This window comes from Tiliqua scincoides, chromosome 3 (genome assembly GCF_035046505.1).
Source record: "Tiliqua scincoides isolate rTilSci1 chromosome 3, rTilSci1.hap2, whole genome shotgun sequence".
Lineage (NCBI taxonomy): Eukaryota > Metazoa > Chordata > Lepidosauria > Squamata > Scincidae > Tiliqua > Tiliqua scincoides.
The window spans coordinates 236,739,064-236,874,589 of record NC_089823.1 but is presented as its reverse complement, the minus strand read 5'-3'; the positions used below and the strand labels follow the sequence as shown (position 1 = coordinate 236,874,589).

At 48.2% G+C, this 135,526-nt stretch overlaps 1 protein-coding gene and 1 pseudogene across 1 annotated transcript; both read right to left on the bottom strand.

Annotated features, from left to right (window-relative positions):
- Window positions 1-14,047: 14,047 nt before the first annotated feature.
- Window positions 14,048-110,922, bottom strand: SLC12A9 (solute carrier family 12 member 9). Its single transcript, XM_066620897.1, has 13 exons — window positions 110,733-110,922; window positions 87,421-87,555; window positions 86,964-87,105; window positions 85,732-86,018; window positions 83,874-83,981; window positions 83,627-83,738; window positions 77,754-77,911; window positions 69,002-69,084; window positions 55,925-56,049; window positions 32,688-32,880; window positions 21,827-22,001; window positions 15,800-15,946; window positions 14,048-15,279 (listed from the first exon to the last, which is right to left on the bottom strand). The coding sequence occupies exons 1-13, from the start codon at window positions 110,920-110,922 to the stop codon at window positions 14,480-14,482; spliced, it is 2,655 nt and encodes an 884-aa protein (XP_066476994.1). The 3' UTR covers window positions 14,048-14,479.
- LOC136647020 (5S ribosomal RNA) lies at window positions 68,413-68,531 on the bottom strand (annotated as a pseudogene).
- Window positions 110,923-135,526: the final 24,604 nt, after the last annotated feature.

Below are 135,526 nucleotides of genomic sequence, written 5' to 3'. Positions count from 1 at the left end.
GTGCCAGGCAACCCCCCCCCCTTTTCCTTTAATTTACAAAGTCTGGTCCAACAAGAAGCTGACGGAACATACCAAGATCCAGGTCTACAGAGCTTGCGTCCTGAGTACACTTCTGTACTGCAGCGAGACATGGACTCTTTGCTCACAACTGGAGAGGAAACTGAGCGCTTTCCACATGCACTGCCTCCGACGCATTCTCGGCATCACCTGGCAGGACAAAGTTCCTAACAACACAGTCCTGGAACGTGCTGGAATCCCTAGCATGTATGAACTGCTGAAACAGAGACGCCTGCGTTGGCTTGGTCATGTTGTGAGAATGGATGATGGCCGGATCCCAAAGGATCTCCTCTATGGAGAACTCGTGCAAGGAAAGCGCCCTACAGGTAGACCACAGCTGCAATACATCTGCAAGAGGGATCTGAAGGCGTTAGGAGTGGACCTCAACAGGTGGGAAACCCTGGCCTCTGAGCGGCCCGCTTGGAGGCAGGCTGTGCAGCATGGCCTTTCCCAGTTTGAAGAGACACTTTGCCAACAGTCTGAGGCAAAGAGGCAAAGAAGGAAGGCCCATAGCCAGGGAGACAGACCAGGGACAGACTGCACTTGCTCCCGGTGTGGAAGGGATTGTCACTCCCGAATCAGTCTTTTCAGCCACATTAGACGCTGTTCCAGAACCACCTTTCAGAGCGCGATTTCAGAGTCTTTTGAGACTGAAGGTTGCCAACACAGTTTTCTGTATACCTGGGGAGTTCTCCCCTGCCAAATATGTAAACTCCCATCTTGCCTACCAGCAGCCCTGTTCTATGGCAAAAGTGGTCAGTACCAAACCAAGTTTAGTAAGAGGAGGAGAACAGCTGCAGTTCAAATGCATTTACTAGCTGGCTAGAGGGTTATTGGGGGAGGCTGGGAGCTGGAAGGGAAGCAAGCCACTGGCATCTTGCAGGCATCTGCATGCACAACCTGTATGTCCAGGATTTATCTCACTCTATTTTAATTTCCAGAGACCGGGGCTGGGAGGGGGGAAGAGAAATAGGCTGAAATATGAAGAATCCGGCAACTGGCACTTTCAGCCACTCCCAAACGGCCACAGAAAGGATGGACAATGATTTTTCCTGGGACAAGGACCAGAAAAGATGAATGTTGCTGCCAAACAGGGACCAATAGACACAAGTGGATTCATTGTGCACCCATCGAGGAGGGACGTCTGGTTTCAGTTCCATCAGCTCCACGGCAGAACACTGAGGGTTAAACACACCACCCTCCTGTGATTGCGCAGAGCCTGGGAATTTAATTTAATGAAGTGTGAGGTTTTTTATGTGCTTTTAATTACATTGTGATAATTAACATTATGGACCCTCAGTCCTGATTACTCATCTGCCCTGTGCCAGCTTACCCGCCTGTTTGTAAATAAAATTAACCGCCCGCACCCTGGCACAGCCTCCGCCCACGCCTGCCGTGCCAAAAAATGCCACCACTGCCGTGGCCTTCTGAATACCAGCTCTATGCAGCGCAGCAGTGCCCGGCACTAATAATGGGCCTGTGTTCAGAGACTGGCAGGGTGTGTGGAGTCTTGATGATGGGCCGGGAAGGAAATGTCACTGCCGCTGGATCAAAAATTACACCTGAGGCCTGTTGGGAAAAGATCAGCCACCAGCTTTGCCCAGCAGACATTTGGTAGCAATAAATGCTTGTATTATTGTTGTTGTTGGCAACCTTCAGTCTCGAAAGACTCTGGTATCGCGCTCTGAATGGTGGTTCTAGAACAGCGTCTAGTGTGGCTGAAAAGGCCGAATCGGGAGTGACAATCTCTTCCACACTGGGAGCAAGTGTAGTCTGTCCCTGGTCTGTCTCCCTGGCTATGGGCCTTCCTTCTTTGCCTCTTAGCCTCAGACTGTTGGCCAAGCGTCTCTTCAAACTGGGAAAGGCCATGCTGCACAGCCTGCCTCCAAGCGGGCTGCTCAGAGGCCAGGGTTTCCCACTTGTTGAGGTCCACTCCTAAGGCCTTCAGATCCCTCTTGCAGATGTCCTTGTATTGCAGCTGTGGTCTACCTGTAGGGCGCTTTCCTTGCACGAATTCTCCATAGAGGAGATTGTATTATTAAAGCCATGGGAATAGGGATGGTTTGATGACACCAGACCATGTCGATTTGCAGAGTGGAGTAGCATGCCAGGGGGAAGACTGTGCATGCCTTCCTGTGCACCATGTGGTGCTCTGGGCCAGTAGATGGCATTGACGGAACCAGCATATACAAGCCCTCTGTTGCATTCAGAAGACATTGGTCCCACGTTTCAGCTGAGGAACCCCAAGGCACAGCAATCAATGACCAGCCCCACTCAGTCCCTGGCACAGTCCATGCGGCCCAGAACCCTTTTGAAATTCAGCACTGCCCCAAACTTCACTGTCTGCAAACCGCAGTCAGCGAACAGATATACCTGCCATTTTTCCTCCCTTCAGCCACTCTTCCCAAGACTCAAAGCGGTGCTTGTTCACCTGTGGCAGCAAAACCTGAAACAATTATTTCCATCTCAGTTTTCATGGACTTCAGTCAACTTCATCAGAGGCAGTCCAGGAAAGTGTGCGCCAAAATAGCTCTCTTACAAGGCCCTGCTGTTCTTCATAAAAAAACATCTGGGGATTTTTTTTTACAACTCCTTTCTTGTTCTAGGTAACTTTTCTTTCAAAATAGGGATTCCTCCCTTCCTGTTCGGCACCTGCAATCTCCTGCCTCCCCAAATACTGAGAATTCAAGTGTAGGCTGCTTCCAAGCATATGCTAAGTGGGAAAGAAGAACTGCTTCACTAACAACAACAACAACAAGGTATTTATATGCCACCTTTCTGGTCATCAGATTACTCCTCTGACTTTATTCAAGGCGGTTTATGTAGGCAGGTGTTTCTAAATCCCTCAAGGGGATTTTTACAATCATGGAGGTTCTCTCTTTCAAGAACCAACAACATTTCAGAATGGATCTTCCCGGTTTGGTTTCACTTCTGGCCTCCAGTTCTCCCAGCAGGCTGACAAGCAGCCCCATCTCTCACATGGAGGGCAGCCAAGACGCCCTCCATGCATGGTTAATGTACAAATTTTCACTACTAGCAGGGAGACAGTGATGGCCAGTGGTTTAGATCAGGGGTGCCCAAATCCCGACCCAGGGGTCACTTGCAGCCCTCAGTGACCCTCAATCTGGCCCCCAGAGACTCCCAGTCTGCAATGAGCCTCTGGTCCTGTGGAAACTTGCTGGAGCCTGCACTGGCCCAATGTGACTATTCTCAGCACGCGGGCCACTATCTGACCTCTCGTGCAAGCTGCAGGTCGAGGGCTCCTTCTGCTGCTTGCTGTTTCACAGCAACAGCAGCAACAGAAAGGCCGGCTTTGCTTTGTGCAAGGTCTTTTATAGGACTCGAGCTATTGCAATATAAGTTCCATTTCTAATATATTCATTTATGTAAATATATTGAAATTTTAAATGTAAAAATTCTTTTTTTCCTGGCCCCCAACACAATGTCAGAGAGATGATGTGGCCCTCCTGCCAAAAAGTTTGGACACCCCTGGTTTAGATGGTTTGAAAAAGAGAGAAAAACAAACAAGAGCTCTTGGGATTCAGGAGAAACTGGTTCACTTTATTAGGTAGCCAAGGTAGCCAAGAAGATATGGGTGAATATTGCCCCTCCAATGGTGTCCAAGATCAAAGATCACCACATGACATAGGCTAGGCAAGAGGAGGTAGCACAGGGTGCTCTGTACCCTACACCTGTCTGCCACACCTGTCTCCCAGGTTGCATGGAGCCTTGTTCTTCTAGCAGCCAGTGGTAGGAATGCTCGGAGACCAGCATTCCTATCACAGTCACTAGGATCCGGCCCTAGGCTAGGTGGCAACAGACACCCCGAGCACACACCAGTGATGCACGTGCCCTGGAAAGGGTCCTTCCAGGAGAAAGGCAGGGTAGAAATACTGTAATTAAATAAAGAGGATGGGAGCAGAGTTGGGAGGACTGGGGTTTCAGGTAAGTGGTTCAGCACAGACTGCACATAATCTTGGGTCATAACTTTGGAACCATCAGTCAGGTCTGGACATGCCAGCCGACCAGCTGCTGGAAATGAGCTGGCTAACAAGTAGGGAATATGCTTGAATTAGCTATGCAGAGTGGTTAAAACAGTACTTCAGTCCAAAGCCAATTTTTGCCAGACTGGGTTTTTTGGTGCTCAAGCACTGCCCCTTTCAAAGCCGGAGGCCGACTGCCTGCCTATGCTCTCGAGCCCAACTCCTTGCCATCCTTTTGGGTGTACAGTATGTCCATGTTAATTCATTAAGAGTCAGGCACACAGCTTGGAAGTGCTCCGCTTTCCTCCAGAATGTGGAGGTGGCATCTGGAGCCGGGGGGAGGGGGGCTCACCTGTGCCTGGGCCTAGTCTGGTTACCCACGCCTTAGTTACCCTGTGTCTAGATCAGTGGTTCTCAAACTTTTTAGCACCGGGTCCCACTTGACAAACACTGGTCTAGATCACCGCAACATACTGTATGTGGGGCTGCTGTCGAAGACCACCTGGAAGCTTCTGCTAGTGCAAAATGCAATTGCCCAGGTGCCAACAGGTGCTCAGTTACCGGAATATGTAACACACCTGTTGATATGGCTACTTTGCTTGTCAGCATGCTTCTGAGTCCAATTTAAGGTTCTAGCTATTATTATGTATTAGGAAAATCCTACATGACCAAAATACCTTAGGGACTCCCCTCCTCCCCACATAAGTTTGCCCATCCAGGGCCCAATCCTATCTGACTTTTCAGCACCGGGGCAGCCATAATGCAGCCCCAAGGGAAGGGAACAAATGTTCCCATACCTTGAGGAGGCCTCCAAGACTGCCTCCCCAAATCAAGAAGCAGCGCATATCCCATAGGCACAGCAGCACCGGCACTGGAAAATTGGATAGGATTGGGCCCTTAGTTAGATCTTTTAGGAAGGATCCCTTGCAGTGGGTTCCATTTCCTTCTGAAATGTGTTTGAGGGTGACTTGCAAAAGGGCGTTCTCTGTGGTGGCCCCACCTGACCTGGTCTGTGGGTGCAATCAGTCCCCACGCAGTCAGTTTTTTATCAACATTTTGCTGGTTTCGTTTGAATATTGCAAAATTTTGTTTTGTCTCTCTGTGACTTTTTCCCCCCTCTGAATTTTTTGTTACTGTGGATGATTTTAAAGATATGGGTTGTTGTTTTGTTTTTTCCTATACCATCAGTAGCCCTGGAATCCAGGGCTGGATTTGTTCAAACAATGAACAATGTTCCAACAAACAAACAATATTCTGAGCTGTGACTATTTCCTTAAAAGTAGCCAAACTCGCACCATGCAGTGATCCAGTGGCGTAGCTAGAAGGGGTATTCCAGGTAAGATGGTGGAATTCCAGGTAAGATGGTCACACTTGGAGTATTGCGTCCAGTTCCGGCCACCACATCTCAAAAAGGACATAGTGGAAATGGAAAATGGAAAAGAGAGCAACTAAGATGATTACTGGGCTGGGGCACCTTCCTTATGAGGAAAGGCTACGGCGTTTGGGTCTCTTCAGCCTAGAAAAGAGGCGCCTCAGGGGGGACATGATTTAGACATACAAAATTATGCATGCAAAGGATAGAGTGGAGAGAGAGAGATGCTCTTTACACTCTCACTTAACACCAGAACCAGGGGACATCCACTAAAATTGAGTGTTGGGACAGGACAGACAAAAGAAAATATTTCTTTACTCAGCATGTGGTTGGTCTGTGGAACTCCTTGCCACAGCATGTGGTGATGGCATCTGGCCTGGACGCCTTTAAAAGGGGGTTGGACAAGTTTCTGGAGGAAAAATCCATGATGGGTTACAAGCCATGATGTGTATGTGCAACCTCCTGATTTTAGAAATGGGCTATGTCAGAATGCCAGATGCCAGGGAGGGCACCAGGATGCAGGTTATCTGGTGTGCTCCCTGGGGCATGTGGTGGATCATTGTGAGATACAGAAAGCTGGACTAGATGGGACTATGGCCTGATCCAGCAGGGCTGTTCTTATGGGGTGCAAAGCACTAAGTTTCTCAGGTACCTGACTATGTCCTCCCCTTTGATGCCATTGCGGATGGCGGGAGTAAAACGGAGGCAAATGCCTCCATTTTGCTCCCACTGCCTGGAATGGCTCCAAAGATGCTGTTCAGATGCCTGCAAAACTTAGTGCTTTTCACCCCCACTAGCTACATCACTGCAGTGATCCTTGACCTTACACAAGATCTTGGCCATTTTTGAGGGTGGCATCCACCCACATCTTTTCCCCATCCTACGGACCAGAGATTTGGCATAGGATCCTGCTTTTAACACACCAGCATCAGAACTCATTTTCTAATATGCTTTGGGGAGCCTGGCTGGCCTGCTGTAAGGACACCTCCATATTCGGAGGCAGCATCTCTCTGCGTGCAAGGAGGAGTGAAAAGCTCTGGCAGCGGGTCCTGCTTGTGGGCTTCCTGGAAGCACATGGCTGGCCCTTGTTGGACACAAGATGCTAGATGGGCCCTGTTTGCTCCTTGGCCAGAGCTAGGGCCCTTCTAAGCAAGTCACATTAGTCCCGGCCCAGAGGCTTTAACTTGTGTTGAAGACATCCCTCTCTCTTGACCCAGAAGGCTCGGTTGTCACCCATCCCCACTCTTGCACGGTGAAGGGCCAACCCTATCCAACTTTCCAGTGGTGATGCAGCCATGCCAACAGGGTGTGAGCTGCATCCTGAGGTGGAGGGGCAGTCATGGAGGCCTTCTCAAGGTGAGGGAACATTTGTTCCCTTTCTACAGGGCTGCATTGTGACTGCATCAGCACTAGAAGGCTGGATAGGATTGGATCCTGAAAGTCTTCAACTGAATTGGATGCTAGCAGTTAGAGCCGGGAGGCTTTTCTGTACGCAAAGCATGTGTCCTGCTACTGGGCTATAGGCCTTCTCCCTAATACCAACTGGCACAGCCCTTTCCTGTTCCAGAGAGCAACAGGCATTCTGCAGCTTCAGCTACAGCATCTGGGGGGGCTTCGCAGTTCCACTGGTCCACCACAGAATGGAAACACTTCCATTTAGCCCTTGTGGCCTAACGGTGCAACCCCAACCATCTCTTCTCAGAAGTAAGTTCCACTGAGCTCCACAGGCCTTAGTCCCAGCTCATAGGTTTGCAGCCCGAGATTCTATTCTTCTGTTCCGTTTCCTCTGCGTCACGCTGTTTTGATTTCTTTTTCCGATGTTGAATGTGCTTTTGTCAATTATTGATTTTATTTTTTATTGTGTTCTTCAGTATATTTTGAACCATCTTGAGAGTCTGCCTTGCAGGGGGAAAGGCAGGAAATTTTGATTTAACATACTTAAAACAACCATAATAATAATTACCCACTACTCAAGCAAGCACCCTCACCAGGCGGAGCCAAGCACAGATTCTCCCTTCCAAGTGCCAAGAAGGTGGCGCAATAAGCAACTCCTCTCCTGACAAAACCCGCACGTCTTCTCAGGCCTCTGCGATGGCCTCCTCCCCCCCCCCGGGTCCACTGCTGCTGCTACCCCCTGCCAACGTCGCTTCAGTCCTCCAGCTGCTCCGGGCTAATAAGAAGCCATCCATCATTGCAGAATGTGAAAGGCCCATCCCGGCATGGCAGGCAGCGAGCTAATATATTTATCTGCCATCCTGGCAGTCGTTTCCTCCCCTCCCCATAATCAATAGAGCCGCGCTCAATAGCAAAATGAATAGTGTCACTCCGATGGCTATCGGCGGAGGAAATTGCCAACTTAAATGACAGGTTCGCTCAACGCTGCCACCTGATTCCCATCATTCTGCCAGCTCTACCTCTTCAAGGGGGTGCATTCCCCACTGGCCTGCCACAGCTGGGGGCAAGACTGCCACAGAGCAGGCCTCTAAAGGATTATTTGTAAAAGAGTGTGGTACAGCCAGAATGAGACAAAAGGGCTATCTGTCCCCAGGCACAAGCTGGCCAGAAGTACAAAAATTAAAAGAGCCTCTAAAATACCAACATTTATTACAGTGTCACATTCAGTTGCTTTCCCCCCTCCCCCCATACTTCTCATTATGGTGGATGGAAAGCCATGTAGAGTATCTGCTTGCATGGGAGGCTTAGTGTGGGCAGCAGACCAGGCAGGATGGTAGTGGTGTGGCTGGGCTGTAGTTGTAGGTTGGTCCTTTACCTGCAGCCTAACACTGGACACTGAGGCACTGAATACTGATAGTGGGGGAGAAAAAAATGTAAATGTGACCTGGACAGCAGTCAACGGCTCATGTTTTAAAAAAGCCAAAATGTATGAAGCTACTGCCTACCAAGTCAGACCACTGATCTGTCTAGCAGCTCAATATTGTCTACAGCAGACTCTGTACGGACTGGCAGCAGTTCTCCTAGGTTCAGGCAGGGTCTTTCCCAGCCCTACCTGGAGATGCCGCCAGAGACTGAGGCTGAAGCCTCTGGCATGCACACAGGAATGTCTCAGCCACTGAGCTATGGCCCCCCACAGCAACTCTGAGCAGGAACAGAGAGAACTTGGAATGTCAAGAGCAGCACCCTCAAGGGTTCACAACCATCCTAAGTCACCCTGGTTGGCAACCTTCAGTCTCGAAAGACTATGGTATAAGCCTACATACAGCACCCGGTATTCCCAGGCGGTCTCCCATCCAAGTACTAACCAGGCCTGACTCTGCTTAGCTTCCGAGATCAGACGAACCCTAGGTCTTGCAGATCACCCTCACAAAAGCAGCTGATGTGTAAGAGGTTTTGGGGCTTTTGTGTGACTTTTAGTGCTCCCAGATTTTTTAGGATAGGCGTTCTGGATAGCAGACATTCATAGATAGACAACATTCACCGCTGCAAGGAAAGGTTGCTACAGAAGTTACATGAACTACAGATTTCCTCCTTCAAAAGGGGGGGGGGGAACAATTCACTATGAGGCAGAAAGCAAAAGCTTACCAGAATCCAGAAGTGCAAGACCAAGTAGGCCACAGCTGGCAAAATCACCTGAATGGATCCTGCAAGGGGAGCCCCACGCGTGGGTCTGATGACCCTACCCAGAATTCCCTGGACTTCACTTTTATTGCATATTTGATCACGCATAATTACCACAGTAGAGACCATCTAGCCAATCACAATGCAGAGGCAGTCCCGGAGCGAGTGTTTTAAGCATAGCCAATCAGAGCCTACATTTAAGAGATGCTGAACTGGACTAGTTGGAGAGGGAGGTCTTTCCATGGTGGTGGGCCTTTATCTTTTGGTTAACAGATAGACATGCCCACCCACAAATCTGAGGGCAGCTCACTGCATTCCATGACTTGTTCTACTGTTGGACCTGTCCACGTCCAGACAGTGTGCGGTAGAACCAGGCAGCCCAAAGACCATTTGTGCTTCTCCAGGAAAAACAAGTCTGAAAGGGGCAGCCCGCTCCTGCCTTCAACATCCACAGGTCTTTGGAAAGGTCCAGTAGTGTAGCCAGAGAGGTAGCAACACGATAAGTACCGCAGGCACTGCAACACACAGTGTAAGCGCCGCGCCCCCACCATTAGAGCTGTTTGGGGCAGTGATGGCAATACGCAGGTGCAACTTGAGCAATGGACAGGTGTGAGCAAATCCAAGCAAGGTGCCAGGGTTTTCCTCCTAGTCTGTTGTTCTAACCAGGTTGCATGTCAGCCAAACTGGCACCATCAATCCACATCCCAAGTTACTCTGTTCCTGGGAGTATATAAGTTACCTGGTCAAAATGGAGCTGTTCAGCAGCTAATTCATCCAAGCCATAAGAACATAAGAAGAGCCCTGCTGGATCAGGCCAAAGGCCCAACTAGTCCAGCTTCCTGTATCTCACAGCGGCCCACCAAATGCCCCAGGGAGCACACAAGACAACAGACACAACCTGCGTCCCAGTGTCCTCCCCTGCATCTGGCAATCAGAGGCAGCCTGCCTCTAAAACCAAGAGCTTGCACATACCTACTATGACTTGTAACCCATAATAAACTTTTCCTCCAGAAATTTGTCCAATCCCCTCTTAAAGGCATCCAGGCAAGATGCCATCACTACTTCCTGTGGCAAAGAGTTCCACAAACTAATTACACGCAGGGTAAAGAAATATTTTCTTCTGTCTGTCCTAACTCTCCCAACACTCAACTTTCGTGGATGTCCTCTGGTTCTGGTGTTATGTGAGAGTGTAAAGAGCATCCCTCTATCCACTCGGTCCATCCCCTGCATAATTTTGTATGTCTCAATCATGTCCCCCCTCAGGCGTCTCTTTTCTAGGCTGAAGAGGCCCAAATGCCGTAGCCTTTCCTCATAAAGAAGGTGCCCCAGCCCAGTAATCATCTTAGTCGCTCTCTTTTGCACCTTTTCCATCTCCACTATGTCCTTTTTGAGATGTGGAGACCAGAACTGGAGCCAGCACCAGGTTTCTCTCTCTCTCTCACACACACACACACACTCACACACACACAGAACAGGAATATGTGGTGGGTGGGGAGGCAGATCCTCCCCTCCAGAGTCCTTTGAAAAGAACTGCCGACATGTGAGGCACCCAAGCACTCACAACCCATACGCAGGAGTATGTGGGTTGTGAGTGCTTGTGTGCTTTTCACACAGTTGTGGCGCTTTTTGAAGGACTCCAGTAGGGAGGCTCTGCTTCACCTGCCTCTCCACCACTGTTTATCCCTGACATACACACACACACAGTTTTAGTTAGGGTGAAGGGGTCCCATTCAGTACTTCTTAGCAATATCTGGCTGTCACCTGTTGGAAATGGAATACTGGGCTAGATAACAATGCAATCATTTTTTTTGTTCTGATAGGGTACAAATATGACCATCACTTGCAGAGTTCCCCAGTCTGAATCTTGCATCTGCTTTGAACTCACTCCTTAGGCAAGTCGCTCCCTCTCAGTCTTCTCCAGCTTCATTATAATAATAAACTTTATTTATATCCCGCCCTTCTCCCTAAAGGGACCCAGGGCGGCTATGGGGATGTCAGAATTACTGGAAGGATAACATACCTCAGAGAGCACTAAGCAAATACTAAGTATTATTTCTGCAAACTTGGCTTCTGGGGTTAGGAGGTGACTCTAATTCGACTCTCCTCCTGACCCACAGCCCCACAGAGCTGCCTTGGAGCCTCCCCTTTATGCTTGGACCAGGTGAGAAGCAGATGCTGCCTTTAGGGCTACAACTTCAACTCAAGGCACCCACCCGACTTCCCAACTCTGGCTTTGCAGTATTCCCTCCTGGGGTTATAGCTCGGTCATACCAGGAAGCTCCCTCCCTTCCTGGAGTGGATGACTTGGCTTGCTCATCACCGCCTCTCCCTCCCCTCTGTCCCATTAGTCTTTCTAATTAAAGCCACCGATTTTGGGTGCAGGAGATGAAGGGAGAGAGGCGTGGGTGGGGCTTGGCCAAGGCTCAAGCAATCCCAGGAGCTGGCACACTGCCTGTGAGAATAACCTTCCTGAGGCTGTGAGGAGGATCTGGTTGTGGATGTGAGAAATCAGTCAGCGCTGAAAGAGGGGAGATGGTTTTCCACTACACCAATCCAGCCTGCAGCTCGTGAGGGTTTCCCAGAAGCTTAAACAGAAGTCAGAAACTACGCGGCAATCTGTCTTCCTCCTATTTGCTTCCGACAGCTGCATCCCCACTACACAACACAAGGAACTTGCTGGACTAGTTGCCTAAAAGTACGTGCGCTTGGGAAAGGCCCTTTGGCCTTCAGGTATGCTCGGTAAATCTTAAATGCCGTCCCCTCCAAAATCATTGAGCTGGCAGGAGCACCCTTGACTTCCAGCCTACCCTGAGGTCTGTTTGGCCCTCCAATGCCACAGCTATAACACGACCACTAGTATGACTGGGGGGGGATCATTACCAGACTGCCCCCTCCTTTCCTTTATGGCCCACTTCACGTACGCCAGCAGCAGGGGTCTACCCCACTTGATCCTCTGGAAGCTGGAATGGAGTACAACCGTCTGTGGGGGAAAAATTCATGCTGTTGGGCCCACCCATGTGATCCTGGCCTTCACACAACCCCTCACAGATGGCAGCAGGGACAGCTCATGGATGCGTCTTCTGAGCCCTCTTTTCTCACCATGAGGATGGGCACCTGCATGCAAGCATCGCATAGTAAAGGGTGTGCTGCCTCTGGCATGTATTGCATTCCTCTAACTCTGGAACAGCCTGTCCCAGGTTGACCACAACAGAGGCTTATTTAAACAAACACCCTGTTTTAACATGCACTTTAATCTCACAACAGAATTGGTTGCGCTTATGATAAAAGCCCTCTTCTTAAATAAGAAATATTGAATTCAGGTGGGGGAGGGAGCAGGACTGCAGCACTCTCACCGCTCCACCAGTGTCCTAGACAAGCAAAGCAATGGCTGCTGTCACACGCCCCTCCCCTGGGGGACGCTGCACTCCACAGAGCTCATTGCCAAAGCTGCAGCCTCCAGGGCATTCCTGGTGTGGGTCTCCTTGAGAAGGGCTGGGCTGCACAGGGCAGCAGTGGTGGGGAGAGGGCAGAGCAGCACCGCAATGATGGAGCCACAGCAGCCTGTCAGGAAAAGTGACATGCCTGATGAAGGGAGGACAGCCCCTGGGGGAGCCGGTGTGCGCAGGCTGCAATGACACCAGTAATTGAATCCTGGCAGCTTTTCCTCTCGCCCCTGCCCAGCCAGTGAAGGGGAAAGACACATTTGTATGGGTGGTACTACTTAGGAGGCCACATTTGATGGATATGATGAGCGGGGGCTGTGGGAGGGAGGGGAAAGAGGCTGGTTAAGTAGGCACAGGTCTGGTTGAGGAACACGTGACTGGCTACAGAGACCAGCTTTTTGCAAGGGACATAAGCAGTCCCTCAAAGCCTGCCACCACTGCAGCTGTTCTGTTTATTACGCTTACACCCCTCTCTCTCTCTTCCATTATGGAACTCAAGGGGGTGTACATGAGGTTCCCAAGAAGTCTCCCATCCAGGCACTACCCACACCAAAACCTGTTGAGCTTCTGCACGGTGGCTGCATCATGTGCCTACAGGCCATGCCCAGTTACTTGCCAGGTAAGTTGCTTCTCCAGCTAGAAGCAACCATAGCACAAGTGTGTGCAGTGGGGCAGGCCTGCTCCTGAGGGGCAGATTCCTAAGTGAAAAACACAAAGACAGGCAACCAAGATGAGCGGTGAGTTGAGGAGGCTCCATCATTAGATCCAGGAATCTCAAAGTCTCCAGGATTTTCATATTTCTTCCAGGGAAACAAAACCACTCACCACCACAGACAGCAGGACCACAGCCTGTATAAAAAGGACACAGTAAAGGTGAAGACCAAAGTAGTAGTATAAGTATGACTGAAGGGGGTAGCACACATTTCCACAGCCCTGCAAACACATGTACACACCTCTGAGCTGGAAAAAAATGACTCCAAAAGTTTCTGGCATTTGGTCATGGTGGGTGCCAACTGGCTCATACCTGTCATGTCACTAACATACTTTCTGCTTGAAAACTCAGTTCTGAAGCTTTTTTTAAAGATTCAGAGCTTCATGAAAGGGGAAGGATGGAGACATGAATGTGCAAGCAGACAGGTGCAGGCTCCCCCCCCCCTTTTTACAAAAACTGGAGACAGCTCACTAAAGCATGAAAGGTCAGGCAAGTGCAGCATGAGACAAGCTGGGTTCACAATTCAAGTGAAGAACCTGTTGGGACCACTCTTAAGAACATTAATTCTGTCTTCACTGTGAGGTGGTTCACTATTGGTGAATTGATGCCGCTGTAAGACGCACACTCACTCTGAGGCACTGGGAGGAAGATAGGGGGGGGATATTTGAATTGGAAGGGATCATCTTATCTTTCGATGTCTTTGTTTGCTTTGATGGCTTGCAGTGTTCAGACAAGAGATCTGCGACTGCCACTTCACACAACCAAGCCATCAGGTGAAAACTGCAGTTATCACTTGATGAAGATGGGAGTGTGGCTGAAAGTTGGACCCCAGATCACCAAGACCCCCGGAACATCACTGACACTCCAATGCCACCACAAAAGCCTGCTTGGATCCATCAGCGCCATCTTTAATTTTGCTCCCATTTCTACAAGTGTCAAAAAGGAAAGTGGCCAGCACCAGGTTACCAAGGACATGGACCCCACACAGCCACCTCACTGGCAAGGCCCAGCCTAGCACCAGGCTGGCCTTCTTTGGTCCTGAGAGAATTCCAAACTCAACGAAAGACAAAAGGCACTTTGTGAAAACCAGTCTGCTGTCAGTTGGTTACAGCCGTTTGCTGGACGGCTTCTGTGCTAGGGAGGCCTCAGCCTGTGAGGGAAGGGGCTAAGAGGGCCAATGGTGGAAGCCAGGCAGTCTGCCTTCAGCTCAACTAGCTACTGCTCCTTGGCACATCATCCTGGCCCAGTGTCCTACCACTCACCAACATCTGGGCAGAGTGGAAAGCAGGAGAAGTCATCAGAGTCTGTTCACTCCAGGTTGGTTCATGGAGCTGGACTACAGTTCGGTGCTGGTGACAGCACTGACCCCATGCACCAGCAGCGTGGGGCCCAGACCACGGGTGAGGACCTCCAGCTGCTCCAGGTAAGTGACATACAGGCTGGTGTCTGCAGGGGGACGTGGTAGGTAGAGAAAGCGGACAGTGGGGGCGGAGCTTTGCTGGGAGATGAGCTGATTGACTGCACTCAGGTACTCCTCTGAGACACAAGCAACATTGCCAGGGAAATTGACAGCGTGGCCCTCTTCCGCCTCCTGGCGATTGTGCCAGTGGAGGGCCACCACCTCGTCCCACGGCACTGTGTGGATGTCTGCCTTTATGCGCAGGTCTTTCAGGAGCTGCCGTAACTTGTCCTCCTGGCCACGGGGGCGGGTGCCTCTCTCCACACACAAGAAGAGGCGGAGGCGGGCTCGGCGCCAGGACCGGGTCATGGCCAGGACGCAGGCCATCTGCAGCAGGAACAGGCTGCAGGTGTCCACATAGCGCGAGCTGTCAGGACGCAGCAGGTTGACGGGCCAGACGTCAATGAGAGGCTCCGCCCGCCATCCCAACGCCTGGGGCAGCTTCAGCTCGTCAAAGGAGCGCGCCAGCAGCACATTGCGAAGCATCTTCACGGCATCTGCGATGATCGCCACGTATTCACGGGGAGAGAGTCGTTTGTGGCTCCCCAAACCCAGCACCGGAGGGAAGCTCAGCCAGGCCATGTCCTCACTGCTGAAGGCCGGGTGTTGGGCCAAGCAATCCTTGGCGGCTGTGCTGTCATAGAAACCAAGAGCAATGGTGTTGGGCCTCATGCCTCCTGTGGGGCGGGAGAGAGAAGGAAAAGTGACACAGCTGGACCAAATCTGAATGTTACATCAAGGCACAGGCGAGTGAAAAGCTGCCCCCAGAAATCACGGCTTTATGTTCACCTCTGGCCAGAACTAAAGGCTGGAAGGATGGACACCAAAACAGTCCTTGGAAGCTCTGCCAACTTCCTTCTTGATATGATGCCGTCTGCCTTGGTAGTCTGGCCCATCTATTCCAACTGGCAATGGCTCTCCACGCTCTCAGGCTGAAACTCTTTTCCTGACTTGCTACCTAAGATCTTTGGGGATGAATCTGGGCTCCTCTGTGTGTTAATCATGTACTCCATCACTGAGCTATGATCTCTCACCTCTTCCCCTTGTTAAAACAGGACCCAACAAACACAGTCAGGACATTCAGGATGTACTGCAGCTTTCCTTTAAGAGTGCAATCAAGGAGAAAGAAGGAGAAACTGTCTCTCTTTCTGCCCCCCTACATGCACACCTAATTGCCCAACCAGGACCACTACTCACCCAAGCCAGAGATGAAGAGCAGCTGTTGGGTGCCACGTCTCACAGAGTCCGAGAGAGTCAGGTTGACGAAAGCCTTGACGTTCAATCTGTCCACCAGCTGGAGCCATGAGTCAGACTGTGCCGGCAGAGGGTCAGAAGGCAGTGAGTCTAAAAGTAAAGGGAGAGCTTCAGCTTGCTGCCATCGTGGGGAAGGAAAGGAAGGCTAGCCAGACCTTGGAGACAAGGGCCTGATTCATACACAGGGATGGAGTCAGTTTCAGGCATATTCCTCCACTTCTAGACCAGCCCCACTGGCTGCTGGGTGGCTTCCTGCAAGATGCTGGTTACTGCAGTGGGAACCTTAAACAGGTTGGGCCAAGATGCCTAAGGCTCCAATCCTAACCACATTTTCCTGGGAGTAGTCCCCATTAAACATAATGGGGCTTCTGAGTAGACACACAAAGGATCGTGCCATTAAAGACCAACACCCCTCACACGCTTCTGATTCACAGTTTGTGAAGGAAGCTCTTCTGAGGGTCTGCAGCAGAAAAGAGGGGAAGCACCCAAAGCAACAAGGAAACACAGGAGGGCTCCTCCAAACAGGCACATGAAAAATGTTTTCATCTGGAGTGCTGTGAGTTGCCTTGAGTGTTCACTGTGACGAAAAGGTGAGGTACAGGTTACAAAATAAAATGGAGTTAAAGAGAAGGTGGGGACTTTCTGATGAGCAGCCCAATAGTTGATAGTTCAATCCCAACTGTTGGCAACCTTCAGTCTCGAAAGACTCTGGTATCGCGCTCTGAATGGTGGTTCTGGAACAGCGTCTAGTGTGGCTGAAAAGGCCAATTCGGGAGTGACAATCCCTTCCACACTGGGAGCAAGTGTAGTGTGTCCCTGGTGTGTCTCCCTGGCTATGGGCCTTCCTTCTTTGCCTCTTTGCCTCAGACTGTTGGCAAAGTGTCTCTTCAAACTGGGAAAGGCCATGCTGCACAGCCTGCCTCCAAGCGGGCTGCTCAGAGGCCAGGGTTTCCCACCTGCTGAGGTCCACTCCTAAGGCCTTCAAATCCCTCTTGCAGATGTCCTTGTATCGCAGCTGTGGTCTACCTGTAGGGCGCTTTCCTTGCACGAGTTCTCCACAGAGGAGATCCTTTGGGATCCGGCCATCATCCATTCTCACGACATGACCGAGCCAACGCAGGCGTCCAAACTATAAACAGCTTTTGGGGTTGGGTACCGTGGTCTAGCTTTTTAACCTAATGAACCTAGACCAATACTGAAAGGGGGGGGCTAACTATCACCACACTAAAACTAAGTTAAAAACCGAACACTGAAAATTAACAACTAAAAATCTAAAACTAACAAATGAACACTAAAAACCAAATGCTAAAAACTAAAGACTAAAAACCAGTAAAAGCCAAAGACTAAAAACCGAAACCTGACATTTCGCCCACAGCTTTGAGGAGCTTCCCCGGCAGCTTAGGTGGGTTGAAGCCTGATCATCTATCAGGAGGGGAACGTGGCTTGGGGAGAGAGAAGTAAGAAAATTGGCAGAATTATTCCGAAAAAGACAAGGATCAGCCCTGGAATATACTGATCAATACAGACAAGGAGTTGGATTCCTATAACACATTCACATCACATGCCCCCTCCCACAACATTCACATGGCCCAACAGTTGGCCAACATGTTGACAGTGCTGTAGTTGTCCTTCTCTGCTGAGTTTCTCTCCACCAACAGCTCATCTCTCTTTCTCTCCCTCTCTAGGCCTTGTGTCCTGGATAGTTTTTAAGTTTCTGAGAAGGTGAAAAGTTGATAAACATTCTGTAACAGCTCAGCGCTCACAACTGCCTCTCTGCCACTCGTAGTTGCCTTAAAAGTTTGCTCTGACTTTACATATGCACATGTATATAGCTATAAGTTTCAAAAGCAATTCAGAAAGTGGTGACGCAATGTTTTGTCGCATTAATAATCAGGCTAATCAGGCTTTAACTCAAAGTTCTCTAATTTGGCTGAAGAATTAGCACCTGAAATTCAGAGCCCTTCCACAAAGTGGTATCACAACTGCCCCACAACCCAGTTCACTTTCCACCCTCCCCCCAAATGGCTGAGATCCCGACTCACACAGACAGATTTCCCACTATCAAACCATAGCACCTTCTCCCTCAGATCCACACAATCACTTGGATTTGATCTTTTCCTCATTTCTTTCCTTCTCTCTCTCATACATATGTTTTTTTTTTTTTTTGGTGTGGTTGAAAAATGAAATTAACAATCCCCCTCCTTGTACTTCTCCCCCTTTCGGAAAAAAAAATCCATTAGTCACCATGGAAACCAAAATAGCTCTGGGAGGAGCCCCATTTGCGGCCTTCACAAAAGCAGCTGAGAAATCAATTTGGAGTACAAAGGACTAGAGAGTTAGGCAAACGTGTGATGCGCACCCTTGTATGCCTGAACATGCTTTGAACTGGGACCTATGTGCACACAGCCACTGGGCCTCCTCCGCACACGTGTCTGCTACCAGGGGGCTCATGCTCACGAGTGTGAGCAAACTAAACGCTGGGCTGAGACTGACAGACCCATTTCAACACCCACCTGGAAGAGGTGTTCTGGGCAGCTTGCTACCCTGTCTGATGATGTAGTATACACATCATTGCTGTGCACGTGCAACACTGCTAAGTTCAGAAGGGTGACACACAGAATACAAGGGTTACTGATAGACTCTAGATGTGGGGAGACCCATCTTACTTCTTCTAACTCTGTTCCAGAGTTTCTGGAGACGTGCAATTTCCAGGGCTCTTTCACCATCACCAATGAAGTCCTCCCAACCACTTGCACCATGATGCGGGAGAGGAGGTGCAAGAAAGTGTGGAATGCTGTCACCTTGATGGAAATCATGTGTGCAATGATGATGGGGCCCAGACTTCCAACATGGACCCAGTCTGGAGCAATTTTCTGGGCATCTAGAGAATGGTCAGGTGATTCAGCTGGGCCACTATGGATTATTTCTAGGGCAGAGCACCCATTCCTAGTGGATATTCCATGGACTACCATGGTAGTTTCTGTGGCGCAGTTTCCATGCTTTTTGGAGCAGGAGAATAATGGACAAATGCCGTAGTTTCTTTCAGTGGCTTGGGCTTAATTGACTTTCCTTTTCTTGCTTTGGGAAAACTCCTTCACAAAAGGAAGGCAGAGAGGTTTCAATGGTAAGAGAGTGCCAAATGGATTGCTATCCTCCCCCAGTTGCCAAGTAGGAATCTTAGAATGTATCCAAAAAGCCCCCTTCAAGAACCATGAGCTTGTCCTCTGGCTGTGCGGTGAACAGGAACCCAAAGCATGCAAGTGTGCCCAGGACACAGCACTGGCCTGCCTTAGTCAGCCAATCAGCTCACCATTCTGACCTCCAACCTGCATGCCCACCAGAAAGGCTGAACCAGTGGGGCTCTCTGTTCGAACAACAGCCTGGGCAGAACACAGTGGCAGCTTGCTGGGTTCTGCTAACATCTGGCCAAGTCTGCCTTGATTACCACTTGACCATGGGTGGTGAGGTCTTGGAGGCTGGGCTAAGGATCCAAGCATTGGAGGAATCAGAGAAGAAAAAACGGAGAATGCCAATCTCCTTGAATCCCACAGCAGGGAAAGCCTGGATGGATGGAGAGCTTGTGTGTTTTGTTCCAACACTTGCAGAGCTGCCTGGACACTGCTGGCCCACCAGCAGACCCTGAGGGAGAGTGATGGGACTGTAGCTAAGTATGTAGATCTAGCTAGGGAAGAAGTCCAGCTTGCTCATGTGTGAGGTTTCAATTTCATTTGCCTCTAATTTCAAGACCTATTTCTACCTAATTTTATGCGCCTGTTTTTTTTGAATATTTGATCCTTACCCAATTTCCTCCTTTCCCTTTAATAAGCTTGCTTTATTTCTGAAAACTCAGTCACATTTCAATTGGGCGAGAGCAGAGAGCACTGAGAGATCAATTGTGGCAAAACATTACAAGGTCCTGTTGCATGGATGGGTGCCAAAGAGTTGGGCCTGGCTCTGTCAGCTGTTTCCCTGGTTGCTTCTTAAGCAACCTGTTTCCACGGGGAGGAACTTTGGTAACTGCAGATGAGAGGAAGCGGACCCCCTTTTTGCTGTCTTCCCTTCCTGGTGTCAGCAACTCCCCTTTCTACGACTATGTTATGGTACGTCTTATGTATTGGCAACCTTCAGTCTCGAAAGACTATGGTATCGCGCTCTGAAAGGTGGTTCTGGCACAGCGTCTAGTGTGGCTGAAAAGGCCAATCCGGGAGTGACAATCCCTTCCACACCGGGAGCAAGTGCAGTCTGTCCCTGGTCTGTCTCCCTGGCTATGGGCCTTCCTTCTTTGCCTCTTAGCCTCAGACTGTTGGCAAAGTGTCTCTTCAAACTGGGAAAGGCCATGCTGCACAGCCTGCCTCCAAGCGGGCCGCTCAGAGGCCAGGGTTTCCCACTTGTTGAGGTCCATCCCTAAGGCCTTCAGATCCCTCTTGCAGATGTCCTTGTATCGCAGCTGTGGTCTACCTGTAGGGCGCTTTCCTTGCACGAGTTCTCCATAGAGGAGATCCTTTGGGATCCGGCCATCATCCATTCTCACGACATGACCAAGCCAACGCAGGTGTCTCTGTTTCAGCAGTGAATACATGCTAGGGATTCCAGCACGTTCCAGGACTGTGTTGTTTGGAACTTGGTACGTCTTATAATCACCCCAAAAGGTATCTGAAGGAGCATGGGAAGGTGCATACCTTTGCTTCTTCCCCCTGCCCCTACAAGGTGGGTCATGGCAAGCTCACTGGACTACTTTGGGCTGTATTGTTTTGGACAGAAGGAACCCTGGAGACCTGTAAGAGTTTCCCCTCACAAACTATAACTCCCTGGTTCTTCAGTGGAAACCAACAGAACTAATCCAGCTCTCACCCTCTTTCACCTCCTTCCTCTAAATCTACTTTTTCTATAACATTTATTTAAAGTATTTATACCCAACCTTCCCCATATCTTATGTTACCACTGTCTGCTCCAATGGGATTCAGGCATCAGCTCTTGACCCCTTGGGAGTCCATGTGGCCTCACAGCCAGTGCCTGACTTCCAACATCAGTCCTCCTATGTTCTCGCCCCTACCGGCTCTCACACCGGCGTGGCAGGGGTGCCACATCCCGGAACAATGCCTGATGCTGTCTTAGGTGCGCTGCCTCTACCCTACCCAAAAATCCCAAACCCTTACCACAATCCTCGAAAGCTTTTGGCAAACACTTCTGGGTTTGATGACAGCATGTGGGGAGCACTGGAAGGGGGGGGGGAATGATCTGCTTCTTGCTCAAGCGATGAGGAAGCAAATCATTGCGGCTCATACCAGTGGTGGGTTAGAGGAAGGCAGCAGTGGGGAGCTTTGCACATCAAATCTGCTGCCCCCTTGCCAGCCCTGGCCGTGTGGTTGCTATTGCCCAGGTCTCCCCCCCCTTCCCTTTCTCCACTGAGTCCTTCCTGACAAAATTTACATGATACACTACTTTGGACAGGCTGTAGTTTGCTTATGAAACTATGCAAAGTCTATACATTGATTTGACTAGATAAAAAACAGGCCTATCGACCAGTAAAATGAAAAAAATTCTAGTCAATCAGTTAAGCCTGCTTACATTTACATGTGGGGGAAAAGTTCAGTTTTTTTAAGATGCTGCTGCATGCAACAGGTCCTCTGCCCCCCCTCCCCCCCAATTTTGCTTTCATGAGGAGGGAATGTCTCTGTTGGCACCAGCAGTTACCTTTGTACTGAAGTACTAAAATACATCTTTTAAAAAACTGCAGTCTTATTGATTTAAAGGGGCACCTTTGTAGTCCATTATAATGTTTTCAAATTGATTAACTGACTAAACACTGTAGCCCTTAAATAATGAAAACACCCCCCTCCCCAATTTTATGCAGCTTTGCGCTGTTCAAGAAGAGGCAGCAGTGGGTACAACTCTTCTCAGTGGGCGTTTTGTCACCTCTCCAGTTGGTTCCTGGCTAATCCCACTCTCTTCTTCCTCCCCTCTCCTTACCTAGATCATTTAACTCCACGTGGCCAAGCACATATAAGCCGCTCTTCTTCAGGTCATTCATGAAGCTGATGAGCTGCAGGGAGGTCCGGGGGTTCCGCACCATTAGTAGCACTTGGGGCCGCCAAAACTTGACGTGCTCCTTCCGGATATCCAGCATCAGCAGGTATTTGCGCACCTAGGAGTGAAGAAAGCACAGGGAACAAGTTTAACACCTACCCAAAGGACAGTGAAAGATCCATCCCTCAAACCTCTGCGTGTTCACTGCATGCAGGCTGGCAGGACTCCACTTACTTAAGCTAAAACATGTTAGAAGCATGTGTTCATCTCTGGTTGATTCCCAGAGCTAATAGCCAAGATTCTCACTCCTTTAGCACTGGGACCCACCTTTTTGAAAGAGAATCTGTCAGGATGCACCAGAAGTGATGCTATGACCGGAAGTGACATCATCAAGCAGGAAAATTCTTAACAAACCTAGGCTGCAATCCTACCCACACTTGCCTAAGAGTAAGTCCCATTGACTATCATTGTTAAAAGCATCTTCATAGTATCCTGTTAAACATACAGACCTGTGACATTTTCCCAAATACAGTCACTCACCAGGGTAGCATCAAGACTAATATATTAAAAATAAAATATTGAAATGAATGGGGACCCATCTGAAATTGGCTCGAGACCCACCTAGTGGGTCCCAACCCACAGTTTGAGAAACACTGGCCAAGACAATGGGAGTAAGTCCCAGTGATCCTCCTTTTGTCCTCAGCATCCAGTACGCAGGGATTATTATTACTAAGAATATTTACATATAGTACAGCTTTTCAACAAGAAGTTCACAAAACACGGACTGAACATGAAGGTTCAGTGCACACACTGTAGGCACCCTGATTGCAAAATGTGATGTTGTGGTTAATGGTCATTAAGGGAGAGCAAAGCTTCAGGGCAAGTTCTAATAAAAAAGGGGAAGTCCATACAGCAGGCAGTGCATTTGGGAAGCACAAATGCTCCACTAAGCAGTTTAAGATGCAGGCAGGTGTGTTTAAGGAAACTGAAGGTGATACGACAGAGCCTTGGTCATCCAGAGGGCACACTGGGGTTTTGCTTGCCCCACTGTAATCTCTGATTAAGCAAAACATTTGATTTGTGAAGTATCTGAAGCCCAACAACTCCTTGCACAACTTCTTATAAAAACAGATCTAGCCAATAAAGCCATTAAGCCAATGAAGCTGTGTCAGGGCTGTACCACTTGAGATAAGAACATAAGAACAGCCCCACCGGATCAGGCCATAGGCTCATCTAGTCTAGCTTCCTGTATCTCACAGCGGCCCACCAAATGCCCCAGGGAGCACACCTGATAACAAGAGACCTCATCCTGGTGCCCTCCCTTGCATCTGGCATTCTGACATAACCCATTTCTAAAATCAGGAGGTTGCACATACACATCATGGCTTGTAACCCATAATGGACTTTTCCTCCAGAAATTTGTCCAATCCCCTTTTAAAGACGTCCAGGCCAGATGCCGTCACCACATCCTGCAGCAAGGAGTTCCACAGACCAACCACACGCTGAGTAAAGAAATATTTTCTTTTGTCTGTCCTAACCCGCCCAACACTCAATTTTAGTGGATGTCCCCTGGTTCTGGTGTTATGTGAGAGTGTAAAGAGCATTTCTCTATCCACTCTGTCCATCCCCTGCATAATTTTGTATGTCTCAATCATGGCCCCCCTCAGGCGCCTCTTTTCTAGGCTGAAGAGGCCCAAATACCGTAGCCTTTCCTCATAAGGAAGGTGCCCCAGCCCTGTAATCATCTTAGCCGTTCTCTTTTGCATCTTTTCCATTTCCACTATGTCTTTTTTGAGATGTGAAGATTGCAAGCAGAGTTGAACCATTAAAAATTGTGGTTGTGTTCTTTTAATTAAATCTCTGGTTCAGGACACCCTCCCCACTTGGAAAATTTTGATAGACAAAAGTTTGACTATCAAAACTGACCTCTCAAAAATTTTGCTCAAACACACCAAAATCTGCTTTGCAGTTCATTTTCGGCCAAAGTTGGCAGCAAGCAGTGGGGGCAGCTCCACTCAAAACTCTCCCCTTGGGCTCTCCCCGTGAGGAACTACAGAATTAGCTTCAAAATGTTATTTCAAGCCAAAGATGGAGGCACCCCCTGCCGCCAGCTCTCTGGAAAAAAGCACTGCCTCTCTCCAGCCTTCAGCAGAGATTTCCCTTCCCTCTGCCCTGGGGAGGAAGGCGGGTCGCCCATGCTCCTGTCGCAGGCAGCCATGCTTGAAAGAGCAGTGCAAGGAGAGGCAGGTGGGGAGCGTGTGAGGAACAGAGCACCTGCCTGTTGGCAGGAGGAGGGTTCTGCCTGAATGCCCCACTGCCTGGGCTGCGCTGAGGGGATAATGAGGGGTGGCAGCCACTGACAGCACCATATGTTGGTGGTTCCGCCTTGATAGACAGGCAGAGCTCTGCGTTCTCTCAGCCCTCAGCTCATGGCAGCTGATTGGCTCTGAAGTGGATGGGATGAAGGTCCCATTCCTGGAATAACCATCACTGCTGGTTCTCTCCATCCCACCAGGTTTCTGTGACGCCTGCTATACTTATGTCCTCCTTTGCAACTAAGCACTCTTTGTCACCAACATTGGCTCAGAGGGTTCCGCTATTTGCTTATAAACACCTATATGTTCCTCCATATGAATGAATGAATGAATGAATGAATGAATAAACCTTTATTAGGCATAGATAGAGAAATCATAAAAGCAAACATAATTAGTCCTAGTCCCGTTTATCAAAAACGGAGTTAAGATACTAAATTACTAATAAAACATTTACAGTTCAACATAATATATCAACATTTTTGACAAATTACATTAAGAAGGCTTGGAAATCACCAAAAGTAAAAATTTAGAAATTCCCTCTAGCACATCTCCCTCCATATGTCATATGCCTGGGCTTCGTTGTCTGTGAAAAATTCTCATCGACCAACTCTCTTGTCCCACTGAATGCTTATTTCCAATTTCTACCCTCTCTCCTTCTGGATGATCTCTAGAACATATAGATCCTCATCCCTCAGGGATGATTTGGCACAGACTAGATGCTGCCCAGTTTCTGCCAGCTTTCCCCCAGCGGTCTTCTTTAATATTGTTTGCAGCATTATTGATGCTAAAAAATTTTAAGTTAACTATTTTAATATGGAACCAGGGGTATCTAGGAAATGACAGGTTGGTCACCTTAATATCTGTTCCAGGTAAACTGGTGGAAAGCATAACTAATGCTAAAATTATATAGAAGAATGAGCTTTGCTGAAGGAGAATCCGCACGGTTTCTGCAAAGGCTAAGCCTTGTTTCACTAACTTTGAGCTCTTTTTGAGCATGTCACCAGGCACATCAACAGAGGTGGTCCAACTAACATTTTATATTCAGACTTTCTAAGAGATTTTGACAAAGTACCTCACCAAAACCTTTTTCATAGATTGAGCAATCACAAAATAAGAGATCAGATCCTTTTATGGATTATTAACTGATTAAAGGATAGGTCACAGCAAGGAGAAATAAATGGGCAATTTTTGCAGTGGAGGGAAGTATGGGGTGAAATCCTCCAAGGATCTTTAGCGTGATTTGTACTTTTTTATTTGTTGATAAATGCTTTGGGGTTGGGGTGCCCAAATTTGCTACACCAAATATTCAGGGTGATAAAAATCAATCAGATTGTGAACAGCTCCATAAGGACCTCTTCAAACTGGGTGGCAAAAATGGCAACCAATGTCAATAAGCAAAAAGCATTGCATGCTGGGACAAAAAAAAATCCAAATTCACTTAAGCAATGATGGGGTCTGAGCTGTTCAATAAGCAGGAAAAAACCTGGAATCGTGATCTACAGTGCAATCAAAACACTGACCCCCTGCACAGCAGTGGCGAATACAATTAATTCCATACTGAGGCCATTAGGATTGAGAATAAGACTGCTAATATTATACTGTCTTTGTACAAATCTATGGGCGTGACCACATTTGGATTATTTTGTACAGTCTGGTCACGACATCCCAAGAAGGATCTTGTAGAGCTGGAGGAGATCCAAACGAAGACCACCGAAATCAAAGGACAGGAGCATGAGAAAAGGTTACAAAGCAGGGAACATGACAGACATAAAATTATGGAGGCTGTGGAGACAGAGAGAGAGAGAGCCTTTTCTCCTCTTAACAATACTAGGAACCAGGAATTGCCAGTGAAACTGGCTGGGGGGAGATTTAGGATGGACAAAGGATTTAGGATGGACTACTTCAACACAGTGCATAATTAGTTGGCGGAATTCACTGCCACCAGGTGTGGTGATGCTCACTTGTTTTAATGGTTTTAAACAGGGCTGGACAAATTCTTGGAGAACACACTGACCTGGGTCAAGGTGGCCATGCACTAAGTCACGCTCAGTGACAGTCTGCCTCTGAATACCAGTTACCAGGAAACAATGGCAGGAGAGAAGGTTGCTGTTTCCCCTGCTTGTGGGAGAGAGTGTGGGTTAGCGGACACTGGACTAGCCAACCTTTGGCTTAATTCAGCTGGGCCTCTTATGTCACACTCACTATTTATGGCACCATTCAGACACACAGAAGATCAAGTTTCTGGAGAATGAGGTGGGGTATGAAACCTACAGTAAGCTATCCTGAAACTTCCCCCCCTCCACTGAGCTGCATTCACAAGTGCTGAAAATGGGAGGGAGTGGGAAGGATTCTGGTAATTTTGCTGGGTGTGAGAATGGACTTACTAGTGACAATGGTATATGCCCTCATGCCCCATTTTCTCCCTGCAGTGCTTACTGTGAACAATGGCACACCACACAGCTGAGGGGGATGTTCTGGGAGAGAGTGGCAGCTGCTGGACACTGGGAGGTGCATGGCCTTGCCAAGCTGGTGGCAAAACCTTTGGCTCACTTCCAGACAGCATTTGTTTGTTTATCAGGAGCACTCACACAGTTTATCAGGAGCACAGTTTATCAGGAGCACTCACACAATTACACAAGGTAATTAAAAACATACAAAAGGAGGCACAAGCAAAAGCAAGAGGAACACACCATCAAGGACAGGCAGAATGGGCAGCAAAATGGCAGATGCGCTTCAATGTCAGTAAGTGTAAAGTCATGCACATTGGGGCAAAAAATCAAAACTTTAGATATAGGCTGATGGGTTCTCTTGGGGGGGGGTGGACAGGACGATGAAAGTGTCGACCCAATATGCGGCGGCAGTGAAGAAGGCCAATTCTATGCTTGGGATCATTAGGAAGAGTATTGAGAACAAAACGGCTAGTATTATAATGCCGTTGTACAAATCTATGGTAAGGCCACACCTGGAGTATTGTGTCCAGTTCTGGTCACCGCATCTCAAAAAAGACATAGTGGAAATGGAAAAGGTGCAAAAGAGGGCAACTAAGATGATTACGGGGCTGGGGCACCTTCCTTACGAGGAAAGGCTACGGCGTTTGGGCCTCTTCAGCCTAGAAAAGAGGCGCCTGAGGGGAGACATGATTGAGACATACAAAATTATGCATGGGAAGGATAAAGTGGATAGAGAGATGCTCTTTACACTCTCACATAACACCAGAACCAGGGGACATCCACTAAAATTGAGTGTTGGAAGAGTTAGAACAGACAAAAGAAAATATTCCTTTACTCAGTGTGTGGTTGGTGTGTGGAACTCCTTGCCACAGGATGTGGTGATGGCGTCTGGCCTGGACGCCTTTAAAAGGGGATTGGACAAGTTTCTGGAGGAAAAATCCATTACGGGTTACAAGCCATGATGCGTATGTGCAACCTCCTGATTTTAGAAATGGGCTATGTCAGAATGCCAGATGCAGGGGAGTGCACCAGAATGAGGTCTCTTGTTATCTGGTGTGCTCCCTGGGGCATTTGGTGGGCCGTTGTGAGATACAGGAAGCTGGACTAGATGGGCCTATGGCCTGATCCAGTGGGGCTGTTCTTATGTTAAAAAAAGGGATCAGCAGAATGCTAACTGAAACAGATGGGTTTTACTGCCCCTTCAAACATGGGCACAGGCTAGGCCAGCTGGGCCTCCCTGGGGAGAGAGTACCACAGTCTTGGCACTGAAACCAAGAGGCCCTGTCTTAGATTCCCGCCAGGCACACTTTTGGCCAATGGTGGGACCCTGAGCAGGTCCTGTGATGCTGAACGCAGGCCTGGGCAAGACACACAGACCAAAGGCAGGCTTGCTACGGCCCCAGCCTCCAGGTTCTTCCTGCTCAAAATGGCTCCTAGACCACAAAGCAGGACAGAAAACCAGCCCACACCTTCTCTCCTTCAGTCCTGAGCTCCAGCAGCTGCCTCCCTCCCTCTGCGCGCATGCCCATGTGTCAGTCAGAGAAGCCAGAGCTTGGGGCAAGCTAATGCATTTATGTTCACGGCTGCTGTCATTTGTCTTCACTACCAGGAACAAGTGCATTTGATCAGAGTCCGCCTGGGCACCATCGCCCTGCTGAGTAAATTTTATTACCCCAGACACACAGCGCAGAGCTCATTCTTTTCCACCACCCCCCCCCCCCCCCACACACAATCTGTCACTGGCTTGTGGCCAAAGCCCCAGCTTGGCAGGGCTGGGAATGGGAGGTTTAAGAGAGAAACTCCCCAAGCAGCATGTTCAATGCCTGCTTTATCTGCCTGCTCTGGATCGCCTTTCACACAGCAAACTGCCAAAACATCTTGAGCCAGGCTGATGGGCCACAAACCGTGTAGCCCCTACTCAACTAGTATTCCCCAGCCAGCGATGGAGAATGGAAGTAATGCCTACAGTTATGGGGTCAGCTCAGGCCATTGTGGCCTTGGAACAGGAAGTCCAAATAGCACCCTGCACTGAGTCACAAGGGGCACCACCCTCCACAAGTCCAACTGAAATAAACAGGAGCAGTGCAAGAGCATAGCAGGTCTCCTCTTCAACTTCTGTGTGTTTCAGTGAGGCTTGTATAGGAGAACTTCAAAGCGGATAGTGCTCCAGAGCTCATACCCATCTCTTTCATGACTGCCCAACATCTGCTCCCAGGGATTCATCTGGTTGCACACGTTCAGTGTCAGGTAGCCGAGCCCATTGCGCATCAAAGGAGGAAGCATTTCAGGAATGCGCAGAGATTAACACACGGTACACAACAGCACAGTAGTTGCTTTTGCAACAAAAGCAGCAGCTTGTATTCAAGGTTTATTCTGTTCTGGCAGCAGGGCAGGTGAAAGGCAAGATATGGGGGGAAACTACATATACTACCTAGAGCACTTGATGTCTTACTGGTGCCCTGATGCACCAGAACAGGTCAGGAATGCAGCAAGGCTTATTCTGTAAGGGAGGAGTAAAATCAAGCAAGCCATAGGACTGGCCAAACAAGGCAAAAAGAACTGGCATTGCAGCTGAAAGACCAAACTCGAAACCAGCAAGTCCCCCACTAAAATCTTGCCTCTGCCACAAACTCAGTTGTTGGTCTCCAGCAAGCCACTTTCATTGTTATTCATCATCTACAAGATGGGGACAAGAAGAAAACTGGTCCAGTGGGTTATAACTGGCTGCTGTCAAGCAACACTGTGATGATGGCTGCCAAGCTACCTCCATACACAGCAACCTTCCCAGTCACTTGAGACATTCCTAGTGGAAGGTCATGGTGAGGACCAAGACTGGCCAAAAGCCCTTCTCTGTGGTGGTGTCCCAATGATGAACTTCTCCTCCTAGACATGCTTGCCCAGTACTTACTGACTGACAGACAGACCTTTATTTGGCCTGAAATTCAGAATGGGAAGATGAAATTGGGGAGGGGCGACACTGGGGCAAAGTGTGAGGTAAAAAGTAGCAACCTTTTGAGTTTTATGAGAGTCTTACCATTGTTGGCAGAGCAGGGATGATGCTGTGGCCGCCAGCTGGCTGTTTCCCTTTTTGCCCCAGAACGTGCTGGTCATAGCACTGTCCTCAAGAATCTTGGAGAAAAAATGGAGGCTGCCAGTGAGGGCCACCATTCCTCCCTGCCAATACTCCATTGTTGGCAACCTTCAGTCTCGAAAGACTATGGTATCGCGCTCTGAATGGTGGTTCTGGAACAGCGTCTAGTGTGGCTGAAAAGGCCAATTCGGGAGTGACAATCCCTTCCACACTGGGAGCACGTGCGGTCTGTCCCTGGTCTGTCTCCCTGGCTATGGGCCTTCCTTCTTTGCCTCAGCCTGTTGGCCAAGTGTCTCTTCAAACTGGGAAAGGCCATGCTGCACAGCCTGCCTCCAAGCGGGCCACTCAGAGCCCAGGGTTTCCCACCTGTTGAGGTCCACTCCTAAAGCCTTCAGATCCCTCTTGCAGATGTCCTTGTATCGCAATACTTGTATCCCCCAATACCTGTATCCCCCAATACTTGTATCCCCCAAGTATTGTATTCCCCCTTGTATTGTATTCCCACAATACTTGTATCTTTGTATCCCCCAATACTATATGTGGGATATTGGGCGGTGGAAATGGTGGGCCATCAGTCAAGGGAAGGATCTCTGCTGCTGCTACTTCAGTACTAAAAAGAGTGGTTTAAAGCAGCAGTTGCCAAACCAGGGGTCACAAGCCAAATAAGGGTTGCATGGATGACCCTGAGGTCATGGGAAGTAGTGTTCCCTATAAGCTGTGAGGCAGCGCAGCTGGAATTGAAGCCCTGCACAGCTTCCCTCTCAGTGCTCTGGAGCTCAGAGCTGACATGATTGCCAAGCAAGCCACAGCATTTTAAAAATATTATTATTATTATTATTATTATTATTATTATTATTATTATTATTATTATTATTATTAACAACATGTGCCACCTCCAGGGGTGGTCAGACTAAGAGGAAAAACCTGCATTTAGGGTCATGGTCAAATAAGTCTGGAAAACTCTAGTTTAAGGGGAAAATGGAGAGAGAGCCAAAGCTCCTGCACTAGTAATGCAAAAGTGTGCTCCCCCCTTTCCAAGAAACTTGAGAAATCTTAGCGTGCTCTAAAAAAAAGCCAAAATGCTTCCCTCCCAATTCACTGCCTGTCAATGGGGTAGTGGGGAGGCTGGTTCTATTCAGTCCTATCTAAAGTATTATTACTAAAGAGGCTTCAGAAGTAATGAGCCACACTCTCTTCTCTAAGCCTTTTCTCCAGGCTGCTGGGAAAGCGAGAAACTAATTTTGCCAGCTGGGAGGCTACAGACCTCCCTTACATATTTCATGGCTTGAGATTTCCAGAATACGTGAAAATTCCTGCTTCCCCCCCATACTACTTCCAGGGAAAAGTAGGGAGAAGACTACCAATGGGATTAGTATGCATACCCCCACATCTTTCATGACAGCACAGCCCAACCAACATGTGGCATTGCACACAGTGTGCCCACACTACCCCTGACCTGGAACGGTATGGCCAAGGGCTTGCATTTCGTCGTGCAGGCCAACGAGACAGTAGCAGCTGGAGGATCAAAATATTCCATTATGTGCTAACAGAAGTTTTTAAATGTTGGTTTTATGACACCAAAATTAAAAGGTTAGAGATGGGCAACAGGCCCAATTCGTCAGGACTGGGAACAAATCCCAGGGAAAAAAGACAGCACACGCACGGGCACTGGGGAGAGAGCCAGCTGGAAGGACATGCTGTCTGCTAGAGAAAGATGCAAAAGGACAAGCCCACCAGCGAGGAAGGGGGACACACATTCGAGAATGATTGTACTGCTGGATAAACATTTGGAACAGAGGTGACTACCCAGTTGTGCCTTTTGAAGGCAAGGAATTAGGACCTAGGTGCCGTCACCAGGGAGAGGATCCTAAAACAGCAAGTGGGGGTCTCCATCCCAAGACAGTCCAAGGTCTGAGTGGATTGAAGGCCCCCTTGAGAAAGGACCCTGGTCATTTGAACTTGGAAGGAGGGGGGTGATAGCCTCCCCCATTGCCACTGTTTCATCATCCCAATTTGAGAAGGAACAGCAGTTGCTTTGATCCATTTTCCTTGCATGGGGCTTGAATAGGGAGTTGGAGATGTCCTGCCACATCCTCTATCCCCCGTGTCTGTGTTGAATTACAGACCGCCATTGTGAGATCCTCGCACACAACAGGAGGATCTGTTGCACGGGCCTGCAGATCAAATGCAATGCAAGGTGAAATGCGTCACTGCATTTTTTTTTCTTATACCAGCAGTGTTGGGGAGATCTGAAGAAAGACTGCTGTGTGGGGAAGGAGCATTGACTCTCCCATATCACAGTATCAACAAATATCCCTGCCCCAATTGCTTTTTGCTTTGGGAGAGAAGCTGCTGTCTACATCCACAGCGACTTTTGACCCAAGGCAAACTACACTTGGGGAGGATTTCTGTCAGAACTGCAGTGCAAGGAAGGGGGGAAGGTTAAGCCCCCTCCCCTGCACCACAATCCTGATCCAGGACACCACTGTTACCAGGAAAGTTCTCCCTCTACTCATGAAAAACATCCCCACCCCTCAAAAAAAAATTGCCAACGTGTCCCCCCATTTTACTACTCATGAATGGAATGGTAAAATGGGAGGGGGGATTTCAACCCACCCCAATTTATATTATTTCAGTGTTGTACATTGTTTTATTCTTTGCTGAATGCAGCCTTGCAAGGGGCCTTAGGGACAAAATCCATTACGGGGTACAAGCCATGAGGTGTATGCGCAACCTCCTGATTTTAGAAATGGGCTATGTCAGAAGGCCAGATGCAAGGGAGGGCACCAGGATGAGGTCTCTTGTTATCTGGTGTGCTCCCTGGGGCATTTGGTGGGCCGCTGTGAGATACAGGAAGCTGGACTAGATGGGCCTATGGCCGGATCCAGTGGGGCTGTTCTTATGTTCTTATGACAAAAAAATGTGAAGCACAGAAAAAAACAACCTACCTGGTGAAAGATGAGAGCCTGGCTGATGTAGCCCCAGCTGCTACTGGGCGACAAGTAATGGAGGGTCACAAGGAGGACGACCATGAACACCATGCTGGCAGAGGCATAGATGGGGCTGATAAGGAACATCATGATAGCACACCCAGCAATGCCCAGTACACAGGTGTGCCAGGTGAAATACTGGAAAGTGGGCCTGCGGAGAGAGCACAGCAGACGCATTATGGCAGGAGACACAGCCCATCACAGTGCTATGAAGGGACAGAGGAACCTTCCTCCCCACACCTCCTCTCACTCCTACTGTCTAGTGGGAAGGGTGTAAATGCCCTGTCCCAAGCTGTTGCTGTTTGCACCTGCTCCAGAAACAACACAGGCAGTAAAACCAGCCGACCAAACTTCAGATGCACTCATGGAAGAGATGCTGTCCTTAATGCACAAGGGTCCCAGGCCACCCAAAGCTTTCAAGGTTCAAAGCAGAACCTTGATTTGGACCCAGAAGCAAATCTGAGGCAGCAAACAATGTAGCTGGCTCAGAAGAGGCAGAATAGACCCCTAACAGGAAATGTGCAGGTGGGGCCAGTAGCAGCAGCATTTGTTTGGGTTTATACCAGATAGCTCATGGTTAGTTTACAACATTTAAAGACAATTACTTGTGCCCCAAAGGAGCCATTAAAAAAATCCGGTGCTCAGAATGCTTGTGTGGATAAAGAGTTTTCACCCTGCTTTCTCAAGGCTGTGCCATGCATTGAAAAATGTACGTTTGTAAATGGCATGTGGGTGGGGTTTGCGTCCCTACACAGAAAAATGCTGTGGGGCTCTCCCCCAACAGAGGTGCCTGCCTCCAGCTGTTGCGCAACAGGCAGCAATTGAACAAACAAGCCTTCCCCCATCACTGCAACTCCATAAGGTGAAAGGTTCACCTGTTGAGTTTCTGCAACCCAAGCACCTCTGAAAGGCACAGAGTTTTTGACAGGGGGAAAAAGGGAAGTGGCGGCCCTGGAGTGACTTGAAGGCCAGCATCCCCAGTGGCCAGATCAAAGAGGAGCAAAGACGGGACAGCCTCAAACTGGGGCTACATGTATTAACAACAGTCCTATCTGGTGCCCAGTGCTGCTGCCAGGACGCTGGGAAACTTGGAGTGAAGCCCTGCACAGGACCCCACTCAACCACGGTGGTCCAGCAGATGCCACTGCTGTCAGCAGCACTGAGGGTTCAAGGAGCTGGCCTGGCACAGGAGTGGTCCTTGTCCTTTGCCCTTCACTGCTACCTCTGCAGGTGTCTCATTCTGTCATTTCAAAAGGGGCTTTCCCAGAGTCTCAGGGAGACTTACAATGGCCTGAGCAACCTCATGATCAGCAGAAGAGGCAGCCTTCTTGATGCACTTCGATTGGGGGGGGGGGCAGCATCATATTTAAAAAAAACCTGCATCACACAATTCTTGGGAAATTACCTCCCGCTCCTGGATACAATTACATACAAACCGTGTTAGGCAATCAAAATTCCTAGCCATTTCTGTTGGCTGGTACTGTGCATATTTGAGTCTATGGAGAGGTGCAGAGCACCAGTGTGGTGAAGAAGTGGAAGTGTGCTAAACCAGGAGAACTGGGTTCAAGTCCCTGCTCAGCCTCTAAGCTCACTGGGTACCTTTGGACTGTCTGTTGCCTTTATTAGCTTTACAAGGCTGAAAAGAGATGGGTTCTCCTTTGGAGATAGAGGGAGAATATAAATGCATTACAGTTTGTTTTTTTTTAATTGGGACTTTTGTACCCAGATTTCCAAAAGCTGTTTATCTGCCCTCTCGGAGAAAAGGTCTCGCATCTCCTTTAGTAATAAAGCAAACTTGGGGCCAGCAGCCTGCCCCCACCCCCACAGGGCTGTAGGTCTTCCACTTGCTGGTCAGACCTGGCAAGGTGTTTGATTGCTTTTAATTCCAGTTTTGGGTTTTAATTTCAACTTCTGGTGAGGAAGGAGGGGAACGAACCAAAGGAGCTATCAATCCCACATGCGGGGGGGAGGGCGAGAGGACCGCCAGGGTGCTGCAGGACATCCAGCCATCTCTCCACTCTGGAGGCAAGATTGCTTGGCAGAGCGAGCCATGCTGGCCAGGGCGCCAGCCTTTTAAGGGCCTTTTTTTATACAGCTTAATTACATTGTTCTCATCTAACCCGCTGTCTTATCTATATTGCTTAGGAAGATTTAAAAAAGCCCAGAATGCTAATCACTCTTGCTTCCCCCCCTTCCCGCCAGCCTTGCAAAACCAAATGCACAAACAAGAGAAATGCACGGGAAAGCTGGGGAGGGAGTGAGGTGGGCCTTTGCTGCTGCTGCTGCTTGGAGAGGAGAAAAGGCGAGGGATAAAACGTAGACGGTGGTTAAGTGTGTAATCGATGGTGAATAAATGCAATTCTCTCCAGGGGCCGGGCAGCCGGCCGCAGCAAGCACCACGAAACCTCTCTGAAGTACACAAATGTTAACCCCCTCGTGCGATGGCTGCAATGCAGTGGCGTAGCTGGAGGGAGTGCAAAGCACTAAGTTTTGCAGGGAGCCTTGGCACAGCATGCAAGCGGCCCCTCCCTCTCCCCTTCAGAGCTAGGCAAATGCCTCCATTTTGCTCCCACCGCCCAGAATGGTCCCAAAGGGGAGGGGACACTTGCACGCCACACTGAGCCTCCCTACAAAACTTAGTGCTTTGCACCCCCTCTAGCTACACCACTGCTGCCATGCAGTTTCCCCCAGTCTCCTGTGCTAGAGGACTGATGGAGAATGGAAGGGGGCATCTGGTTGACAGCTGTGGGAAACAGGATGCTGGACTAGATGGACCAAGGGCCAGATCCATCCAGGCCCTTCTTACATTCTTGGATGCCTCCAGGAAGCCCACACGCAGAGCACAAAGACAACCACCCTCCTCTGCGGCTACCAGGAATTGCTTTTCAGTGGCTTGCTGCTGCTGAAGCAGCAAGGAAGTTCCTTTAGCAATGCAAAGTTCCTTTAGCAATACAAAAAACAGCTTTTGATAATCCAGTCTCTCCATCAGCGACTTTGCTCCAAGGTTTTTCATGGCTCCATAAAAGGAAGATTTTGGCTCTTCCCATGAAAAGAGAGTTTGGTAAGGTAAATAAGATAGCAGTGGTGTTATGCTGGAACTACCACTAAGCCAGCTGTACCCAGATAAATAAGATCAGAAGTTAAGGCCTTTCCTGACGGCTGGGCCTCCTATGATGTTTGTGGAGCTGGGGGCGATTCTTGGATTACATGAGCTGCCACTTTGCTGTTTACATTTAAACTCAGAAACAGACACATACACAGGCCACAACTGCACAGTTAAAACCTTTCTGTTCAGGATGGCTTTCAATGGCTAACATGATGGACTGGGGTTTTAAGCAAATGCTATTTCAATTGTTTAAATGTTATGCAGTCCACAGGGTGTCTTTGTTTTTATCGTCTTTAATGTTTTTAACTGTTGTAAGCTTCCTTGAGTGCCCTTGCCAGGAGAAAAGTGGGGTATGGATTCATCAGACAGACAGACAGACAGACAGACAGACAGACAGACAGACAGACAGACAGACAGACAGACAGACAGACAGACAGACAAATTCAAATTAAACAAATTTCTCTGGTTTGGTCCTGACTGCCAGGAGGTTTCTAAGGTAGGCAAAGGGTAGTTTTTCCAGCTAACTTGAGACCTTTTGCTGAGCGTCAAACTAGAGCCCAACTGCACACAAATTATGTGCTCCCTCTCTAACCTACATGGAATTCTACAGACAGAAACAGACTGCACTCTGCATATGCTCAAGGGCACTTTATTATAATCTCTTAGTTTAAAGAAGAGAAAGGCCTAAAGTTGAAGGTTGCTAAAGTGGAGATGGTTAAAGGAGGAGGGACAAGGACAACAGTATTAGTAAGAAGGTGGTTTTTTTTTATATATATCCTACAGCTGTCAGTAGGCGAAAACAGCCATCAAGAGTCCTGGATGCTGTCAATGGTGCAAAGACACTACAGTCTCCATGTTCTCTGGCTCCACAGGACTAGTCAGTGATGGAAGGAATGGAAGGGACTCCATCCAGATTGAAACCAAATCCTTAGTGCTCTTCCTAGGCGGGGAAGGTCTAGATTCAATTATCCCTTATAGAAATTGCTCAGTCCCTGGCAAGATGAGGCTTGTTAGTGCTAAACAGCCATTTGTAAGAATGAGTATCACCCAAGGCTGATGAGGAAAAAGCTGCCAACAGTATCACATGGTGTGAGTGGAGGCCCAATGCAGGCAACTCTTCTGCCTGTGACTCAGAGAGCAAAAGGGAGACTCAGAAGGGCCACATCTGGGTGTACAAACCCAGGTGCTCCCTAGGTCACTGCCACATACTTTAGGTACCCCCTATAACAGAATATACCCTTCACTCTTTGGGTGCCTATCATGAGCCCAAAACGCTGGTAAATGGATCATGAAGGTTTCAGTTGCAAGATGTGACCCTGTGAAGTAGCCTTCTGCTGAGCCACGCCTGCCTGCTGGAGTCTCAACCTGGGGCAGGCAGAGAAGGCTTCCGGCCACTGAGCTCTGGCCCACGCCCAGCTATGATTCTAATCATAGCTCCCCCCACACCACACTCCCCCCCACCACAAGTAAAAAGGAGGCCTCACTGGAGAGCTACAGCATCTAGCATTGCTACTAAGCTGTGAGACTAGAAGTCCTTGGTTCAAGTCTCTGTTCAGCCACATGTGCACTCCAGGAATCTGCAGGAGTGGAGAACGCAGAACTTGCAGTCCCAAGAACACCCACTTTTCCTGGTTTATGCTTTTCAAGAGTAAGTTGCTAGCCTTTCTGGCTGGCAAGTTGTGCTTCAAAGCATGTGGGACATGTCTAGTGAATCTCAGCAGCTAGAGAACTGGGTTGAGCTGTTCTCCAGGGATTTAGGCACATCATCCCCAAGCACAGCATTTTCCCCGATGAAGAGAACCAGAACAAAGTTATGAAAAACAGTTATCACAACCAAATAAAGTCATTTATACCCCACTGTTTCTCCAAGGAGCTCAGGGCAATGGACGTATTATTCTTCCCCTCTTCCCCTTATTATTTGAACAACCCTGTGAGATAGTTTTCAGTTGAAAGATTATGACTGACCTAAAGTCATCCAACAAGCTATACAGTTGAATGCAGATTTGAAACCAGGTTTGTCCAACATTACACTGGCTCTCCACATTATGCCAAAAAAAATATGCAAACCAGCTCGATCTGCATAATCCATACAGACCACACCTGTCCTTGACACAGAATTTGAATTGTCTGGGGGGGTTGTCTGTCCCTGTCCACTGTGGGTCAATTCAGCCTGCTTTTGCAGCAAGGATGCCCTGCATCTGGGATCAGTCTTGCTCCTCCTCCTCAAGCACCACCAAAACACCAGTTCCACCCTTCTCTCCCAGCTAGTCACAAGGGCTTGCAAACTGAGTAATTACCAATTAGCATCCACTTAGAAATCAGCACTTGGAGAGTCTGTCTGGGCAGCCAAGGGAGAAATTCAGAGATGAGCGGGCACACTACTCGAGAACACTACTGCCTGCTTCAGAGGCTTTTTCCCATGCATGACGTTAAACCATGCTGCCTGTATATTTTTTTTTTCACCTTTGTGATGCAAATGCAAAAATATCCAGGATATTCAAATATTCTTTGATTTAAAACTGGTTCTCTCCCATTTGAATTGCACAGATGTGCACAAACACTACAAAGACTTAAAGCGGTAGGAAACCTCAAGCAGCCTCTGAGACGGGAACGCTGGCCAGCAGGCTTCAGAGCCCTCTTCAGGCTCAGAAAAAGTGTACATCCTCAGTCCTTGCACAACTGACAGCAAGTACGAAGCCTGTGTCTTTGCTTTCTCTACCTCAACCCCAACCGCAGAAAGCAACTTTGAGGTCTAGATTCCCACACTGTTTCTCTTGGACCAGATCTGGTCCCAACATAAGACATTTTTAAGGCTGGCTAGGCTAGTTGGCAACCTTCAGTCTCGAAAGACTCTGGTATCGCGCTCTGAATGGTGGTTCTGGAACAGCATCTAGTGTGGCTGAAAAGACAGATTCGGGAGTGACAATCCCTTCCACACCAGGAGCAAGTGCAGTCTGTCCCTGGTCTGTCTCCCTGGCTATGGGCCTTCCTTCTTTGCCTCTTTGCCTCAGTCTGTTGGCCAAGCGTCTCTTCAAACTGGGAACGGCCATGCTGCACAGCCTGCCTCCAAGCGGGCCGCTGAGAGGCCAGGGTTTCCCACCTGTTGAGGTCCACTCCTAAGGCCTTCAGATCCCTCTTGCAGGTGTCCTTGTAAGGCTGAAGTAAACAAGAACTTGGGAGATCCACGATCAACTTTCCTGGGATTTTTTTTAAAGTTAAAAGCTGTCACAGGGAGGAGGGGCAACCTCTAGAGATTCCCCAGAAACAGCAGTAGTGGTGGAGGAGGAATTTAGATGGGGAAAACTGTGTGAAGAAACAAGGACCTCTACCAGATCCCCTCAGATACCTGAGCCCTGGTAAAATGTGCCCAGGCGTGTCCTGGAAGGACGCATCTTCTCCCCACAAAGTTGAGGGCTGAGCTTCTCCCCAAGATTAGGAGAGGCATCCAGTGCTAGTTAGCAGCACAAGAAGAGATACCAAGGGAATGTAGGCCGTTTTGACAGCTTCTTGGATCATTTATACGCCAAACTGCTCTATTCTCCTCCAAGCTAAACTCTATCTTAAATGCCTTATCACAAGCTCTGTTCTCAATTTGAGCTGTCTTGGCCCATCTTTGAACAGGTATTTGATGCCATTAATGTCCTATCCCCCTGTGGTGCAGCCAATCAGCCAACTCCTAACTCACTTTGTCACATCCAGAACACATTCTTCAGAAGCCTCATTCACATATGCTGCTCAGTTTTGGCCTTAATGCTGCCACTGGCTCATAAGCAGAGAACTGGCCCTCAAGCAGGAACAGAACAAAAGAGTAGCCTATGCTGGACCTGAACAAGATTCCACCTGGACCACCACACTGTCTCCGAGATTGGTCAGCCAGAAACCCCTGGGAAATTTGCAAGCAGAACATGAAGGCAGCAATCTCTCCCTGCCCCAGTGTTCTGCCCCCAGCATCTGGAAGAATTGCCTCTGAACACAGAGGTTCCATTCAGTTGTAATTGCTGATAGCTATCAAAAGTAAAACACATCTAAGCCAAGGAGCACCCCCCCCCCCATTTCTTCTGGCAGCAAATTCAGTTAACTAAGTATAGCATGACCCTGTACTTCAGGGGTTTAGTTTGAGACTGCTCTAAGTACTTGTGGGAAGGCTGAAGGCAACAATGTGATCACCATGATTGCACCACTGCTGGAGATAAAATGGGTTTTTTTAAACAGGGTGCAGGCAGCCTGCAAACCCCTCTGCAGGGCACCTTAGAACAACTAAAAATAGCGATCGCGACCCACTACCAGGATCGTGGCAATCATGTTGCTGTCTTCACCATTGCTACCTGGGCCTGTATCAGTCCTTACAAGCTGGAGCTGACCTCCTTCTTTCACAGCAGAGTCCACAGTTGCTGTCCTTGGTACTGAAAAAGTCCTGCTCTCTTGCTGCCCTCGAAGGACATTCCTTAAAATGCACCTGGGCCTTAACCGGACAGCAGGAGGAAGGCAATAACCGCATACTGTAGCACCTTGGAGACAGTAGCATCAGCTTTCCCACTCAACTGCCGATTTCATAAACCACATGAGTATACCTGGTCCAGCCCATCACCACCATTTGTTTATCCGATCAGAGTTCCTCAAGTGCCGTATTTTTCGCTCCATAAGACGCACTTTTTCCCCCCAAAAAAGTAGGGGGGGGGAAGTGTGTGCGTCTTATGGAGTGAATACTGCAAAGCTGCAGGCGTTCTCAGGGCAGCAGAGCCTCCTTGGCAGGTGCTTCTGCCCCTGACCAGGGTCCTGCCTGCGCTCAATGATAATGCAAATGCAATGGTAATGCAAATGCAATGGTAATGCAAATGCAGGTGCTCAATGGTAATGCAAATGTTCATCGCTTAGTGACAATGCACTTGCAGAAAAATACTACAGTACCTCATTCTACCAGTGCAAGGATGATAAAGCAGAAAAGGCTAACATATAAAATTCCTTTTAAACTAGAGGTAGTAAAATATGCTAAGGAGCATGGAAACAGAACAGCGGAGAGACATTTTATTACACTATTTGGTTCAGAATATTTTTTTTCCTGTTTTCCTCCTCTAAAAACTAGGTGCGTCTTATGGTCAGGTGCGTCTCAGAGCGAAAAATACGGTATGTTGTTTCAGAAAGACAGCCTAAAGACAGCTGCCTATAGAAATGTCTGGGTATTTAACTCTGTTTCAATCACTATCTTCAACAGCAGCTTTTACTGGTTGCTGCATCCCACCCTGTGAGGAACTCTGCACTTCCTGTCCAGTGCATGGACATAACATGCGTTTATGCAGCCTCCTGATTTTAGAAGTAGGCTACCTCAGAATGCCAGATGTGAGACGGCACCAGGATAAAGGTCTCTTAGGCTGCAATCCCAACCACACTTTCCTGAGAGTAAGCCCCATTGAACAAAATAGGACTTACTTCTGAGTAGACCCAGTTAGGATTGTGCCCATATTGTCTTGGGTGCTCCCTGAGGCATCTGGTGGGCCACTGTAAGATACAGGAGGCTGGACTAGATGGGCTTTTGGCCTGAGTCAGTCAGGCTTTTCTTATGTGCACCAAAACCATAATCCTGTTACTGGCTAGACAAAACTGATTATCACAAGGGCCATAAATACAAACTTGCTCCCACACTTGCACTGAAGCATCCTGAAAATCCAAGCTTGCTCTATAATTTTTAAATAAGATTCTAGCCCTTGTGGGTAAAAGTTGTATAATGTGGACATTTCCAGAAATTTCTGGTTATTTCTGAGACTAAGAAACCAGGGAGGGTCCAGGGGTGACTTCAGTGCTCTGCATGTTGGCAGAACAAATGACACAAAACACACAAAAATTTGCTTCAGTCACAGAAACCAGCTTGTGCAGAAATCAGACTCCTTTGCACTCTTTTTACTGCAAAATGCAAATTGCACTGTTTGCCAGGTTAAACCTTTACTGCTCTTGCCACTATTCATTCACTAGCAATAGGGATCCTAGGACTTGCCTGCTCAAGCCAGGCACATGCAACCCCATGAAACTTTAACACAGTCAAAGTCAAAGGAGATGGAAGCTGCTGGTCTTTCAGCTCACTTCCATGCACCAACTCCCACCCTCTCGGCCCAGCCTGCCGGTGCGGCTGCGGAGACGCTGTGTTGTCTACGGCTGCTTCCACTGCAGGCAGCTCTTGGAGCAGTATATCAAGGCCCTTCTTCATGATTTACAGAGCGTGGCTACAATATAATCACAACTCGGCAACAATGTACCAAACAGATTTACTTCTCCTGAGCAAATATGTCTCCAAGTAATTCATTACCCAATGGGATGCCAGCAAACAACTCATCATCAATCTACTAACCAATGGGGAGGGACTTCACAACTCAGTCCCAATTCCCCGGCCAACAGAAACAGAGCCTGCGACTTCATCATCCATGTATTATCCAACCAGAGAAGACCTTCCCACTTCCAATTGATCCGATAGCCAATGATCTGTTTGGCTTAAGACTTGCTGCCCAAAGGGGGCCAGAGCTTGCAATTCACCATTAAGTGATGTGCTTTGGGTTTATGGTAGCCGAGATTTACGGCTTATAAACAACTTATTATCTGACATGTTTCAGCTCATTGAAAAACAGAACTACTGGTCGTAAACAATTCATTATCCACCAAGATGCCAATATACAGGCAGGCTGAGACTGCAGTGAATCAGACAATCAGTATGGGGTGTGTGGAGCCACTGCAAGGGATTTCAGGGAAGGCCTGGTTCAAAATGTGAACACACACACACACACACACACACACACACACACACACACACACCATTTTCCCCCTTTACCCACTCGCTGTTACGGCCAATGCCTTTGCTCCAGATCTCTGTCTGTCTTCAAACAGTCCCCATCAATACCTGCTCTGCCTTTCCTAGGAATGTGCCCCAGAAAATATGAAGCTAGATATTAACAATGGATTGTCCTGGAATGTCCTAGTAAAGATTACCCACTGTCCTCTGCTACCACTGGCCCTATCCTTCTGGCTCTAGATGGGCACACAGTCTAGGATCCTACAAGATCCTCCCCAAACTCATCAGGAACACAACCCCTCCTCCCATCTTAGACTCTGACTCTGTCAACAGCACAGAAGCAGAAGCAAGCAACTATGGTGTTGAGTCCCAGGATCTACTACAAAGACCAGAGTTAGGTTTGGAGTCTGCATACACCATGCTTTAGTTGGAATTATACATTTGTCTACACCTGTGGGTGATCTGGAGAAGAAAGAATCCAAACAAGTGAAAAGTGCCCTCTCTGGAACAGAACTTCTTCTGCTCTGCTCAGTCAGGAAAACTTCCTGGTTTCCTCAGTGCCCTTTCATCTCCTTTGCAAATTTAAGCATGTGCCTTCCTCTTCCTCAGATCTTGCACCTCCTTAACCCTCCCCTCTTCCCTATCCTGCATCCCGCTTTTCACAGCTTCCAGGAACTCATGCTCCACAACTAAACCTTTACTCCATTAAACCTTGAAAAGGAGGTCTCCTAAACCATAGATCCAGCTTCTGTCTCACCCCCTTGTGGGAAAGGGGGGGAGAGAAAGATTAATGAAGGAATGGCAGAGGCAAATAAAAGCAAAGTGATCTGTTGCCTGGGTTCAGCTGCAGAATACCAGTCAGTCTGAAAGCTCCTACAGGAGTCAGGGTAGGTCAGGCTGTTACAAAGTATTTTCATCAGCCTAGTTAGTCTCACTGTAGTTCCCTCCTTTGGCCAGAGATAGAGGGCAGCATGGAGCCGATTTCCTACCCCACATCCCTCAGGTTATCAGTTCAAGACTCGCTGTAGACTTGAGACCTGATAGATAACCACAAAGGCACATTGTTGGAGGGAAGGGATATTCCCAGTTAATCCATAATGACATTTCATGCATACCTAATACTTACCTGATAGGCTTGGTGTAAGGGATCCTATCAAGGTCACACACATGAAACTCTTCACACACTCAAAACCCATGACGCATACAAATGCTAAGCATTCGCTCTATTAATGGTAACACAGACAACCCAGTTTGAAATTGAAACAGCACCCAAGAGCCCATGAAAACTTATGCTACAATCAATGCATCCATCTGTAAGGTGCCACAAGTCTCTATTGCTCTTTTCCCACCACATCGGTTTGCGCTTTGGATTACGTAAACCGGATCAACAAAAAGGTGGTCCTGTCTCCACTGGGACAAACGCAGGGTGGAGGGGAACAGAATGGGTACAGCTGAGGGGTGCAGGTGTACATGAGGAGCACATGCACACTGAACATAGGAAGAAAGGAAGGGGAGGGAAGATGCAGCCTCTCATCTGCACCCCCCTACAACCATATGCTCCTTGTTACCACTCATGGGTTATTACGTGGGCTGCTATTATGGCCCCTTTGGGGTAAGTGGGGCGGGGCCGTGTGGCCTAGGAGCAGCATGCTATGTTGCTCCATCTGAAAAGCTGTTAACTCCCCCCTCTTCCCACTGCTTTCCCCAACAAAAAATGACACCCACCTGCTCCTATGCACAGGCTCCATAATAGAACCTAATCATAACAGCCATTAGCTGGGCCGAACAGCTACAATTACTATCTCAGGCAGTAGATCTCTCCCCCCCCCCCAACCTGGTTCTCAGTATTAATCCATCCAAGCTGGGATAATGACTCGCAGCTTCCTTGGCAACAGGAATGGGGGCTCCCCTTATCCACCTCCTGCCCCATATCCATTTGCAGGGATGGGAGACTGCAAGGTTTTGAGAGCTAGACTGGCCCTACTTATATATAGCTCCCTTAGTCCTTCTGCAACACCCACTAAACATATCTTCTACTCCTCTCCTCCATTAAATATGACAAAAACAGCAAGCCACGGGCAAAACACAAACACAAAAACCCTACACCCACATTTACAGATTTAAATCTTAAGACTGCCATCAAATCCCAAGAGTTGAAAACAAATGCATTTAAGATTCTCTTTTGTGTGACTGCTTTATTATGCACCAGCAAAAAAGATAATTCAGCCAAAAAGGACTTAGCCTCCCCCCTTGAACAAAAGCACATTTGGGGGCTCAGAGACACCAATGTAAGGCAAATGGCCACCCACTGGCAATGGGCCCTACTCAGATCCCAGCGAACAGTCAGCCTTCCTAAGGCCAGACCTTGCCATTTCCACATGCTCAACAGGTTGGCCTTCCACATTTTCATTCTACTTCCTGTCAGTGCAAGCTCAAAGTGGCAGAGAAAAGAAACAGGCACCTCTCTGAGTGAAGGGCAGGATATGTGCACCTGGATGTCATCACCAGTGAAAAAAGTGAAGCTGATCAAGGCTCGACTCCCAGAGTCCTGTTGGCGGAAGAAGCAGGCAGACCTGCAGAGCTGAGAGCAGCATCTTTTGAGCGTAGGCCCAACTCTCTGAGTGAGGGGCCACTGCTTTAGGCATCTCTAGGGCCAAACATGTTGGGATAAGTGTGCTTTAAGGCAGCAAGCTCAGGCAGCTCCCTTCCTGAGCAAAATGCAGCCACATCGCCCATCTGAATCAGGAGCATGACACCCCTGAGTGAGGAAGGAGGTGTTAACCCTTTCCCTGCCTGCAATTTCCCCACCCTGAATTCCCCCTCTCCAAGGGGGGAATTACTTATCCCCAAATCTGAAATTTGCATAAAGAGTATGGGGGGGGCAGATTTGCAATAGGTCAATGGAATGAAGGGAAAAGGTTAGCCTTCCTGGGCGACACAGCCTGACTCATATTGGAACCCCCACAGTGCCAATTTGCTTGAAAGAGCTGCAGCCAATTCTAAGCGTGCTATTTTTAAATGCGTTTAACATAATGAAAGTTTAGCCCTTCTACCTCTCTCTCTCCCCCCCCCTTCTCACATTGGAGGAAACATATCAGGTGCCAAGCTCTGCAAGAACAGTGGGGCATCAAGCCCTGCAAGAACAGTGGGACATCATTCTGGGTTTGGCCTCACAAGGTCTGGTTTCAAATCCTGCCACTGCACTAGGACTCACTGGGCTACCTTAGGCAAGGAATCCTCTCCCACCGACCCTCCTTCAATGCAGCCTGGCACACAGACTGTGGCAGCTCAGAGCAGTGAGTTCAATCCCGAGGAGGTGGGATCAGCACTGGACCAGACCCAGGCCCCAATCCCTGAAGAGCCGGTCCCTCCCATGCCAGGAACCCTGTGCTCCTTGATGCCTACACAGCAGCACTAGGCAGTACTTGACAGAGAGGAAAAGCACAAGGCTCCAGGCCAGAAGGCTGTCTTCAGCTACCGAAGCACCACTGGTGAATCTTGAGACTGGGGTGGCAGGCAGTCAGCATCAGCATTTGGAAGAATCAGATACCCTCTGAGAATACAGACTGGTTGGTTGGCAACCTTCAGCCTCGAAAGACTATGGTATAAGCCTACAGCACTCGGTATTCCCAGGCGGTCTCCCATCCAAGTACTAACCAGGCCTGACCCTGTTTAGCTTCCGAGATCAGACACAGGGGTTGGGCACAGTCTTGTAGGTTCCTTCCCACTCTCGGATTCTACCATTCTATACCTGCTTGCTCTCTCCAACAATGATCCCTTGCGTGTGTGTGTTTTTCAGGGTGAAAGAATAGGTTAGGATGGGAGGAAAGAGGACAGTTAGGATAGGAAAGAGCCCACCTTGATCCTGCCCAGGGCTTTCTGCTAAAGGACTGAGAAGCTGGAAAAAATGCACCAGGACCGAGCGTGGGCGTGTGTGCATGTGGGTGCAAGAAATCGATTAGACAGGTGAAAGGACCTGTCTGTGGGCAATGGACCAGCTTGTGAAATGTGGGTGTAGCGGGGTGGGGTGGGGTGGAAAGACTGGCTGCCTCCTGTTCCCCTCCCTCCCCCTCCCCTATTCCACACTCAGTACTATAGCATGATTAGCCAGTCGGGGGCGGGGAGCCCACAAGCTGCGATTTTTCTCTAATTGTTGTTTTTGCTGAAAGGTAATTAAAATCCCTTTTTATTTCATGTGTGCTGGAGACCTCGGCGGCAGAAATGGAACAGTGGGGGAGGAAGAACCAGAAGGACAGAATTGAAAAGACTTTACATTCTAAATTTATGTTCTAAAGAGAGAGAGACAGACTCGGGCACTCTGATCTAAATACGTGGCGACTGGCAGGTGCTGATTCAGTGGGGAGGGAAATGCACTCTGTACATGCTCCAGGGTGGAACTAAGCCACCGGGAACAGGCTAAGGATCTCCATTTGGTTCTCTGCTCTGTCACCCCTCCCCTTTTTCCCCTCCACATCTCCATAGCAAAGTCATCTTTTTGTCTCTTCTCAATCTTCACCCCACAGGTCCCTCTCCACCTCTACCTCTGTTAGTCCCTCCTTCCTCATCACAGATCTCTGCATTCCTTTCTTTCTCCTCTCCATGCCTGTCTGCACTTCCTTCTTCCCCACTCTACCTGACCACTGATTTCCTTCCCTGCACCTCTTAGCTGCTTTCTCTTCTCCCTACACCAGTGTCTCTTGGGTCAGTCACTCTTCATTTCTCCCTCCACCTATCACCTTGACAAACAAGGTTTTCACTCTCCCAGTAATCTGCACACTGGAGCTCATCTCACATTTTCTCTTCAACTTCAGCATCCCATTTGCAGAGAGCAAAATGGGGGCTGGGGGTAAGATAGGCCCTCAGTTTGACTGTACTTGTCGTAAGAGGTGACTAAACAGCCACCGGGTAGATGGGACTCAATAGCCTGGGAAGGCAACTTATCCGAGAGAAGGAAAACTCTGATCCCAAACCTCCACTGCCTTATGGCTACATCCAGTTATGGAAGAGGCTTCAGGAGTCAACCTCGAGGCAAAATCCGGAGCCGGAGTCCCTGAGGCAGTTCATGGCTGAACACAGTCACGTTCTGGCAACTCCTGCGACGCCGCTGGAGCCAACCATATTGGCCTTTGCCTTTCCATTGGACCATTTCAGCGACGTGGAGAGGGGGGATTTGCTGCATGGGAAACAGTCTATCCTCCATACCTACTTTACACAGGCTTCGCGCACTGGAGAGGACACTCTGTTCCAGAACACTATTCAGAGCGCGATACCATAGTTTTCCGAGACTGAAGGATGCCAACAAGGAGCTCATCTCACATTTTCTCTTCAACTTCAGCATCCCATTTGCAGAGAGCAAAATGGTTGGGAGGGAGGCATTTCGTCTCAGGTCTACATTTTCTCCAGCTTCCACAAACTTCTCAGCCAGGATGGAAGGCATCTACATATTGTTAGAGGAAAGCAAAGAGGAAAACCAATCCCCTCCCTGTACCAATACTGGGTTTGCAGAAAGCCTCAAGTGGCAGCTCAAGAAAGGAGAAAAGGGTCCTGAGAATTGATTGTAATAGGTTCTGTGTGCAAGAAAGCTGGAACAGTAAGAGTGCGTGTGACCTGTGCAGACTGGTACCTTACAACTTGCTTAAGAGTGACCTTTTAAAATAAGGCCATTCCCTGTAAAGTGGACAAAAGGAGCTATCTTAATATACAAAATCAAACCACTGGTTTACAGAGCCAAGTATGATCAATCCTGCTTCCAGGGTCTCAAGAGGAAGGTCTTTTTGAAGCTGGAAGTCAACTGGAACTCAAAAACCAGTTCAGAGAGACTTTATTCAGGGAACCAGAACTGAATTCAAACCCAAGACCACTTCATTGCCTTGAATCAGAACAAACTCCCAAATACGAAAAATACCAATAGGCTCAAGAATCAGGCTATAAGATTGATGTTTCCTCTCTCTGAGTACCCTGTAGCATGGACTCTGACAGACTTCTGCTCTGGGGGCTGAACTGGTTACCAATTCATTCCCGGGCTCCATTCAAGGTTCTTGCATGTACCTTTAAGACTTAGGACCAGGTTATCTGAAGGTCCACCTTATGCCACACAATCCAACCTGCCCCTTAGGTAACCAGAGACAGCCCTTTTGCAGGTGTCACCCCCCCCCCAGAGGTGAGGAGGATTATGGCTAGAGGAAGGGCTCTCTCAGTGGTGGCACCTACAATTTGGAACTCCCTCCTGGAGGACTTGAGAATTGCCTCTTCTTTGACTACATTCTGGCAGGAGCTAAAGACACATCTATTTCAACTGGCTTTCATTGAGGAGTTTTTATTATTTTTCCCCAGGCTGTTGTAAGTTGATTGGACACTGCCTGCCTGCTGATTATGGGATTTGTTTTTAGTCCCGCTTTTCCGATTAGCTATTTTATCTTGTATAATGGATATTTTATTGCCCTTTAAAATGACATATACATTATATTTTTACATGTATTGTAATTTAACTTTTGTAACCTGCTTTGACTCACCCGTCAAGAGTTCAGAAAAACAGAGTATAAATACTCTAATATTTGCTTTATAAAATCCTTTTAAATTTAGAAAAAAGTTGAGAAATAATTTTACTTAAGAAAAAAACATTTAACACTGTATTCCTTTTTACAGAGTTGCATTTCAGGCAAGAGTTTGCTAGGATTCTGCCTGAACTAATCATTGAACAACTTTTTCAAACTAACTCGCAACCTAACTTGCGAGTTATAAAAATAACAGACGAACCTGAACCAGAATAGAACTCAGATTGCGAGCGGGTCAAGTTCCTGTTTCCACGCCTTGCTACACAAGATCTTTCCCACTGGACAGGCCAAGTGGTGCTGACCCATCCGGGGGGATGACTGAGAACACAATCCTATGCATATCTACTCAGAAGTAAGTCCCATAATAGTCAATGGGGCTTATTCTCAGGAAATTGTGGATAGGACTGTAGCCTATTATACAGCCTATTATACAGTCACTTCAGGATTGGCAGGACTAATGCAGACAAAGCACAAGACCCTACCACCTTCCCTACCCATCCCATCCCCTCCTCACTTCTTGGCACTGGCACACATCACTACCTGATTCATATACTACAGCAACTTTACAGAGGGAACAAACCACATCCGCTGAACTGAGAAGCCTGTATCTTTTTCCTGAAAGAAAGATTCTTTTCCTACCCGCTTTAAGAGCGTTGGTGCAAATACATTTTTCAGTTTCAAGTATTAACCAGGGTGCACAAGCATCAACCATCAGCCTCTGAATAACTGCACACTGACATATCAAGCTGTCCTAATGCCAAACGGAGCCAATGGTCCAGCTTACCCAGTACTGTCTCTGCTGGCTGGCTGGCGGCAGCAGCTCTCCAAGGTCACCAGCAGTGAACGACCCTTTTCCCAGCCCTGCTATCCAAGGTCCTTCCAGCTGGAGGTGCTGTCAGAGACTAAAGCCAGGAACGTCCATGGCTGCCTTACTCCTGAGCTCTGCCTGTCCATTACACTGCAATCCATCTCGCTCCTGTGGCTACTACTTTGATTCCACTGATACAGAAATCGGACGCTGAAGAGTAAGTTGTAAAGGGGCAAAGGAGCAAATTGCCAGTTCTGCTTCCTAACCAGTTTGGATCTATCCCACATGCCCATCCAAATATAATGAGGGCAAAGCACATTTGAGGGGCATTTCATGACTGGATCTCCATTTGGCTTTTGCTAAAATCAGGCACGAAGAGGGCTCCCAGCTCCAGCAGGAGGTGAATGAGTTAACCCTTCCCCCACACCAGTGACCCAGGCAAATCCCTCTTCTCCCCCTCCGACCAATTAGCCACAGACAGAAACACACACAGGCATCCCTCCAAGTGCCTTTCTTCACCCTGAGAGTTGCTTGACTCAGAAAAAATAAACTTGGCACCAACCACTCCAAGTCCCCCACAGAGGGCAGCTACAATATTTTGGCCAATTTTACTCACCTATATTTCTAGGTGTTGCTCTCTGGAATAAATCAGTTTGTCTACAGACCACGTGCCAGCGTCTAGCAGAGGTGCATGTTATAACAAGGTTCTGTTGTAGGCACTACTGGTCTAGCCTTTCCATGCTCACCCTTTCTATAGCCAAACCATTTAGCATCACCCCACAGCTCTCTGTGGTTTACTTTAGCCTCCCTGATCCCAGAGAGAGAGAGAGAGAGAGAGAGAGAGAGAGAGAGAGAGAGAGAACACGCATCAAAGCAGGAAAAAGAATTGCTTAATTTGTACACTCGGCACTCAACAGTAGTTAATTTCATTGCATGACCCCCATTGCCCTCCAATTGTTATGGACTAACATTGAAAAAACAAAGAGCATGCACAAGTGCGCATGACTGCAACCACCCCCTTCCATGAGCATGAACCATGAAGCACCCTCTCACCCAGTGGCGGTCCTGACACTTTTCCCACCAGGAGCCGTCCCACCCAACCTGGACATAATTGTGGTGATATCACCGTTGCCACAATTACTTCCCCGTTGCCTCCTCCTTTCCCCCTTTGATAAAAGGGGAGAAGAAGGCAGCCCAGGCTCTGATGGAGCCTTTTGCACTGCTGCTAAGGGGCACAAAAGGCTCCACTAGAGCTTTTTCGCGCTGCTAGAAGCGTCACCCGCCACCTGGAAGCAGCACACACTTCCTGGGTACCGGTTTTAACAGCCCAAGAAGCTCCAAGGGAACTCGGGACCTTCCGTGCATAAAGAATGCACCTTACCAGAAATCTAATCCTGGGATGAAAGAGGGATGAGTCAAGGGCCTCTGACCTTGCCAAGCTTTAGCAACATTTCTCTAATTTATTAGTACATCATCATCATAAATACACATGGCACCAGCCTTTCCTCTCCTCCTCCATCAGACTTTCAGTCATGTTCTCCTGGATGAAAGAAGAGCCCTGCTGGATCAGGCCCCGGGTCTAGTTAGTCCAGCTTCCTGTATCTCACAGTGGCCCACCAGATGCTTTAGGGAGCATAGAGGAAACAAGACACTTGCATCTTGCTGCCACTCCCCTGCATCTGGCATTCTATTTACCCTCACCCCCCCCTCCCCACAAAGACACTAGACTGTGACTTGGGTTTAACTTAGGCCATCTTATTAAGCACAAGTGACCAATTTTTAAAACATGAAACCTACTGAACCATCCCTCCCTCACCAGTCTGGGGTAGGCAAAAAAAACTGTCACTCACGGCCAATTCGGATGACAGGAAAAAAAAATTCCAACCCAGTTCTCATGATGAAAGGGGGGGGGGGAGACATACAAAATCATGCAGAAGATGAACAAAGTGGAACTGTTGGAGATATAGCTTTTGTAAGGGTAGAAATTTAGATCATTAATATAAATGCATAAAGTAATTAGATGTTTTTAGCTTCACTCTTGCTACACTGTTAGATATAATGTAGTTTTTTTCTCTTTTTTCTTTTCTATTTTTCTTTTTTATGTATTTTTTGTATTAATGTTATTGTTTATTTATTGTTTTTCTTTTTAATATCATTTTAAATAAAATAAATATATCCACAGAAGATGGATAGAGTGGCTAGAGGGATGCACTTTTCCCTCTAACACCAGAACCAGGGAACATCCACTAAAACTGAGTGTTTGGAGAGTTAGGACTGACAAAAGAAAATATTCCTTTACCCAGCATGTAATTAGACTTTGGAACTACTTGCTACAGGATGTGGTAATGGTGTCTGGCCTAGATACCTTTAAAAGGGGATTGGACCGATTTCTGGAGGATAACACCCATCATGGCTTCTAGCCTGTGATGGAATGTACACTGTGAGACAAGCTAGTTATTCATAGCTGCAAAATCCCAACAAGTGTAGGAGGAGCAGAAAGTATATTAATAATAACACAGGTGTTGGCCAATACATTCTGTCCAGAACACAGCCAACTTTTCTTCAGTTCATACTGCACCACAGAACAATGTTTTCAGAGCTTGCACTAGGACAGGCAAAGACATGCTTGCGTCAGACAATTCAAAAGTCCGTGCAAACCAATTCCATCGCTCTCAAAATATGTCTGTTTTGACTCTCTTAAGTTCATGCCAGCATGCAGAGCTGGTGGTGAGTTAACACTTGAAAAAGCCAAGCCAAGCCGTTCCAGGAATCTCTCTCTCTCTCTCTCTCTCTCACACACACACACACACACACACACACCAGTACCACCCCCCACCCATCTCCCCTCAGTTTAATTACCACTAATGTAAACTGTGCTCCATAAAACCGCTGGCACGCCGCCCCAGGGAGCTAAGCAGGACAAGTCCCATAAATTCACTGCAAAGAGCTGAATGCACTCTGGGTCTTTTCTTGGTCGCCCCCCCCCCCCACACACACACCACTTTCCCTTTTCCTTCTTGACTGAAAACGGTATTTGCTCAAGGGCAAAAGCTTTTTAAACAGGATCATAAATGCTTATTACACGGGCGATGTGCTCGGCTTGATGGGATTAGCTAGGGGGAGAAATTGATCACTAGGCCCTCCCCGCACCAGAGAGGAGCAACTGCCAGAGGGGGAGGGGATTCCCAGATCCGCTCACCAAGCTGGACATTTTCTGCACACAAGGAAAAGCGGAGGCTTCTCTCCCACAGCAGTTGGTGCACACCCCCAGCCACACTCACTTTGTAACACATGCAACACCCAAAGCACTCCCAAGAAATTTTAATTTTATGGGAGACATAATCCAGGGGTGCAAGAAGCTTGGAATAGAAAAGATGAAGGGAGAGGTGAGGATCAGGGGGTGGTGGCAGAAGAATGCAAATAGGATTGCCTCAAGGTTTTCCATTACCCTCAACCAGGGTAAGTAATTAAGCCTGCTACAACCCCATGTGTTGCTACAAAGGATTCTGGTAGAACACCCGGATTCCACGGAAAATTAGCAATACCAAAACCATCACCAAGGCATCAACACTGTGAATGACTAACTCTCTGCATGAACCGATGGTCCTATCCTAGGACCAACTTCAAAGATTATTCAGGCCCAGATTGGGTCCCTGAATTCAGCCTCCTGCCCCAATATTTTTTTGGGGGGGCTATATAGAATGCATCGCATCTGGTCAAAAGCTCACTGGGGGGGGCTAATGGGAGACAAGAGCTTTGGTTAGAGAAGGGCTCTCCAAACCCCAGCCCATAGGCCAGATCCAGCATTTGGAGAGAGCCCTCCCCCATGTGAAGCGCTCACTGCTGCTCCTGGCACCCGATCTCATCACAAGGACATTCTGGGCAGTTGCATTCTGTCACAAAGCCTGCTGGGGCCATTGGCAATAGACACAACAGCCTGGAGCGTCCTTAGGATGAGATCAGGTGCCAAGAGCACCAGCAGCAGCGGGGCGGAACTGTCAGCGCCGGCTGGGACAGGGAGGCCTTTTCAGCTGCACAGCAGTCTCCAGTTTGGGGAACGGTTTTTTAGAAACACACTCACTTTGTGACTGGTTGACGTGTGTTTGTTTTTAGGATTAAATGCTTGTATTTTATCTTTTTTTGCTTTTGTCTTTATTATGGGCTGGGGCAAAAACCCAAGTGAGGTAGAAATTTTAAAATAAAATTCAGGGCCAAGGTCTTTCACTCCCTCAAGCCCACCCATTCTGCCTTTCTGCCCCCTTGTGCTTGAACTTTCCTCTTCCTACAAATGCCTCCCCAAAATCCCCTCTTCTGTGAAGCCTTTCATGTCACCCCAAGTCCTCATCCCCCGAGACCGGCTCAGATCATATCTGACTGACCGGAATGGCCTCGTGCTTTTAAGACAGAAACACTGGTGGTGCAGGCACACCCCGCCCCGCTTCCTTACTTGCATGGTGCAGCAGTTAAGCCAAATGGCTCTACACACACTGCTGAAGTGACTCTAAAAGTAGGCAGTTCAAATGGACCACCCTCTGCAACTTCGAAAACAGGCCGGGACGTGGAAGGGAGGGATCGGGACATGCCCCCGAATGCACACATCCTGAACCAGCCCATGCCGAGCCCAAGTCTAAGTCACTTGTCACACGATCTGGCACAGTTTTGTTGCCTTGTTATCTCCTCCTTTTCCATCCTCCCCTCCCTTCATCAACTCTCCTCCATGTCAAATTTTGCACTGTAAATTCCTCGGGACAGGGAACTGTCTTTTAGTATGTCACTGATATCACTATGGATACACAGGCACAACCACACCCAGCCACGGCCATCATGAAATCACTGGTTGCCTGTAGCTCTGGGCTCCCCGGTTCCTTCCTGCTCAGGTCCCATGAACCCAGCTTCACTTCCCTGCAGCTCTCCTCCTCCATCCCTTTGTGTGTTCACTGATGACATGCCACAGACTTGTTTGGCAGAAGCTCAGTGTTCCCCACCCCAAATAATGAGTAGACACACCATTCTAGGGCAGGAGGTCTGGTCTAGAGCAGGGGTGTCCAAAGTTTTTGGCAGGAGGGCCACACTGTCTCTCTAACACTTTGTTGTGGGGGGGAAAAAAGAATTAATTTACATTTAAAATTTGAATAAATTTACATAAGTTTACATAAATGAATATATTAAAGATGAACTTATATGAATGAATGAAGGTCTTGCAATAGCTCAAGGCCTATAAAAGGCTTTGTACAAAGAAAGGCCAGCCTTTCCTTTGCTGCCACTGCTGCATCACAGATGTGAAACAACAAGCAGTGGAGGGAGCCCTCATCCCACAGCTCACATGAGAGGTCAAACAGTCGCCCTCAAGCTGAGAGCAGTTGCGTCGGGCCAGTGCGGGCTCCAACAAATCTCCAGAGGGCCAGGGGCTCATTGGAGACTGGGGGCTCCCTGAGGGCCGGATTGAGAGGCCTTGAGGGCCGCGAGTGGCCCCAGGGCCAGGGTTTGGGCACCCCTGGTCTAGAGGGTAGAGCCTCCATTTGCCTGAAGATAACATCTGAAGGTTGCCAATTCAAGGACACTGACACCGTGAATGGCGGGACCTTGAAGCAGCTGACAAGCCCAGCCAAGTTATTCCACCTGCTCTTTGGTGTGAGTGAAGAAGCGTCTTGGCCGCCCTTCAAGTGGGAGATGAAGGAGCTGCTTGTCAGCTTGCGTGGGAGGAATCTGGAGGCCAGAAGTGATACCAGACCAGAAAAGACCCATCTGAAATGTTGTGTGGTTCTTGAAAGATAGAACCTTTCTTCAATTGTAAAAATCCCTACGGGCATTTAGAAGAGCCTGCCTATGTAAACCGCCTTGAATTAAAGTCTGAGGAGAAATCTGACGACCAAAAAAGGTGGTATATAAATACCAGCATTATTATTATTCTTTCTCCCTTGTGATGGCACAGCTGCATACCCCTCAACGCACCTGAAATTTGGGGCTGATGCCCATTCGAGAGCCAAGCAGGCCAAGTCCACAGTGGCATAAACCAAGAGGAAGAAGATGGTGACCACAGCAGCAATGGTGTTCAGCTTCCCAGAGAAGAGTACTAGCTGTGAAGAGGGGAGACAACAATGAGGGGGTGAGTAACAAACAGCAACAGGAGGAGACCCTGGCAATGCCACCAGCCACAGATGACCCTGGTCTTCTTCATTTAAACCAGTTGTACTCCTTTCCCAGCTACCCCCAGTTTCAAGGTGGCTCACAGTTAAAAATGCAATAAAAAATAGGAAGCTAGTTAAAGACACACCACACACACACACACACACACACACACACACACACACACACACACTCAGAACAAACACTAAACACACTAAGTAGTCTGAATACAGTAATTCAATGTAGTGTTGTCTCAGCCCCCTACACATCTGTCTTGAAAAGCCTCTTCAAATATTTTGTGTACAGGCATGCCCCCTTATTCGCAGGGGTTCCATTTCAGAAAACCATCCACGGATACATGAATCCATGGATACAAGGGACACCCCCCAACCTCCGGAGAGGAGCTGTTCTCCCCTCATCTCCAGAAGGTCTTCTGAGCCCAGCAGAAGGCTCCCCCGGAGGCTTCTCCAGGCCTCCCTTTGCCTTAAGAAGGCATTAAAAACACCACTTCTGGTTTTCACAGGGAGACTGGAAGGAGCATTTTCCTCTGTTTTCAGTCATTCTGAGCCTGGCAGAGGCTGTTGGCAGACGTGCGTAGCCTCTGCCAGACTCAGAAGACCCTCTGGAGAAGAGTGGAGCACAGCTCCCCTCGACACTGGAGGGTGGGGCGCAGGGGGCCCTCCCGCATCTGAGGATAAGCAAAACCACAATTATGGGGGGGGGGCCCTGTATTTGACACTTTTATACCCTGCACTGCTTTCATTAGAGAACTCATCCCAAGCAGTTCCTGGGCAGTTGTTGGTGTTCTTCCTGTCTCTGACCACCAGTGCCAAACCTGCTCAGCATCAGCAAAGTGGATGCATTCTGCCCTTCAGGCAATGCCTTTATGAATCTCATGTGGCCCTTTCAGAAGCTGAACTAGTTCTGACCTTCACTGGGAGGGGGAGTCTCAGGGCAGCTGCCAAGAGAATGACTCCTGCCTTGTAGACCTTTGCACATGTCAGTAGCACCAAACATTCATTCCGACACTGTCGATTTTGCAACTTCACCCTACCCCTTGTTTCACCATGCCCGGGTGGGCACCACCTCTTTCACCCTCCACACAAACAGATCTAAAGCAATACTGTGGAAAAATCTGGCCCCTGTGAAGGCAGCACTACCACCTTGCCCAGATGATAATGCTCTGTTTCTAGGGGAACTGCCTTTAGTAACAAATTGTCTGTCACTCTTCCTCTACTGGAGGAGGAGAACATAAGAACAGCCCCACTGGATCAGGCCATAGGCCCATCTAGTCCAGCTTTCTGTATCTCACAGCAGCCCACCAAATGCCCCTGGGAGCATACCAGATAACAAGAGATCTGCATCCTGGTGCCCTCCCACTCTATCCTTCCCATGCATAATGGGAGGCCCAAACACCGCAGCTTTTCCTCATAAGGAAGGTGCCCCAGCCCCGTAATCATCTTAGTCGCTCTCTTTTGCACCTTTTCCATTTCCACTATGTCCTTTAGGAGGAGGGACAGACAATTCGTTACTAAAGACAGTTGCCCTAGAAACAACAGCTGAAAATTGCTACTTTAGAAAAGCGGTGTCCAAACTTGGAACTGTAGCCTGCTGGAAAAACGCTCCCTGGCAAAACTGTAGCTTATTCTTCCGCGGTGGATCTTGCTATCATCGCCTCCTTTCTCCCCCAAAGTTTGCACTGCCCAGATATGTCTGCCCAGAAATCAGGGTACAGAACCTGCTGGGGCGGCAGAACGTGGAAGTAGCTGGGCAGTGCAAACTTTGGGGGAAGACAGAAGGCAATGACAGCAGGCTCCCCCATGGAACAGAAAGCTCCATTCATGCAGGGGAGGGGTTTGCATGGGCACCTGATCTGGTTCATGGGGAGGGTTTGGCACCTGCTGCTTTAGAGGATAAGAATTCCATTCAAGATGGAGGAGCAACCAAGAATGTTCCTCTAGGAGCTTGACAGTGTGTCAAGTCAGCCTTCCTTTTTTCCATCCTATCTGCCATTTATGCTCAGTTTCATTCCTTGGCAATGGGTAGCTTAAAAGCTGCATATATCAAGGCAGAAAAATAAAAATAAACAAGAGGCAATTCAGAGAACAGCTCCCCCAACACTCTAACAGCCTATCATTAAAAACTACATTTAAAATCTGTCATGCACAACTGGCCTCATTCAAACGAGACATGCAGTATTTTTTTTTTCAAACACACAAAACTGTCTACTGAAAAAGCGGAATCGAGTGAAGTTGGAATGGGGAAAAAGAAAGTTGATTCACAGGACCTGACCGTTCAACAACGATCCTGATTCTTAAAAATAAAAGTCACTGCCAAGGTAAAGCCAGAGGAAAACGTCTGTATGACTGCACAGAGTTCCTCTTTGCAGCAGGGTTCACTGCCACGTCAAAGTCCCCTGTTGCGAATCCACCCGTCCTCTTCCTGGCAGCCTTGGCTGAGTCACTGCCCCAACCCCATATCCACCCTCCCTTTAGTTCCCCCTGTCCCCCACAGGCAGGCTAACTGCCTGTAAGGCCCACAGGCTAGCAGCAGATCTCCCATAAAACTTGCAGGTCTCCCACAGAATTGCAGACAACCCTCAACTACACAACTGGCCATCCATGGTGCAAACAATGATGTTCACATCGAGCAGGGGACTGGGGGGAGCAATGAAAAGATGTTTGCCACGTCTCTACAGTCGGCTGCAGTCAGAGCTGGCCCCCTTCTCCTTCCTCAGTATGGGCTCTTTAAACAAAGCAGGAAACACAGGGTGCAGTGGGAGCACTCCCAGGATGCGCCACACTTCCTGCTTTGCTTAAAGAGCACATGCAGAGGAAGGAGCAAAGGGTGTGCAGGTTTGGGGGTTACAGCTCAGGCAATACAATAGTTTCAGCCGACCCTGCTTAATTCCCAGGGTATCCAGGTTCCCACCAAACTTCGCATTCCGAAATTCCTACCCCTACTCTGCTGGTGAGTAGACAACCAGAAATACAAAACTGCTCAAAAAATTTGTTGGCAGGTAGGTCACTGGGCTGGTGTTGTGAAGGCAGCAATCCTTTCGATAATCCATGCTAAATCCCAGGCATCCAGATCAGCAGGGCAATGCCCCCCAAGTGGAAACCCTTCATGAGACATGGTGCATCTAAGGTTCTACAGAATATTTTCCCTGTGCAACAGAGGATTGTGACTGAGTGTGCAAAGATGGTCACAAAAAGCAGAAAGAAAAGAAACACAGAAAGGAAGTGCACACACATGAAAGAGGGAGAAGAGAATGTAGATGTGGCACTTCAAGAAGTGTGTATGAACAGGTGTTCACATTAGGTGCACCCAAACTCACCTCCCACTACAGCAACTTTATTTTTACCACTTCAGTGGCAAAAAGCAGCTAAATGTGATATTGTCTGAAAGGGGGGGGGGTGAGAAACAGGAGAAGGGGCAACTGCTCCTCGGCTTCGCTGCTTAGTCCCTAGTCGGAGAACAGCAACAACAGCTCTCCACACATTATTCCCACACAGCAAGCAAAGGAGGGTGGGGTCTTCTGCGTTTCAAAAAGCCTGCTCCTCCACCCAAAACCTTCGGCCCTGGAAAGCCACTCACAGCATCTCAGCAACCCAAAGCAAAACCAGAAGTAAAGTGCCGCTGGCTCTTCCATAAGTCATTCAAACACTAGGACAGTGATTTTCAACCTTTTTTGTCTCACGGCACACTGACAAGGTATTAAAATTGTCAAGGCACACCATCCGTTTTTTGACAATGGATAAAGCACACCATGCTGTTGGCGGGGGGGGGGCTCACATCCCCCCAATGGCCCTATTAATAAATGACCCTCCCCCAAACTTCCACGGCACACCAGGAGACCATTCATGGCATACCAGTGTCAGAATGTGTACCATGGCCCAGTGGTTGAAAATGGCTGCACTAGGGTATGGCTGGTGAAATGCGAGTCTGACAGGAGTAGGGGCAGCACTTCCGGCAAGTGTTGAAGCAGGAAAGCAGAGACAAGCAGCCAGTACAAACCCACCTTCAGTGGCACTAACGTAGGATGCCAGAATGCCAGGAACAGAGAACACGGCAGCAACTGGCTATCTTGCAATGTTCCACGCTCCCCACTTCCTCAAGTGGTGTGACATTCTGGGGATAGCGCAAGCCAAGAAATGTTCTGACGTGACAGTCTTCAAACTGAGAGCAACTGTTTTTGCTCTCTTGCACCGTACACTCCTCTCCACTGCATCCATCAAACTCGCAGTTATCAGGAGACCACCCCCTAGTCAACTCATTGATTAATCCATCTTGGATTAATCTGGCCATTTTGAGCCACTCACCAGCAACCCTGCCAGCAAAAGACATGGCTGGTCAGCAGATCTAACACACACACAGCCGCGCAAACAGGAGCCTGAGTAGAGGGCCCTTCAGGTATTCTCCCATCCAGATGAGAGGTGAACAGCTCCTGCAAGGATGGGAGGCTTAAATGATCCCAACTGCGGGGGGGTCTTTACCATATAAATCAGTACTCCCCCACCCCACTCCCAGTTCTGTGCAAGAACTGATCCCCATCAGTTTGGGGCCTTTTAAACAATCTGGAAGCAGATTCTGCTTTTTAAACAATCTTTTAAACAATCTGGAAGCAGAAGAGTCGAGACCCTGAAGAGCTAGAAGTGTTCTGCTGGAATCATGAGCCCCTGACTCATTCTGAGCTGCTCAGTTCTGTCTCACAGGCAAAAGTAAGTTGTTTTGTCAAGAGCTGAGAAAAAGATGCATTTATTACTGCAGTCAGAAAAGCCATAAGCACATTCTGCCGAGAATACAGATTATAAAATGCAATAAAAATAATATGCATAGTAATTTTAAAAATCCTTCCAGCACTTGAGGATCTTCCTTCTTTCTTCCCCAGTTTGCAGAAGTGTCATCTTTTCCTCTTTCTCTCCCCCCCCCCATTTAAATCTCCTAACAGCTGCAACGGAACTGCTCAGTCAACAGGAGAGAGGGCGGCACAGCTAGCAGTGCGCTGGCTCAGAGTGTGTGGGGCCTGTTAGGGTGCTGTGAGCCCACAAGGGAGCTTAAAGTGTCCATGATGCCAGGCACAGGTAACCCCCAAGACCAGACGTAGCGCGACTCTGAAAGTCAGCTGCAGAAGAGCAACAGCAGGAGAAGGATGTGCCTTCACCTTTGGCTTGGAGGCTTCCCAGAGGCCTCTGACTGACCACTGTAGAGAAAAAGAGGCTGGACTAGATGGGTTCCAGCCAGATCCAGCAGGGCGTTGAAACTCTTATAGGAGGCAGGTGCTTACCACTAAATCTCCAGGTCTCCAAATGCTGCTAGCTGTGTGGACTCTTGTCTTGCCACTGTGCACCCCCCACACCGAGAAGAGCCTGGTCCTCACTGCTCCTTTGCAGCACAGTCCGACCTGCCATAATTGTTCAGGGAGGGGGAGGAGCAGGGGGTGAGGCTGTTCAGGCCATTTAAGCAATTGGGGATTTTTTGCCGGTTGTCAGTTAATAGCATGCGCCAAGAGGAGATCGTGCCTGGCCGCTCTAATGGAGTCTCTCCCACTCCCCCCGCCAAGCTTGCCTTTGATTTATAATTCATTTAGCTGATCATCAAGGTAAAAGAGCCACTGCTGAAAGGTACCATGCCCCAGCACCAAGGGGACCCAGAGAGCGAGGAGGGGGAAGAGCGCAATGGGTAAATCAAGGCAGGGGGCTCTCAGTCAGCGCCAATCAGAGACACCTCGGAGGGCTGGCAAAGCTCAGTTGCAGCATTCCAAACTGTAAACACCAGAAGGGCCTGAGACCCATAGCGCTGTCTCAAGGTGGGGGCAGCATTCCTTTGCAGATTTATTTATTTATGGTATTTTTATCCTGCCTTTCTCCCCAAGGGAACTCACAAACAAGCCTCTCAGAGAACTGCAGAGAGACACATCAGATCAGCAAAGCCATTGTGCACAAGGGCACAGACCACACACAGAGATGGGGCTCTTTCTTACTTTTTCAACTCTTAATTTGCACGCTTGAGTCGTCCACGTGGGTTTTTGAACATACGGTTGCAAAACCTATGCAGTTTTTGATATCCATGAAAAGGGTGAGACAGCACCCTAGACCAGGGGTCTCCAAACTTTTTGGCCATAGGGCTGCATCAAATATCTGGCTCAGTGTCAAGGGCCAGAAAAATAAATACATTTTAAATATAAAATTTAAATGAATACTTTAGAGAAGGGACTTGAATAAATGAATGCCCTGGTCCCTTTCGGGGAGAAGGGTGGGATATAAATAAAGTTGATGATGATGATGATGATGATGATGATGACGGACGGACGGACGGACGGATGGACGGACGGACAAACAAACAAACGGGCTCTAAGTTCCAGAATTTCTCTAAGCACCAACACAAACCACAGAAATAAAGCACACACTCAAATGGACTCCCATTCCCCCACACCATAAGTAGCTTACTTACATGTACAGGAGTAAATACTTCAGAACCAGCACATCACAGGGAACACCTCGAGTGTGTTCTGAGGGCCAGGGAGGTCTCCCCACAGGGGGCCAGAGGTTTGCTATGGGCCGTGGGCCACATCTGGCCCCCAGGTCAGGGTTCAGAGACCCCTGCCCTAGACTGTCCCTTGCGGGAGCCCTTCTTTACCACAGCTCTCCTTGTTTCCAGCTTTCAAAGGCCACTATCTCCTCTCCCTCCCTTGAGATGAGTAGGAGAGAAAGGCATGAAAGTGGAGATTGTTGGAACTGTATCCAAACAACCTCTAGAGTGCATCAGCTCATGATGGAGGGCAACCATATTTCTGAAACTCAAACTACCACCCTCAGCAGCAGAGAGCCTCCTTGTCATTCGAGGAATCCTCCAGGGGCTGAGGAGGACCTGAGAGCATCCATCATTATTGGGAAGGGGGGCTGTCAAAGCAGCGCTCGACAAAAATCACTGATACATGGAGCAGTCCTGCTACATTTTGGAGCTGCTGAAGAACAGGGGCTACCACAGGGATTTGGATGCCTCAGAGGGCTGGCAAAGAGGAGTAGAGCCAAGGAGACACTACAAGGTGGTTAAGGAGGGCAACAGGCAGATTAGTTATACATCTCAGAAGACCCTGAGAGGAGAGAGGAAAAGGTTCAGGAAACGAGGCAAAAGCAGAAATAAGAGGGAGCTTGGTGGGACAGAGAGGGAAAGCTTGGAGAGTTCAGACCATGGTGAGGGCTGTGTCTGGAGTAGTTCACTGTTGGTGGCATAGCTGGAGGGGGAGCGGAGCACTCAGGCTGGCAGCGAGGCGGGCAAGCGGCCCCTCCCTTCGGAGCCATTCCCGGAGGGGGGAGCAAAACGGAGCCGTGGCTCCGTTTTGCTCCCCCCTCCGGGAATGGCTCCGAAGGGAGGGGCCGCTTGCCCGCCTCGCTGCCAGCCTGAGTGCTCCGCTCCCCCTCCAGCTATGCCACTGTTCACTGTAGCTTGAGCCAAAGGGTGCTGACAGGGGAGAACCCATGGGCACAACGTCAATGCACTTGCAGTGGGCATTGTGGGCACTTGCAGTAGTCACTTCCCCTACCAAACAAATACTCTTGAGCACCCTGGAATTAGCCAAAGTGGCAATTTGTGGCAAGGCCAGGGACTGTCTGAGGACTTGAGAAATCAGTCAAGGGAGTTCATTGGGGAAAGGAGGCCTGAGGCTTCTTAGGTCTCCAACGAAAAGGTGCAAAAAATAGGGGGGAAACGTTTTGCACACCCTCAACCACTGAACTGAAACCTGTCATGCACACCGGCACATGCGCCCCCAGTATGCAGACTGTAAGTGCCCTGGGTGGTCATGGAGCTTGTTTTTCCCCATACACAAAGAAGATCATTTATTAAAATTGGTGCAAGAGGAATGTGCAATATTCACAACACATTCCTTCCTTTGGCCATGTTCCCCATCGAGTAGTTTCCTGTCCTCACTCTTGTTGCTGCCCCCAAAACTTGAAGGGTGGGGAGAGAAGCAGAGGCACACTTGACCAGTCTCCACTGAGTGCCAATGAATTGTGCTTGGGCACAGTGTTTGATTTGGTGAATGGCTCACACGGGCACCCAAAAGTAATCTTCCTTGCTTCTGAACAATAGGATTACCGTGGGGAACCACTCAGTCAGTCATCAAAACATGAACTTTAATTGTGGATGAAACTTCCAGCTCAGTATGGGGGGGGGGCATTTATCTGAAAAGGGGTTTCCTTGCAAGGGAACCTGCTTCCTTGGTTAAAGAACAGAACTGCAGAATGTGTAAAAATAATGCCCCTGGGAACGCAGGAGTGAGAAGTCACATGACATGCCAGAAACAGGAGGCTTTCTGACCTCAGAAGGGCAAGCCCTTCAGGGAAAGCTCCCACTCCTTTTGGCAGGCAAGTGCTACTGGGATTCCTGCAGACTCAGGAAGCCTGCCAAAGGATGATTAGCAGCCCCAAAGGAGAGATCAACGCAGCTTCTGCCATGAATTCACCCCGGTGAACATGTGTTCGCAAATCCCACATGGGTACAAACTCACAGATGTTTTCCTCAAAGGAACAGCAGCACATTTGATCAGAACCTTCTTCTTCTTTGCCAATGGCCAAAGAGTGGGACTGCAACTCAGAAGGGTGAGGATCAAGTCAGCAGAGTTTCACCTGGTCCAAACTCCTCCTCAAGTAGACAAAGACCAAGTTCTCAGGTCTAGCTAGATGTGCTGTCTGGCCTGGAATGTATACTAGCTTGGAACATAAAAAGACCTGTGAGACCATTTCCTGGACTTCTAAAATAGAGGAGAGAGAAAAAAGATCCTCCCAACCTCCCTATCACAAACAGGATCACTTTGGCAACAACCCGTTGATGAGACATGCGACATCACAAGAGCCACTGTCACTCTGTCTTCTGCAGGCAAAGAACATGCTACAAGCTGCCTCTCAAGCCTGCCTGAAATCCACACTCTCTGATCCTCAGATACGCACAGGGCAGGCTCTGATTACTGATGGGTGTAAACGCACTCTGTACCTACTCAGAGGCACTCCAAAGGTTCGCAGACTGAACCCTTGCAAGAAAAGCAAAGCCAGAGGCTGAGCCCTGGAAGTCTCCAGCAGAAATTAAGCCTTTAGCACTGGAATAAGAGGAGGAAAATTAACAGAGGCACGAGTGGCTTTGCAGACAGGCACCCCATCTGGAAACCACGGATGTCTTTTGCTAGCGTTTGGGTTTGTGGCCATTTCTGCCGCTGTTACTAAAGACCCATCTGCGGTTCCCAAGTGGTCCATTAGTTCATCCCACACCTTTTCAGGCTCAAAGAATTAAGTCAGACACCGTTCAAGCTCCGTCGTGTCACGCACGTTCTCCCCCCTCCTTCCGCTTATCTTCTGCACAATGAGCGACTCAGTCGGTGCCAGGAGTTGATTCTGATCCATGGCGACTTCAATTGGGCCTGAAGCACCTAATGGTTCCCTCCCCGCTTCCCTCTCCTCTCTTCGCAAGTGCACGGCAATGTTCCTTTGCCAGCTAATGGGGCAATTTTTTTTGCATTACATGTATTTGTCCAATTTGGCGGAGCAGCGCACACGCTGTTGAGAGCGCCGGGGGATGGCAGCTCCTGCAGATTAGCTGATGGGAGTCTCCGGGGTGCCGCGCTGCGATCCGTCTCTGAAGCAGAGCAGCGCATCTCACTCCGATACATTTGCACACGGCATCAGACCAATTGTTTAATGCACCTGGGACGCCTCCAGCAGAGCTTGATACAGATCTCATGGTGGGGGGGCAGGCAGGCACCAGCTTACTTGATCCCCCCCCCCACACACACGCATACTTTCTCCCATGGATCCAAAAGGCTTTCTGGGACAAGTGCAGCACAGTGGTTAGATTCAAACTCAAATCCCCTTAATCTAACCCACCTTGTAGAGCTGTTGCAAAGACAAAAGTGGAGGGACAACTACATCCATGGGGAGGAACTGCTTGACAAAAATGCTTGTCTAGGACAAGATGGAAAAGGATTCCTATCCTGGAACGTGCTGGAATCCCTAGCATGTATGCACTGCTGAAACAGAGATGCCTGCGTTGACTCGGTCATGTCGTGAGAATGGATGATGGCCGGATCCCAAAGGATCTCCTCTATGGTGAACTCGTGCAAGGAAAGCGCCCTACAGTTAGACCACAGCTGCGATACAAGGACATCTGTAAGAGGGATCTGAAGGCCTTAGGAGTGGACCTCAGCAGGTGGGAAACCCTGGCCTCTGAGCAGCCCGCTTGGAGGCAGGCTGTGCAGCATGGCCTTTCCCAGTTTGAAGAGACACTTGGCCAACAGTCTGAGGCTAAGAGGCAAAGAAGGAAGGCCCGTAGCCAGGGAGACAGACCAGGGACAGACAGCACTTGCTGCCAGTGTGGAAGGGATTGTCACTCCCGAATCAACCTTTTCAGCCACACTAGACGCTGTTCCAGAACCACCTTTCAGAGCGCGATACCATAGTCTTTTGAGACTGAAGGTTGCCAACATGACGGTGCCACCTAGATCTGAATCTGACCCTTGGGACATTCAGCTCATGACTACTTAGTCTCAGGCATGCATCTGCTAGCCCCACTACTCAAGACTCTTTGAATTGGAGATGTCAGGCCGGAACTAAACCTGGGAGCATGCAAAGCAGGTGCCCTCATCCGTGTCACTGGCTGAAAGCCCTCGCCCCCAAATGGCACAATGAAACTGCCTTGTTAGCAGCGATTGCGCACTGGCCTGCCCGCTGTGACTGGTGGTGGCTTACAAGGAAGGAGCCGCTTCCAGCCAGACCTGGAAAGGCCAAGGATAGAACCTGGCATCTTCTGGACACCAACTATGGTCCCACTGAGGAGCTCAGGTGCATGACCAGAGTTGCAGAGCATGGCAGGGCTGGATGGGGATCTGGCCAGCCAGGGCACCTCCCCTCAAAAGTCTCCTTGCCTCCCAAGATTACTGCCACCCTCCTTGCCGCCCTGATGGAGTCTGCAGCTGCGCTCACAACTTCACTGATGCTAGGCTGGGCTTAGCCAGCTGGTGATCAGCAGCTTTCCTCTGAGCCCCCAGCTTCACAATGCAGTTACTCTGCAGCCCAGCAACAGCTGCAATCTAACCTGCCTCCCCACAGAGAAGGCTCTGAAGGAAAAGCCATGAAAGGGATCCTCTCCCCACCTCACATCAGAGTGACTGCAGTAACTCTCATTCCACACCTTGGCACTGTCTCTCTGTTACTCCCCATATCAATTCCCAGTGTTCCCAATCCTCCAGTTTAATCCATCTTGCCTCACCCACCGCACTCTCTGCATGATGTTCCTCAATGGGCCTCCTGCTATGCTGCTCCCGGGGTCTGGGGAGGTTGTCTCCTTCCCCCCTATTTATCAACCTGCTTCCTTCTCCACTCAAGAGATTCCTCAAGTTTCACTGCAATTTGGATCAAATGGGAGGTAAAGCACCAAGGCTGAGGTTTAGGCTGGCTTTACCTGGAAGCCCTGTTCCTTACCTCAGATGTGCAGGAGTGCACTCTGGTTTCTGCACTGGTGCAGAACATGCACTCTGCACATGTTCTGCAGATACAATTACTCCTTCACGTGCTCAAGACTGAGGCCTGGTGCAAATTACAAACACCATTTTTAGCAACATCTGCCTTGGACCAGCCTTGCCTTCCCCTTGTCAGCATCCCCAGGGCACTCAACTCTCTCCTAACCCATCCTCAACCATTCACTTGATCAGGCTCAGATCTCCCAGCTTGCTCATCTAATGCATTTATTCATATATATATCTGTTGTTTTTTTTTTAATCTCTACCCACCTTTTGAATGAATTGAGCCATAAAGGCAGCTAATGACAACATAAAACATATGCCGATGAGGAAATCAAAACATTAACACAGGCAATCCAAACTGTAACAGCAATATTAGAACAGCCAGCAGAACAGACCATTTAAAATATAAGAAAACCAAAAAATGGGAGGGACAAGACAAGCAAGAGGCCAAAGTTTAACACTGTTTAGCTCAGTAGCCCAAAGACCTCCACGGACTGCACAGCCTCTCTCTGCAGGACTCTATAAGCCACTTCCATGCACAGCACCTCGCAAAGGCACCACTTCTCCAACTTTCGGAGCTGGGGGCAGGGCTAGTTCAGTCATGAGGCCAGTTGAGCTGGTTGCCTCAGTAAGCAGACTGGAAGCAGGCACTCACCACCATTCTCCCAGTTGCCTCCATTGCTCCTTCCACTCCCCCCCCCCATTCCCTGAATTGGAAAAGGAAGAGGGGGACACAGCGGAAGAGGAAGTGGAGAGGAGATGCTCTGGTTGGCAACCTTCAGTCTCGAAAGACCATGGTATAAGCCGACAGCACCTGGTATTCCCAGGCAGTCTCCCATCCAAGTACTAACCAGGCCTGACCCTGCTTAGCTTCCAAGATCAGACGAGATCGGGCATGTGCAGGGTAACAGTGCTCTATTCCACCTCTATCCTCCAGTGCAGGGAGTGGGAGGAGCAGAGGCCGGCACCTCAATAGCTTGCTTGTGGAATTCAAACTCAGACACAAATTCCTTGTGGAATTCCTAAGCAGCACAGATCCACCTGCCAAGCTAGTCCAGAAGTCCCCCGCTGGCATGATCTACCTGAAAATGCTTCCAGGTCAGAACTGGGACTTATGGGCAATTGCCATAGTCTGGCCATCCCTGCTGTGGTTCTCATGGTGCTTTCTTGCCTGCCTACCTTCCAAGGCCTGCCCAGGCCGCCTGCCAAGCCTGCCGCAGCATTTCCCTCGAAGCCTCAGTTCCATTCTGTGCAGCCTGCACCACTAGCCTCCTGCTCTTGACTGCCCACGCCCCAGCACCCACACGCACACCGCCCGGCCAGAGAACCTGGGCTAGGCATCCAAACATCCTCAAAGAAGCAGCTCTGACCCTGCACGCAGCCACACTCACCTGCACAAGCAGCCAGGAGAGGACGACAGCCATCCAGGGATTTCCACCACGGGAAGTTCGCTTGGCTGGGGCCAGGGCTTTGCCTTTGTAGTCAAGACAGGGAAAGAGAGGAAAGGGAGAGGACACAATATATTAGAAGAGTGCTTCACAAACGCTCAAGCACTGAGACCCACTTTATAAACAAACACTCTGTCAGAACCCACCTAGGCTGATGAGACTTTTTTAAAGTCCATTAAAAATCCATTTTAAAATCCATTAAAAGAATCAAGACATTTATTTACAAGTAATAATATTTATTTATTTACCAAAAAAAAGTTTCTCTTAATGAGGAAGACCACAGCGCAATCCTAACTTGCGCTGGAAACAGGCAGGCCAGAAGGCCTGCGCTGTGTCCAGCACAAAACTGGGGCTAGAATCGGCTCAGCCAGAGGCAAGGGGAAACTCTTCCCCTACCCCCAGGTAAACCATCACAGTCCCAATGGGTCTCCTCGGACCAGAGCCACCTCAGGAGATGATGCAAGTCCAAGAACAGAGCAGCTTAGAGCCACTCCACGCTGCCCAGGGAACGTGGTTGGAATTCGGCATAGCTGCTGGGTCCTAGCCCCACCTCCTGCTCCCCGCCCTCCCCCCAGGACCACCCACTGCCCACCCTCCCCCCACCCCGAAATGCCTCCTCCCAGCCCTCCTCAGACCCCTGTGCTGGCTGAGCTTGGCTGGCGCAAACTCACTGCCCCCAGGGCCTATGATAAGCGCCTTGCGCAAGTCCCTTGCACTATCCGAATTGCCTCCAGGGTGGCGCGAAAGTGCTTAATGGTACTAGTTAGGATTGCGCCCCTAATTAATTTTAATGAATGCTCTCCTTCCTTTCCCATTTGTCCCCAGAAAAATAAGACATAAAATCTTCTGGGTTTTTTTTGTACACATGCTTGTAAACTGCATGGCACACTTCTTGAATTTAGTTCTGCGAGTCCCATCTTTATGCCCCATGCCATTGTCAGTGTGACCCTCCAGCATGTCGCCATTCCTCTGCTGATTGCCATAATCCAGGGCAGTGATTTGCATCCCTTTTTATCTCAAGGCACACTGTTCAGGCACACCATCAGTTTTTTGACCATTGATAGGGCACACCTCACTGCCAGCTGGGGGCTCACATTCCCCAATGGCCCTACTAATATATAACCTTCCCTCAAACTCCCATGGCACACCTGCAGACCATCTGTAGCACACCAATGTGCCACGGGACAGTGCTTGAAAATCACTGGTCTCGGGCAGGCCCACGGTATAATAAGAAAAGCCTCTTGGATGCGGTGTGGCGGCAGTGAAGTCTTACCATTCCATACCATAGCGTACTATGTTTGCTTCCAACCTCTGCAGAAACTCATGCTGGACAGTTGCTTCCGCTGCCAATTGTCCCAGAATGCTCTGTGCCTTGATTTCCCAGCGGAAACAGAAACCAGGTGTGAGTTTCTGACGAGATTGGAGTTAAGAGAGGTCCATTTCTGGGTTGCATCAGGTTTGCAGTCCATTCCATGTGGCATTTTGGGGTCCGTGGAGCCTTACCATTCCATGCCGTGTTTGGAAAGCTTTCTTTGTTCCACTTTTCTGGTCACAGGGGGAACAAAACTTGCAGGGGAGTGGAGGACGAGACTGAGACAAAAGTGAGGCTGCCTGCTACCGAGTCAGACCCTTGGTCCGACTGCCAAGTTTTTCAAGCAGAGAAGGGTCCCTCTCATCCTGACCCAGAAACACTGGGGACTGCACCAAGAGCCTTCTCATGCAAAGCAGAGCGAGCCCTGCCACTGAGCTACAGCACCGCTCTAAGTGTTTAACAGCCAAAAAACTGACTGTGAATTGCCCTTACCGTGTAATATAACTTATTAAAGAAGCATGGTTGACCATGCAGGTTTTGAGCACAGCAGATACTTGCCTATAAGTCGATCTCACAGATAAGACAAGGGCAGGTTTTGAGCCCAAAATCACGGAATTTGCTATGACCCTCGGATAAGTCGGGGGTTTAACTTAGGGAGGTGTCTGACTATAATTTTGTCTGATTTTACCCAAGACCAGATCCTGAAAAATAACCTCCCAGTAATTGTTACGTAAGAACTGTACAGTCACTAATTTATTAAAAACACAGTGTATATACATAGTATGTATACATCTATACATACATGTATACATACATAGTATGTCTACATACATACACTATTTTTAATATTGTTTTTGTTATACTATGTATATCTATCTAGTAATACTATCTATCTAGTAATACTAATACTATCTATTTTTAATACTGTTTTTGCTATACTATATATACATAGTATGTATGTATACATACTATGTATACATACTATGCATAGCAAAAACAGTATTAAAAATAGTCTCTAATTTATTAAAAACTATGATCTCTCTCATAGATCATAAGATACATTTTTATTCACTAATTTTTTTAATTGTTCTCTCAACAGCCATTTGTAAACACTATCAGAGTAAGGCCACAATCCCATCTACACTTCCCTGGGAGTAAGCCTCATTCACTTTAATGGGACTTACTTCTGAGTAGACAAGCCTAGGATTGGGCTCTTAAGTACACTGGAAACAGCATACCAGAAGAACCATTAATGAAATCCTCCTTTAAAGTGCCTGGTGCCTTAAGCCAAAGGCTCTCCGTAGAACACACAACTGGGAGTGTGCAATTCAGTTCACAGTAGAGAGACAAGCAACAAGGAGTGACTGAGCAAGTGCAGCTGCACATAGTTGCACCTGATTTACTTGGAAGTAGACCCTCTGTGGAGGAAGGGCAGCAGCGCCTCCAGGCCTCGTGTGGAGGACCTGGCAGGGGGATACTGCAGAAGCAAGCATGCTCTCCTAAAAGCTTACCACATAAGCAGCAGTTGCAAGTGCTTCCTGGCTCCTGCCAGCATGCAGCTAAGATCTCTGGCTAAAATACCTGTTGCTGCAGAATAATTCTACTTTAAATTCTACTCTCTGCTTTTCCTGTGTTTTGCATCTTTGCAAGGCCTCCAGGACTCTTCCAGTGAAAAGGACACACACACACACAGGGAGATTGCTTCTCTCTTTCTCACAGATGCTCCCCCCCTCCCCCCACATACACAAATGCAGGGACTTTTCCCCTCCAGTCCAACTTCATTGGTGAGGACAGGGGGAAATGAGGTTAGCAAGGAGGTTTGCAAAATGTTTTGCAAAGGAGAGACTAAAGTGTGACTGTATACAGCAGGGGTGCTGAAACTTTCAACTTTAGGGATGCTGGACCTTTAACAAGTGTATAGAAGAGAGAATTTCAGCAGGTGCAACTTGTCATTTCCTTTTATAAAAGTTAACTCTTCCTCTCCCCCCCCCCCAACAACTTCATCAGTGGTGAATGATTATGGGGAGAGGGGCTAGCAAGCCTCAGCTTCGCAACAGAGAGTTTAAAGTTTGGATTCAATAAGGGCGAGGGGGCAAAAACAAGAAGGAAAGAGAAGATGGACTTAACCCTTTCAATGGCTTGAGAAACAAAGGTACAGCCTTCTGCAGGCTGCCTTTCTCTCTCTCTCTCTCTCTCTCTCTCTCTCTCTCTTTAAAAAGATCACTCTCCCCCCTTCCCCACCCTGTCCAACTTCATCTGTGGGGAGATGGGAAGAGGGTTAGCAAGTTGGGCTTTCCAATGGAGTGCTTGAAGTTTAAATACAGTAGGAAGGGGGGAAGGGGGAACAAGAAGGAAAGAGCAGATGGACTCAGCTGTTTCAAATGACTGCTTCTCCCTGCTCAGACGCCCCCTCCCACACACAGCTCATTGTCTCCTGCTGTGTCTTGGGTGCTGCTCCAGAGATGCCTCTGGGCACTGGTGCTGAGCGAGGGCAGCTGCTGATGGGTGCGATGGTAATTGCCCTGCCCTTGGAGCTTCTGCAGCTGGGCAACAGCCTGAAGGAGCACGTGGAGCACACCTGCACCACACCTGCAGGCAGCTGCAAACGCTCAGCAGCAACCCCAGCCTGCACAGCCTCCTCTCAGCAGAAGATCACTTGCTCCCTCGCTCTCTCCCTCCCTCCCTCCCTCCCTCCCACAATAGTGATTGGCTGGCTCACTTGCCTCCCCCCAACCCTCAATGCTTGCCTGCCCCGGAGATAAGTCGGGGCAATGATTCAGGCTGCTTTTCTGGGAAGAAATTTTTCGCCTTATAGGCGAGTATCTACGGTAATTATCCCCAACTTTTGCCTTTTCTTTTTAACAAGGACCACCTCTGCCCCCCTCCCACCTCTTGAGTATAATTATGGTTTGGCAGCTGAAGCAGAGGGAAAATTAAGTCCCCAGCCAGTTGACACCCTCTCCCCCCTGCAGAAAGGGACAGCTGGTAAGGGTTCTTAGACAGCCCTGCACCAACACATGCATATTTAATCAATTGATTAACCAATTAACACTCATAATTAAACACCCAAGCTTTTTTAGTCAGGTGTCAGCCCAAATAAATGTAACTGAATCTCTTTGGACACATGGAATGGCTTACGTGGGACTCCTCAAGTATCCCCCTTCCTCCAGAGGGGGACTGCATCCTCTCAGCAATATCAGCAGGGCCACCAGTTGCACTACAGGGTCAGGTTCTCCTGGATCTCTGCATCCTGGTACTAACGGGACAAAAAACAGCCAAGATCTTTTGGGCTCTCCCTGACTCCGTAAGGAGTGCTGAATGGGAACAGAGGGATTATGAGTCCCCGTTGGTTCCAAGCCCAACTAACTCACACAGAAGAGAGGCCAGGTGCACTGAGGTAAGAGATGCGAGGTAAAGTACAGGTGCTGGGCTGGGAGTGGAGAGGTGAAAGGCAAGAGTCAGGCAGGAATGGAAAAAGCTGACAATTCTTTGGGTCGGTCAAAACAAGATGCTGCTGAAACAAGGAGCAGAGCCATGAACAGGCCAAAGCCTATGTGGAACCTGCCCTGGCTGCTATGCCAAGAAGAGGCACATGACTGCCCCTTGGGCTCTGGCCAATTCCTTCTCCATCGAAGGGGAGCCTCTCTTTGAAGGAGAAGGAACTGGGGATAAAGCCATTGTATCAAGCGCCCCATCTTCTGGAGAGAGCTCGGAAGTGACTGCCTTGCGGCGCAAGCTGCGCAAGGCAATCACTTCTGGATTCTCCCTGGAGGAGGCGTCACTTGTGGTTCCCCCCCCCCCATTCCTTCTCTTGTGGAAGCTCTCCCAAAGGGAGCGTCCACAGGAGAACAGATGACTTTCAGGTTTGGCTGAAAGTCACCAGTGCCCCATCCTCCGGGGAGAACCCGAAAGTGACATCATGATGTCATGTGACATTGTGCCGTCACTGCCTTGGACACTAGTGCAGTGCGTTACCCCTTCAGCTAAGAGAACCTTGGAGTCCCTGCCTACAATCTGCCCTGAAATATTGCTGGGCCTGCTTTCCTGAGAACTGGCAGAGGCAACTGCTGGAACAACCACCTCTCTGCAGAGGAGACAAAGAGGAAACAGGACAAGGCTTCATTTACTGATAGAAAAGCTTAAGCAGCACTCAAACCAGCATGTGCTCTGGACTGGCATCTCCAGCACTGCCCAGGGCAGACTCCAAGCGCCTCCAAGAGGCCTCTGCTCGGGATAGAGCCCTGCAAGAGCATGTGCCTGCCAAGCAAGGGCCAAGGCAACCTGGAAGCTCCCAGCAGACGCCGCACAGCCCAGGCAGCCGGCCAGCAAGACAAAGGACTTCAAAAGGACAGCCAAGTGCTGGAATAGGGAAGCCACCAGAGAGCCAAGCAACAAAAGGGGAAGAGGGCAAGGAGGATGGAGGAGACAATTCAGAGTGCTACTTGAAGCTTTTCACCAAGAGTGCTTAATTTAGAACCATTACACCCAAGAGCCGGATCACAAGCTGCTTTAGAAAGAGCCTCAAGTTTCCAGAAGCAGTTTAGAGTGCGATGACTGGCAGGGTGGGGAAGACTGCCAATTAAGAAACAGAAGTCCAAAGAAGTGAACTGCACAATACCCCAGACCTGGGCCTCCAAACCAGGGTCTGCAGGCCAGATCTGGTGCCACAAGAAAAGCCTCTCGGGCAGCCTCCTGCCTTCACTCCTGACATCTGCAGAAACCTGCGCCTGGAAGCCACTTCCATGGGAAAATCAGGCTGCAGAGCCAATTGGCAGCGGAAGTAGCTGCCCAGTGCAAGTTTCTGCAGAGATCAGCAGCAAAGATAGTAGGCAACCGTGTGGAACGGTAAGGCTACACCACCACCGTGCTGCACCAGAGCGGCTTTTCTTGCTGCACTGTGAGCTGGAGTTTGGAGGCTCCTGCCCTGGAAAAGTGATTTTCAACCACCGTTCCACAGCACGTTGGTGCGCTGCAAATGCTGGCCAGCGCTGGGTGGGTGCCTGTCCTCCGCTGCTTGGCAGTGCACGGACCGCTGAGCATGGTAAGCGGGGGCAGGGAGGAGGCATTCCAGGGAGGGGGGAGGATGGAGAGAGGGCAGGGAGGAGACATGACAGGGAGGCAGGAGGTGGGGAGGGGTGGGAGGCGTGCTGGGGGAGGAAGGAAGGCGGGTCCAGTGGAGCTCTGCTCCACTGGGTCCAAGGTATTCGTGTGGGCCTCGGCGCCCTACACAAACGACTTTACTTTGCTGCTGGCCTTTTGGTTGGCGGTAACGCGTGTAGCCCCATTGCTGGGCTGCTTCCCTTACCCAGGAGAAGGGGACAAAAGTCCCCTTCTCCTGAGGTGCCACCCAGAGTAGCCTGGGGTGCACAAGATGCGGCAGCAGCCATTTTCTGTGCTGCAGAAGTTGGGCACGCCAGGCAGCTCCGGACTGGGCTGCCAGGGAGTAAAGATGCGACTCACCGAACTAAGTTCAAGAACAGAAGGTGGGGAGGAGGTAAGTTATGAAGGTCCCAGTTCATGGCTGAACACAGTCACGTTCTGGCAACTCCTGCGACGCCGCTGGAACCAACCGTATTGGCTTCTGCCTTTCCACTGGACCATTCCAGCGACGTGGAGAGGGGGGATTTGCTGCATGGGTAACAGCCTATCCTCCATACCTTCTTTACCCAGGCTTCGCGCACTGGAGAGGACACTCCAACTTCGCCGTACGGCGTCGGCACAACACGGGAAGCAGCAGTTTACCGGTTATAAGTCTTTGCTCGATTGGCGTAAGGCCCATAGCCAGGGAGACAGACCAGGGACAGACTGCACTTGTTCCCGGTGTGGAAGGGATTGTCACTCCCGGATTGGCCTTTTCAGCCACACTAGACGCTGTGCCAGAATCACCTTTCAGAGCGCGATACCATAGTCTTTCGAGACTGAAGGTTGCCAATACAAGTGCAACATCATTTGGTTTGCAGAGCTCCTGTTTTAAATCCTGATATTTCCAGGATTTACGTAGTAGGGCTGGTCTGAGAAAGACACCAGCCTGTTTGAAATCTTGGGGACGTGCCTGATGCTCAGAGCAAACAGCACTAAGCTATATAGAGAAAGATCCAACTGTCGTGCGTTCATTTGTCCTAAGAATGTGAAACTAATCAGACCTAAAAGGTACTAGGGACATTCCAAAAATTCAAATTCATCACCAAGGGAACCCAAATCTCTTTCCCACCCAGACTAAGATATGCAGATTAAAATGGAGTCATTTATTCACTTTATGTAATTTATTCTGCTCTCAAGATTCAAGTCACACTAGAGATTTATTGTAAAATCAATGAATGAAATAACAGCTTACGAGGTCCAAGAGAACCCTGCTTCGTTTTTATGCCAACCTATTACCATACAATACACAGAGAAACTGTTGCTTATATATTTTTGGCAACCAGGAGTTTGTATGCCAAATACTGGAAAGATGAAGACATACCATCAGTTAAAGGCAAGGATGAGAAAACTATAGGACTGCTCCCAACCCCAAATGTAATGAGTTTTGTACATAGAAAAGGCAGATAGCAAGAATGGGACACCGTCCCCCAAATGGCAAGCTTTTATTGTCAAAGAAATTGGATGCAGATTTGTTTAAAATAAATATTTGTTGCATGCTAGATATTTTAAAGGAAAAATAGTCACCTTGATTTATTTTGTATAATTTATTTTGCTTTCAAGATTCAAGTTCTCATAGAACTTGGGAATTTAATTATATGCACAAATGTGCAAGCTAAGAGCTGACTAGCATCAAAAAAGAATGAAGCAAGGGTGTGATGAGACCCAAGAGACAGTGGAACACAGGAAGCACAGCCTTTGCTGCCCAACAGTAGCCAAAATATCAGAAAAATACTTCCAGCATATTTAACAATAAGACTACTTGACATTTGGAGAATGCAAAAGGTGACACATATCACACTCTCTGTAACCCTTACAACATCCCTGTAAGTAGAACAGTATCATCTCTATGGTGCGTGACAGGGAGGTTCTACTAACTCCTAGCTTCAACATGTTCTCTGCGAACATGAGGACTAGAATCCTGACTTTAAAAAAAATGAACTTCCAGGGTCTCATGATTCCATACTCTGCATGAATTACCCAATTGCCCTCTTCTGAGAAATTCTGACACGGCAGACGCCCTCCCTCCCACAATTGGTAGGAACAGGGTCACATTGGAGACATTCAGTGAGGAGGGGTCTTAAAGGAGCACACTTCTCACCTGGCTATAAGTGGTTCATACCCCCCTGGAGAAGTTGAACCCCCAGTGCACATTGCTCGGGCACACCTCAATATTGAGGCTCATGGTGGAGGTGCAAGAAGCAGGCTCAGACTAATTTTTTTTTTGAGGGGGGGATCACTCACCAAAGAGATCATCCTTGGCCAAAGCATAAAGAATCCGGGACGCGCCAATCAGGTTGCTCATCGCAGCTGACAGAGTGGAGGAGTAGATGCCAACCGTGACAAAGGGGGACCAGATGTTGATGTCCTTCAGGAAGCCATAGTTCCGCTGGAGGAGGAGTCTGAGAAAGAACCAGAGGATGAAGAACCAGCTGGGGGTGGGCGGCAGAGGGGACTGGGCCCCCACAAAGCCATTTGTATTTTACGAACACAAAACATGCAAGCCCAAATCGGACAATCTGGACATCATCTAGTTTGGTCCACAAACAGCCCTTGGGGGTAGGAAGACAGCAGACCAGTTCTTACCATGAGTAAGACTTTGGGGTGGTGGCAAGAGAGGAAGTTTCATCACTGCCAGAGGCACAGAACACACCCCAGGATAGGGCTCCACCCAAACGGAGAGAAGGGAGAAACCACTGACCAAAGAAACACCACTTCTGGTTGCAACGTAATAGACTCCAAGCAGTAGTGTACTTACGGGGTGGTGGCACTGTAAGTAATGCAGGTGCTGCAATGAGCCGTGTAAGTGCCCCCCCCCACTAGCTGTCTGAGCCATTCTGGGCAGTCCACCCCACCCTCCTTGGGCTAGTCATCCTAGGATCCTTGGCCCCCACGCCCTCCATTAGTGCCCTCAAAAGTAGGCTGTGCTGTTCTCAGCCCATGATGGAGCCACACTCCACACCGCTCAGTCTCAGGGAGAAAGCTGCTGCTTCTAGTCATATCCCAGGGAACAGCCATTACCCAGCTAAGGCCATCACCCAGAATTCCCTCCTGGAGCCAGGCCAGCCAAGGGTCAGCAAAGACCTGAACACTGGGTCTCTTTTGAGGGCGGTCTGATCACAAAAAGAGCTGCCTGTTGCTTTTCAATCATTGGGGGGGGGGAAGGTGGAGGGCTTTAAAGAAATGCACAATCCCCACTCCTCAACTCCCCTAAGCCTACTCGTGTTCCCCCTCAGACTTCTAAAACCAACAGCCAGGGGGCATCCCTAAGGTAAGAGGACCAGGTCTGGCACCATGCAATTTGACCACACTGACTGTCTGTCCATGTTCTCCTGAGCAATCAGCCTCACCATCAGACACCAGAGACCAGTTGAGCCATAGGTGAACTGGTACAAGCAGATCATCCTGGCTATGAAAAGTGCCACCTATGGATGAAACTGCTGTTGCCGCTAGAGACTCTGGTGCTTAGATAGCCAACTGCCCTGCAAATTCTCTAAGGCCATGCAGAGGTTCCCCCGGACTTATTTGAGCAGTTGCAGTTTTGCTTGCTCTCCTTTTGGCAGAGGGGCAGAGGTGACATCATCCTGTCCTCCCCTCCTGATGGGCCTTTATCCAAGCTGCCAAAGGGCAGGGCCACTAAACAACACATCCATTGCAGGATCTACACTAAACAAACCACAGATCAGTTCAAAGTCACTGGCCCAGTTTTATGAAGGAGCAGCTGATGCAAGGACCGATTGGCCAAAATTCAATAAAGGAAATAAAAGGAGAAGGATACGGAACTTTCACTAACACATTAAACCATACAAATGGCTGGGCCTTAATTGGATTTTAACAAGAAGCAGCAAGCAGGTGGGAGATAAATTAGCACGGACTATCAATGCCAGTGTCTTTTGGCAATTAATACCTAATTACCCCCCAAATTGATCACCTTACTAATAAGTGCAGCAGAGCAGATGGGTGCACACAGGCCTGATGGAGGGGGCCAATCTGCAGAACACTCCCCCCCCCCCGACTCAGGTAACTTGCACAGCTTCCAGACAGTAGAGAATGCATCCAGCGTGGCTCTTGCTCCAGGATCAGGTGTCGGCAACGGGCATGTTGTGGGTCCTTCAGACCACACTGTCCCTTGTGGCATGGAGACGAAGTGCAAAGCAGCACAGGCTCCAGAATCTGCACAGGTGCCTTCGAAAGGTTCTGGGGGGGGGGGATGTTTAGTACTCCTTTACTTTGCCTGGAGGCAGACAATCTGCTAAGTGGACACTTTCCCATTACTCACTTCGCTGTGGACCTCCTCTCTCCCAAAGACTGTCACCACCTTCTCCCCCCTCGTGCTTGGTCATGATAATTTAAGATCAGTGGAAAAGATCCTGTAGTCTCTGAGCCAAGTTTAAGACCGCATCAAGATAGGAACATCCTTGCTGAACCTTATCAAAAGCCAGCCACACCTGGCTCCAGCTGTCTGTTTAGACCAGTGACCAGCCAGGTGCCTCTGGGAACTCACAAGAAAAGTATGAGGACAATGGCCCCCCTTTGCTGCTTATTGCCAGCACCAGGTATTCAAAAGATATACTGCCTATGTACATGGCAGCTTCATTTTAACTACTATGACCAAGAACAGCCATTCCCAATAGATAAATTAAATAAGCATTTCTAAATAGCATTTATAGAGATCCACAGAGGCTTCAAAGTACTTCGAAAATATCTCAAGAATCCTTTCAACTCTGTACAGTACATAAAGTATTCAAATTCTCATATTGCTGATTCTGGAGGGAGGGAGGCTGAGAGATGGTAGCAGGCAGCTGAACTGCCCCGATTCATGGTTCCGCTTCTCAACTGTTCCACCACAGTGCACCTGCTTCCTGGATGGGTCACAGAGTACATCCCTACAGAAGCCCTTTTATCACCACCAACCCACAGACACAGCAAGGTCTCCCCTCACCTGGGCCTCTGGCTAGACTATAGAGAGCTTCATTTTCCAGATTCTGACTCCGCATTTTGAACAGCACAGAGCTGGTAAACAATACCAGATCTCCCCCTCCACCCCAGCCCTGCTGACAAGGAATGGGCAAGGTAGAACATACAGCATTTACTAAGGTAATCTACTAAGGCAATCTAAGACAAGAACAGCTACCCGATTTTCATTTACTTGTTTTTCCAATCGGCTCATGTTGATTTGATATTTGTGGGGGGTGCGACAGTGCAAGCTATTAAACATTTCAGAGCGGAGGGGAGGGTTGAATGGAGGGGAGGGGGGCAGCTGCATGTCAGACACAGAGCTTGCAAGCTGCCCTGTCCCCTGTCATTATGAGCAATGGCCGTGCATTAAGGTATTAGAACATGACAGCCATAATTCTAACCAATTCCTGCCGGCTGCCCCAGCACGGCTGCGATTTATGGCAGCACTTTCCAGAGCAGAAAATTAACAAGCCATGGTACCCAGGAACAAGACACAGGCAGGCTCTCTCTCTCTCTCTCTCTCTCTCTCACACACACACACACACACACACACACACACACACACACACTTACCCACCCCATGCCCAGAATCTCCTTAGGTAGAAGCAGGAACGGTTCCCCACCCCTGGGTACCTCCACCTGAGATTTTGGTCCAATGCCATTAGGTACCCAGGGTGTGCAGCATGGAGGGAGGGAGCTGCTGTGCACATGATCCACAAGTTTGGGGAAGAGCAGGAGGAAAGCAAAAGAGTGTGCAAGCTGCCAGTGAAAGAACCCTGGTTCAAATCTTGCCATACCCATGGACTCAAGAGCTGGTCTTCACTAAGCAACGTGCACTCCCCACCTAAACCCCTCCCAAATTGCAAGAGCAGCTCTGCTGAATCAGCCCCAAGATTCACCTAATCCAGCACCCTCTTTTCCACAGTGACCCACCAGCTGCCCTTGAAAACCTGCAAGCAGAAAAGAAAGACACACCACCTCCCCACAACTGCTCCCCTGAAACCTGGAGATAATGCACTGCCACCTGGACTAGTAGCCAATGACATTAAATTTGTCCACTCCCCTTTGTCAACCTTTGTCAACCAAGTGAGAAGCCATCACACATCCCAAAACCATGATTTCCAGAGACTTGCTCTGCATTGTGTGAAGTAGTCCATCCTTTTGCCCAGTCTGAATTCCCCACCATTCGGTTTCATCAGATGACCCTCTCTGTTCCCCTGGTTCCAGCAGCTGCAGTATGAGCGAACAGGTTGTTAAAAGTTGGAGCAGCACAGTGGCAGGGGAGAGGGTCAGGGACAGTTCAGATCTTGCTTTTGCCATGTAGTTAGAAGAGGTCTAAGCGAGCTGCTTTCTCCCTCTCTGTCTCAGATCCCCACCCATCTGTGAGTTGGGGATAGCAATGCAGTGCTACTTTACAGGTTTGTTGTGCTGGTATCAAGGTAACACATGGTGTGTCTAAATCCTCTGAAATATTCAGAAACTTTCACAGGAGGAGCAGAAGATGTCACATAGACAAGTGCCAATGCAAAGTGCATCCAGATATTTTGCAAGCTGCAAACGCTATAAGAAAAACAAATCACACCCAATTCTGCCATCAGATTGTGCAAACCAGCACAATTTTGGTGGGCCACTATGAGACTGGTGGGCCGCTGAGAGATACAGGAAGCTGGACTAGATGGGCCTATGGCCTGATTCAGTGGGGCTGGATCTTATGGCACATCTTATGGCCTTATGTTCTTATGGCACATTGTTTTCTACAGAACACTGAGCATGCAGAGAACAATAGAATTGTGGGCAACTGCTGAGGGAAGAGGGACTGAGAAAGTGCTGCTGGAAGTGCCCAGTGATTCCTGAACTTCTGCAGCCATCAGGTGTTCTGGCCTGTCAGTTCTAATTTTAGGCTCCTTCAACAGGCACCTGACCTTGACCACCTGCCTGGAATATATCTTGAAGCTGGTTGCAGGTGCAGGTCAATGCAATCTTAGCCACACTTAACACTCTCACATAACACCAGAACCAGGGGACATCCACTAAAATTGAGTGTTGGGAGGGTTAGGACAGACAAAAGAAAATATTTCTTTACTCAGCGTGTGGTCGGTCTGTGGAACTCCTTGCCACAGGATGTGGTGATGGCATCTGGCCTAGATGCCTTTAAAAGGGGATTGGACAAGTTTCTGGAGGAAAAATCCATTATGGGTTACAAGCCATGATGTGCATGTGCAACCTCCTGATTTTAGAAATGCACTATGTCAGAAGGCCACATGCAAGGGAGGGCACCAGGATGAGGTCTCTTGTTATCTGGTGTGCTCCCTGGGGCATTTGTTGGGCTGCTGTGAGATACAGGAAGCTGGACTAGATGAGCCTATGGCCTGATCCAGTGGGGCTGTTCTTATGTTCTCTTCCAGGTGGGTGTTGAAATGGGTCTATCAGTCCCAGTTCAAAGCATGTTCAGGCATTCAAAGGTGCGCATCACACGTTTGCCTAACTCTCTAGTCCTTTGTACTCCAAATTGATTTCTCAGCTGCTTTTGTGACGGCTGCAAATGCCCAGAGCTATTCCGGTTTCTGGGGCCAGCTATTCCCCAGCTATTCTGGGGCATTTGGTGGGGCCGCTGTGAGATACAGGAAGCTGGACTAGATGGGCCTATGGCCTGATCCAGTGGGGCTGTTCTTATGTACAGTTTTACACATTGTAACTGTGATGCACCTGAGCAGCTTCTGAGGAAAAGGCAGGACAGACATGTCTTGCTAAATAAATATGGCCAGGGAGGAACAGACACATCTGGAGAACCCCCGTCTTCTGCCGCAGTCCGAAGTGGTGAAGAGCTTTACCACCCAGTTCTTCTGCCTGTATAAATGGGCCTGCACCTCCAGGCCTGTACCTGGACTGCAAGATGAGGAAGAGGTGGCATTAAGGCACTGGGGCTGACTTGACACTCCGGGCTTAGTTCAGTCAGGGATACCTTGGTCTCAAGCAATTTGCCTCTGTTTTAGTCAGTAAAATGAGAATGATGCAATCTGCCTCTATACAGGGGTGCTGAAACAAACAATGTTAGCTTTCCTGAAGCTCAGCGCAAGGCAGATATACTATACATTATGTTTTCATCTGAAGAAAGAAGCAGGGCAGGAGTGCCCCCTGGTGGCCAGTCCAGCACGTACCTGTCACAGGTGCAGCTCAGCAGAACAGCCAACAAGTTGTACACAAGGTAGGTGAAAATCACAGCTGCAATGGTGCCCCGGGGAATAGAGTAACTGGGCTGCTTCAGGTCCCCTGAGGAACAGCAGGAGACAACAGTCACCAGGAGCATTCTGGTCCAAAAGGGAGCTCTGCCTCTTGGCCCAGACCACTTCTCTTGGAGAATATAATCACCCTGCTTCCTTCCCAGCCCTTCACAGCCACACTCACCAGACATGTTGGAGCCTGCCATGATCCCGGTACAGCCGTTGAACATGACAGCAAAGACAGTGCTGAAGCTCATCAGGCGGCCTGTCGTGTAATCCAAACTGTAGGCGGCTGTAGAAAGGAGAAGGGTGAGGGCTGCAGCCTTGTTCTCTCCCGGGAAAGACATACAGAGAGGGACTGTCATTAACTGCTGCAGAGACCAGATGCAAGAAGGGGAGGGGGCTCCTGCACTTCTAATAGGTTTGCAGAAGAGGAGGGAATTTCCACAGGGGGAGCTCAGCTGAGAGCACAGCAAGAAGAACTTCGTCCACTAAAATGCCCTCCTCTTCGGCACAACTACTGAAGATCTAAGGAGCTCGGCCTTCTGCAGTACCTAATCACCCCTAGGAGCTCCACCCCAGCAGTGCAGCGTTCTCCAAAATCCAAAATGTGAAAGAGACAAAGAGAGACGCTGGGCTCGTGATTCCTGGCAGCAGCACCTTCTGACCTACTGATCCCGACTCCTAAACCCCAGAGTACACAGCTCTTAATGCCAGAGACACACAGTTAATATAAGGGAAACTCAGAACACACTCATCTTTCACTACCACCTCCTGCATTTCACCAGAGCCTCAGTATCAAAAACTGGTTTGAAAGCTGAGCTCTTCTCTGTTATTCTTGAAGGTGTTCACCACAGGTCAGGATCTGTAGATGAGCACAGTCTCTGTTTTGCAAGTACCAGATGAAGACATCATCCAACACTTCTGAATGATAGCGCAGCCTAATAGTCAGAGACTAGGACCAGTGCTTGAACCACAGGTATAGCAGAGAGGGCTGGTCCCCTTGTCTACTGCTTTCAGAAGGGTACGGCAAGCCAGTGGATGGAACTCAAAGATTTCATTAAAGGCATTCCACCACCACCACCACCACCACCACTCAAGTACTGTCTAGGACTGGGGAAAGAGGCATCAAAACCCCATTCAGCCATGGAGTTCACTGAATGACTGTGAGCTGGTCACTCTCTCCCCGCCTCACCCACCTCTTAGGGCTGTTGTAAGGTTAATGTTGGGAGGAAGGAGAAAGAGAGAAACACCACCATGAGTTTCTTGGAGGGAGGTTAAAAAAATAAATCAAGCTCCATTGTTTTAACTGAGTTTTCAGAATATATCTGTTTGTCAGCCACCTTGGATAAGTGGCTAAGTGGGGGGAAAAGTGGAATCAAAATGTATTTACTAAACTGCCCCATAGGTCTGAGGACTCCCAGTGCTCCTCCCACCGTCTCTGAACTTCCTCTCTTTCCCCCATCCTCTGCTGGTAGGGTACCCTACCAGATCATTCCCCCAGCCCCCTCTTCCTCTCCTCCCCATTGGCTAGAGCTTGTCACAGGCATGGGCTTCTGGTTTCAGAGCAACGAGGCCTCCCATGAACACAGCATCCCAGTTCATTTTCATCGGCCCCCAGATCTAACAACCAGCCCCAGTGCTACGAAGAGAATGCTCCTTATTGGGGGTTGGGGAAAGAGAAGACAATAGATGGAAAGGAAAGGAAGGCGGTGACACCAGGCCGAGGCCAAGGGGCACTATTCTTACTGCTGTCAAATCCTTCCTCAAAATGCACTTTTTCCCATAAAGCCTTTGGCATAACCTCCCATCCTCCAAATCCCACTGTAACTCAGCCTAAGTACATGTAACTGGCAGGTCCTTCTGCCTGCCCTGGTTTGCTTCTATTTCCTACCCATCTCATGCTCCTCACTTCCACTCATCTCCCCAGTACTGCATCTCAAACTGTAAGCTCCTCAGGGCAGGGACCTGGCCTCATACAGCACCGTGCACACAGATGCTGCTATGCAAAGCGCAGCCATTGGGAAGACATCGCAACTCACATGGGAGGTTGGCCAGGAGGGTGTGGAGCCTGAAGCCGGTGAAGGAGGCGTTGGCGACGGGGAAGTCCGTGCTGTTGCCGTTGTGGTTCCCAGGCAAGTGGATCGTCTTGGGGTTCACTATGAAGAAACTGAGGTAGACGGTGCCCAGCACCACCATGACGATGACGAAGATGAGGAAGGTGGCCTTGGCGTAGATGCCAGCACCCACGAGGCAAACAAACAGGCAGAGGAGGAGGACCACCGTGCCGTACAACAGGTCGAACCAATAATTGCTGGGTAGGCCACCCCTCCCAGCCCCTGCCACAAAAATCAATTGTCGCATTATATTTCCTCAACACACAAACACACGCTCCCCAAACACCTTATGCCAGGTGGTTCTCAAACCACAATGCCATCTCTCCCAAGTACCCACAACCCACACCGCAGATTTTTTGAAAATATAAACTACCAAATCTGACTACCAAAACCGATCACTTTCCAGCAGCCAGTTCAGCTCATGAGCTGAGCTCCCCAAGAAAGCAGCATGCTTTGCGCTTCATGTCAAAGGGCAGGGGAGGGACACAACCAAACTCAACCCGAGTCCGTCCACAGCTTTGGGGCTGCCACCTCAAAGGCCCTGCTGTTTCCTACAGATCTCCTGCCCAACCCCAATGTTGGAAGTGTTAGCAGGGCCTTAGCCGGGGGGGGGGGGGGCGTTAGACATTATGCAAACTATGCAGGATTCAGGAACAGTCTCTCAAACAAAAAATATACAGTGAATAAGATCTGGAAGAGCAAAGTGGGGAGGGTTTCTAGTTTAAAGGGGGGAAAAAACACTTGTGTAGTCCTCAATGGATGCTCCAAGGGCAGCAATGCGGGGAAGGGGAGGGATGTCACTTCCAGGAACCTGACTTCTAGCAATGCCCACCCCACCTCTAAGAAGGCTAAAAGCATCTTTATGCAGAAAGGCAGAATATTAATCAAGAACAAATTGTGCACTTTGAGAACTGCCACTGCAGTTGGTAGTAAGGACTCCACTCCTCACTGAGCAGTCTTACAACCACCCCCGAGTCTAACCTTTGGAACGCCATCCACAGAAGAAAGAAATGCAAGGTTTCCTTCAGTCGCAGGTGGCAACTTCCTTGTGCCCTCTTCAAATTTCTTTAAAAGCCTGCCCAGCTCCAGCCTCCTCAAGAGCTCAGGCGGGGGAGGGCAAATGAGGCACAGGCTCCCCAGAGAACTCCCTTCAGCACTCACCTACTGGGGTTCCAAAGTCATCGACAATGGCCTCCACCAGCCCCAGGACGTAGAGCGCACTGCCGCAAACGTTGGCCAAGAAGAACAGGATTCCAATGCTGCCCCCGAACTCAGGCCCCAGAGCCCGGCTGATCATGTCTGTGCCAGGCACGTCAAGGAATAGGAGAGGGAGAGCAGGGCAAGGAGGATGGGGGGGGGACCATGAAGAAGCGTGTCCGGAAGTCCCCATGGTGTCCCACTTGGAGGGCAAGTAACAGTGGCAGAGCTTTGTCACACCAAGTGGCTGGGAGGGGCAAGAAAAGTAGGAATTAAAAGCAGGCAGGCAGAAGGGGAAAGAAAGGCCGTCGCTTTACTCTGCTTTAGGAAGGGCTCCGAGATGTTCTGACCCTTTCTGGACCGGCTGATCGAGATGGACTCCAGCAAAGCTCTCCCTTGTTCGCACGCGAAGGATACAGTAGGCACCACCAGCATCCAAGGCCCCATTGGTGGAGATTGCGCACACAGACAGAACCGTCATGCCAATGATGAAGTAGGCCACAAGGAACATGGCCAGTGACTGGTACAGGCCCGCCTGGCCCACCACAAAACCTGCCAGCAATGGGAAAAAGAGAGAGGGGGTCAAACAAAGGACAGCCATCATCACAACCTTCCTGCTTCCAGAAGCTCAGTCATGCTGGCCACCCCTGCTATGAAGGTGCGGGGATGGAGCCTGTTGCCCAGAGAAGATCCCAGCTTCAGATGGTGGTAACTCCAGGTATGGAAGAAGGAAAGGGCAACGACGACAACCCTACAGTTGTCTATGTTGCCAACACCAGTGAAATCCACTATTCAGCCAAACTCAGAAGGAACATGGGCAAGCTGGAGAGGGCCCCAAAGCTAGAAAGCAATTGGGAAATGGAGCGGAAACCTCTGTAGCTCAGGGAAGGAAGGAAGGAAGGAAGGAAGGAAGGAAGGAAGGAAGGACAACTAAGGAGACTCTATAGTAGTTCATAAAATGTCTAATACACCCTTCATTCTGCAAGGCAGTGGATTCTACGTACTAATCTCTTTTCCCCCAATCTAAAGGCAGCTCAACTCTTCCAAACAAAAGTGATTATTTTCACATGCCAATACATGCCTGCCCAGGGCCATCTCTCCCTCCCCAAACTCAGCCATCCAAAGGTCTCCTACTTTATGCCACCCTTTCTCTTCTCTACCCCTTATGCTGGAAATGCCCCCCAGAACATACATACATATATTTATTTATTTACTGAATTTCTACCCCATCTTTCTCGCCAAAGAGACCCAATGTCAAGAAATACAAGAACATAAAATCACAGTTAAAAAACACAAATGACACACTAAAACCCTTCAAAATTAAGAACATCTTAAAGAACAGCAATAAATCATTAATACAATAAGAGCAGCAGCAGCAGCAGCAATCTTATAAAATCTCCAAGCCTGTAAAAACATCTTACTCCCTTCAAATTTCTTCCTACAACTCACCTTTTCCAAGAAGGCTTTGAAACAACCCCTGGCCTGAAACTGACTCTCTTTTGTTAAATGCAATCGAACAGGGAAGGCAACCCTGGACAGGACAGGGACATGCAAGGAGGTTCAGCCTTCCCCTCCCCACACAGGCTTTCCGCTAAAAATTGCCCCCCCCTTTCAGTTTTCAAAAAACCACCACTTTGGGAACAAGGCAGTTTTCAGTTTTAAACCCACATGGGGGGAGAAGAGTAAAATTTCTCCTCCCTGCACATCTTGAGCCCAGCTGGTGTTGTCCTCTCCACCACTGTCTATTTTTAACAACAAAAAAAGGTGATTGTGGCTGGCTTAGATGGCATGTAGTTTGATTCTCAAGTAGCAATTGCGTCTGCTTCATGCTTGCCCTCCCAGTGGTGTACCTAGAGGGGGTGAATGCAAAGCATTACATTTTGCAGGGAACCTCACCACGGCGCAGAAGCAACCCTTCCTCTTCCCCTTCGGAGCCATTTCAGGTAGCGGGAGCAAAATGGAGGTATGCTGAGGAGGAGGGGCTGCTTGCATGCATGCCGCGGTGAGGTTCCCTGCAAAACATGGTACTTTGCACCCCCTCTAGGTACGCTGCTGTGCCCTCTTCTTCCTCTACCTCTCATTCCCATAGCCTCCCGCATCAAATTTCAGACTGGAAACACCTCAGGGCAAGGGCCTGTTCTCTCATACTTCCTGAAGTGCTGTGCCTTGCCCATTCTTGGCAAGAGGATCCCAATCATCTCTAGCATTATTCTGATAACAACAACTCTGCAGCAAACTGTGGTTTGGACATGGGCTCATAGGAGCACTCATCTCTGCACGTGAGAGACACAGACACGCGTGATCCTGGCTTGAGCCCTTAATATGATCAACTTTCCAGTGCTTCACAATCAATGGCTCTGCACAAGCAGTTCAGAAAAAAAGCTCCTCCACAGAGTTCCAGGAGCGAGAAGCAAGACACAGAGCAGGAAGGGGCAGTGCTTGGCCAGGCGCCAGCAACAGAAAGCTCTTCTGTCAATTTCTTGTAACCAGGGAAGGAAGCAATCAAGATTGACTGGCATTTTCCTACTCCCTAGCTCCCCTGCTTATCCATTCCCTCCACTGTGACACCCCCTCCAGGCTATTCTTCCCCCTGGGCCCTGGGCCAGAATGCAGCTCAACTGGATGGACAGGAGGGGGAGAAGGAGAAGGAGAGGCTAAGTACAGAGGAACTGAGCTGACCTCACAATGCGCTTCCCTCTCTAGTCCTCCAACAAAGCACACTTGCCTCCAGCAATCACAAAGCCATCCCTGACTCAACAGATGGTAACTGAGCACAGAACAAGCAGAGGAAGGCTCAACCAGCCAACCAACCCCACAGGACTGCACCAGTGTCAAGACAATTACCCAGATATACACATACAGGTGCAACCTATTTATCCACGGATTTTTTTATCTGCGGATTTGTCTCAACTCAAATGGGGGGGGGGGACGGGGACTGAAAGTTGCACACACCTTTGCCTCCTTTGCTCTGCACTGGCTTCTGGATCCATTTCCAGGCAGCACAAAACACTGCAAAAAGGCTCTACCTCACACAGGCAGGGAAATAGCCCTGGAGCCATGGAAGAGGTTCCCCTTGCAAAGGAACAGTAACACTCCTGGAGCCCCTGAGCCAGCAAAGAGGCTAAGGAGGGGAAGGGGCCCCCCCCAAAACCTCTGTAGCCGGAACACAGTGCAGCAAGGTGGAACGCTCTCCTCTCTTTCTCTCTCTCTCTCTCTCACACACACACACATATACACACACAGAGGGGCAGGGGCGGTAGTAGCAGAGGGGATTGCTTTAAAAAACCCTGGGAGTGTTTGCTGAATTCCCCCGCCCCCTTAGACTGAGATGGTGCAGGTTCTCCTTGTTCCAGCCTACACAAACAAAGCAGCCCAGCAAGCATGTCTTCCCAGCAAGCCAAAGCAGGAGATTTAGGCTACAAGCCAATCCACACTTTCCTGGAGTAAGCCCCATTGACCAAAATGGGACTTACTTCTGAGTAGGCAGGCATAGGACTGGTCTCTCAGGCTACAATCCTCTCCACACTTTCCTGGGAGTGAACCCCATTGACTAGAATGGGATTTACTTCTAAGTAAAAATGCACAGGACTCTTAAAGGCTCAGCATCCCACCTGTGAAAGAAGCAGGGACAGCCGGCAACAGGGAGGGCTGAGTATGGAGCAGAGGAGGCAGGAGGGGGAGGCGATTGAGAACCACTGCCTTAGTTTCCTTCCAGCCCCAAGTGTCAGGCTGCAGCATATTTGCGTAACTCTATGGAATTTAGCACAACACGTTTTTCTTAATCACACCAGGTCACGGAACAGAACTCACGCGCATAAATAGGCTCCACCTGTACATGCATGCATAGATATTGCATGTTACAGAATGTTCAAAACATTTTCCATGCATTGACTTAACACTCTTCACCACAACAATATGCAAAAATTATTATTCCAGATGGAAGGAAAGTCAGGGATATTGGCTATGCTGCAACTCTTCTCCCTGACATGTCTCTTTGTATGCACAGACTGCATTACTATTATACATGGAGAACATTCAAAGATTGATTCTTCCCAGAACAAAGTGGTACAGCCTAGCAATTTATACAGATATTGCTTGTATAGCCTGGTTCATTATAGGTGGTGGAACTTGAACCCGACTCTCTTCCGTCATGGTTCCAATATCTGACGCAGTGGTATAGCAAGAGAGGGTGCAAAGCACTGTTTCCATTTTGCTCCCCCTGCCCAGAGTGGCTCTGAAGGGGAGGGGCCACTTGCACACTGCAGTGAGGCTCCCTGAAAAACTTAGTGCTTTGCACCCCCTCCAGCTACGCCACTGATCTGACCCTCTCAAACATTACTGATTATATTTATTCCCCACCTTTCTAAGTAATATTCGCTACTTATCTAGAGCATATCTTGATGCAGTGCTTACAACAACCCCAAGTATTTGGGTCTGTCTTATTTAGACTGATAAACTGCCTAACTACCCTCAAGGGCTCAGGGTTGTAAAGCATGAAAATAACAATGAGAAAAACAGCCAATTGACTTTTAAATCAAATATGTATATCTTACAAAACTTACGGGTTGAGCAGGGGGATTGTACTGTTTGTCACTCGTGATCTCTCAACAGCTCTCCAGTGAGTGCTTGATGAAAAGTCACAGAAACACCTTCTACACAACAATCAAAATTGCAACAGACACGGGTGGGAGATTCAGCTTTTCCTCAGTAACAAAATATTGCTGCTTATGTCCTGGAAAATGCAATATTTCTCCCCACAACAGAAGCACTACCTTGAGGGAATAATCTGAATCTCCTGCAGAACAAACTGTCAAGAACAGTAGCTAAGGGCCAGATCCTCTTCACTCCCCCCCCCCGTCCCCACTGATGCAGTGGCGCAAAGATGGCTACCGCTGCAACCTGCCTGGGGCATCCCAGAGGTCGTCGTCCTGTCCCCGTCCCCCCCGGAGGATTGGACTGCCCAGAAATGGACTGAGAATCAGAAGCCACCAGTTCAAAACTGGTCTTTATTGCAAACTCATGAAACAGCCTACACCAAGCCGCTACCATCCTCATTTGTAATATGCACTCATTTGTAATATGACAATGTAAGCAGTAATGTTGGATGGAACAAAAAGGAAAATTCATTCCCATCCAACCTCCCCCCCCCCCCCAAAAGAAATTAATAGGGAAACTGGGCTGTTTCAAAGGTGTAATTTTATTTTTTAAAAGATAATCATAATTCTTCCCACACCTCATATCCTATTTACATCTTCAATTGCATGTCACAAGGAAGCTACAGATGGCCCTCTAACAACCCTATTTGCACCCCCCAATCTTTCTTCCAATGAACACACGCAGTTGGGGGTAGAGACATGGTCATGGGGGAGGGGCTGGTTTGGTACATGAACAGTCAGAAGGGCAATTTTCAGCACAAAAAAGACAGAGGGGAAGTGTTATCCTGTTCATCATGCACCAAATCAGAAGCCCATGTGTTGTTTGGGGGCTTCAGAGGATCACTTCTGATATACTGACCGATCGAAAACTCAACTGCCAATGACACGTTTAAGGTAACTTGGAAGGCAATGTGTAGTTTGGCACAAATGTGCAAGTCTAATGTGTTAAAATTAGTATGTTGACAGTTTTCAATGCCCAGCGGGGTTCTTAACACGTAAACTATATTTATGCTAAGTGCATGCTATTAGTTTAATAAATCTCAAAACACTTACATTACTCCAACAAAAATAATTTATAGGTAAACCTTTGAATTTGTTTAATATAGCATTTAAACCACAATAAGTGTACTTTCTTGTTTTTTTGTAATCCAATATTTCAGTTCCAGTACTTTTGCCTTCTGGAAAAAATTCTGAGATGCAGAGCCCAATCCTATCCAACTTTCCAGTGCCAATGCAACCATGATAGCAGGGCATGCACTGCAGCCTGTGATGGTGGGGGCAATCATGGAGGCCTCCTCAAGGTAAGGGAATGGTTTGTTCTCTTACCTTGGGGCTGCAATGTGGCTGCGTCAGTGCTAGAAGGGTGGATAGGATTGGGTCCACAATATGGATTTTTAGTTTACTGAAATACAAAATCAGATCCCGAATCAGATCGAGATTTAGAGCACCCAAAAATTTCCAGAAATCCCACATCCCTGGTCTGCTTTGCAGGGCTATTGTATAGATTGCTCCAATAGTGTGCATTAAGTGTTTTAAGCGCTATATAAGGATTATCTAGGAGTTACCGTTTACTACATGAAGAAACTGGATCTCCTGGAAACGACCTGACCTGGAGGACCCTCCTTCAACAGCACCCATATCACAAATTTACTAGGCTGCCAGTTCTCTTCCCAGCTCCTCATCCTCAATGTGGGACATAAAACCACCACCCTCAAGGTGGTGGTCAGTAAGGATGACTCACATACTATACACAAAGCATCTTGAACACTCCAATGTATTACATAAATGCTAAGAGTTAAGTGTTCTGTGGAAACCAAATGTTTATGTGGAGATGCCCATTCCACATAAGGCTTATAAACATTCAGTCTCATGGATCATGATGGGGTATAAATGGATTGGGGGAGAGAAAGAGCAGGTGCACACACAGGCACACACCCATCGCTCCTTGATCAGTCCAGGTAGTTTAATCCCTACCAATTTATTTTAACTGGCTGATGAAGATTGCTGTTTATTTTATACCTTTAATGCATGGGGCAAGAGCTGAGCTAGGAACTTCCTGGTTCTTTTAACTGCTACACAGAGCCAGCTGTTCCAGTTCCCTGCAAGAGGCCAACAATCAGAGTGCAAACCCAGAAGTAGGAGGGCAAAATGTGAACCTGGTTGTCTGCTGCATCAGCCAAAGCCTGGCAATCAGACAAACAAACAAGGAACTCTATGTGACTCCACAACCACAGATATTGTGTCAGGGGAAATTACTCATTCCCCAGCACATGGGATTTCCAGCAACCTCGGAGGCACTCATGGGAAAGTGAAAGGAGAGAAAAAGATCAGCTCTCTTGAAAACCATACCATTTCCCAAGAAGCAACATGGGGAAGTTCAGTGTGTCTCCACCCTGGGATTTTTCATGCAAGTTTGGTTTTTTTCTTTTAAGGAAGACTGCCAGAGAAGATCACAGATCTGTCCTGGAACAGAGGCAGCCCTGCTAGACAAAGTGAAGAAGCTGTCTCAGGCAGAAGAATTTTATGGGTCTGGGGAGGGCAAGACAGCCAGTTCTAGTCTATGGGATGCCAGAAGGTCCCACTGAAATGAACAGGAGCTATGAAGGTACACTGTCCTTGCACAATCCCCTTCATTTCAAAGGGGACTGCATGGGAGACATACCCAGTGGATCAGGCTGCATGTAAATTAGTAGGAGCCAGTGGGAGAGGGTGCCCTTTGGAATTTCTGCCTCAGGCACCAATATGTCTCAGGCTCCAGAACTCCCATCATCCTTACAGCATTTCCTATAAGTCAGTAAGGTGTAATAAATTTGTCACTCAACAAACAGGACTCCAGGCTGCCAGTAATTTATTGCTACCATAAAAACTGATAGAGGTTGGGGCTGGTAGCTGTGGTGGCGACTTGTGGACTGTACCACTTCAGGTTGCAGATGAGAGCTACCATCTTTGAATACTTCCCATTGTGAATAATTCCCTCCCAGTAGAAAACTAGCAAACAGGAATCAAGGTGGGCTAGAACCATCTTCCCTTATCCTCTAGGGCAGTGTTTCTCAAACTGTGGGTCGGGACCCATTAGGTGGGTTGCGAGCCAATTTCAGGTGGGTCCCCAATCATTTAAATATTTTATTAGATGCTTCCATGGTATTTGACTGCATCTGAGGAAATGTGACAGATCCGTACTTTGAACAGGCTACTATGAAGATGTTTTTTACTCCTGAGTCAATGTGGGTAGGATAACAGCTTAGGATTGTTAAAAATTTCCTGGCTTGATGATGTCACTTCTAGTCATGACATCACTTCCACTGGGTCCCGAAAGATCATCATTCTAAAAAGTGGGTCCCGGTGCTAAAAGTGTGAGAACAACTGCTCTAGGGTGTTTTTTTGTTTTTATTTTCTTTTAGAACTTATAGGGACTTTTTTCACACAGTAGAGCATTCAAAAACAGTCCTCTTCCCCACCATCACCTGCCAACTGAAAGTATAATCAACTCTACCAACTTATGAGTTGACCACTGCATTCTGCTGAACTCGTAGATCAGAGCTGCAGCTCTCATCACCACAGATTACTTACACACACACACCACTTTAGAGCACTCAAGACATTTCACATACATCACCCTGCAAAGTGACAGCCCAACCCTATCCACACTTCCCTGGGAGTAAGCCCCGTTGACTCTAATGGGACTTACTTCTGAGTAGACATGCATAGGATTGGGCTGTGAGTCAGGGTTACTACCCCCATGTTGGAGCTGGGGATAGATTGATGCTAAAAAACAGTGACTTGCATAAGTGGCTTTAGGAGGTGACAACACAAGCAAAATTCAAAGTGGCAACTTCCTGCTTCATAACTCAGTCTCTCTACCATATACTGTAGGACCTCCCATCTGCCTTTCAAACAAGTCTACCATCAATATACAACCTCAGCAACTGAACCTTATTTTTGCCTGTCAACCAACCAAAACTTTAATCAATTAAATTACTGATTAAAGTCTTTAGAGGCAAGCATGAGAGTGTCCCCCCTTTCAGTGTGCGACCACACAGCTGGCACCATTTCTCCCCCAGCATCCACAGAACCAGTGTTGTGCAGTGCTGAACTAGAACCAGGAAGGCAGGTTCAAATTGCCAGTCAGCCATGAGCTCACTTGGGCCAGGAATCATCTGTCAGGTTAGCCTACCTTCTATGGTAAGGCCACACCTGGAGTATTGTGTCCAGTTCTGGTCGCCGCATCTCAAAAAAGACATAGTGGAAATGGAAAAGGTGCAAAAGAGAGCGACTAAGATGATTACGGGGCTGGGGCACCTTCCTTATGAGGAAAGGCTGAGGCGTTTGGGCCTCTTCAGCCTAGAAAAGAGACGCCTGAGGGGGGACATGATTGAGACATACAAAATTATGCAGGGGATGGACAGAGTGGATAGGGAGATGCTCTCACATAACACCAGAACCAGGGGACATCCACTAAAATTGAGTGTTGGGCGGGTTAGGACAGACAAAAGAAAATATTTCTTTACTCAGCGTGTGGTTGGTCTGTGGAACTCCTTGCCACAGGATGTGGTGCTGGCGTCTAGCCTAGACGCCTTTAAAAGGGGATTGGACAAGTTTCTGGAGGAAAAATCCATTACGGGGTACAAGCCATGATGTGTATGCGCAACCTCCTGATTTTAGAAATGGGCTAAGTCAGAATGCTAGATGTAGGGGAGGGCACCAGGATGAGGTCTCTTGTTATCAGGTGTGCTCCCTGGGGCATTTGGTGGGCTGCTGTGAGATTCAGGAAGCTGGACTAGATGGGCCTATGGCCTGATCCAGTGGAGCTGTTCTTATGTTCAGGATTGCTGCAAGTATAAAATGGGGGGAGACAAAGAAGGAGGAACCATGTGCTTCACCTGAGCTTCTTGGAGGAAGGATGTGATTAATAAGAAGATTATTTAGGACATCAACACTTTGCAACATTTCACAGCCCTTTTGAAAAAGTGAATTCCAAAAGAGCCTAGTATGTGTGCCACATCCCCTATTTCTGGTAACACATGGGAAACTAACTGTGCGGCAGGTCTGCACTAAGGATACACGCCCAGCATGACAATTTCTCTGCCCCAATCTCCTCCTGATCAAAGCAGTAGCAGGTTAAGGCCAACACACCCCAACCTAGCAAAACAGCCATGGACAACTCAGAATGACGAATGTGTTTGGCATATTTCACACTAGAGCACATGGATAAAACCTTTCAGTTTTAACAAGGTTAAACAAGTTTTAACAAGGTTCAGGGTTAACAAGGATAACCCAAACTGACTCTCAGTCACTTGGGGATGGGGATAATTGAACATTACCAAGGAAGGCTGATGAGATTGGACCGGAGAAAGCCTGCTTGCTATGGGTGGGAAGGGACGCTTGGACGGTGAACATGACACTGAGGGGCTCCTTGTTCCCATTAGTCCAGAGCAAATCAATTAAGCAATAAGAGGACTGTTCTTTATTCCCTCCCCAACCACGTGGACTGAGCAAAGTGAGCTTGCCAATTTCTTCCCTGCTAGAAGAGTCACAAGCCGAACTCTGCCCTCTGCCAGAACTAAGCACCATCAGTGCCTTCCTACAGGCTGGGGCGTCCAGGGACACAGGTTGGCCTGCACACCAGTGTCATAAGACGATAGGAGTCACTGGCAGACTAGCCGTTACATCAATCCTGTTATTCTACAGTGGTCTGATCAAAATGCTTGAGAAAGGCTGTAAGGCATCCACACCCAGCCTCCAACAGTTAGTCATACATTGAGCATTGGGATACACAACTCCTGCATTATAGACGCTCCTAGTAGCAGAGAACTCCACTATTTAAATCACAGAAGTGGCAAGGACTAGACAGCCTCGCTGTGTCTAGAGGACCAATCTGGAAACTGGCAAAGATAATGCTCTTCTGCCAAGCTTCTTAAACTCATAGAAATTCAGTACAGTATATGTTATTCATACAGTGCATTACAATTATCTTGTTCTTGGCTTTCAATGCATTCTTCCAAATTAATATTTTGATTTACCGTAGATACTCACATATAGTATGTAAAATTTTGGCCAAGTAATCCAGCTCCAATTCTCACTTCGCCTTATCTCCGGGTCAATCAGAGGGCAGAGCCTTTCAACTCTGAACAGTTTCTGGCTCAGGCAGGCACCTCTTGCCCATCAGAAGCAATACAGAGATCATTTCTCTAGTAACTTCCCTGGGAAATTCCAGCCAAAGTTAACCTTTTATTCTCCTCCATTCCCTTTTGCTGCCGCAACCTGGTTCCTTTTTGCAAATGCAGGCATTTGGCAGAGGTCTTTTTTTTCAACACCAGGATGGGATCCTCCTTTCCATTAGAAATAAAGTCCCAGGCTACAATTCAGTGCACCATTACTTAAGAATAACACCCATGGAAAGCAGTGGGTCTACTTCTGAGAAAAAAGGGTTGCAAATATATGCAGCTTCATCTCTCTCTACTGTGAATTGAATTGCACACTCTCAATTATGTGTTATGGGTTGTATGTTGTATGTAGAGCTTCTGGCTTAACACACCAGACACCTTAAAGGTGGATTTGATTCATGGATCTCCTGCAGTGGTTCCCAACCTTTTTCACTTGCATATCCCTTGGCAGGCAGCCCATTTCCATAAATTGTACCCTTCATTTTAGCAAAATGTTTGTTTTCATAGAGAGGAGATGAGGGCTTGTATACAAGCCCTCATCTCCTCTCTATGAAAACCCAGACTTCATGTATTCATCACATATTTTCTCTTTTCATCTGTTTGAAGAACAAAAGACTCTGCCTTTGCACTGTTTTGCACCAGAAGTGTCCTGAGAAATTCTGGGTGATTGATCACTTTCCATATTATGTTTCAGCTTTTGTACTATGCTGGTTTTCAGTCACTGGTTCATACTTGAATTGATGACCAAAAACTAGCTATTGGTGGGGCTTGCACAGCCAACTAGATACCTCCCTTCCTGCCTTGCTGGTCCTTGCAAGGCATTCTGGAGCATGACTTGCCTTTTTCTGCCATTATTCCATTCTTTTTCAAGTACCCCTAAAGGTCCTGTTGAGTGTCCCTGGGAGCACATGAATACCAGGTTGGGAACCACTGATTTATTGGTATGTTGTTTACAGTGCACTTAGTGTTTACAAAAAGGTGGTAAAGACCAGAATTTAAAAAGAATAAAAAATGATCTTCAACTATGTTTTTAAAAAACTAGAGACTACAGTTCTTAGGTAACAATTAGAGGTAGGTTATTTTTCAGGATCTGGCCTCGGGTAAAATCAGACAAAACTATAGTCAGACACACACACACACCCAAGTTTAACCCCTGACTTATCCGAGCGTCATAGAAAATTCCACGATTTTTGGCTCAAAACCTGCCCTTGACTTATCTGTGGGATCGACTTATAGGCAAATATCTGCGGTATGTTCTTTCTTCTTATGAAGCTGCTTTGGAGAGTAAAGTGTCCCCTACAGGAGCAAAAGACAAAGCATGCCACAAACAGCAGATATAGGATCATAAAATATCTTCTATAAGTTATGCCAAAAGCACATCAGATTTTGCTGAGGGAAAAGCTGAAACCCACCCCATCCCAAAATCCTGTATAGATTATGTTTGCCAAAACTTGTTTATTCTGACTATGGTATTAGCTACCAGGCTGGAGTAGGGGAGGAGCTACACAGGCCACTGAAAACCCCCCCCCCACCCCCACCAACCACTACTGGAAATTGCTATCAGCTGCTGCTCTGGCTTTGGGATTTCACTGACATGCCAGTACCTTCACAGCTATGGGGACTAGAAACTTGCAAAGATGATGATCCAAGCCCATTCGCAAACAATCCAGGAAGCATGCTGAAGATAACTGTGTATCTATGTAATTAAAGAATTTCCAGCCCACCTTTCAAGTTAAAAGCCTCATAAAGTGTTGTTAATAACAACAACAACAATAATAATAAACAATGTAAAAGAGGCAATTAAACTAGATAACTTACCAGTAAAACAAAAGACACTAGAGTTGTTGCAGACAGAATGGGAGGACTTTCCTTGTCACAGAATGACTGCTAACAACTGCTAAAGCTAGTTACCGATTCCTAAGCCAAATGCACAAAAGAACAAAAGCACAAGGTGGGATTTCTTCAGAGAATTATTGGGGTGGGGGAAGTTTTCTAGCCCAAAACTGTTGCTCTGAAGTTCTCGAACAGTTCAACCTAGGCAAAATTAATGGAAGTGCAATTCACATGAATTGCTCACAGAATTAAACCCAAACAAAGAGGCTTACCAGACAAATACTGTCATTCTAGATCACTCAAGTGGGCCAAGCCACATGCTGGCAGTCAAGATACCAGCTCCATCAAAAACCATATAAAAGCTGTGCACTCCAAACAACAGAATCCAGCAAGAGACTGGCAAATGCATTTCTTGGACAAGTATGTCATATGCCTTGTTTTGAATTAGCACCTTTTCAGAATAGTGGAGTTGGGGTGTAGAGAATTCTTATTTAAAATGCAAGTGGTTGATAAGCAGGGCACGGATGATCAGTACTGTACTCACAAAAAAAGTCAACCCCCTTGTCATTCCCAGCACACACACTTTATTGTACCCAGCGGTGTGGAATGATTGTGTAGCCCGGTGCCAAGCTCAAAATGTTGCCCCGGAAGTGATGTCACAACCAGAAATGATGTCACGTCTGGGATTTTTTAAAAGTGAAAATTGGGAGGAATCCACCTCCTGCCCCCAGTGGCTAACCACCCACTTGCTCTGCTGCCCCCCCCGACAAAATCAAATTTAATTACATTAAATAAATAAAAAAGTGTGCCCCTTAATGGTTTGAAACACTGCTGGGATGAAGAGGGATGGTTATTCTCCCCCTGCTAAATATAAGAGGAGCACCCCTTGAAAACGTGCCTTTTTACCCAGTTAGCAAGAGTAGCTGTACTATGATACATGGAAATGAGAGCTGCCTCATATTAACACCTTCTTGGTTTCATGCTGTATCATGATAACATGTCATTGTAACATGTCAATAACATGATAACACACCATTGGCTCTCAGAACAATCAATCTCATTGGTCAGTTTTGAGTTAAGAAAATCCACTTGCCATAACTGCCATAAGGCAGTTGTGTTTTCTTTTTATGGTTAATTGGCCATAACGTTTGAGAGAATACAGATATTCCAATGCAGTTTGTTTCTTTGCATTCAGCATTAAATTACCTTTCCAATGATATATAACATGATGGTATTATTCATACATACCAAGATTTTCACAATTTTGGTCACTAGTGCCAAGCTCAGCTTGTTGCCCCCCCCTAAAGCTTGATGCCTGGTGCAACTGCTACCCCCTGCACCCCCTTAGCTACGCCACTGATTGTACCACATGAACAAAATCTACCTAGAATATTCTATGTAGAATTATTATAGCGAACCTACAGTCCAAACCTATGCATATCTAATCAGAAGTAACTCCCATTATAGTCAACGGGGCTTACTCCCAGGTAAGTGTGGATAGGATTGTAGCCTCAGACTCCCGGACCTCTGAAAGAACAAAATCAAGTGAGGGCTTAGTAGAAAAGCATCTGAAACTTGCATCTGAAACTTTTTTAAAAAAATTAACCAGTTAAAGAGCTAAAGTGTTATTTAAATGTCAACTCTGCTTTTCCATAAAATGCCTGAGACAGCTTGCAGAACATAAACATAGTTATATTACTCCTGTCCTTCCTCCAAGGAGATCATGCCAGGATACAAGGTTCTCCCCCGCATCCTTATAACCCCATGGGTAGATCAGAGAGAGGCGGAGAGAAAGTGCCTGGCCCAGGGTCATCCAAGTGAGTTTCATGGTTGTTGGAGGATTTGAACCCCAATCTCCCTGAGCCTAATGTGCCATTCTCACCACTACACCCCACTGGCTCTCAGTAAAACATAAAACAAAACATCACAGATAAAATGAGAGCACTATAGCCACAGAAGATAAAGAATCCAGGTGCAATACTCATAAAACTCCTATAAAACAGCAGCAATAAAACACCTGAACACACAAAATTAAAAACCTGGGAAAATAAGAACATAAGAGCCCCACTGGATCAGGCCATAGGCCCATCTAGTCCAGCTTCCTGTATCTCACAGCGGCCCACAAAATGCCCCAGGGAGTACACCAGATAACAAGAGACCTGCATCCTGGTGCTGTCCCTTGCATCTGGCATCTTCATAAAAGTGTCTTTATGACATGAACATGAGCACCAGGCACTCAGAGGTAAGAAGGACATTCCACACCCAGGGTTACCCTACAGAAAGGCCCCTTGGCCAGTCTATTGCCCACTCACTGAACCACAGTGGGGAGCCCAGGGAGGCAAACCCTTAAAAAAGAGCTTACAGCACTGCAAGTTCACACAGGAGCAGGCAGTTCCGGAAGATTTCTGGTTCCAAACAGGACTGCAGAGAGGCTGGCTGGGCCCCAGGGAAGGTTTTTAACTGAGGCCCTTCAGGGTCTACATTAAATGACTTATCAAATGTTTGAAGTGTTCAGGACATTGAAGAGCATTTAAAGACTCAGTTAGAAAATTGAAAACAATGAATTCACTTTGGAATGATTTAATAACTTCTGATCACAACAACTTTTTGAGGCTTTTTAAAATCAAAAAGTCATTGATCACATCTCCAAAATCAATTAGTCAACCTAAACAAGCCTCAGTGCTCAAAAGTGATAAATCACTTAGCCTATCCAGTGATGTGGCGGACTGGACATAATTCTTGACCAACTTCATTTTGCTAAAACTTCTCCGTTTCAGCTGTCAGTAGTCACAGAATATGGCAATATCTGAAAACGTTTCACAAAGATCATTTTGCGCAATTTGGTCCAATGAGTCACATGATCAAAGAAGCAAATTCCTTGATTGACCACCACATCGCATTTTGCTTGCCACCCAAGCGAGAAGCTGCCTCTGCCTGCAGCCTCCCTCACACTAGCACAGGAGCAGGCTGGGCAGCAGGGAAGGGTGCCAGCAAGGGCCCTCTCCCTCCCAATGCCTCCAGGGAGGGGCCAGCCAACAAGAGCTCTCCACTTCCAGCCCCGCATGTTCTCATTACTGGCCAGATCTGTGCCTTTAAAATTAGCTGCCTTGGGCACCAGATCCTCCCCTATCTTCCCTGCTCCTACCATGCCCAGATGAAGCATCCCAGTTGCCTTTTGCAACTGAGATATGCTTCAGGGTATGTGGGAGCCAGAAAGGTGGGGGGGGATTGTTCCTGCTCAGTTCCTGTAGTGACACCCTGGCTGGGTTCAGAGTGGCCATAGCAATGTTGCCAACTGATCCCTGGACACCATGGATGGCAGCCCTACTTGGGGTCCCCAACAAATTATCCCCAATAACCCCACCCTCTTCAGGGCCCTGGCCCGAATAATCTAGGCCTAGGGCTTTTAAACTAAGCACCACCAGGTTGAATTTTGTTAAGAAATGCTTGGGAAACCAGCGGAGATTTCAGCTCTGGCAAAGTGTATTCTCTATAACCCTGACTGCCACCTGTTAAACCAGCTGAAGTTTCTGAGAGGTCTTCAAGGACAGCCTCATATACAAGGCATGGCAGTAGTCAAGCCTGGCTGTAGAAAGCTCAAACACAATGCACTCCTTTATGCAGAGTCAGATTGTTGGTCTACCTAGCTTAGCCTTAGCAGTGGCCCTCCAGGGTTTTCGACACCAGCCTTTCCCAGACCTATCTCAAAATGCCTGGAATCAAACCCAAGGTCTCCCATACATCAAGTATGTGCTTTGCCAGGAGTGACAGCACTCCCTTGTTAACCACTATGTGAATAACCATGGCCTGGTGTGGTTGCAATCAGCACACCAGCCTAAGCTACGTAATAGAGTCTCTGTCTCTAGATTTAGAGCCAATCTGGACTCACACAAGTCCTGTTTCTGCACAATCCACTTCTTGCACTCATGTGAAAAAGCCCTCTGAATACCTGCAATAAAACAGTTTTAGCGGAATTGACAAGAGGCCTTTTAATCTAGCAGCGCCACAATCCTTCTTCGGGTGCTTTGAGCTCAAAAGGCACTTGACAGATATCAAAACATATTTTCAAACACACCCATCTTCACTTCTACCACGTTGAGACACAAGATTTCTACAGCTTCACCCACCTGATGAAGCAGGCTCTAGTCCCAAAAAAACTGTAAGCCACAATAAATCAGCACAGTTTTAAGGGCGACACAAGAAAGACCTTGAGGCCAGTTCCAAGAGACTTTTCTGCCCAACTGGCCCCAGGACTGACAGCCCAATCCTATCTGTGTCTACTCAGAAGCAAGTTCCACTGAGTTCAATGGAACTGACTCCCAGGAAAGCATGCTTAGGATTGCAGCCTGACTCACATTCAAGTGAGTTTTTTTTGGAGGAGGCAGCTCAGATGATAAAGGCAGCAATAAAGGAAACTCATTCAGAGCTGGGGAGAAGGACCAGGATACCCCATGCACTATGAACATAGCCACCCTTCATTGTGTGGGGCCAGATTGCAAAGTATTGCCCAAACAGCCCCTGCAAGAGATTCCTGCAGCTCTCCTCCTGGAATTAATTTCCACAACAGTCAGGGCAGCACTTGCTTAGCGCCCAGAAGGTCCCCAGGTAAAACCCTGGAATCTTGCATGAAGGTCACAGGCAGGAAGGCATCAGAATGGACTGTAGGTCTGAAGCGCTTTTCACAGAGGAAAGAGACAGGCCCTACCCAGAAGGCTCACAGTTTGAAAGAGTCCCAAGGCAGACAATGGAGCACAGAAACAAAAGTGGAAGTGCAAAAGATGTGTGTGGGGGGGGGGGGAGGAGATGCTTTGCTTCCACATAGGCTTACCAGGGCAGTGTTGTAGCTTAGAATGTGGACTTGCTGGTTGAGCCACAGGCTCCATGAATAGGCAGGCTTTGAAGAGGAATTTAAAGGGGGGGAAAGAAGGTGGCAACATGGAAGGTGGTACCAGGCATAGGAGGCTGCAAGGGAGAAGGGCAGGGGCACCTGAGGGATGGGTCACCTTTGGATGACTGAGGATGGTGGAACTGGATGGGTGAAGGTCAGAGGCAGGGATGCATCAGGCCATGGGGGGGGGGTCAATGCCATGGAAGGCTGTAGAGATATGGTTGAGAAACTTGGGTGGGATCTGGGAATAGATACAAAGCTAGCATTAGGAATCTAATGGTGGACATGATGCCTTCAAGTTGAACAGGGAGGCAGATTGTTTTTGCAACCAATTGCTGGCTAGAGGTGAGGATACTGAGGTAAGACCAGAGAAGAATATAGAAACTGAAGAAGATATGCCCAAGGCAAAGACAAGACTCCTGCTTGCAGAGCTGGAGAGTAGCAGCCAGTCACTAAATTGGACAAACAGAAGCTCTGCTCATTCAGGCCATCTAGTCCAGCATCCTGTTTCCCACAGTGACCCTCACCAGCTGCCTCTGGTGAGCCCACAAACAGGAAAGCAAAGCAGACCCTCTTCCACTATTGCTCCCCCGCACCAAGACAGACTGAAGCAGGAGGGAGCACACAGCCATCATGACAAACAGCCATCGATAGACCTGTCCTGCATGAATTTGACAGTGCCCCTTTGAAGCCATCAAGCCAGTGGCTATTACCATATCTAGTGGCTGGGAATTCCATAGTCAGTCACATGCTGTATAAAGAGGCACTTCTTTTTGAACTCCTGAATCTCCTACAAATCCACTTCATTGGATAACGCCTGATTCTAGCCTTGTGAGAGGGGAAATTCATCTCAGTTCACTCTCTCCACATCATGCATCGTTTGATAAATCTCAGTCATGACCTCCACTCACTGGCTTCTTCCCCCCCCCCAAGGTAAAAAGCCCAGAATGTTGTTGTTTTTCCTTGTGAAGAAGCTGCTCGAGTCCTTCAATAATTTTGGTTGCCCTCTTTTCAACTTCTTTCAGCTCTACAATATCCTTTCTGAGATTTGGCAACCAGAACTGGACCCAGCATTCCAGATGCAGTCACATCAGTGGTCTGACTCAACAGAATGCAGTTTTGATGTGTAAGAAGCTCAGTTTATGAGGAAAACACTTCCACAATCACCTGGGTGAACGCCATCAGGCCTAAAGCCAATCGGCCAGCCACTCCCTCTCGGAAAACAAAAGGAACTCTCAGAATTGGCTTGTCACTCCTTTGTCTTGGGCACTGTGGACATGCAGACCACTTCCTGGGGATACAGAGGGTGCCCGCTTGCAACCTGAACCTGTTTGGCAAATGGCTACTGAACGCCCATTGCTGGAGAGCCACAACAGGGAGGAAGTTCTTTCCTTCAAGTCCCCCTGTGGACTTCTCAAAGGCATCTTGATGGCTGCTGTTGAAAAGAGGATGCTGAATCTTTAGTCTGCTCCAGCATTCTGCTCTTCTTGTGTTCTGATGAGACAGTGCCAAAATGAGACAGGGCCATCCAGTTTCTGTTCCAGTCCAGAATTTGCAAACAATGACCGTGACTCTCCCCCCCCAACCTTCTCACTTACTCAACACCAAATTGCAGCCAGCACTCTATTCCAGATCCAGTAAGACATTAATCAAGACAAACAGAACATAACGGGAACATAACAATTGCAAAGACCCCTGTCTGGCCCAAGTCCCTAAGGGACCGAGCCCTTATTGCTACCAGCACTTACTGGCACACACACTTCATTTTCCCAACTGCCATGGCAAAGTTGAACTTGACTCTGTGCAAAAGGACCTTCAGATCGATCATCAAGAATCAGGAAAACAGGTGAGTTTGCTTCCACTCAAGCAGACACCTTGCAAGACAAGCGTTAAATGCAAAGCTCTGAGGAAGTCGTAGAAACTACAATTGCTCAAGGACCAAAGGGGTTTTCAAATCCTACTCTGCCACACAGTTATTTGATGACCTTGGCCAAATCTCTATCACCTGCCTTAGTCTCTTGAGCTGCAAAATGGAGATTAACGCCTTCAGAGGAAATTCAGGTAATTGAGTTAGCAGTTGGTGTGTGCCAACATTTTGGAATCTCAAGTAGCAAAACGGGCCAGGGATGGTGACTGGGCCCAAACAGACTGCCATTTATCAATGAAATCTTACCGTGGTGCACATATTACTACTGTACTTGGTAAAGGGGCTGCCTGGGCTGGTCTGCACATGCATCAGAAGGAGGTGATGGGAACCTGAGTTCAGAGACTAGACAATACCAGACTAGGCTGCAGGAAAGGAGTAACCTTTTTCATGCTTCTTCTTGTCTTGTAAAAACACTCAGCAAGTAAGAGACCAGCCCATCAATTGAGAAAGAGTCTCACTATTTTTGTTTTTAAAGTAGCAATGCACTTAAAACTGACCTGCATGCAACAGCCTGCATGGTATACTCCTTTCTATCATCTCTACCACCTCATTCTCTGTTCAGCAGTGCATACATGTTCCAAACAACACAGTCCTGGAACGAGCTGGAATCCCTAGCATGTATGCACTGCTGAAACAGAGACGCCTGCCTTGGCTCGGTCATGTCGTGAGAATGGATGATGGCCGGATCCCAAAGGATCTCCTCTATGGAGAACTCGCGCAAGGAAAGCGCCCTACAGGTAGATCACAGCTGCGATACAAGGACATCTGCAAGAGGGATCTGAGGGCCTTAGGAGTGGACCTCAACAGGTGGGAAACCCTGGCCTCTGAGCGGCCCGTTTGGAGGCAGGCTGTGCAGCATGGCCTTTCCCAGTTTGAAGAGACACTTGGCCAACAGTCTGAGGCTAAGAGACAAAGAAGGAAGGCCCATAGCCAGGGAGACAGACCAGGGACAGACTGCACTTGCTCCTGGTGTGGAAGGGATTGTCACTCCCGAATCGGCCTTTTCAGCCACACTAGACGCTGTTCCAGAACCACCATTCAGAGCGCGATACCAGAGTCTTTCGAGACTGAAGGTTGCCAACACCACCTCATTCCACTTACATGTGTGGATCAGGTCTCTGTTTTGTTCTGAGCAGGGATGTAAGGTGGGTGGGAAGGCAGGGCCCCCCCCACCAAAGTCCTTCAAAAAGCCCCGCTGTGCTCATGGGTTGTGTGTGCTTGCACCCCGCACACATGGTGGCGTTTTTTCAAAGGGCTTTGGTGGGGAGGCTCTACCTCACCTACCACACATCCCTGGTTCTGAGAAGGAGCAAGGAAACTTTGTAACACCACTTGTGCCTCTGATCATAAATTCAAAGGAGTGATGCAATGATTCTCAGCACTTTGCAGGGTAAGTTCCCAGGCAGTAAACAGCCATCTGTATTTACCCAGTTGCTGTTTGTACCAGTACAGCAGGAAACTTCTCAACATTTGGCAAGACAGACAATTGGTTTACTAAGGAGTCCTTAAGTGCCCTCCTTCCTGCTGTTTGCAAGCAGATCCCATGTGACTGAGCTGTGTCTAGAATCAATGTCTCCACACTGCAGCCCCGGGGACATATCCAGCTCGCCAAAAGATTTTATCTGACCCTCAACCATTTGTCTTTTTTGCCATAGCATTTACTAATGTTTGACATTTTTACTCATTACATATCATTTCTCAGTTTAAGTATGGCATTATTTCTTTGCAATTGTCACATTTTTCTATTGTTCTGAATCACATCATGCTGATTACAAAAAATATCCCAGTAAAACTTCTTTATTCACTTAAATTTCATTCATTCATTTATAAAACTGATTTTTTTTTTTCAGCCAGCAAAAATGTACAAAATATACAATGTGGGTATGATGTGGCCCTCGTACTGCAAAGTTTGGAGAGCCCTGGTCTAGAAAATCCAGCTGCGGAGGCAGGCAGTCACACTGGTGCTCCCAATGGATTCAGCACCCCCAGTCACAGGTAAGCAGCATGTTGCCTGGAAACTGACAGACCAGGAAAGCCCAAGTTCAAATGCGGAGCCATGAAACAAACCCGGTGATCTAGGCACTGTCTCTCAGCCTAATCTACTTCATAGGGTTGTTCATAGGGGAAAAGGAGGGAGCAGAGCCATTGTACAACCCTCAGCTCCTTGGAAGAAGTACAGAAAAAAAACAAAAACATACCTGTATATATTTTCTCACACTTACTTACAAGGAAAAAGGGGCTACGTTATCTGGACAAAAATATGATGACAAGAGCAGTGGGAAAGAGTGTGGGGATAACAGCAGCTTGTAAACAAATCTTCAAAGCTACCAGTCCACTTTTATTTTTAAAATAGCCTGCCCCTCCCCCAGTCACTTTTGCCACATCAACACTTAGAAATCAAAACTGCATGGTTGCCTATTTCCATTTCAAACTGACCCCAAGAGTCCAATATCTAATATTTTCAAATCTGTTACAGAGGGTCAGAGCTCCTGAAGAAGTAGCCGTTACTATAATTGCTATTGGCCTTGGATTTTATGAATTAGATTAAGACAGAAGGGCTGAAGTTAAGATTTGAAGGGGGACTCTGTTTAGGGTATCAGATGGTGAGTCAATATGATGGGAACCAATTGTTAGATTAGGTCTGGGGCCATAATACAGCAACACCATATTCCAGGAGCCAAGGCAAACAGGTGCTGGGGAACTCAAGCTCCTGGCAAAGAAAGGCCAACTTAGATGGTGCTCACCAGCTAGGATTTTAAGAGTACCAGATTACTTAGAAGAGGAAAGAAGGGCCCTGTATTTGGGTGCTTGGACTCCAGGTTTAACTAGTTATGGGTAACTATAGGGATTAGGCAGGACCTCATGAAGCCAAGGTAATCTGAATATTTATGGAGCCAAGATAAATGGATGTCACACATTCTCAACAAGGCAACAAATCTGCACCTGGGTTACCCTACTTCAGACCCCACAGGTATCAGTGATCAGTGCAAGAGGCCAGTGCTTCACCCCCATGATGGACCTCCTCCCATGCAGTGGGTGGGGCAATGACCCTGGTGGTGGGTGTGGTGATGTACCATTGCCCCACCCCACTGATTTTCTGGCTATACCTTTTGATAGAACAAATATTTCAATGTAGTTTTTTCATTGCATTCTGTTGTACATTACACAACAAATGGTATATAACACAATGGCATTATTCCTACAAACTGTGATTTTAGCTATTTTAGTCACCAGTGCGTGTCAGCCCCACATGCATGACATTTGCACTCCTTGCACCCCCCTAGTGATGCTACTGTACACAATTCAGAACTTTCCAAGCACACAGAAAACACCAGGAAGAAAGCTCTACCAGAATGCTTCTCCCTGACCTGCTAGGTTACTACATTAAGGAAAGATATACTTAGTATACAAGAGCATCTAATTACAGTACATAATGGCCCCAGACACAAACTAACTGCCTGAGCAGGAAAGGGTGCTAAAGTAGATAATTGGCACAGTGGCACAGGAAGGATGTCACGCTATGGGGCAATATGCTCAAAGGGTTAGCAGGCCGCAGATGAGAAAGTGGGTGCCAGATTACCTGGGATTGCTCCTGGGCAGGGCTCAGCGGGAACCACCTGGGGCGGCCTGCCAACTAATTGTGGAACTTGTTTCCTTGTACAGGTTCACGAATGTGAGACAGCAACACAACCACCCTAATGATATTTAAACACATACGCCTAAGGATTTTTCCAAAAAGCGGCACAGTGCATTGTTGCAACCATTCTTACAACAGCCTTGCAAAGCAGACCAGCAGAGCCAACAGGGGGGAAGGGAAAAAGACTGAAAGGTCTTGACTTGCCCAAAGCCAGCAAGTGAATTCATTTGGCTGAGAAAGTTCCTTACCAGGAACTTCCACGAACTTGTGAAAGAGCCAAGGAGTGGCGTAGCTAAAAGGGGTGCAAAGCACCAAGGCAAAGGCCCTGGTGGTGTACCTAGAGGGCGTAAAGCACCAAAGCAAAGGCCCCAGTGGTGTTGCTAGAGCAGGGGCAAAGTGAAAGCACCAGGGCAAAGTCCCCGGTGGTGTAGCTAGAGGGGGGCAAAGCACCAAGGCAAAGGACCCTTCCCCGGTGGCATAGCTAGAGGGGAGCAAGGTACCACGTTGGGCAGGGAGCCTCCCCTGGGAGGCTCCCAGCCCAACTTGCTGCCTCGCCCCCTCTAGCCACGCCGCCGGGGAGGGCCCCCGGTGCGAATCCGGCGCCGGGAAGGCTGCACCGACTCACCGAGGCGCAGGAAGAGCACCACGCTGAACATGGAGAGCAAGGTGGGCACCACCACGCCCAGGAAGGTGGAGAGCTTGCGGGCTCCCGCAGCCCGCGCCCCCCGCGGCTCGCCCTCCAGCGAGATGCTGCTGCACAGGCGGTAGGTCAGCAGCGGGCTCCGCTCCGACGCGCCACCCTGCCGGCCCGGCATGATGCTCGCCCAGACACCGCCGCGCAGCCCGCACCGGCACCGAGGGCGCCCGCCAGCCGCCGCCCCCTGCCAGACGCGCCGCCCCCGGCACGCCCGCTCCGGCTCCGCGCCGCGCTGGGGCGGCCACGTTGCTGCACGCTCGCAGCTCTTGCTCGCCCAGCGGCGCCGGGGGTCTGCTCGGGAGTAGGCTCCAGGCACGGGACTTGCCCGAGGGTCTACTCGGGAGAAAAGACCAGCCGAGGTCCTTGCACGGAACTTGTCTGATAGTCTACTCAGGAGTAAAGACTGGTGAGCGCCATGCACGGAACTTGCTTGAAAGTCTACCCAGAAGTAAAGGTCAGGTGAGATCCATGCAAGGAACACCCCCCTCCCCGAAAGTCTACTTGGGAGTAAAGACCTGCTGAGGTTCACAAGCGGAGCTTGCCCCAGGGTCTACTCGGGCGTAAAGGCCTGGTGAGATCCATGCACGGAACCTCTTTCCTGGGCAGGCTGCGAGCCTTGCGCGCCTACTCACAAGTAAGTTCTCTCAGGTGCAGCCCCCCCACCCCAGTGCATGTTTCCTCGGGAGTAAACCTGATTGAAATCAATGGATCTCCCTGCCAAGTGAGTGCGCACATCACCTAGTTGCATGCTGGCTTCCCACATCATTGCTTCGCCAACACGTGTTGCTGTGTTCTCCCAGGCACACTAGCCCATGCTCCGAAGCACATTCCACAAATAGTGGCCTTGGATCAAGTGGCCGGGCTTTGATCCTTGCCTACTGATACAGGAGAGAAACCTGCCCAGCAGGTGGGGAGGCAGGTGAGGCAGAGCCTCCCCACTGCAGTCCTTCGAAAAGTGCCACCATCATGTGAGGCTTGCAAGCACTTACACAATCCACGTGCTCCCGTGCCTGGCTTGTGAGTGCTCTGATGAGGAGTCTCTGCCTCACCTGCCTCCCCACCCACCACATGGCATGCCCCTGCTGATCAGCTGCAGGTCCATTCTGCACTGGCAAAAAAGTTGACCTGCCTCCATTTGTTTTGGCAACATTTGGGCCTTTAGCTGCTGCCTGGCCAGTAAGAAATGAAACAGGCTTAGCCTTTGCAAGACTGTGAGCTAATAGTGACATCATCTCTTCACCTGCTGAATTCCTGCCAGCTCTTAAAGGAGTTCATACCGAAGAGCAAAGCACAACCTGAAACCCCACACTCAGGAGGCTGCCATTTTTCAGCCAGCCCCTTATCTGCACCTTTAACAGCAATATTTCTGAGTGCCTATTTCTCAGTAAGTTTCAGCATTTGTCTCCATGCTACAGGAATCCAAGATTCCCTGGCTGAGATCCGTGCAGATCAAACAGCTACTAAAAGGCAGAAGAGGACAGCCGGCTGCATTTTGTTTACAGGCCAAAGGACAGCCACAGATCTTCCTGCCCTGCTTGACCCCCCTTCGGATTGCAACTGTGCTACTGCCTCCCCTGCTCAGGGCCAGTAGCGCAGCAGTGAAGCCAGCTAAGGTGACCACCTCAGGCAGCAGGTTGGCAGGGGGTGCCTGTCAGTGTCCACCTCTCCTCATTTGGCAAATGAGAGCATCAGAGCAGAAGAGAAAGCATGGAGGAGAGGAGAGTGGTGTTCTAGAGCAGCAGTTCTCAAAATGTGCTCCTAGGAGCCCTGGGAATACTGGGTGCTGTAGGCTTATCCATAGTCTTTTGGATAACCATCAAACGAAACCAGGGAACATGGCGTTGGCTTTGCGGTCAGAAATACCCTGCTGGAATCCATCATCCCACCTACTGTGGGAAGTGAAAGAATTTTGTCCCTGCAGCTCCAGTCATCAGCAGGACCTGTCACACTCATCAGTGCTTATGCACCGACTCTGTCGTCTCCAGCAGAAGCCAAAGACAAATTCTACAATGACCTGGCCACCACTATCAAGAAGATCCCTGTAAAAGAGCTATTGTTCATCCTCGGCGATTTAAGTGCTAGAGTTGGTGCTGATCACAGTTCGTGGCCCACTTGCTTAGGTCAGTTCGGCACTGGGAAGATGAATGAAAATGGCCAACGCCTGCTAGAGTTTTGCTGTCATCACGGTCTCTGTGTCAGCAACACGTTCTTCAACACAAAGCACCAACACAGAGTCTCTTGGAGACACCCAAGATCAAAGCACTGGCACCAGCTCGACCTGATTCTCTCCAGAAGCTCCAGCCTTCCCAGCATCAAGATCACACGCAGTTATCACGGTGCTGCCTGTGACACTGACCACTCCCTGGTGTGCAGCAGAGTGAAACTGCAAGCAAAGCGACTGTATCACACGAAAAAGGAAGGAAGACCTCGCATTGATACCAGCAAGATCCGGGATCAGAGGAAAGTGGAGGAATTTGCACAAGCACTTGAGGAATCTCTTCTAGGCCAGGCCGATGCAAACACATCCAACAGATGGGAACATTTCAAGAATACCGTTTACAACACCGCCTTGTCCATATTTGGCAAGAAGACCAACAAGACGGCTGACTGGTTTGAAGCCCACTCTGAGGAGTTGACACCAGTCATTGAGGAAAAGAGGAGAGCTCAAGAAGCATACAAGGCCTGTCCCAGTGAGTGCAACCTGCAGTTAAGAACATAAGAACAGCCCCACTGGATCAGGCCATAGGCCCATCTAGTCCAGCTTCCTGTATCTCACAGCGGCCCACCAAATGCCCCAGGGAGCACACCAGATAACAAGAGACCTCATCCTGGTGCTCTCCCCTACATCTGGCATTCTGACTTAACCCATTCCTAAAATCAGGAGGTTGCGCATACACATCATGGCTTGTATCCCATAATGGATTTTTCCTCCAGAAACTCGTCCAATCCCCTTTTAAAGGCGTCTAGGCTAGACGCCAGCACCACATCCTGTGGCAAGGAGTTCCACAGACCGACCACGCGCTGAGTAAAGAAATATTTTCTTTTGTCTGTCCTAACCCGCCCAACACTCAATTTTAGTGGATGTCCCCTGGTTCTGGTATTATGTGAGAGTGTAAAGAGCATCTCCCTATCCACTCTGTCCATCCCCTGCATAATTTTGTATGTCTCAATCATGTCCCCCCTCAAGCGTCTCTTTTCTAGGCTGAAGAGGCCCAAACGCCGTAGCCTTTCCTCATAAGGAAGGTGCCCCAGCCCCGTAATCATCTTAGTCGCTCTCTTTTGCACCTTTTCCATTTCCACTATGTCTTTTTTGAGATGCGGCGACCAGAACTGGACACAATACTCCAGGTGTGGCCTTACCATCGATTTGTACAACGGCATTATAATACTAACCGTTTTGTTCTCAACACCCTTCCTAATGATCCCAAGCATAGAATTGACCTTCTTCACTGCCGCCGCACATTGGGTCGACACTTTCATCGACCTGTCCACCACCACCCCAAGATCTCTCTCCTGATCTGTCACAGACAGCTCAGAACCTCCGAGCTGCTCAGAACCTCAGTTCCTCCGAGCTGCTCGCAGCAAAGTCCAGCAGGCTGCCAGAAGATGTGCTAACGACTACTGGCTCCAGCTCTGTTCCCAGATACAGATAGCAGCTGACACGGGCCTCTTATTATCAGGCACCATCATCTTGAATCACATGAGATCTTGTGTGATTCAAGATGGTGGCACCCAGGAGAGCCAGGTGCTGGTGCTGCCATGACTGCAGGGTGCTGATGCCACCATGACCACAGGGTGCTGTGACCATGGTAAGTCTGGGAACTGTTGATGTGAATGGTTCTGGAGACTGAAAATATGCGAACCACTAGAGTGCCTCCCCCTTTCCAACCCAGAGAGTGTGAACAGTGGCATTCTTAGCCTGTGGTGCCTATGGCTATACCTCCAGGGGTGCCACCCCCCCCCCACCTGGAGGTGCCATCCTCCACATCAGCTCCTCTCAGAGGCGTTCTGAGGGCTGCAGAGGCTGTCCACGGCTTCCCTGGCCCTCAGAATGCCTTCTAAGGGCTGAAAATCATTACTTCTGGTTTTCGGCCCCTAGAAGGCATTCTGAGGGCCGGGAAGCCACACTCAAGGTTTTCTAATGTCTGAAAATAGAAGTGACTATTTTCAGCCCTTAGAAGGCATTCTAAGGACTGGGGAAGTTGTTGGCAACCTTCAGTCTCGAAAGACTATGGTATCGCGCTCTGAATGGTGGTTCTGGAACAGTGTCTAGTGTGGCTGAAAAGGCCGATTCGGGAGTGACAATCCCTTCCACACTGGGAGCAAGTGCAGTCTGTCCCTGGTCTGTCTCCCTGGCTATGGGCCTTCCTTCTTTGCCTCTTTGCCTCATTCTGTTGGCCAAGTGTCTCTTCAAACTGGGAAAGGCCATGCTGCACAGCCTGCCTCCAAGCGGGCCGCTCAGAGGCCAGGGTTTCCCACCTGTTGAGGTCCACTCTTAAGGCCTTCAGATCCCTCTTGCAGATGTCCTTGTATCGCAGCTGTGGTCTACCTGTAGGGCGCTTTCCTTGCACGAGTTCTCCATAGAGGAGATCCTTTGGGATCCGGCCATCATCCATTCTCACAACATGACCGAGCCAACGCAGGCGTCTCTGTTTCAGCAGTGCATACATGCTAGGGATTCCAGCTTGTTCCAGGACTGTGTTGTTTGGAACTTTGTCCTGCCAGGTGATGCCGAGGATGCGTCGGAGGCAGTGCATGTGGAAAGCGTTCAGTTTCCTCTCCTGTTGTGAGCAAAGAGTCCATGACTCGCTGCAGTACAGAAGTGTACTCAGGACGCAAGCTCTGTAGACCTGGATCTTGGTATGTTCCGTCAGCTTCTTGTTGGACCAGACTCTCTTTGTGAGTCTGGAAAACGTGGTAGCTGCTTTACCGATGAGTTTGTTCAGCTCGGTATCGAGAGAAAGAGTGTCGGAGATCGTTGAGCCAAGGTACACAAAGTCATGGCACTGTTTCCCCAGCACTCAGAACACCTCTTGGGGGATGCCCTCAGGGAGCAATCCTCAGATTGGCCTGCTGATACTATTGGCGTCCAACTGAGTGCCATGGGTGGTGCCGTGGGGGGAGTGGATGGCAGCACAGCGGCATCTCTGCCACCAAGCCTGGCACCCAGGGCATTCGTCCCCCTTTCCCCCTTCAGGTACACCACTGAGTGTGAAATGTAGAACCTGACACATCACCAGATAAAGAGAAGGTGATGTTTGGCACAGTGCCTCAGGCTCAATGAGCTCTTGGGTCAGCCCTGCCTCTGCTCATTTGCTTTCTAAACAGTGTACAGAAGTGGAGACTCCATGCTTCTTGTGGCCCCCTTAAGAATCTGTTGCTTGATCATCCCTTCTTCTTTCACTTTCTCTTCTCCACCAGCAGCTCAGCCTTAAAGTGCTCTTAGCAGGGCTTCCTTCCCAGAACGGGTCCACAGCAGGGATTCCCAAGTTGCTGGGGCATCGCAGACCACCACCCACCAGCAGCAAGACCACACAGGATGCCTGCAAACAGCGGTAGGATGCTCAGCGTGGTGGGCAGAGGCCATACATGCAGTTTGCTTGTGCTCTAAGGGCCTTCTACTTGCCCTGAGCCTCTTACCTGCACTTGTAGGCCTCTTGCACACCTCTAAGCTCAAAAGTAACTGATGATGATGTCATTGCCAGTCACTTCTGAGAGCCGTGCACTGCCTCTGTCATGTGGCAGGGCATCATGGGCCGGCAGACTTTGGAAGTGCTGGTCCACAGCACTGCTATCGTAAATTCTTCTCTGTGACCCTTTTCCTCCAGTGGGGCATCTCTTCTGTGGCCCTTCCACCCTCTCTTTTCTTTCCATCCCCTTTCCCAGCCCCCAACTAGCTGTGATTTAAGCAGCTCCTGCACTGAGCTGCACCTCCCCAAGCACCACAGAAATTGGAGACATAAAATTTTTAAAAAGCAATTATAAAGGCAATAAAAACAGAGAATAAAACCGCAGATTAAAACCAATGTCCACAAAGGTGCAAGAGGCACAGGGCAAGGATTTAGCTGTTTATGCACAGAGGACGCAACGTGAAGCCCTACATCATAACAGGGTTGGTCCCTGTTTTCAAGCATTGGAAGTGTGGGCATCTACAGGTCGCTCAGTTCTGCAGCTCTGCCCAGATCCATGCAAGTTGACAAAGGGTCTGTATTAATAACACAGGAAGAAAAGAGATGTTTTCAACCAACCTCTTGGTTTCCAAAGGCAACTAATCACATGTCCCTGGCAGATGCCCTTCAAGTGGGGCTTGAAGACAGTGGCCCACTGTTACAAAGAAACATGGCGGTTCCAGTTTGTAGTCATGGCTAATCCTTAAAAATTGGATATTTGTTGTTATTGGTCTAGCAGGGGGGGAAAAAAATCCTACAAAGCAATATTCAGATCATGTCTTTATTAGGACCAACCAGTATAACACCAAGTTCTGAACAGTAAACTTTTAAGGTCTCCAGAATTCCTGGTCAGGCTGGTAAAGCAAAAAAATGTCGAGGGAGGGAGCTCCAACACCTGTTTGTAAGTATCTTACAGGTACAATCCTATGCCTGTGCAATCCTGTACCTTACAGTTACAATTACTTGCAAGAAAATGAATCTTACACCCCAATAAGTGTGTATAGGATTGCAACCTTAAAATGGAGTATAAATAGACTTGTTGATAAGTCTGCCCTCCAAGAAAGGGTGAAATTGAAAGGCCAGTGCTGATGGCAAAATAAATGCATAGGGTTGCCAATGTTTCAGCCAGCCACTGTATGCCTTCAACAGAGGTGCAGATATTTGCAAGTGATAATGTTTCTCTCTTTGGGGCAGAAACCTGTTGATTTCTGCATCTAAACATACAAGCCCAGGCCAGGCTGTCTTTTTCTGGTCAGTTGGCAACTTTAAATGTACACAGCAGAAAGATGGCAACCAGGCTCCAAGCAATGTTGTTTGGCAGTTGACTCAGGTCAGCACAGGACCACCTCCTTTGCCATTAGAGAAAGTGGAACAGAAGCATCTCAGCTCACATCTCGTGTGCTTAACCACTGTGCTGCATCAGCCTGCTGTGCAGTCTCTGTTTCTGTGACAATCTTTGTACTGGATTTTCCCCTAGTCCCCACTGGTGGGGATCCAGTTTGAGGTCTGGGAGAGAATGGGACTTGGCCCAGGTTCAGCTCTTCACTTGGCTTTGAATTTCAATGTGTGACATTGGGCCAATCACAATCGTTCTGTCCGAAGGAATCCCACACAGGTAACGGAGAGGGACCAAGCTCCCTGGCCATACTCCTGACATCTCAGCACTCCCCCAATGTCTTCGGCTCACATTGTCAGTGGAACATCAGAAGGGGACAACGTGCCATTGTTGAGCAGGGCCAGAAGGTACGCAGAGGATCGAAGCAGGGCCAGAGTGTGTGCAGTCCAGGCTGGCCTGGTGCTGTCGGCGGTGTGCTGAATACTGACCCATCTTGCCTCTGCTTCCCCTGCTCCTTGGATTTGGAAGGGGGGGGTAGAATGAGTATGTGAAGGCAGGGAGGGTGGTAAGCCAGAACGTCCACACTTCCTCTTCTGTTATGCCTTCCTTTTCTGATTCAGGGAGTGGCAGGAGCAGTGGAGGCAAGTGGGCGGACAAAGGTGGACGAATCAACCACCTCAATTGACTTCAAGGATGGGCCAGTCCTGAGTGCGGTTTGCTTCCACTTCCATGCAGTATGTCCATGTGGAATTGGAGATGAACATCTCTTATCTCTTAGTTTAACATATCATCCCAGGTACTGTGAGGAGAATGTGGGGGTGACCCAGAGAACCTTGTACACTGCCTGGAGCACCTTAGAAGAGCAGCAGGGCAAAAATGTCAAGAATCAAAGTAATTGATACCTGTAAGGGCCTAGCAGAATTGGGGCATGGTGGCCACAAGCAGAACAGCCCGTGAAACAGGCACCTCATGCCAGGAGGCAGCTCTTGCAGGCACTCCCTTCCTGCCTGTTTGCCATTTAGTATTGCAGCAGGAAAAACTTCTGCCCACTCACACCTTCCGTCCCAGGACTTTGAGGCTTGAAAGGTGGTTTCTAGCTTCCCATGAGAGCCCTCCTGTGAAAGTTGTGAGACTTGCCCTGTAACTGTCTGACTGCTTCTTATTTTACTTTCTCCATGAGGAAATGTTTATTCTGCCTTTTCAGCAGAATCAAGAAACCACTGAGTATATCAAAATATAAAACAACAACAATACATTGAAATACCCTCAAATAAAATGAAGCTAACAATATCAAGATATCAACCACACTCAGCATGTGGTTGGTCTGTGGAACTCTTTGCCACAGGATGTGGTGACAGCATCTGGCCTAGATGCCTTTAAAAGGGGATTGGACAAGTTTCTGGAGGAAAAATCCATTACGGGTTACAAGCCATGATGTGCATGTACAACCTCCTGATTTTAGAAATGGGCTATGTCAGAAGGCCAGATGCAAGGGAGGGCACCAGGATGAGGTCTCTTGTTATCTGGTGTGCTCCCTGGAGCATTTGGTGGGCTGCTGTGAGATACAGGAAGCTGGATTAGATGGGCCTATGGCCTGATCCAGTGGGGCTGTTCTTATGTTTCTTATGTTCTAAGATCAGGAGAAAGGCCAAAACAAAACCAAAGAGTTGTAAAAGTCAGAAACTGCCACTCAAGCTTGGACACTTGGACACACTGAAACAACCAGTTCTTTACAGTTCTTTACAGTGAGCCACGAATAGTCCGCTGGAACACAGCAGCTGAAAACTGCTGAAGAACTAGTCTGGGTTCTGTGGCTCTGTTTCTAGGGCAACTGTCTGTAGTAAAGAATTGTTTATCCCTCTTCCTCCTGGTAGTGGTGGAAGGAAGAGAGGTTTGCCTCCCCACCTCAGTGGCAGGACTGTGCTATGTGGTTCCCACTTCATAATCTTTTGAAAATTAAGTTATGACCATCCTTTTTCTGTTGTGCCTTCAGAATAAAAGTTGCCTATTTAGACACTTGCTCTACTATTTATTATTTTTGTTTTTACTGTATGTGTTGTGTTCACTTCTGTGGAACTCCTTGCCACAGGATATGGTGATGGCATCTAGCCTAGATACTTTTAAAAGGGGATTGGACAAGTTTCTGGAGGAGAAATCCATCACAGGTTACAAGCCATGATGTGTATGTGCAACCTCCTGATTTTAGAAGTAGGCTACCTCAGAATGCCAGATGCAAGGGAGGGCATGGGATGCAGGTCTGCTGTTGTCTTGTGTGCTCCCTGGGGCATTTGATGGGCCACTGTGAAATACAGAAAGCTGGACTAGATGGGCCTTTGGCCTGATCCAGCAGGGCTGGTCTTATGAGGCAAGGTGAGGCAGACATGTGAGGGGAGGCAAAGTCACGTGTGCAGCCCCCACCTGTGGGGCAAGCCCCCTCCCCAAAAGAGTGACCTGGGAGGTGGTACCTCCCCTCCCCCTGGGGCCTACCCACCACATCCCTGCAGCGAGGGCTGGCCAGCTGACCTGCGCCTCCAGAGGATGCCTCGAACCATGGCCCCTGCCCTTGGGAGCAGCCACAAGACACCCGCGGAGCCAGCTGGTGCTGGGGGCAGAAGCAGCACAGGTCCTCTTGAGGCCAGTGGGGGGCAGGCGGGACACTCACTCCGCACCGCGGTGCACTCTGTCCTGGGGGGGTCTGAGAGCCGCAGGGCGGCAAACCTCTCCACTTACCTGGGAGTAAGCCCCACTGACTGTAATGGGACTTACTTCTGAGTAGACATGCACAGGATGGGGCTGTAAGTCTTGCAGGGAGCCTCACTGCAGCACGCAAAGCACTAAGTTTTGGGCCTTTGGCCTGATCCAGTGGGGCTCTTCTTATCTTCTTACGTGTTTTATATTATCTTTGATTTGACTGTCTACTTTTAAATGCTTTGGAGACTTTTTACTGCCTTTCACAAGTGCATCTTGTGGATAAGAAAAAGAGGGCTCCAAGAGTCAGTCCATTGATTCAAGGGCAGAGAGAGGCTGGGGTGTCAGGAGAGATGGCGGCAGAGGCAGACTCTCCTGTGTGTGCATTTATATATACAACTTCAATTGAACCAGCACTCACCCCATGCATCAAGCAGTGCATTTTTCCTTCACCTGTTTAATTACTTTGAATTCGCAACAATTTGTTTTCTCGAGGGCTTTTTGTAGCCAAGCTGAAATCAAACTGAACACGCTGCCTGCTGCTCTTTAATCACTGCCCATAAATCCTTCTCCAGAGGCCAGCCCAGCTTGGCAGCCACTCAGCGCGAGGTGGGGAATGGAGGGAGGAAGGGAGGGAGCAGAGGTGGCTGGTGCTGCAGGAAACATGAAACAAAGAGGTCAGAAAGAGCATGTGCATGAAACAAAGAGGTCAGAAAGGTCAGAAGGCTTGCCATCTCTTCAACTGGCCCTGCCTCTGTGCCTGGAGCAGCCTCCTGGCTGACATGCAGAAATTAGGTAGGTGTCTCCTGGCATAGAGATTGACAGTGAGAAGGAACAAGTTCATCTGCAGTGAATGGTTGCCTCTGTTAGCACAGGACTAGTTGTAGTTCTGACTGTATATGTTGAAAACTCTGCTTGGCGTGCAGAAGTCACCACAGTTCAATCCCTAGCATCTCCAGAGATGACTGGGAAAGACCCTGGAGAGCCCCTGCTAGCCACTGTAGAAGATTGACCAGTGGCCTGACTCAAGAGAAGGCAGCCTCTGCAATTCTGCACGGAGAAGGACTTGAGCCTGTGCAAAGCGTCTCTTACCACCGAGCAGCTACAACCATAATTCTGGGGTGTTAGAGCTCAGGGCTCCAGGCCAGGCAAGCATGCTCTGCCTGCAGCAGGGGTGCAAGCTTTGTGACTTTCCCTATTTTGTTGGCAACACCCTGGATGTGTAACTAAGTGGAAAGGAATGTAACTTGCTGTGAGTCACCAGATACTATAAGAGCAAACTGCAGCAATGCCTGCTCAGAATGTGCAAGGATCGGATTGTGGCACCACACTAATAGCTGGCTGCAAAGGACTTAGACAGAATCTTGCCTTACCTATGACTCAGAATGCCCCTGGCAATTCCTGGTCAACAGGAAGTGACATCACAAGATGATTAAATCACAAGGGGCTTTTCTGAGACTCTGGCTTCCTGAGAAGAGGCATTGTACTCCAGAGACCTAGAGAGTACAGGAAAATTGAGTATTATTGCCTGTGTATATATGTGGACCTCCCTGCCACAGAGGCTCCAGATGGATTAGAATCCTTCCTTGTTCATTCTCACACTGATGGGTTCACTTCTGTGATTCCCATTTTAAAGACAGAGGAACTGAGGCAGCTTCCCCAACAGATGCTTATGTTTGATTTCTGCACCTGTAAATTGAATGGCAATGTTGCTAATGCAGAATTCAAAGTGGGAAGGAGCCAATTTAAAATTGAATCTATATTCAGGCCTTATGGGAAGGGCTCATTGCTCAGTGTTGGAGCAAACACTTTGCATATAAAAGGTCCCATGTCCTTGAGTTGCTGGCATCTCAGGTAGCAAGGCTGGATACTTTAGAGCAATGTTCATCAATCTTGTAGTTGGTACCCTAAAAGGGTTGCAAAGCCTCAGTTGTGGGGTCTCAGCAACTTACAGGAATCAAAAAGGTGGAAGATCAGAGGAATCCAACGACACCAGAATGGTTCCTGTCCAATGAAAGCAGCCCCCCAAAAAACCCAAGAAGGAAGTCCCCCCTCCAAGCTGTGAGTGTATTGAGCCCTATGGAAAGCGAAAGCAACCGCGCCTTGGCTGCTGGTCAAGTCAGGCAAAGGGGAATGCAAGGCTGACTGCATGGTCCCAATCTGATGAAAGTGGAGCTCAGCAAATGATCCAGAAGGCAGCTCTCCCCCCCCCCCAAAGAATAAAAGAGGCTTGAGCTGATAAGGTGAATTTTTATTTGTTTTTAGACTTGCAAAGCCAGGTGGATCCTGATAGTGATATACCTGAAATATAAGAACTTACATGAACTGGGCACTGGGGAGGGTTGAAAATCTCACTGATATTTTTTTTGGGGGGCGGGGGTGTTATTCCAGGCAGGCTACAGAGAAAATTCTCTTGGTGAAACAGGGCTGGCTTCCCCTTATTTAATTTGTTTTTCTTTAATTTAATTACTTATAACTACTTATTTTATTTTGCTGAATTTATTTTGTCACTTCCAGCCATGACATCACTTCCAGGGGTCTCAGACTGATTGTCATTCTAAAAAGTGGGTCCCAGTGTTGAAAGTTTGAGAACCACTGCCTTAACTCAAAACAGGCCAATGAGACATCCTCGGGGGGGGGGGGGAGAGAGAATGACAGCCTAGTGACCAAAATTCTGGAAATCTTGCCTTTTAGGAATAACCCCATCAAGTCATATACCATTTAATGCAGAATTTCATCCATTGCTTGTGGGGAAATATTCACTGCATTTATTTTCTGGCCATTATTATTATTCATTTCATGTCATGACTGTTACTATCTCTCAGTCTCACCTACCTTATAGGGTTGTTGTGAGGACAAAATAAGGGGAGGAACCATGTACACCACCCCGAGCTGCTTAGAGGAAGGGTGGTATAAAAATGTGAATGAATGAATGATTAATATAATTAATTAATATTTGATTAATTAATTAATAATTAAGTAATTAAGTAATTATGTTGTATGGCGTGGCAAAAATTTATGAGCCCTGGTGTCAAATGACCTAACTACGCCACTGTGCTGACTTTTAACCAAAACATGCACAGGATCAGATTTCCAAGCTGACAGCCCTATTAATGGTGTTCTCAGCCATGCATGAAGCTAGATAGGGCTCCAAGCGCTGCTCTATAACTTTCCATCCCCTCTTCCAGGTAAGGTCTGGAGTAGAACACTGCCATGAACAGCCAGTAATGCGAGGCTGTGGTGGGGAGGTGCACTGCACAATTGTGTGACACTAGGAGTTACAGAAGGGTGGAGCAAGAGACCCAGGGCTGCCTGGGTGGCAACAGTTGCCCAATTCAGTTTGGAAGCACTGATTAAATTAGTGCTTTCAGAGAAACCTAAATCACCACACACATTTTTTGTTACGTGCTTGCAGTCTGTTCATCCACTGGCTGGCAGCTGCTTCAAGCCATTGAAAAGCCCCAGGATCTTCTTGCTCAGAGTGGCAAACCCCACCAGTCAGAGTTCATAATCTGAATTATAGTGAGTGTGATGACATCACACAGACATTAAACAGACATTGAGTGCCTGCCTGTGCTGGAGGAGCCTGACAGTGAACCAACCCTAGAAGAACTTCACGTGGCCCTGGACTCCCTTGCCTTTGGCAAGGCACCTGGAAAAGACAGCATCCCTGCTGAAGTCCTCAAGTGCTGCAAAGAGATCATCGTCACTGAGCTGCATGAAATCCTCTGTCTCTGCTGGAGAGAAGGTGGAGTACCTCAAGACATGAGGGATGCAAACATCATCACGCTGTACAAGAACAAAGGCGACAGGAGTGACTGCAACATCTACCATGGAATCTCTCTCTTTAGTGTTGTAGGAAAGCTGTTTGCACGAGTTGCACTAAAGAAGCTCCAGGTACTTGCAGAGAGCGTCTATCCAGAATCGCAGTGCGGATTCCGAGCCAACAGGTCCACCACTGATATGGTATTCTCCCTTAGACAACTGCAGGAGAAATGCAGGGAACAACAACAGCCACTCTTTATAGCTTTCATAGATCTCACAAAGGCTTTCAACCTGGTCAGCAGGGACGGCCTCTTCAAGATTCTCCCCAAGATCGGATGTCCACCCAGGCTCTTCAGCATCATCAGATGTTTCCACAAGGACATGAAGGGCACTGTTGTCTTCAATGGCTCCACATCAGACCCCTTTGACATCCGAAGCGGAGTGAAGCAGGGCTGTGTTCTTGCGCCAACCTTGTTTGGGATATTCTTTGCTGTCCTGCTGAAGTATGCCTAATCATCACGGTTAGGGAGATTCTGTGCTTGTAGAAGAAAGTAGATCATGTCCCCTGAGCACTGAAAGTCTGCAAGTCTTCACCCCCAAGTCTGCAGGACTTCCAGGAGCTTCTTCATTCACACCATCCCTTTAAATAAAACCACAGAAGTCTCTCACTTCCAGGTTTGATGAAACCACACAAGAAGCATAGTAAGGAACTTTCCTTCTCCAGCACAGGCAGCAGCCATGTCATCCCTGCCCCTGAAGAAGGCATCACGCACGGAAAACTGTATATACAGTATAATATTTACAACTTTGAGGAGTTCATCTCCTTTCTCTCTTTTGTAGTTTATGGATCTCAGCTTGTTTCCAATCGCTTCCTTTTCCAAACGTGCACATTTTTCTGAACCCCATCTTGATTCCTTAGCAGCTATTCCAGAAGGTCAGTCAGGACTTCTCCCCAGAGGGGGTGAGGCATAGCTTTTGCTAATCAAGATCATGCTAACTAAGGGCTATTGATCAGAAGAGAAGGCTAAATGACTGCAGGGCACTAGTGTGTCACCCTTCTCTAAGATCTTGTGATTTAAGCTCTCCACCTTGGCATCATCCCATTTGCAAGCAGAAGTCTTTCTGAACAATAATGTGTAATTTCCCAGAGCACCTGGACAGCCTTTTCAAGGCCCTTTACTGGAATGTCTCTCCTACCAATGACCTAATCATGGGTGCTGCACACACCCTGCTATACCTTTTGTACCTTCTGGGATCTCTTTCATCTGGGTGTGATCAGGCCTTTGTGCCCTCCTGGAAGGAAACTTTCTCAGTCAAGCCCAGCAAACTCCGGGCTGCACACCCAGGAAACATTCCAGATACTGTTATTTGCTCAGGGATGCTTTTGTATACTTTGCTTCGACCATTATACCTACCCCTGCTGTGGAAGCAGTTTCTCATCTTTTTCCCCACTGAAAGCATCTACATTGTCAATGTTGGTAGGTTCTCTCCAATAGATACGTTACTCTGTCCTATTTCCAGGGAGGATTTTTCTGCTTGGAAAACCTCTAATCATGGTAGTGCCCTCACCTCCAGAAAAACTGCCTACCCTACCCCCCAAACGGCACCCTTTCGGCTGCAATTTTCCATTTTCTTGGGATCTGAAGCCACATAGCTCAGCCCCATTTCACAAGAACAGCCCTGCTGGATCAGACCATAGGCCATCTAGTCCAGCTTCCTGTATCTCATAGTGGCCCACCAAATGCCCCAGGGAGCAGCAAGACAACAAGAGACTTGCAAGTCTTCACCCCGAGTCTGCAGGCCTTCCCAGCGTTATTTACAGGGGCAGTGCACAGGAAGGAGTTTAAGCGATATTCCAGTCCATTAAAGTAGGCGGCTATCAGTTAATTTTATTTTAAACATATGCTTTGCAGCAGAGAGAAAAGAGGTCATGGGACATGTGCTGAGCTTAAGCAATTTTCATACTATCAAACACTGAAAGGGGGCAACCACTCAGTCAACCCATCAGCAGAAGAAGGGAGAACATTACAGAAGGGAAGTTGGCCAGGAGCCCAGGACAAAACTAGAGTCACCAATTGTGTGGCTGGTGTAGCTCCTGTGCCTTGACCAGCAATTGTGTAGCTGCTGCTGCTTTTCTCGTTACTGAGAGAAAGCATACAGAAAGCTTCACCTGCTTGATTTCTGCCTGAGGCCACTGTTAAAGGTCAGAGCAGGGCCAGTGGGGAAAAACAAACCCCACCGCCTCTTTAGCCATCTGTCTGCCCTTCACACATATCCTTGATGGACTGGCTTGCACTCTGCATGTAGGTAATTGCTTTTTCTGCTGACTCTGGCATTCTGGCTGCTTCGGGTGCTACGTGGATCTACTCCAGAAGTGAAATGCAAGGGTTGAGCCCTAGTGCTATAAATGCACACCCATTTGCTGTAAATCTCCTAGCTGCTTTTCCCTAGACCCCAGCACTCTCATTGCTTTTCTTCTCAGTGCGGGCGGGGGGGGGGGGGTGACGGTGACTCCTGTCTCTTCAGACATCTCAGCCCCAAATTCTCTTGAGAAAAACCCTGCATTGGTACTTACACTGGGCAAGTGTGATAGCAGCAAGTGTCTGCTTGTACAACTGAGAGCACCAGCAGCACAGACCTGAATGACAAATACAACACCCTGTGGCCAAATGCCCAATTTAGGAATAAAAATGGTCACCTGCTCCAGTGAATCCTACTCCTTTGGTTTATTTTGATTTGCACAGTCTGATTGTCTACATAGGGATGTCAAACTCATTTCATACAGCAGGCTGAATAGCATTCATGATGCCTGCTGAGGGCCAGAAGTCATGTCATTAAGCAGGTTTTGACCAGAAGTAAGCACTTTTTCACATAGGAACTAATCAGCTGCAAATTACAGAAGAGAAAATGTATACATCTTGATCATATTCTAAGGATATGGGAGAGCCCAATCATGTGGGCTGCCCTTTCAGCAGTGACATCTCAGCACAGCTGACCAGCTGAGAGCAGTCAGTGGAAGCCAGATAAAAAGCTTCCAAGGGCCACATCCGACCCATGGGCCTTATGTTTGACATTCCTGGTCTACATGTTGACTCAGAAGAAAGTTCCACAGGGCTTATGCCCAAGCCAGTTTGCAAACTGAGGAGGAAAAAAAGCGCTTGGCTGCAACGGGAGATTTGATTGTTGGCTGGTTTGCAGGAAAGCAAGAGGCAAGGCTGCTTTTTCCTCTCTTTGTCCAGTCTTGTATCCAGCTGTAGATCTGAGGTCCGTATACAGATCTTATGCTGAGATTTGCCCTTAGACATCAGCTCGGTATCTGAATGTTTGGTTTTAAACACTCAAGTAAGTGGGCATCAATCAGACTGCTGGAATCTAGAAGACTCCAGGAGGAGTTGCCAGTTATTCAACCAGCCTCTTGTAGTTGCATGCTCTCCAGTGCATCACAGATACAATTATAAACACTCACACATCCTTCTAATGTCCCTAATCTTGCCCCAAGAATCCCTGCCTGAATGCCCCCCCCCACCATATTGCTGAAGACCCTTCTCTGCCTGCTGTGTGGTTATTTGCTCCAGAGTAGCCTGACTAGCATTGTCTTCTGAAGTAGGTGGATCATAATAGTTTCTGAAAAGCAACACTTGTTTTTAACGCTGGTTTGATAATACAGTGTGGGGGTATTCGGCGGATGTTGCCTGTTTGTCTCCATGTTGTGAAAAGTTTCACCAGCTGATTTTTGCACAGCAAGCTGGTATTAAGTGCATAAGACCACCCACCCTCCATCATCACCTCCAGCCTCAAGGAAACCTATTCATAAGTAGGGAGCCCAACTTTTTAACCAGCCTCTGTTACTATCACTGCTTCTCTCCATGCTACAGAAAACTTTGGCTGCTGAGTTGTTCTGCCTTTTTGCTTTTATGATTTCCTGGTTTGGTTTCTGCTGTTATTTTATTACTGTTGTTGTTCCCATCTGTTTTTGATGCTATTTTTGTATTTTATTGGATTTTTACTGAATTTAATTCTATTGAGTTGTTAGCTGCCTTGGGCCTTTTGTTATGAAGAGGAAAGGTGGGAATATAAATGTTTTTAAATAAACAAAATAGTATACCTAAGAGGAAATTCCAGCTTTGCTAATGCAAAAAGACTGACATGTTTCACTTGACATCTGCTTTCTGTCTTGCAAGGGATCCATGTGTTCCACTTCATGCTGGAATCAGATCCAGGTAATAGCTAAACTTTATATTCAAAAAACAGAGGGACAGCTATGTCCATTTTTATTTATTTATTTATTTGCCCAGAAGTGCTCAGTGCAAAATGTTTTCCTTTGATGCCCTGCACTATTTTTAATGGAAGAAAAGCTTTCATTGGCTTTCAACTGCCCTCCCAGCACACTGTTTACTTACAAAAAATAAAACCCAGGAGGCTTACTTAACTGTTCGGGTTCACATCTAATTTGACCACAAGTCTGCATCAAGCCTTCTGCACTGATTCAGTCTCAAGACTGTTAACTGCCAATTTGGGGTTTTTTCCCATCATGCCTAAGGTTGCCAGTCCTCCAGGATTGGCCTGGAGTCTCCAGGAATAAGCATTAATCTGCAGGTAGACTACTGAAAGCAATCCAGGAAATTTTAACTGGGTCTCCTTGGCTTAATGACTTGGCTTGTGTCGGATTGGAAAAAAAAAAAAATCAAGGAACTGCTTCAGCCAGGGTTGGCAAACATAATCACACCCAGCTTTGTCTCCCCTTCACCTTGGTTGCTTGTTTTGTTCAACACCCAGCCTGGAGAACTCCCAAGTTTATTTACTACTTTGTGATATTTTAGTTGGTCCGAATAAAAGCACTACCCAATTCTGGATTTCTGTCCTCAGCTTACCTGACAGGACAACTCTGAATTTCATAGATGAGTGTCAGAGCAAATCAGGGCTGCAGCAGGCTCCAACTGGCCTGATGGGACCAAGGAATGAGAGCTGGCAGTACTGTTATCTGTGGAGTGCTACCATTTGGTCAATGAATCTCTTAGAAACCTTTTGATGAAAACTGTTACCCTGCACATGCTTGATCTCATCTCTAAGCTAAGCAGGGTCAGGCCTGGTTAGTACTTGGATGGGAGACTGCCTGGAAATACCAAGTGCTGTAGGCTTATACCATAGTCTTTCGAGACTGAAGGTTGCCAACAAAAAAAAATTTGTTGCCCCTAATGAGTTGGGCAACAGATTTTGAAACAACAGTCACCTTTTTGCTCACAAGTACTTAAAAATCGTGGTTGTAGGGCATCGCTTTAGCAGTGACTCTCTTCCTCCTCTCACATACTGGTACCTGCTCTGTGACGCAGGTGCTCATCAGTTAATAGCAGAGACAGAGACTGTGGCTTTCTTCAGAACTATTGTCTTATACATGTGCAAGTTTATGCAGATTTACTGGGTTTATTAGTTGATGAATTAAGTCAGCAAATTGAATAATATTTCTTTAATTGGGTGACAGTTTTTGATGTCTATAGTTAAAGGTGGACATTTTTTATATGGGTGTAAAAGATCAGTTCCAAAATCCATGAGAGGACCGTCCTGTCTCCCCACTGCTCTCTCCATTTCTCTGGTGCATCAACACCTCCAATGTCCCTCCAGGAGATCCATGCATGGGGGGGGGGGGGGGTGTGTAAGTAGATTTCAGGGTAGATTTTTCTGCATCCCCTATGTTCAGTTAGCTGAGAACTGATCAGTAGAGGAAACAAAACCACAGCTTGGTCTGCTCTTGTGCTTTAGCAGCATCCTCATGAGCAGCAATGAGCAGTTAATTTTTTTTCTTCACATTGTGAAAAGCACACTTGGCAATTCCAGCACATCAAACCCCTGTTAGAACCACAGCTGTGAGGCCACTTTAAAAACTGGCAACTCTAAGCAAGCCACCAGCTGCCCCACAGGGTCATAGCTGTTATGCTGTGCTCCCATAGCAGACAGGCCAGAGTAAATCCCACTCCAGCTATTCCGCTGCATCGTGTCATACTGGAAGTATCTACAGCTCTCAAAGCCAAATACCAAACATACAACGTGTCCACACACCAGTCCTGCCAGGAACTGAACCTGAGACTTTATGCAAAGCAGGTACGTTGTCCCAGAGACCTCCCCTAATACAAGATAAGAGATACTAATCAAAATGCAGTCTAAAATGATAAAAAGCAAGTAAAACACACATATGCCACCTATATGACAGTGATTACTCCTGATAAAAATGCTTTAAAATTGACTAATACGTTAATTTGGAATAAAATTGCCTAACACCACTTTCACCAATTGTTATTTTTGGATAACACCGATATCCCTGAAAAAAATAAAACTGTTTTAGACTTCCTCTAAAGATAAGACATTACAATAAACTATCCAAAAGAAACATGCTTTCTTTTCTGCCTTAGACTCTCGGCAACATTTACTCAAAGAACAATACAAAGGCAAAAAGAATTCAGTCAAGAGGTAATCATATGTTGTGTGTTGTAATGCAGAAGCCCTGGGATGTAAAACACAGAAGACTGTTCCACTTCTTCAGAACTGCCTGATGACCAACAAAGGATCCAATTTATTTTTAGAGCTGTTCTGTTTCTATAAGGAAGCCAGTGCATGCATGCTCCTAAATGAGCAAGTGACAAGACAATGGTTAACTTGGCCAACCCATTCTGTCCCAATGACATCACCTATTTAATTGCTGTAACTAGTTGGACATCCTTTTAATGTGATGCTTTTATCAGAATGGCTGGATGCCAAGGAGTCTTGTGCTTTGCAGATCACAATCTGGAAGTGGGTTTAAAGAATCTGGCATACAGTATACAAATGACGCCAGTGGCATAGCTAGAGGGGCTGCAAAGCACTAATTTTTGCAGGGTGCCTCACCACAGTGTGCAAGCGGCCCCTCCCCCTCCCCTTTGGAGCCATTCTGGGTGGGGGGAGCAAAACGGAGGCAAATGCACCTGGAATGGCTCCAAATGGGAGGGGGAGGGGCCGCTTGCATGCTGCACCCTGCAAAACTTAGTGCTTTGCACCCCCTTTACTTATGCCACTGAATGTTGCCAATATTTGCAGAACAGGAAATTCTTCCTCAATCACCAGCAGAGACCATTATGTTGTCTTGTGCAGTTCCCATTCATGTCAATGGACTGTATACAGGGAAACTTCCCAGTGAATTGTGTCCATGAGCTCTAAAAGGAATAGAAAAGAATAGAAGTGTTTTCAAACAAATGTCAGTTCTACAAGCCATGCCTAAGACATTTCTCTTGGGTTTCTGGTGCTTCAGCAGAACATCCCATTTTTTTTTCCCCTATAGCAGCAAGGCATTTAATTTGTGAATTAAATGAAACAAGGTTAAAGGAAGTCATCAGGTTCTCTACCAGATGCTTGATTTTGTGACATCCAGCAAAGTCATAGACCTGAAGAATTTAAGTGAGAGCTGAAAAATATTCGTTATCACCATATTATACACAGTAATCTGACCAACAGAAACAATGTAAAAAGTATGTGCAAAATGCAGCTTCCTGTTACATCCATTCTGTGTCTGAGCTCTGCAAATGAGCCTAGACTGAAGATACATCTTCTGTAATAATTTCATCCCCACCCCAGAGAAGGGGTTCAAACCCACAGTGGGAACCTGAAGCAAGAAGCCATTTCACCATAGGGTACATTTTCACTCACCTAAACTGCAATATAGAGAGGGCTGTGATGATGACAGGGACATGGCTCCACCTAGAGGAATGACCTGGAATAGCCTCTTGTTGGAGAAAAAGCTCTCTGATTATACAGTATACAGTTTATTATTAAAACCCAGCATATGAATTACCTCGCTGGATCAAAACAAAGGTTTATTTAGCCCACCTGTGTCTTATGATCTGATCAATCAATTGTGCATGGAAAGCACATAAGAAACACACACTAAAGAAAGTCATTCCCTTTATTGTTTCTCCCTAATATCTCATAATTGTAGATGGACTGCCCTAGAATATGGAAGTTTCACTTTTATTTCTATAATGTATTGTTTATTATTTATCAACAACATTCAGTATAGGAAACGCTGAGCAGGGATTTCAAGCATGGGTCACCTCTTAGGGTATGCAGTCCCCTTCCCCAAAAAGCTTTCTAGTCTTCTTAATACTCCTTAAGCTTTCCTCGAAATTCTTCAGATGTTGGGGTCCAGTAGGAACCTTCAACTTTGTTTTGAACTTTGTTATAAATAGAATTTGAAAGCAATCTAGAAGGAAAGCTTCAGCAATCTAGAAGGTAAGCTTCAAGCTGTATTGTGGACAAAAGCTGAGAAGCCTGGATGACCACCATTTTCTTCCCACAATGTCCTGGATGCACTGAGTCTAGGTCACTGTGGGGGGGAAAGGGGGCCATTTGGTGGGGCTGCCACTTTTGTGGCAGCTGCCACTTTCCCCCCATAACTTTTTCCCTCAAGGGCACATGTCTGAGACATTATGTGACTTAAAAAGTAGTGGTTGGCAGCAGTAGCTCCTTACAGATGTTAGTTGGCAACCTTCAGTCTCGGAAGACTCTGGTATCGCGCTCTGAATGGTGGTTCTGGAACAGCGTCTAGTGTGGCTGAATAGGCTGATTCAGGAGTGACAATCCCTTCCACACTGGGAGCAAGTGCAGTCTGTCCCTGGCCTGTCTTCCTGGCTATGGGCCTTCCTTCTTTGCCGCTTTGCCTCGGTCTGTTGGCCAAGTGACTCTTCAAACTGGGAGAGGCCATGCTACCAGTGGTGTAGCTAAGGGGGTACAGGCGGTAGCAGTTGCACCGGGCATCAAGCTTTAGGGGGGCTATAAGCTGAATGAATATGAATAATACCATCATGTTGTATATCATTGGAAATGTAATTTAATGCTGAATGAAATGAAACAAACTGCATTGGAATATCTGTAGTCTATCAAACGTTATGGCCAATTAACCATAAAAAGAAAACACAACTGCCTTATGGAATAAAAAGTGGATTTCTTTAACTCAATACTGACCAATGAGATTGATTGTTCTGAAAGCCTATTATGTTATTGATCTGTTACAATGACATGTTATCATGATACAGTATGAAACCAAGAAGGTGTTAATATGAGTCAGCTCTCATTTCCATGTCTCATAATGCAGCTACTCTTGCTAACTGGGTAAAAAGGCACGTTTTCAAGGGGTGCTCCTCTTATATTTAGCAGGGGGAGAATAACCATCCCTTTTCATCCCAGCAGTGTCTCAGACCAGTCAGGGGCACACTTTTTATTTATTTACTTAATTAAATTTGATTTTGTGTGTGTGGGGGGGGGGGGAGCTACAAATCTTTTTTGGCCCCAGGTAGCAGATAGATGCCTTAGCTATGCCACTGACTGGGGGGAGGCAGCAAAGCAAGTAGGTGGTGAGCTGCTGGGGGGAGGAGGTGGGTTCCTCCCAATTTTCACTTTTTTAAAATCCCAGATGTGACATCACTTCTGGTTGTGACCACTTCCGGGGCTACACAATCATTACCTATGCCACTGCATGCTGCACAACCTGCCTCCAAGCGGGACGCTCAGAAGCCAAGGTTTCCCATCTGTTGAGGTCCATTCCTAAGGTCTTCAGATCCCTCTTGCAGATATCCTTGTAACGCAGCTGTGGTCTACCTGTAGGGCGCTTTCCTTGCACAAGTTCTCCATAGAGGAGATCCTTTGGGATCCAACCATCGTCCATTCTCACGACATGACCAAGCCAATGCAGGCATCTCTTTTTCAGCATGTATACATGCTAGGGATTCCAGCTCGTTCCAGGATTATGTTGTTTGAAACTTTGTCCTGCCAGATGATACCGAGAACGCATCGGAGGCAGCGCATGTGGAAAGCGTTCAGCTTCCTCTCCTGTTGTGAGTGAAGAGTCCATGACTCACTGCAGTACAGAAGTGTACCCAAGACGCAAGCTCTGTAGAACTGGATCTTGGTGTGTTCTGTTAGCTACTTGTTGGACCATACTCTCTTTCTGAGTCTGGAAAACGTGGTATCTGCTTTACCGATCCATTTGTTTAGCTCGGTATCGAAAGAAAGAGTGTCGGAGATTGCTGAGCCAAGGTACACAAAGTCATGGACAACCTCCGGTTCATGCGCAGAGATTGTAATGCAGGGAGGTGAGTCCACATCCTGAACCATGACCTGTGTTTTCTTCCAAAATCTTGGCAGGCCTTGCTAAAACGATCCATGAGCTGCTGGAGATCTTTGGCAGAGTGGGTAGTAACAGCTGCATCGTAAGCAAAGAGGAAGTCACGCAGACATTTCAGCTGGACTTTGGACTTGGCTCTTAGTCTGGAGAGGTTGAAGAGCTTTCCGTCTGATCTGGTCCGGAGATAGATGCCTTCTGTTGCAGTTCCAAAGGCCTGCTTCAGCAGGACAGCGAAGAAAAACCCAAACAAGGTTGGCGCAAGAACACAGCCCTGCTTCAGATGTCAAAGGGGTCTGATGTGGAGCCATCAAAGACTACAGAGCCCTTCATGTTCTCGTGGAAAGACCTGATGATGCTGAGGAGCCTGGGTGGACATCTGATCTTGGGGAGAATCTTGAAGAGGCCGTCCCTGCTGACCAGGTCGAAAACCTTCATGAGATCTATGAAAGCTATAAAGAGTGGCTGTCGTTGTTCCCTGCATTTCTCCTGCAGCTGTCTAAGGGAGAATATCATATCAGTGGTGGACCTGTTGGCTCGGAATCCACACTGCGATTCTGGATGTACAGATGTAGATAGTGGCCAAAAGATGTCAAAGAAATAGACACACACGTGCAAATGAAATGAATGGAAGCTGTGAAAGTGAAAACAAGCCTAGCAGTAGACAATATCTTAGTTTCTAAATTTGCACTGGAGGGTGTGTGAACCCCTCCTATTCTGGAGTGTGGCTAGTCAAAACCTGGCAAGATTCTCTTGAGATTCCTCAGGTGTTTTGCCCAAGAAAGGATCCTCCACATTTTTTTCCCCATTTCATTTCCAACAATGTCTTCAATGCCTTGCTGATTCAAATGAACAACAGGCATAAGGAACTGGAAGATCTGGACACGTCACAGACTAGGCACATGTGCTTCCCCATGCCTCATTCACTCACAGGCACATTAAAAATACTCCTTGTCCTCTGCATTGTAAGATTGCAGGCAGCACTTAGTGTTCCAGCATGATGTGCTTGGTGTGTGGGCGCACAAGTCTTCTGAGCATGCAAGTTAACACAAGCTAGGTACAGATGTATGTATACAGAAAAGTCACTATGCTCTGGAAGTATACAAACATACCTAAAACTTGG

What these genes read in the sequence shown, in the direction of transcription:
- SLC12A9 (XM_066620897.1), bottom strand. Translation starts at nt 110,922, where the DNA reads ATGCCGGGCCGGCAGGGTGGCGCGTCGGAGCGGAGCCCGCTGCTGACC. An exon ending in AGGCTCTCATCTTTCACCAG is followed by an intron (nt 22,002 to 32,687) that starts GTAGGTTGTTTT and finishes CTTCACTCCTAG; the next exon opens with GTGCGCAAATACCTGCTGAT. An exon ending in GCTCTTCATCTCTGGCTTGG is followed by an intron (nt 15,280 to 15,799) that starts GTGAGTAGTGGT and finishes CCCGCCCCACAG; the next exon opens with GAGGCATGAGGCCCAACACC.